Consider the following 144,179-nt stretch of genomic DNA (forward strand, 5'->3'; position numbering starts at 1 on the left):
GAATCTTGTAGGATGACTAAAAGTTTGCTAGGCACACTAGATGGTGGGAACATGGCATTCAAGGAAAAGGAAAAAGCATGTGAAAAGGCACAGAGGCAGGGGCAGGCATGGCACGTTGGGGGAACTGCAAATAATTATATATAAGATAATGTGTAGAATAGTGTGCAGTTTTTAAGGGCCACTCTGGGTTCAGTATGGAGATTCAATTAGGAACAAGGACAAGAGTGAAGGCAGGAACATGTTAGAAAGAATATTTTTAAACCTTTTAGAAATGTTTAGCTAAAATATATATAAATATATTTTAATCTGTAAACTTGTTTTGATGTTGACAAATTACCCACAAAAGTTACTCCCATAAGACAGACACACACCAGTGTATGAATGCTCACTTCTCCACATCTTAACAATGCATACTAAAAAACTAAGGGAATCTACCCCAAATATGCTTCTCACCTTCCCTCCTATAAGCCTGAATTCTTTCTATATCTTTATTTATTGTCTTTTTCACTCATGCCTGAAAGTGTGAAGCACAATTTCTTTTTAAGTCCAGCTCACAATAATTGCAAGAAGTGTGTGTTTATTTCTGCATGTTTTCTTTTTAAAAAATATTTCAGAAATACAAGAGTGTAGATGATAATATAACAAATAACAATCTACTTACCACCAAGTTTTAGCTCTAAAGCTTCACAACAATAGTTGAAGCCCCTGTGTATTCTTCCTTGATCTCATTGCCCTTTATTCCTCCAGTCCTTATTCCCCAGAGGTCATCATCACCTGAATTTGTAATTTATCATCCACACACAGATTTTTATTCTTTTGTTACATATTCATGGATTGCATAATAATATCAGAGTGCTGTTCTGCCTTTAAAAAAACTTCATATAGGGCTTCCCTGGTGGCGCAGTCGTTGAGAGTCCACCTGCTGATGCAGGGGACACGGGTCCGTGCCCCAGTCTGGGAATATCCCACATGCCGCGGGGTGGCTGGGCCCGTGAGCCATGGCCGCTGAGCCTGCGCGTCCGGAGCCTGTGCTCCGCAACGGGAGAGGCCACAACAGTGAGAGGCCCGCGTACCGCAAAAACAAACAAACAAACAAAAGAAACCTTCATATAATTGGTAATATGTTGTACATATCTTTGTGCAGGTTGCAGTTTTCACTTAATCTTATGTTTGGGGAATATGTCCACTTGGGTGATAATGATGATGCAAATTGTCATCAGTTGTGGCAGGATTTACTACCTGTGCAGTGATTAGAAAGATGGTGAAGTCACTAGGCTCATTATGTGTCTAGAGATGTGCTGTCAAATAGGGTAGCTATTTGGCCACATGTGGCTTTTTACATTTAAATGCAAATTGAATGAAATTGAAAATCAGTTTTTCAGTTCCACTAGCCACATTTCAAGTATTCAAAGCCACATGTGACTAAGGGCTACCATATAGGACAGCACAAATAAGAAACCTCTCCATCATCACAGAAAGTTTCTATTATATACCAAATGGTGGGATTTCTATTATATCCCAACGTAACTCATTTGTTTCACTCCTACAAAAGACAGATGGGTCATGGAAAATGACAGCAGATCATCACAGATTTAATTCGGTGGCAATATCAATTGCAGCTGAGATTTCAGATGTGTTGTGAATTCTGGAGCAAATCAACAACCCACAAAGTTTCTTTTCTCCAGTTCCCCACGATAAGTAAAATCAGAATAAGTTTGCATTTATAAGGAGTATTAATTTTACTGTCCATCGGTCAGGGCAATGCCAGATCCCTTGTTTTTTGTTGTGAGTTGTGATATATATATATATATATAAAATGTCTGCCATAAGGAGGGAGATTAAACTCTGTGGAAATTCTATGGAAAGTCAGGATATTACTTCTTAAGTGAGAGCAAGTTGTTGCACCTCACACTACTTATGATTAAGAAAGAGGCACAATAATTGGTGTGTCTCTTTGGATTTTGAAGACTGTGTACATTGATTTGTATCCTGCTACTTTACCAAATTCATTGATTAGCTCTAGTAGTTTTCTGGTGGCATCTTTAGGATTCTCTATGTATAGTATCATGTCATCTGCAAACAGTGACACTTTTAGTTCTTCTTTTCCAATTTGGATTAATTTCTTTTTCCAGAATCCTCTAATCTCTCCCTCTTTTCTGACCAGCTCCTTTCCTTTCAGTAAGAAACATGCTCAGGTCCACTGTCCCCTTCTGAAAATCAATATCCTCGACTGCACGGGTCTCCTCCTCATCTGCCTCACAGTGTCAAACTGTGTGCTTCACTGTAGACTAATCCAGCTGGGCCCTTTCTGGGGACACTTCAGTATCAATATCCTTAGATATTTTTCTCTTTCGTTGGTCAGATGGCCCACAGAATACTCCTCCAGCTGCCGGAATTTTAGGGTCACAGTTGGAGAGGGCTGGGGGTTTATAGCTTTCAGCGTGCATACCTCCACTTGAGCCCTCTGTTTTCAATATGAGACTCCAGCTGTTGTTCCAGCTGTTGGGAACTCCCAGTCCAGATTGTCTCTGCTTTACCCTCTGCAGAGAATATAACACTTCAGACTTCTGTCAGGGCAGGGAAGGGCCAGACACTCAGTGCAGGCAGGCATCAACTACAGAAAGGGATTTTGAAAGAATCTACTTCTTACTTTTCAAAAACCCTCATTAGTTTGGTACCCACTCCCCCTTCACCTCCCCTTTCAGAGTTACCTGTTGCAACCTTTGAAGATTCTTGTGAGGAGCAAAGGGGAGTTAGTAAATCAGGTTGTTTTCTGGCTTTTCCCACGAAGGGCTTACAATTCCTAGTTTGTGGACTTCTTAGTTGTCTCTTTTCCTGCTCTTCTAATCTTTTCAAATATCATTTTATAGTAGTTTCAGTGGGGTTTTGGAAGGTGGTGAAGTTAGATGTGGAAGTATCATTGCAGGCATGGATGTCTCCCTGCCTGCCTCATTCACCCTACACATCTTTGTTATCAAGCCACTCTCCCTAAAACACTCCAGACTCAGCTTTTCTCATCAGGCTCTCTGATCTCTTCTATGACCTTTCTGCTCTTTCAGCTCTCAGCCCCCGGACCACCTACCCAAAACCAACTTCCTATCCATAAAGGCCATGCTTGAGGTTCAGGTGCCTTGCCAGTAGTTCTGCAATTCACGACCTGTCTACTCTCTCTGACCCTTAGCATTCCACATACTTTTCCAGCTCTGACTCCCATAACTTTGCTCTTTCTCTCTAAGTAGAATGCTGATTTCTATCAAACACAGAGGCTAACCCTGGTCTCTGCTATTTGTTCAAATACTGATATTGGTGACAATGATAAACTACTAAGTACTGAGTGTTTATTATGTGCTGCTCACTATGGGAGACACTTTATACATATGGCCTCATTTCATTCTTTACCACAGGTTTATCAGATAGACGTCATTTTTTACCCCATTTTGCAGGTTAAGAAACAGAGGCTCAAGGAGAGAAAGTGGCTTCCCAAAATTTGCCAGGCTAGTAAGAGACAGAGGCTGAATTCAAGCCAAGGTTGGTTCAAGTCCATGCTCTTCCTACAACACTATGTTGCCTCAGTCAAGGTATCAGAGAGGGAGCTAGAAAGCAGAAGGTGAGAGGACACTGAGGACCTGAATTGGAGGGAGTTAACCACCATCAATGGGGCAAAGGGTAGACCATAGATAATGATGGGGCTAATACAGAAAAGCCTTCACTGACTTCAAAGATGTGCATAGCATTGACCCTTGTGATCTTCACTTGTGCACACGATAAATTACCATGCTTATCCACCCACATAGAAAAAGTTAGAACACCACTATTAATCAATATAACACACACACACGGCTTAAGACCATGTATCACAATTGTAAGAGATGTTTGATTAGTTTTTTCGAGAAAGGAAGCTTGGATTCTGTTAATCAAGCTAAGACCTCATACTGTTTCATAGTCTGGCACAAAAACAGACACGACAGCGATGAGCCTGATCCACCAAGAAAGTGTGCAGTCATATTCTGCAAACTCAGTTTAGGGAATCAGGGAAGAATAATAGCAATATGGAAAAGATCTCCATTCAAGATATTACAGTAAGTTCATGCTGTGGCTAGCCTTGTGCTCCAAACACACAGCAATGACGGCAAAATATCAAAAGGTAAAATAAAAAAGGAATGGTCAACATACACACAAAAAGGATAATTGCCTCTGTGCTGAAGCAGCAGGCTTTTGCTGCACTGGAAGCAAACAATGGTGTCTAAAAGAACTATGAGCAAGATGGAAGCTCACTGCTTAAAGCAAAGAAGCAGGATGAAATTACCCACCAACCCCTGAATGTAAATCAGGAAAAAAAGAGCTACTACCAAATCTCCCAGCATCTTTGGCTCTGGTGAGCTGCAACCTTGAAGAGGTGAGGACACAGACACAGGCTGACCTTACAACTAGGAGCTGAGCCGAGCCATCAGCTGGCTCTGTGAGTGGATCTTCAATATGCCCAAGAGCTTCCTGGGGCCGTGATGTGAATAGGTCCTGTAAGGTCCTTTTTTTTTTTTTTTTTTTTGCGCTACGCGGGCCTCTCACTGCCGTAGCCTCTCTCGTTGCGGAGCACAGGCTCCGGACGCGCAGGCTCAGCGGCCATGGCTCACGGGCCCAGCCGCTCCATGGCATGTGGGATGTTCCCGGACCGGGGCACGAACCCGTGTCCCCTGCATCCGCAGGCGGACTTTCAACCACTGCACCACCAGGGAAGCCCTGTAAGGTGCTTTTGATCTTAACAACTGACTGGTATTTTGCAAGATTGTGGTAAGAAGGAAATATGCTGAATAGGTTGATTGATTTCCTTCTAACATCAAGGTTCCACCTTTGAAAGAGGTAAAATTAGAGAAAGTGAAGAAAAGTTTTTAGAAAGTTGTGGGGGGGTGTTTGTGGATGTTTGCAGAGTACTTGCAAAACAAATGTAGATATTCTCATGGTTCTTTTAAGATTCTTTGGGAAACACTGTAACAGTGGAGATGATTATTATCTATGATTGGTCAGCTAGACTGTGTAAGTATGGGAAAGGGGGGTAGGAATTAACATTTATTGAGCAATATGGCAAATTACTTTAAAGCATTGTCTCTGTGGCCAGACTGTGAAGGTTCTAATCCAAACTCTGACACTTATTTAGCTATGTGATCTTGGGTAAGCCACTTAATCTCTCATTGCCTGTATTTGTTTATTTCTAAAATGGGGATAGGGTTGCTGTGGGTATTAAAAGCACTTAGAATGGTGTCTGGCACATAGCAAGCACTATGTAAGTTAGCTATTATTATTGGTCATTATTATGTGCCACAAACATCTTAGTTAATAATCAGAAATTTGTCACAAAACCCTGTAGGGTAGGTATTTTCCTTACTGCACCCATATAAGAAAACTTAAGCGATGAGAGGCCAAACAAAATTACAGAATGGCACAGCCCTTAGATGCTACTTAGTCCAAGGCCTTCATTTTAAACTGAAGAAGAGAAAACTGAAGAGCAAAATGCAGCTAGCAGCAAGAAGGAAGGACCAACAGTCATGATCTGTGTGGGACTTTCCCAGTTTTAAAACTGTAAGCTCTGCAGCCCAGGAAACCCCTCTCAGTTTGCACACACTTGAATGCGTGGTCTCTCTAGATGAGGGTGAACAAAATTCAGCGCCAGTTAACTGCCAAACACAAAAAGACATACAGAGAATGTGATATTTTCTGGTGAGTTTGTTTGAAAAGAATTCATTAATTTATTTTCATTACAACAAATCCATATTATGAAATGATTATGTTAGGTGCTATAACACCATATTAGGTGCTGTGCTCTTGACTCTCTACTGACCCCATTCCACTATAGCAAAAGGTAAAAGTGACTCTACAGTGAGCTTGGCTGGCACACACCCATGCTTACATTTTCAGGGACACCAGAAAGAGATGTGAAAAAGAAATCTCTCACATAGAAAGTTGTCAGTGACCATCACCAACACTCAAATAATTCCTTTTCCTCTTTCTTCCTCTGAGGAGAGTACACTGTAGAAAAGTATTGATTGAAAATTTAGGAACATGAGGATGAAACAATTAATGAATTAAGGTCCCAGAGAAGAGACAAGGTAAAGGGAGTCCTTCAGTAAGGGATAACATTGATCTGTGTCCTTATCTCTGCAGGGCCATGAATATGTTCTTTCTTTGTCATAAAGCAATGCTGACCTCAGTTATAGTGTAATTTTCAAGGCTAATTTAGGTAAAACTTCTAAAAAGGTAAATATCCTGATGAAGACTAATGAATGGTAACATATTTTAAGCGTACATAATAGTACAAAGACAGTATGTTAAAATGTTGTTACTTTTTGTTGTTACTTTTCTATTCTAATTGCTAAAGGGTGTACTCTTTAAGACGTGAACTTAATTATCAATCCTTTGACCTAAGAGGAAAACACACTTCATGGAAGACCCCTAAAGATTCCTATATAGTACAATTAAAATGCAGAAATATTTGAGAACATATTTTTGAGCACTGGATGGGTCAATAAAATAATGTATAAACTATTAAATGTGAACTAGGAACTTCCTGAAAACATCAGATTACGCTCTATTCTCTGTCAGAATACTGACTTTTCTTTGATTTGTGACTCCTAGCCTCACTAATAATGCTTTTTTCCTCTTGTGCACATCCTAGCCTGGACTGTCTTTCATCATTTTATAGCAGTCAACGTGGTTATTGTACAGCTTCGCTTTCAACGAAAGCCAAGGGAAAATAAACCTCACACCTATCTCTCTGTCTCTCTCTATCTCTGTCTCCCTTTCCCTTTCTCTCTCTCCACATATAAAGGAAAGCCATTAAAAAAATAAAAGAAACAAGGTATTATACTTAACCCAGTCAAATCTTGGCAATTAACATGTATAATATTTTAAGCTAGGGGAAAAAAAAGGAAAAAAACGATTAACAGAAATGGAGGAAAACAGATTGTATCCTAAATTCCATCAAAAGCCAAAATGCAAGTTTGGATAGTAATCTCCAGTTCTTTGGAGGCACATCATCGATTGTGATGAATTCCCTGAACAATCTTAGAGACTAACCCTCTGTACCCTCTGTTGTGTTTTGTGTGTATGCACACACGCACGTGCATGTGTGTGTGAATTACTATATGGAACCTCAGAAACGTCTAAAAACTTTCTGCAATTATCCCTCACGGAATTACAAAACTGATGGGTTTGTTTCACAGGAGCTATTGTGACTTCTTAGTTTTACTCCTCAAGAGATGACTTAGATAGAGATAACTCTTCTCACAAGATAAAACACTCTGTATTCAGTTCCCACCTTATCACTGAGCTTGTAATATGAAGCAATTCCTACAATATCTGTAGTTCTAGGAGACCACAGAGAAAAATTTAGGGTTCCAGTTAAACTCTTTAATCCATAGGCCTATGTAAAGGACTGTCCCAAGGTATCCTCTAGCACACTGGTTCTCAAAGTGTGGTCTAAAGACACCTTTAGAGCAGTCAATGAGATCCATTTAGTGGGTCTGTGTATTAAAAACAATTTTTAATAACAACATTAAGAAGAAATTGCCTTTTTCACTCGAATTATCTGATGAATGTACAGAAGACTTTTCCAGAAGCTACATGACATGTGATGATGTCATCTCTCTGACAGCTGATGGATGTGTGCTTTTTTGTCCTTAAATTTTAAACATTTCTAAGTTTTAATATCTAATACAATTAGTAGCAATAGATACGACCCACATCCAAGCACTCTTTGGGGCCCTCAATAACTTTTAAGAGTGATTAGGTGTCTTAAGACCAAAAATGTTGCAAATCTCTGCCCTATTAAGACTTTGTTATTTCTAGAATGCATTTCTTTTTAACAGATCCTGTTGAAACAAATTTTTACCTAGTGACTATTATTGTTTCTCTATCAATGTGGTGATTATATTTCTGAGGCAGATTGACCACAATTACATCAAAGGGTCCAAAAACCAAATGAGTCCATGTTATAACTTGGGGAAGAAAGCTACCATACTAGATGGCTGACATTGGCTATCTCAGAAGCCTCTCTCCAAGGTTTTCCCTGTTAGAGAAAGGGGAGGCTTTTGTTTTGTGTGATGAGGTAAGGAGACAATTTGAAGTCGGTACTGACACAATATTATTCTGCTGATATGAATTCTGGTAGCCAGGTTGTCAGGTGTGTTCATAATACCAATGCTGTCAATTTTAAGCCTGAAGACCCAAGAGACGAGCAGTGTTTAATACATCATCCCTTGTTAAATAGCAGCCACAGAGTTGGCGGTAGCCAGTGAAGGATTCCCTGCCATGTAGGACGCGCCAGTTGTCTATAAATAGGACCTGTGAGTGGGAAAAAAAGAGAGAAAAAACACTCAGAACAAGGGCAGACCAAAGGAACCCTAAATCAGAAGAGATCATTTAAAATAAAAGCTTTAGGTTGTTCTCTGGTTACATTCAATGAGGTGTTTTTCTTTTGAGATTAAACAAACATTTGGAAACTAGGATGTACATAGCTCTGTAGTAGGCTAAATGGAAGTAACAAAGGTAACAGCAGGTTACAGGCCCTGAACTTTGAGGAGCTTTTATTTCTTGATTAATTATTCTCTTATCAAAGCAAACCAGATCATTGGTTTCTTTTTTTTTCTTTCTCTTTAATTGTTATTATATATGTTCTCAAAGAGTTAAACTATTTCATTATGTCTTATGCTAAGCTAGAGATATTCTTTATCCAGAGGAAATATCAAGAGCCAAAAAAAAAAAAAAAAAAAAGGAATCATAAAGCCAGAAGGACCCTTAGCCCATAGGGACATGAGGATGAAATAATTAATGAATCAAGGTCCCAGGGAAGAGAGAAGGTAAAGGGAGTCCTTCAACCCCCTCATCATACAAATAGAGTCACTGAGTCAGTGGGGAGAGCCTGCTTCTGTGTCATTTAGTGAGTGAGTGGTAGGACCAGGGCCAACACCCAGGACTCTTTTCTCTTTTTCCTTTGCAACATTTTGACTCACATATTCAATAAGTACTCATTCTTCACTGCTTCAGTATAACGAGCTTACTTGACATCTTTCGAGTTTGGCACCCACCCTGCCAGGCTTTAGTTTGACCCAAAACTCATTCTCAGGTTTCCTCAACTCTATTGTTAGAGTCCGGTGTGCTGTATACCAACGATGGACAACATCATAAGGTACGGTATTGATGACAGCCCGGTCATAGTTGTTGTACCTAAGGTGAAATTGTGAGAAAGAAAGATCTCCTCAAACACATGTTAAAGAAATCTGTTGCTTATTAAGCAATTTTACATAAGCTTTCCCTATACTTATTACTTGTCCCATGATGAGGTAACAATAATAATGTTCTCTCATGACTACAGGATTTTAGAGAAGAGCTCCACTGCCTGTTGACCATATTTTGTTTTCTTTTGGAAAATCTGAGGATAGGGGATAGAAGAAAGTTTTAGCTAGTTTCTACCATCTTAGAATATTATGTTTTATCTAAAGAACATTCCCTTGGCCAAATTTCATAGAAACACTGGGGAAAGATCTGAGCTTTCTCCTCACCAAGCTGAGGTTGGCAAGAGTTTGTACTAACAAAGCTTTCTTTTTAATAGGATGACTTACAACTTTTCAGGTGTTTTCCTTCGTGGGAGAAATCCTAGCTACAGCCTAGTAGAGAGTTTACCCAGGAATCTTCACTGATTCATTCATTCAACCCTAACATTTACATGAGTACTTGCTATGTGCTAGGTGGTGTGTCAGGCATTAAAGATGTAATGGTGAACACAGCAGACATGATCCCAGACTTTGGGGATTTTACATTCTATTGAGAAAGATAGATGATGAACAAGTAACAAATACATAACTAGTTACAGATGTTATGTAGAAAAAAATAGTGTTAAATGATAAAAAAAAAATTGGGAAGTCTATTTCAGAAGGATTGTTGAGAGAAGGACTTTTTTTTAAAAAAGAAGGGACATTTGAGCTGGTACTTGTATGATAAGAAACCAGCAATGTGACAAGCTGAGAGAAGAGTGTTCCAGGCAGAGAAGAGCAAGTACAAAGTCTTAGGGTGGAAAGTAGTTTTATGTTTGCAGACAAGTGAGAAGGCCATGTGGCTGGAGCTGAGTAACCAAGGGGAATAATGGTAAGAAGTGAAGTGGAGGAGGGTAGCCATGGGCCAGATCATGTATAGCTCTGTAGGCTATGGTAAGGACTTTGGATTTTATTCTAAGTACTGTGGGAAGCCACTGAAAAAGCTTTCCTAAGATATTGGATTTCTTTTTTACCTAAGGCAAATTAATTTTTTTTTACTGAAGTACACTATATATACAGAAAAGTACACAGATCATAAGCTTGATGAATTTTCATGATGTGAACACATCCATTTCACTAGCACCCAGGTCAATACATAGATAATTACCTGAACCCCAGAACATTCCTTGTCCCCCTTTCCCATATTGTCTCTCCCCTCACCCAAGGATAACTACCATCATGACTTCTGTCAGCAAAGATTAGTTTTGCTTATTTATAGAACTTGATATAAATGGAATACTGCAGTATGTACTCTTTTGTGCCTGGCTTCTTTCATTTACATTATATTTAGGAGATTTATCATCATTGTGTTATATGGCAATAGTTCATTCACCCTTCATGTTGAATAGAATTCTATTGTGGGACTACACCACCACAATTTATTCATCCATTCTGTTGATGGACATTTGAGTCATTTCTGGTTTGTAACTATTACAAATAGTGCTGGAGGTTCTGGTCCATGATGGAAATATAGGAGGCTCCTGAACTCACCTCCTCCCATGGACACAGCAAATCTACAGTTACACAGGGAACAATTCTCTATGAAGAAATCTAGAAACTGAGCGACTCCTACACATTGGGTGAATGAGAATGTATAAGAAGGGCTGAGACAATCTTGCCATGGCCCTACCCCTGATTCAGTGACATATAATCATGTAGAAACTCACAACTCCCAGCTTCTCCCTGAGGATTGAAGGGTTTGAACCCAACATCTAGTGTCCCAACTTTTAAGACTTCCACCTGAGGGATGGGTCCCCAAAACACATAGCTTTGAAAGAAAATGGGGCTTGCAATCATGAGACCCAACAGACTATACCAAACAAAGAAACACTTAATAGGTCTGTGAGGACTTATTGTGGCTATCCCCCCCAGGCCTACCACAGAGACAGCAGACATAAACACTCATATCCCAAACTTTCCCTAAAAGAGGTCTATTTGCATACCTTAAAAGCTGCTGCCTGAGGGGCAGGCTTCTAATTTAGCACACAGCTATGGACAGACTGTGATCCTCCCTGGAGATGGGAAAGGCCAGTGGGCACCATCTTCACATTCTTCCTCTGGCCCACTCCAGGTCACCAGTGTCTCCCTGGAATGAGCTTGTATACATGTTTGGTGACCTGGTTTTTGTGACTGCTGCACAGGGGACACCCTCCTTGATCACATGGCTCTGGTAGCCAGTGGGGTTTGAGTTACAGAATCCACAGGACTGTAGCAAACAAAGAAACACTTCTTAACTGGCTATCTCTTCATGGCTTAGTGCAAAGAAGTCAAGCAGAAGCCCTCAGCTCCCAGTCTTTCCCTGAAAGAGGTCTACTTGTATACTTTAAAAACTGCTGTCTGAGGCTTCCAATCAGCCTGCATCTGTGCTGACTGAGATCCTTCCCTTTGGGACACTGACAGGTCTTGACATACCCTCGACTACTAGGAGCCACTAAAAACAAAGAAGGCACCTTAGACAATCACAAAGGTTTGAGAGACAATCAAGAGGTAGAGCTGGGCTGAACAATAAGGTTCATCTCCTACATGAGACCACTCTGTCAAAACTGAGAGAAGTGTGAAAAACCACAGAGAATCAAGGAAAATGAAGAAACAGAGGAATATGTTATAAACAAAAGAACAGCTAAAACTCCAGAAACAGACCTTAATGAAACTGAGATTAAATGATTTATCTGATAAAGAGTTCAAAATAATGGTCAAAAGATTCACACCAGGTTAAGAGAACAATGCATGACAAAGTGAGAATTTAAACAAAAAGACAGAAAATATTTAAAAAAACGTATCAAACAGAAAGCACAGAGTTTAACCCTGGGCCATTTGGGTTCACAGTTAATAGCTGAGTGTTAAGTGACCTTTAACAGATTCTGATTTTAATAACAAAATTTGATATACTTATATATTTCATTTAGTGTAGGATGTCAATGTTTACAAAACAGACATACTGTATGTAGTATTACAAACACGCTGCCTATTAAACTGTGACTTTCTCAACAACAACAACAAAAAAGAAAGCACAGAGTTGAAAAATATAGTAACTGAACTGAAAAGGTCAACAGATGGATTCAATAGCAGAATAGATAAAGTGGAAGAAAGGAACAGTGAACTCCAAGACAGGAAATTGGAATTATCCAATCAGAGGAGAAAAAAAAAAGAATTAAAAAGAGTGAAGATAGCTTTAGGGAATTATGGGACTCAATCAAGCAGACCAATATTTGCATTATAGGGGTCCCAGAATGAGAAAAGAGAAAGGGTCAGAAAGCTTATTAAAAAAAAATAATAATGGCTGAAATCTTCCCTAATCTAGAGAAAGAAACAGACATCCAAATCTAGGAATCCCAGGGATTCCCAAGAAGGTAAATCCAGAGACCCGCACTGAGACACAATATAATTAAAATGTCAAAAGTTAAAGACAGAGAGAATCTTAAAAGAAGTAAGAGAAAAACAACTTGTTACATACAAGAGAACCCTCATAAAACTATCAGTAGATTTTTCAGCAGAAACTTTTCAGGCCAGAAGGGAGTGACATGACATATTCAAAGTGCTGAAAAAAAATCCTCCAATCAAGAATACTCTACCCAGCAAAACTGTCATCCAGAATTGAAGAAGAGATACAGAGTTTTCCAGACATGCAAAAGTTAAAGGAGTTCATCACTACTAGACTGGCCTTACAAAAAATGTTAAAGGGACTTCTACAATACAAGCTGAAAAGAAAAGGTGCTAATTAGGAACAACAAAATGTATGAAAGTATAAATCTCACTGGTAAAGGTAAATACATAATTAAATTCAGAATACTCTAATGTTGTAATGGTGGTGGGTAATCACTTATAAATTCAGTATGAAGGTTAAAAGACAAAAGTAGTAAAAATGACTATAACTACAATAATTTGTTAATGGTTACACAAGGTAAAAAGATGTAAACTGTGATGTCAAAAACATAAAACACAGGGGAGAAAGTAAAAATACAGAGCTTTAGTGTGTTTGAACTTAAGTGTTAGTTTAAAATAGACTGTTATAAATATAAGATGTTTTAGATAAACCTCATGGTAACCACAAAGGAAAACCTATAATGGATACATGAGACAAGGGAAAAGAAATCTAAGCATAACACCTACAGAAAATCATCAAACCACAAAGGAAGAGACAAAGAGAAGAAGAAAGGAACAAAGGAATTACAAAATAGCCAGAAAACAAATGGCAATAATAAGATCGTATCTATGACTAATTATTTTATTTTTTAATATTTATATTTATTTATTTATTTAATTTTTGGCTGTGTTGGATCTTAGTTGCAGCATATGGGATCTTTGTTGTGGCACACGGGATCTTTTGCTGCAGTGTACAGGCTTCTCTCTAGCTGTGGCATGCAGGTTTTCTCTCTCTAGTTGTGGTGCATGGGCTCCAGAGCATGTGGACTCTGTAGGTGTGGTATGTGGGCGTTTACTTGCCCCGTGGCATGTGGGATCTTAGTTCCCTGACCAGGGATTGAACCGGTGTCCCCTGTATTGGAAGGTGGATTCTTTACCAGTGGACCACCAGGGAAGTCCCTATCACTAATTATTTTACATGAAACGGACTAAACTTTTCAATCAAAAGACATAGAGTGGCTGGAATGGATTGAAAAATAAGACCCATCTATATGCTGCCTACAAGAGACTCACTTCAGCTTCAAGGACATACACAGACTGAAAGTAAAGGGATGGAAAAAGATGTTGCATGCAAATGGAAACCAAAAGAAAGCAAAGGTAGCTAAACTTATATCAGACAAAATAGACTTTAAGCCAAAGACTAATTAGAGACAAAAAGATTATAATTTAATGAGGTCAATCCAAAAAGAGGATATAAGATTTGTAAATATTTATGCACTGAATTTAATAGCACCTAATACATAAAGCAAACATTAACAGACATAAAGGGAGAAATTGACAGTAACACAATAACAGTAGGGAAGTTTATCATCACCATACTTACTTCAATGGACAGATCATCCAGACAGAAAATCAATAAGGAAACAGTGGCCTTAAATGATACATTAGACCAAATGGACTTATATATATATATAAAACATTCCATCCAAAAGCAGCATAATACACATTTTTTCCAAGTGCATATGGAACATTCTCCAAGACAAATCACATGCTAGGCCACAAAACAGGTCTCAACAAATTTAAGAGGATAGAAATTATATCAAACTACTTTTCCCAATTACAATGGTATGAATCTAGAAATCAATTACAAGGAGAAAACTAGAAAGTCCACAAATATGTGAAGATTAAACAACATGTTACTGAACAACCAATGGGTCAAAGAAGAAATCAAAAGAGAAATAAAAAATATCTTAAGACAAATGAAAATGGAAATATAACACACCAAAACTTATGGGATGCAGCAAAAGCAGCTCTAAGAGGGAAGTTCATGGCAATAAACACCTACACTAAGAAATAAGAAAGATCTCAAATAAACAATGTAATGTTACATCTCATGGAATAAAGCCCAAAGTTAGTAGAAGGAAGAAAATAACAAAGATCAGAGCAGAAATAAATGAAACAGAGATGAATAAGACAACAGAAAAGATCAATGAAACTAAAAGCTGTTTTTTTTAAAGAAGATAAACAAAATAGACAAGACCTATAACTAGATTTACCCAGAAAAGAGAGGACTCAAATAAAATTATAAATGAAAGGGGAGATATTATAACTGATAGCACAGAAATACAAATGACAATAAGAGACTACTATGAATAATTATACATCAACAACTTGGGCAACCTAGAAGGAATGGATAAAAATTCCTAGTAGCATACAACCAACCAAGACTGAATCATGAAGAAATAGAAAATCTGAACAGACCAATTACTAGTAAGGAGATTAAATCAGTAATCAAAAACCTCCCAACAAAGAAAAGTCTATGACCTGATGGCTTCACTGGTGAATTCCACCAAATATTTAAAGACAAATTAATACCATCCTCCTCAAAATCTTCCAAAAATTTGAAGAGGAGGAACACTTCCAAACTCATTTAATGAGGCCATCATTACGCTGATACCAAAACCGATAAGGACACTATAAGAAAAGAAAACTATAGGCCAAGATCATGGATGAATATAGAAGCAAATATCTTCAAAATATATTAGCAAAGCAAATTCAACAGTCCATTAAAAGGATCATACACCATGATCAAGTGGGATTCATTCCAGGGATGCAAGAATGGTTCAACATCTATAAATTAATATGATATACCATATTAACAAAATGAAGGCTAAAAATCATGATCATCTCAATAAATGCAGAAAAAGCATTTGACAAAATCCAACATCCATTCATGATAATAACTCTTAACAAAGTGAGTATAGAGGGAATATACCTAGACATAATAAAGGCCATATATGACAAACCTACAGCCAACATCATACTCAACTCTGAAAAGCTGAAAGCATTTCCTCTAAGATCGGGAACAAGACAAGGATGCCCACTCTCACCACTTTCATTTAACATAGTACTAGAAGTCCTAGGCACAGAAATCAGACAATAAAAAGAAATAAAAGGAATGCAAATTGAAAAGGAAGAAGTAAAGCTGTCTATATTTGCAGACTATGTGATATTATATATAGAAACCCTAAAGACTACACCAAAAAACTGTTAGAATTAATAAACAAATTAAACTGCAAAATATAAAATCAACATGCAGAAATCAGTTTCATTTCTATGCCCTAATAACAAACTATCAGAAAGGGAAATTAAGATAACAATCCCATTTACAATTGTATCAAAAAGAATAAAATACCTAGGAATAAATCTAACCAAGGAGGTGAAAGATCTGTACACTGAAACCTATAAGACATTGATGAAAGAAATTGAAGATGACACAAATAAATGGAAAGATATTCCATGCTTATGGAATAATATTGTTAACATGTTCATAATACCCAAAGCAATCTACAGATCTAATGTAATCCCTATCAGGATTCCAATGGCATTTTCCAGAAAAATAGAAAAAGCAATTTTAAAATTTGTGTGGAACTACAAAAGATCCAGAATAGCGAAAACATCTTGAGAAAGAGGAACAAAGCTGGAGGCAGCAAACTTTCTGATTTCAAACTATATTACAAAGCAATCATATCAAAACAGTATGGTTTTGATACTCACATAAAACCACACACATAGACCAATGGAACAGAATTCAGAGCCCAGAAATAAGCCCATGCATATATATGGTCAACTAATATTTGACAAGGGAAGCAAGAATCCTCAATGGGGAAAGAAGTTTCTTCAATAAATGGTGTTGAGAAAACTGGACAGCCACATGCAAAACAACTGAACTGGTCTCCTATCTTACACCATAAATAAATATCAATTCAGAATGGATTAAAGACTTGAATGTAAGACCTGACACCATAAAACTCCTATAAGAAAATATAGGGTGTATGCTCCTTCACATTGGTTTTGGTGATGATTTTTTGTTTTGACAAATAAAGCAAAGGTGACAAAATAAAAAATAAAGAAATGAGACTACCTCAAACTGAAAAGCTTCCTCACAGCAAAGGAAATCATCAACAAAATGAAAATGCCACTTACAGAATAGGAGAAAATATTTGCAAATCATATATCTGATATGGGGTTAATATGCAAAATATATATAGAACTCATACAACTCAATGGCAAAAAACCCCCAAAAAACAAACCCTTAAAAAGTGGGAAGAGGACTTGAATTAAAAAGTGGGAAGAGGACTTGAATAGACATTTTTTCCAAAGACATATAAACGGACAACAGGTACATGAAAATGTGCTCAACATCAGTAATCATCAGAGAAATGCAAATCATAACCACAATGAGATATATCCTCACACCTATCAGAATGGCTATTATCAAAAAGACAAGAGATAACAATTGTTGGTGAGGATGTGGAAAAAAGGAAACCTTTGTACACTGTTGGTGGGAATGTAAATTGGTGTAGCTACTACCGAAAACAGTATGGAGGTCCCTCAAAAACTGAAGAATAGAACTACCATGTGATCCAGAAATTCCACTTTTGGTCATATATCTGAAGGAAGTGAAATCACTATCTCAAAGAGATACCTGCACCCCCATGTTAAATGTAGCATTATTTCTGATAGCCAAGACATGGAAATAACCTATGTAACCATGACAGATGAATGGATAAAGAAGATGTGGTAATACACACACACACACACACACACACTGGAATATTACTCAGCCATAAAAAGAATGAAATATTGCCATTTGTGACAACATGGATGGACCTTGAGGGTATTACGCTAAGTGAAATAAGTCAGACAGAGAAAGACAAATACTGTATGATTCCACTTATATGTGGAATGAAAAAACTGAACTCATAGAAACAGAACAGATTGGTGGTTGCCAGAGATGGGGTTGTGGGGTGGGTGAAATGGGTGAAGGTGCTCAAAAGGTACAAACTCCCTGTTAAAAGATAAGGCCTAATGTACACTATGGTGACTAATTAGTTAATAAGACTGCATTGTATATTTGAAAGTTGCTAATAGAGTAGATCTTAAAAGTTCTTATCACAAGAAATAAAAAATCTGTAACTAAGTGGTAATAGATGTTAACTGTCGTGGTAATCATTTCACAACATGTATATATATCAATCAACACATTATGTGTATACCTTAATCTAATACCAATGCTATATGTCAATTATAGTTCAATAAAACTGGAAAAAGAAAACAAATAGTGCTGATATGAACATTCTATTACTTGTCTTTTGGTGAATATATATATCATCTATGTTTGATATAAATTTAAGAATGGAATTGCTGGGTTATAGGGTATGTATATGCTCAGCTTTAATAGATACTGCCAAAGCTATTCTTTTTTTTTTTTTTTTTGCGGTACGCGGGCCTCTCACTGTTGTGGCCTCTCCCGTTGCGGAGCACAGGCTCCGGACGCGCAGGCTCAGCGGCCATGGCTCACGGGCCCAGCCGCTCTGCGGCATGTGGGATCTTCCCGGATCGGGGCACGAACCCGTGTCCCCTGCATCAGCAGGCGGACTCTCAACCACTGCGCCACCAGGGAAGCCCCAAAGCTATTCTTTTAAAAGAGAAAAAACATTTAATGGTACCTTTTTTGGACATCATACAGTATTCATTAGTGTTAAATAGTACATGGCACAATCAGAGCCAATACCCTTAGTTTTCTCACATATAAAAATGAGCATAACAACATCTGCTTAGCTGACCTCATAGAGCTATTGTGAAAATCAAATGAAAGAATGCATATAATAGTCCTTCATCCCAGGCTTCAAGGAGCCATGCGCACAGGGAAAAATGGGTGAGGAAGCATAGTTTTCACCAGGGTCTTGACACTCACTGTCACTTCCAGAAGCCCTCAGTGCTGTTAGGCACTTGGCCAAATATTATTTCATTTAATCCTTTCATCACCCCAGAAGGGAAGGTGGTATTAGCCTCCTTTCACATGTGCAGCAACTGAAACTTAGGTTAAACCTGCCACAGAGTTTATAAATAGCAGAGTGGTTTTGAAATCAGGTCTCCATAATACTTTAACTCATTGTTAGTACCAGAGAGCAGAACAATGATCTAATTCTTGTGTATGCTGGTTCATAAGGTCAACTTTTTACACATCATGATTGTGATCTCTCGACTTCAAATAGAGATTTGAAGTTTGTAAGTGTTTTCATATACACAATCTCATTGACCCTCTATCTGATAACCCTGTGAGGTAAGTAGCACAGCTATTAATTATTATCTTACTTTATAGATAAGGAACATAAAGATAAGATTTGTCCAAGGTCACATGAGATCTAGTATTCACTATTTATATTATATTAGATGATGTTTTTTTCTAAGGCTGATAGCAAGAAGCAGCAGGAAAAGTTTATTACAGATTAGTAAAATGGATTTGCAATTTTTTTAATATTTAGAATAAGATGACTTCTGGACTTTTGCTCAAAGTGATGTCATTATATTATTGCAAAATTTTTCTGTTTGCTTTTTTCCTGCTTTGATATGATGCAAGAAGGCCCTGGAAGCAGAGGAAAGAAAATAAAGCAGATAGTTATCTGACAAGAATATCTAGGGAGTCCTAATGAAACTATTCCTCTTATTAGTTGACAGAAAATTAAAGATTTTCCAAGTACAGAGAGTTCAGTGATTGAATGGAAGATGCATTTGATGGGCATTGCACTCTGACAGATCACTGTTACAATCCCAGTTCAGATGTGTGACCTTAGAGAAACTATTTGATCACTTTGAGCCTCAATTTCCCCATCAGAAAACTGAGAATAATAATAACTTCCTTATATGGTTATTAGGATTATATGAAGTATTATATATTATGAACTAACACCGTGCTTGACACATAGGTGGTCAATAATGTTAGCTAAAATAAACACTAGTTAGCTATCTCAAGCCACAAGAATGAGCCCTAGAAACCATGAAAGTCTTCACAGTAAGTTATACTCAGACTTGGAGGACAGGGTTAGACTAAGCTTTGAATAATAACGGCTGAAGAATAGGTAAGTAGTTGTACCAAAATATTTGCATTATAATACCTCTTGCTCTAAAATGTTTTAATAAGGTTTAAAATGTGAATAGGTATTGCACCTATTATAATGTCTCATTTATAGAAAAAGCTTACTTATATACAGAGCATGCCATATATATATAGCTGTGCCATGCAGCTTGCAGAATCTTAGTTCCCCAACAAGGGACTGAACCCAGGCTGTGGCAGTGAAAGCGTGGAGTTCTAACCACTGAACTGCCAGGGAATGCCTAAGCATGCTATGTTTTTATTTATTAAAAAATATTGAGCACTGTGTTCTGCTTCTGATAATGGCTAAGTAAACTCCTATTACATCAACCTGTTCCTCTCATAGGTGGCAATTTAAAACTCTGGACAAAATACAAAAAACAACTATCCAAAGGTACTGTAGAGGCAGATATTGGAGGGGAGGAAAGAAACCGTACTGGGTGAGTTTCCCATTTTCATGGCATCTAGCCTGAGGGTATGCTACAGCCTTTACCATACAGGGCAGTTAAAACCCCAAAAGAAATCTCTCAGTCTTTCTGTCCTGAAGAACCAAACGACAGAGTTTGGGGAATCAACTGCCACCAGAAGGTGAAGAGGAAATCCTGGAAAGGAGAGAATCAGAGAAGAGGAGCACAAAACTTTATCAGCTCTACCCAAATATGTGGATTACCTCTGAATTTCACATGTGCAAGAGAAACTCCCAGCATTACATCTAGAGCTAAAATAATTGAAGTTTGAACTATCAAAGAACGGAGTTTGAAATCTGAGCACAATTAAATTGATTGCCTACCAAAAAAAACCCAAATCAACATTCTTTAGAGAAATATAATCTAGAGTCCTAATAACATAATATTCACATTCTTCAGAATTCAATTCAATATTATTCAATGTAACAAGGACCAGGAATGTGACCTATTATCAAAGGCAAAAGACAATCAAATAAGGTCAGCCCTTATATATCTCAGATGTTGGAATTATCAGACATTTTTTTTTTTGCGGTACGCGGGCCTCTCACTGTTGTGGCCTCTCCTGTTGCGGAGCACAGGCTCCAGACGTGCAGGCTCAGTGGTCATGGCTCACGGGCCCAGCCACTCTGCGGCATGCGGGACCTTCCCGGACTGGGGCACGAACCCGTGTCCCTTGCATCGGCAGGCAGACTCCCAACCACTGCACCACCAGGGAAGCCCCAGACAACATTTTTAAAGCACCTATTTTCACTACATGCATTGAGGTAAAGAAAAATATGCTTGTAATGAAGGGATAGAAACTCTCAGCCAAAAATAAAAGAAACTATAAAAAAGAACCACATGTAAATTTTAGAACTGAATAATACAACATCTGAATTAAAACATTTACTACACGGACTTAACAACAGAATGATGCTGACAGATAAGAGTCTGTGAATTTGAAAACTGGCTAATTTCATTTGATCTATCTGAAGAAAAGATTTAAAAACTTTTGGAAAGAAAATGAATAAAACATCAGGGACCTGTGGGACAATATCAAAAGGTCTGACATGTGTGTAACTGGAGTTCCAGAAAAAAAGAGAAAAGGGGGCAGAAAAATTTTTTGAAGAAATAATGACCAAAATTTGGTGAAATACATAAATTTACAGATTCAAGATGCTCAGAGAATTCCCATTTGGAAGAAAATAAAGAGAACCACACCTAGGAATATCACAGACAAATTGCTGCAAACCAAACATAAAATCTTGAAAGCTCCCAGAAAAAATGTTTACATGGTGCATAAATTAAGGTATAATTCAAAACATGTATTAAAATAATCCATAAGAAGGTAGGTAAGGAGGAACAGAAAAAAAATGATCAGGCAAAAAGAAAACAAAAGACTAAAAATAATATATATATAATATATTTGGTTGATTATCAATAAGGGTGCAAAGACCATTCAATAGGGGAAAGGATATAATCTCTTCAACAACAGTGTTGGGACAACTGAACACCCACAAGGAAAAGAACAATGTTGGACCCTTAATTCACACCATAAACAAAAATTAACTAAAAAATGGATCAGAGAGCTAAATGTAAGAGCTAAAACTATAAAACTCTTTGAATAGATCACAGGAGTAAATCTTCATGACGTTAGTTTAGGCAAAGCCTTCTTAGATACAAGACAGAGAAACACAAGCAATGAAAAAATAGGTAATTTGGATATCATCAAAATTTAAAACTCTAGCACAACCAAAGAACACAGGGGAGTAAAAAGACAAGCCACATGCTGGGAGAAAAATAATTGTAAATGACATATCCAATAAGGAGCTTGTAGCCAGAATATTTAAAGAACTCATAAAACTTACCAACAAGAATTCAAATGATTTACATTTCCCTGATGATTAGTGATGTTGAACATTTCGTGTGCCTGCTGGCCATCTGTATGTCTTCTTTGGAAAAATGTCTACTCAGGTACTCTGCTCATTTTTAAATTGAGTTGTTTTTTGATGTTAAGTCGTATGAGCTATTTATATATTTTGGATATTAACTCTTAACAGATATATCATTTGCAAATGCCTTCTCCCATTCAGTAGGCTGCCTTTTCATTTTATTGACAGCTTCCTTTGCTATGCAAGAGCTTTTTAGTTTGATGTAGTCCAATTTGTTTATTTTTGCTTTTGTGTCCCTTCCCTGAGGAGATATATCCAAAAAAATTGCTAAGACCAATGTCAAAGAGCATATTCCCTATGTTTTCTCCTAGAAGTTTTGTGGTTTCAGGTCTTATATTTAAGTCTTTACTACATTTTGAATTTATTTTTATATATGGTGTGAAACAGTAGTCCAGTTTGATTGATTCTTTTGCATGTAGCTGTCCAGTTTTCCCAACACCATTTATTGACAAGGCTGTCTTTTCCCCATTGTATATTCTGCATCCTTTGTCATAGATTAATTGATCATAAGTGCATGGGTTTATTTCTGGGCTCTCTATTATGTTTTGATTATTGTAGCTTTGTAGTACAGTTTGAAATCAAGGAGCGTGACACCTCCAGCTTTGTTGTTCTTTCTCAAAATTGTTTTGGCTGTTCAGGGTCTTTTGTGTTTCCATACAAATTGTATAATTATAGTTCTAGTTCTGTGAAAAATGTCATTGGTATTTTGATAGGGATTGCATTGAATCTTTAGATTGCCTTGGGTAGTATGGACATTTTAACAATATTAATTCTTCTAAGCCAGGAGCATGGTATATCTTTCCATCAGTTTGTATTATCTTCAATTTCTTTCATCAGTGTCTTGTAGTTTTCTGGGTACATGTCTTTTACCTCCTTGATTAGATTTATTGTTAGGTATTTTATTCTTTTTGATGCAATTATAAATGGGATTGCTTTCTTAATTTCTCTTTTTGATTGTTCATTGTTAGTGTATAGAAACACAGAGATCACGTCACACTTATCAGAATGGCTATTATCAAAAAGATAACAAATAACAAGTGTTGGAGAGAATGTGGAAAAAAGGGAACCCTCGTGCACTGTTGGTGGGAATGTAAATTGGTACAGTCACTATGGAAAACAGTAGAAAATTTCCTCAAAAACTTAAAAATAGAACTACCATATGATCCAGCAATTCTACTCCTGGGTATGTATATGAAGAAAACAAAAACACTAAAGTGAAAAGATAGGTGCACCCCTATGTTCACTGCAGCATTGTTTATAGTAGCCATGATATGGAAGCAACTTAGGCCCCATCAATAGGTGAGTGGATAAAGAAGATGTCACACACACACACACACACACACTGGAATATTCCTCAGCCATAAAAAAGAATGAAGATCTTGCCATTTGTGACAACATGGATGGACCTAGAGGGCATTGTCCTAAGTGAAATAAATCAGACAGAGAAAGACAAGTACCATATGATAGCACTTATATGTGGAATTTTAAAATAAAACAAATGAACAAGCAAAACAAAAGAGAAACAGAGTCAAAGATACAGAGAACAAACAGGTGGTTGCCAGACGGGAGAGGGGAAGGGGGATGAGAGAAATAGCTGAGGGGCATTAAGAAGTACAAACTTCCAGTTACAAAACAAATGAGTCATGGGTACGAAATGTAAAGTGTGGGGAGTATAATGAATAATTATGTAATAACTTTGTATGGTGAGAGATGGTAAGTAGACTTACATGGTGATGGGTATGAAATGTATAGAAATATTGAATCACTATGTTGTGCACCAGGAACTAACATAGTGTTGTAGGTCAATTATACTTCAAAAACAAACAAACAAACAAACTCTCAGAAAAAGAGATCAGATTTGTGGTTACCAGAGGCAGAAGGTAGAGGGGGGAGGGGGAATTGGATGAAGATGATCAAAAGGTACAAACTTCCAACTGTAAGATAAAAAATTACTAGGGATGTAATGTACAACATGATAAATATAATTAACACTGTTGTATGTTATACATTAAAATTGTTAAGAGAGTAAATCCTGAGTTCTCCTCACAAGGAAAAAAATATTTATTTATTTATTTAATGTTGTATCTATATGAGATGATGGATGTTCACTAAACTTATTGTTGATAATTATTTCATGATGTATGTAAGTCAAATCATTATGCTGTACACCTTAAACTTATACAGCACTGTATGTCAATTACATTTCAATGAAACTGGAAGAAAAAAAAAGACAAATGATACAATTTAAAAATCGACAGCAGATTTGACTAAAGAAGATGTACAAATGGTCAAGAAGCAAAATGAAAGAACAAATGAAAAGATGTTCAACATCATTAATCATCAGGGAAATGCAAATCAAAACCAGAGTGAGATACTACTTCATACCCACTAGGATGGCTATAATCAAAGACAGATAATAACAAATGCTGGTGAGGATGTAGAGAAACTGAAGGCCTCATACATTACTGGCAGGGATGTTAACTGGTGCATCCAGTGTGGAAAACAGTTTAGCAGTTCCTCAAAGGGATAAATGCAGAGTTACCATATGAACCAGCAATTACATTCTTAGAAATCTACCCAAGAGAAATGAAAAAAACATGTCTACATAAAGACTTGTATGCAAATGTTCATAGCAACATTATCTGGAATAGCCCCAAACTAGAAATAATCCAAATGTTCATTACTGTTGAATGTATAAACAAAATACGATATATATAAAGGAATACTATTCAGTAATTAAACAGATACATATTACAGCATGGATGAACTTTGAAATCATTATGCTAAGTGAGTGAAAGAGAGCTGACACAAAAGACTATGTATTAGCATATCTACTAAGATCAGGAACAAGACAAGGTTGCCCACTCTCACCACTTTTTTTTTTTTTTTTGTGGTACACGGGCCTCTCACTGTTGTGGCCTCTCTCATTGTGGAGCACAGGCTCTGGAAGCGCAGGCTCAGTGGCCATGGCTCATGGGTCCAGCTGCTCCGCGGCATGTGGGATCTTCCCAGACCGGGGCACGAACCTGTGTCCCCTGCGTCGGCAGGCGGACTCTCAACCACTGCGCCACCAGGGAAGCCCTCACCACTCTTATTTAACATAGTTTTGGAAGTTTTAGCCACAGCAATCAGAGAACAAAAGGAAATAAAAGGAATCCAAATTGGAAAAGAAGAAGTAAAGCTGTCACTGTTTGCAGATGACATGATACTATACATAGAGAATCCTAAAGATGCTACCAGAAAACTACTAGAGCTAATCAATGAATCTGGTAAAGTAGCAGGATACAAAATTAATGCACAGACATCTCTGGCATTCCTATACACTAATGATGGAAAATCTGAAAGTGAAATCAGGAAAACACTCCCATTTACCATTGCAACAAAAAGAATAAAATATCTAGGAATAAATCTACTTAAGGAGACAAAAGACCTGTATGCAGAAAATTATAAGACACTGATGAAAGAAATTAAAGATGATACAAATGGGTGGAGAGATATACCATGTTCTTGGATTGGAAGAATCGACATTGTGAAAATGACTCTACTACCCAAAGCAATCTACAGATTCAATGCAATCCCTATCAAACTACCAATGGCATTTTTCATAGAACTAGAACTAGAACAAAAAATTTCACAATTTGTATGGAAACACAAAAGACCCCGAATAGCCAAAGCAATCTTGAGAATGAAAAACGAAGCTGGAGGAATCAGCCTCCCTGACTTCAGACTATACTACAAAGCTACAGTATCAAGACTGTATGGTACTGGCACAAAAACAGAAAGATAGATCAATGCAACAGGATAGAAAGCCCAGAGATAAACCCAGGCACATATGGTCACCTTATCTTTGATAAAGGAGTTGGGAATGTACAGTGGAGAAAGGACAGCCTCTTCAATATGTGTTGCTGGGAAAACTGGACAGGTACATGTTAAAGTACGAGATTAGATCACTCCCTAACACCATACACAAAAATAAGCTCAAAATGGATTAAAGACCTAAATGTAAGGCCAGAAACTATCAAACTCTCAGAGGAAAACATATGCAGAACACTCTATGATATAAATCACAGCAAGATCCTTTTTGACCCACCTCCTCGAGAAATGGAAATAAAAACAAAAATAAACAAAAATAAACAAATGAGACCTAATGAAACTACAAAGCTTTTGCACAGCAAAGGAAACCATAAACAAGACCAAAAGACAACCCTCAGAATGGGAGAAAATATTTGCAAATGAAGCAACTGACAAAGGATTAATCTCCAAAATTTACAAGCAGCTCATGCAGCTCAATATCAAAAAAACAAACAACCCAATCCAAAAATGGGCAGAAGACCTAAATAGACATTTCTCCAAAGAAGATATACAAACTGCCAACAAACACATGAAAGAATGCTCAACATCATTAATCATTAGAGAAATGCAAATCAAAACTACAATGAGATATCATCTCACACCAGTCAGAATGGCCATCATCAAAAAATCTAGAAACAATAAATGCTGGAGAGGGTGTGGAGAAAAGGGAACACTCTTGCACTGCTGGTGGGAATGTGAATTGGTACGGCCACTATGGAGAACAGTATGGAGGTTCCTTAAAAAACTACAAATAGAACTACTATATGACCCAGCAATACCACTACTGGGCATATACTGTGAGAAAACCATAATTCATAAAGAGTCATGTACCAAAACGTTCACTGCAGCTCTATTTACAATAGCCAGGAGATGGAAACAACCTAAGTGCCCATCATCGGATGAATGGATAAAGAAGATGTGGCACATATATACAATGGAATATTACTCAGCCATAAAAAGAAACGAAATTGAGCTATTTGTAATGAGGTGGATGGACCTAGAGTCTGTCATACAGAGTGAAGTAAGTCAGAAAGAGAAAGACAAATACCATATGCTAACACATATATATGGAATCTAAGAAAAAAATGCCATGAAGAACCTAGGGGTAAGACGGGAATAAAGACACAGACCTAGTAGAGAATGGACTTGAGGATATGGGGAGGGGGAAGGGTAAGCTGTGACAAAGTGAGAGAGTGGCATGGACATATATACACTACCAAACGGAAAATAGATAGCTAGTGGGAAGCAGCCGCATAGCACAGGGAGATCGGCTCGGTGCTTTGTGACCACCTAGAGGGGTGGGATAGGGAGGGTGGGAGGGAGGGAGACGCAAGGGGGAAGGGATATGGGAACATATGTATATGTATAACTGATTCACTTTGTTACAAAGCAGAAACTAACACACCATTGTAAAGCAATTATACTCCAATAAAGATGTAATAAACAAAAAAAAGACTATGTATTATATGATTCCATTTACAGAAAATGTCTAGAATAGGCAAATCCATACAGACAGAAAGTTGATAAGTGATTGCTAGGGGCTGTGATGGACTGGGGTTGGGGTGAGGGAATGGGGGAGTCACTGCTTAATGGGCAGGAGGGAACTTTTGGGGTTGACAGAAATGTCAAAAACTGGATTGTGATGATGGTTACATGACTTTGTAAATACAATAACAATCACTGAATTAGATACTTAAAACATATTAATTTTATGGTATACAAATAACTTTTAAAATGTTTTAAAGGTTTAAAAAATGTTAATGCACTTAATATCCCAATTAAAAGAGACTGTCAGACTGGATAAAAAAGTAAGACTGAAGTACGTATATGCCATTTATTTAAACACAAAAACACAGATAAGTCAGAAAAAGAAGATAGAAAATTAAATAGCATGCAAAGTGTAAGTATAAGATTGTTGGAGTGGTTATATTAATTTCAGATAAAATAGACTTCAAAACAAAGTGAAAGAGGGACATTTTATGACAAAAGGTTGTTTCATCAGAAAGACATAAAAATCATAAATTAGTATGTGCTTAGTAACAGATACTCAAAAAACATGAAGCAAGAACTGATGGAATTAAAGGGAGAAATAGACAAAATCACCATATTATTTGGATATTTTAGTGGTGTTTTCTCAGTGGCTGACGGGATAATTAGTCAAAAAATTCAGAGAGGACACAGAATACAAAATAACATGGTTAAAGAAAGAACACATAAGCGAAATCAGAAAATATTTCGTACTTAATTATCATGAAAATAAACATCAATATTTGTAGGATGCAGGTAAAAAGGCTTAGAGGTACAAACATAGTTTTTAATGATTGTATTAAAAAAGACTAAATGTATAATATCAATGATATAAGGTTCTACCTTGGGGGACTAGAAAAATGAGAATAAATTAAACCAAAAGTATGTAAAAGTAAAGAAATAATGAAGATAACATAAATCAATAAAATAGAAACAAACGATAGGCAGAATTAACAAAGCAATACGGTGGCTCTTGGAAAGGACGAACAACATTGGTAAACGTTTAGCTAGACTAAACAAGAAAAAAAGAGAGCTAAAATTACTAATACTAAGAATCATCATTACAGAGATGATAGACATTATATGAAACGAATAAGAGAATATTTTGAATGACTTTATGACTGAACAATTGACAACTTAGATAAAATGTACAGATTTATTGAAAGAACCAGTAGAGGAAACAAAAATCTTACTAGCTCTATATATACATAAAAAATTGAATTTAATATCCAAAACTTTCTCATAAAATAAATCTCCATTCCCAGACAGTTTGCCTAGTAAATTCTAGCAAACATTTAAGGTGGAAATAGCACTAATACCATACAAACTCTTTGGTAAACCAGAGTTTTACAAAGTCATTACAGAACAAGAAAACTGTCGACCAATATCCCTCTTGAACCTAGATGCAAAACTTCTCAACATGATATTATTAAGCTGAAACCAGATATGTATGTATCAGTTACTAATTTATTGCTTCTCAGTTCTGAATGCATCCTTACATACAATACATGTTCTTGATTTAAGAATTTCTTTTAGCATTTTTCCTTTATAGCGAGTACAACATTAAACTTTCTCAGTAGCTGGTGTTGGAGGGACACTGCAGGAGAAAGAGGTTCTCTTGCTATTTCTGGCCCTAGCCAGGTCTCTGCTGTGTGGGTGTGAGGGCATCAGGTGGCACCAACCCTCAGGGCCCAGGACACGGTCCCTATGCCACCTTGCAGCCTCATCTTGGTGACAACCTTTCCATAGCCCTCTCAGCATAGTAAACCAGAGCTCCTGAATGACCTGCAGGAGGCCTCCTGTGTTCCGTGGGATCACATACTGAAAGTAAGTCTGAATGCCAGTGAAAGCAGGAAGACTTAAGAGCACCTAGATTGCATGCTTTCACTGGCACCTAGGCTTCCGTTGCACACTCACACCACCAGTTGCTGATTGCCGGCCCCCTTGCCTGCCTGTACTCTGGAAGGGTGGCCTATTGTTTGCTCAGCAACTCTAGACCAGCTCCTGCCTGGCTAAATCAGCAAACTTCTCTGATATCAGGTGGCTGAACCACTCTTTCTTCCAGATCTGAACCTCTTCCATGTTTATTCTTCCTTGGATACTCTGCCTCAGCCCTAGGGTACTATAATGAATTTCTTCATATCTTTTTTTTAAATTTTGTGATGCATGAAAATTATATGAATTTCAACTTTCAGTGTCTAGAAACAGAGTTTTATTGGAACATGGCCACATATATTCACTTATATGTCTATGGTGGCTTCCATACTACAATGGCAGAGTTGAGTAGTAGCAACAGAGACGTATGTGGTGCTCTCATCATTTTGCACCACTGCTCAGCACATTACAAATTGTGGTGATACAGTTATTACTACCAGCATTTTGAATGTTATATACTGTCATTCCATAATATTTAAAACTTTTTTATTACCAGTGCATACCCATAATGTTGGAACAACAAAAGAGAAAAGTGGACTTAAGTGTCATGTGTTTAAGGCACAGAGGAGTATGGATTATTTTGTTATCAAATTAGATGGCAAAGCATTGTGTTTAAAATGCAATGACACTGTAACTGCTCTGAAAGAATATTATATACATTAATTTCCTCATATCTCATAGTCACTCTTTTATCCTAGTTCCTAATTCTTTATATTAACTTTTCCCTGTTTAACCTACCATGTAGTATCTATCTCTTGACTGGGTCCATACACATGCACACACACACATATACATATATGTGTGTGTGTGTGTGTGTGTATAGTAATAAATTATGATCAAGTACAGTTTATCCTAGGAGTGCAAGGTTGGTTTAACATTTGAAAATAACTTAATGTAATTTGCCATATCCATAGAATAAAGAAGAAAAATAATATGATCGTTTCAATTGATAAATGAAGATAAAACATTTATCAACATGTAATACCCATTTATGGTTAAAAAAACCTCTCAGCAAACTTGGAAGGGAAATTCCTTAATCTGATAGAAAACATCACTAAACCCTTACAGCTAATGTCATACATGGCAAAATAGTGAACACTTTCATCCTAAAGACGTCTGTTCTTGTCACTCTCATTTAACATAATAGTGGAGTGCTAAACAATGCAACAAGATAAGAAAAACAAATAAATAAGCATATAGATTGGAAAGGAAAGAATAAAACTGTCCCTACAACATGATTGTCTATATAGAAAATTCCAAGAAACCTAAAACATAAAAACTTCTCAGGACTAACGAATGACTTTAGCAGGGCTATAGAATAAAATGCTAATTTAAAGAGAAATAAATTGTTTTTATATAATGGCAGCAAACAATTGGAAAATAATATTAAAATTTTATTTTATAATACCACCAAAACATAAAAATACTTAGAAATAAAATAAACAAAAGATACACAAGATCTCTATCTTCAATAATATAAAACACTGATGAGAGAAATTAGATAAGACCAAATATATAGAAAGATCAGGTTCATGGATTGGAGGACTCAAAGCTGTTAGTTTGTCAGTTCTCACCAAAATGATCTATAGATTCAAAGCAATCTCAATCATAATCCTAACAGGCTTTTCCCTAAACATTGAAAAGCTGATTTTAAAATTTATATGAAAATATAAGGAACCTAGAACTAAGGCTGGCAAACTATGGTGTGTGGGCCAAACCCAGACTCCTGCCTGTTTTTGTAAATAATGTTTTATTGGAACTCAGCTACACCCATTCATTTACGTATTGTCTATGGCTGCTGTTGTGTTTCCACACAGTATTGAGTAGTTGCAATAGAGACCATACGGCCTACAAGGCCTAAAATACTTACTATTTGGCCCTTTACAGAAAAGTGTGTAAACCCCTGACCTAGAATATCCAAAATAATCTTGAAAAATAACAAAGTTGACAAACATATTACCTGACTTCAAGAATTACTATAAACCTGCAGTAGCCAAGACTGTGTGGAACTGTCATAAAGATCCACAAATAGATAATGGAACCAAACAGAGGGTCCAGAAACAAACTCACCTTTATATGGTCATTTGATTTTTGACAGAGTTTCAAAGGTAATCCAATGGGGGAAAGGAAGGTCTTTTCAACAAGTGGTGCTATAACACCTGAGTATCCATGTGTATAAAACAGGAACTTCTACCTTTACCTCACAACATGTAAAAAATTAGTTTGAGATAGATCACTGACTTAGATGCAAAAGATAAAACCATAACACCTTTAGAAAACGTAGGAGAATATCATTATGTCATGGGGGTAGTCAAAGATTTCTTATGCAGGTCACAGATTCAATGATCATTAGGGAAAAACTGATCAACTACATTTCATTAAAATTAAAATTTTCTGCTTATCAAACATCACAGTTAAAAAATAAATAGGTAAGCCACAGACTAGAAGAAAATATTCCTAAAACATATCAGGTAAGAACTGGTAACCAGGGTATATAAAGAACCCCTACAACTCAATAATGAAAAGACAATCCAGTGAAAAAATGGGCAAAAGATCTAACTAGATACTTAGCAAAAGAAAATATATGAATGGTCAACATGCACATGGAAAGAGGCTCAACATCATCAATCACCAAAAATGCAAATTAGAACCCCAAGGAGATGCCCACCATCATGGCTAAAATTAATAAGACTGACACCGCCAAGTATTAACAAGGATGTGGAGTGGGTACAACTCTCATACACTGTTGATGTCCATGTAAAATGGAACAAGTACTTTAGTAAAAGTTCTGGCAGTTGCTAATGAAACTAAAAAGTCATCTACTCTACGATCCAGCAGTTCCATTCTTCGGTATTTATCTGAGTGAAATGAAAACACATATCTACAAAGATACTTATACATGAACATTCATGGAAGCTTTATTCATAATAACACCAAACAGGAAACAGCTCAGGTGTTTATTCATAAAAGAATAGATCTGTTCCATGATCTGAATTTCTAGAACAGGCAAAACTAATCTATGGTGGTAAAAAATCAAAACAGGGTTTTCCTCTCAGTGTATGTGCAGGGTTGGACTGAGAAGGGGAATAAAGTTACTTTCTGTAGTGATGGTAATATTTGATATCTTGATAGGGGTTTGGGTTACATAGGTGTATGCATTTTTCAAAACTCAGCAAGTGTATATTCAATATTTATAACATCACTGTATGTATATTTTATATCAAAATTAAAGATCTGTAAACAAATATTGAACTTTAGACTTAAGGTTATAAATGTTGAAGTATATTAGGGGGACATATACTCATATCTGCAATGTACTTTCCAATGTATCAAAAATAAGATTAATTGATAGATAAACAGAGGGATAGAAAGATGGATAGATAGGTAATAAAGTAAGTATAGTAATATCTCAATGGTAGAATCTAGGTGGTAGGTATATGAGTTTTCTTGTAAATGCTTTTCAACTTTTCCGTATTATGAAAAATGTTCGTAATAAAATGTTTGGGAAAATATTGAGCACCTACTCGTTGTTTTAGGCAATTGAGATATAAGAATGACTGAGGGAGAGTTTTCCAGTGGAGCTTATCCCAGGGAAGTGATTTAGTATTTATGTAGTTCCGACTACAGTCCAGGGGCAAAGACAGGGGCAACAATTTATTTTTATCTTCACAATTCAGTGTGAAGGAGAAGGCTTGAAATGAGTGGAGATGATGAGTTCAGTTTTGAATAAACTGTGCTTTATGATCCTACAAGATACTAGGTGGCAATACCTAGTAGACTATTGGATATACACAGGTCAGGAGCTTTGCATAAATCTGGGCAACAGTCAAATGTTGTTGTTATCATGCCTTTGGGTACCCTAGCTATTTGGTGACTGAGCACAATTTAATAACTGTGTTTTGTTTTTAAAATGTTTTCATTTTAAATGCTATGTGAAATATCTGTCCCCTCCAATCTAGCATTCCTTCTCTGTTGGCCTATTTATTATTCCATGGGAATTAAAATAAGAATGGAAATTGTACTAATAGAAAGCTATACAATAGTAATATTAAAATGTGACAGACATAGGATATTAGGAATTTTCATTACATTAGAAGACTAATATCTGACAAATACATTACACTCAGAGATAGTTCTTTGGTACTCACCTGATCATATAGAGCTCTTTATTCCATGGGTAGATATTTAAGACTGGCCCTACCCCAATCATGTGGTTGTGACATTCTCCAACATTTTCAATATATTCATGCTTCAATGGCACTTTGCTGAGGAGTTCAAATTCCTCAGGTGCCTTCTGAAGTACCTGTTCTGCTGCATAGAATCCATCTACTAGCAGTGTCCTGCCACCTGTTCCTTCATGCTTAAGACAGTGAAACACTTGAATGCTAAAGAGGGGGAAAAATTAAATTATTCTGTTCAGTGGAGAAAAGAGAATATATCAAAATTTTAGAAAAAAAATATGAAATGATTATTGACTCCACTGTGTCATTTTCTTTTCACTAAGAAATAAATCTCATTTCCCAATTGTCTTCCCTTCATAGCCAGCTGTACTTTTTTGTGCTTTGAAATATTAATGCCACTACAGGTTCCTCCTAAGCATATTTAACATATAGCCATATTTAACATGGCTATATGTGACAGACCCAGGGAATACCATCATGAATAAGGTATAGTCTCTGTTTTAAAGAAGGCCAGTCTACTAAGAAGAGATGAAGCAAGTAAGTACCAACAGGCACTATAATAAAGTTGTATACAAGATACAGTGGAGCCATAAACAGAGGAAATTATTGTAGTGGTGTGTTGTATAGAGAAATGTTTTTGGAGGTGGATGAGAATGGTTTTGCTTAGTCTTGAAGAATGAGCAAGAGTTGGGCTGAAATGAGATTGAGGTGAGGAGAGGGCATTCCAGGCCCCCCCAAAAAAAAAAAAGTATGACCAAAGATATCAACGTAAAACAACGAGTTTAAACTGAGATGGGAGATGAACTGGTGGGAAGCAAGATGACAAAAAACATGGAAAACAACTTTGATAACTGAAATAGCAGAGAAAAATACTGAGGGGTTGAGCTTAGAGATGGGTTTTATAGAAAAGAGGACACAGCTAAGCAACATGACAGAGGACGAAAAACAGGCAAATATCTAGAATGCCTGCAGGTTTTTCACCTGGACAACCTGACAAATAATGCCATCTGCCAAGAGAACACAGGCAGATGCATAATTGGATGATAAAAAGGGGGTGAGAGGGGTTGAGGAAGAGGTTCAGTTTAAGGACATGTTGAAATAGTTGAGTTATATATGGCTGAAAATTTAACAGGAAAAGGAAATGCAACTATTAATGGACTGGAAAACTAAAGTAAAAATTTCAAATTAACAAGGGGAAAATAAAATTAATAGTAATTTAGGAAAAAAGAAGAAATAAGGAAAAGTAAACAACAAAGTAAAATAAGTAATAAACATAAATAAAGATAGAAGGAATAAAATCAAGGAGAACCTAGGGTAAATACAATTAAAATGAGAAAGGTCAGTTCTGGCTATGTTGACCTTTCTGTGAAATTTCTAGGTTAGGATTACTTAGTAGCCAGTTGAAGATGTTTACCTTAGAAGAGAGGTAGATTTTGTAGTCGTCTGTAGGTGATAGCTAAAGCCAAGAGCATGGAAGAAGTCATTTGGAGAGATCATTTCAAGTAAGAAAAGAGGGAGAAGGAGAAAACCTTGAGAAACAACAATATTTATGACATGGACAAAGGAAAATAAGCTGGCACAGGAGACTGAGGAAAAAATGGCTATACATATAGAAGGAAAACTAGAAAAGAAAGGATATTTAAGAAGAGGTAGTGGTAAATGGCCCCAGGGGTCAAATAAGATGAAGACTGAAAGGTACACACTGGGTATGGCAATAAGTTAGTTGCTGGTGACTTTGGAGAGATTAATTTTAATTGGGAGGGGGTGGATAAACTAGCTGACTACAGGTTTGAAGAATGAATGAGAAGTGAGAATGAAAAGACACTGAATGTAGACAATTATTTCAATAAGTTTAGCTGTGAAGGTGAGGAGTAAGGCGGGGCTGTAACTAGAAGGAGATAGAGTCAAAGGAAGTGTACAAAAGTAGAGATTTAAGAAATGAGAAGCTGATAGGAAGGAGTCAATATGTATGGAAGGCTGAAGATACAGGAGAGAGAAATCCCCAAGGAGGTTGGAAAGGATGAGATCCTGAGCAAAGGTAGCTTTAGAAAGCATAAGGCATATAACGATGATGATGATGACGACGACAATGGCTAAAATGATAATAATAATAGCTAGCATTTATTGAACATTTATTATGTTCTAGGAAGTATGCCAAGTGCTTTAAATACATCATGTAACTTAATCCCTAAGCAATACAAATGGACAGGTTTTATTACTAGTCCCATTCTACAGATGAAGAAACTGAGGCACAGAGAGGTTAAGTTATTTTCCAAGATCACAAAGCTAACCTATGTTCCAGTTGGGATACAAATCCAGGTCTGGTTGATTCCATAGCCTGAACTCTTAACCACTCTCATTATACTGCTCATGTACTTGGTCCTTGCCATTGATTAGAAAGGGTTAAATTAAAGGCACAGACAACTGTGTATCTCTGGTAGTGGTCAGAGAGAAAAGAGCTAGTCAATATTTGAACCTCAACCCCTGTCCAACTGTTTCTCATCCCATTTCCTCATATTCTTCCTTCTGCATCCTGTAGAATGAGGATGCAGGGTTTTTTGTATATCCATAACATTGAGCAGGATGTCAAAAAGATGCTTTATACTTCCTCCTCTGAACCAAATATTCTTAGGTTCCAAACCCTTAAAGGAAATCAATGTATCATGTCAAATAATTACTATTTCTTTTCTGTGGTGAGAAGATTTAAGATCTACTCTCTGTTAGCTACTGGTGGTAATAATATTACAGTATACGACCATATCAAATCAACACATTGTACACCTTATATTTACACAATGTCATATGTCAATTATATCTCAATAAAGCTGCAAAAAAGTATGGTATACGTTATCTTTGACTCAATAGCTTCGGAGTCCATGTAATAAGGTTATTTTTCATTCATTCCTCCTCTCCAACTTCTTGTAAATTGGATTTAAATTCCTCCTACTACCATACCCAAAGTAGCTGTGTTTGGAAGATTGACCCCTTTGCAATATAATAACTAAATATGAAAAACTGTACAAATTCCCAAACTAATGGTTAATCAATACATTTTTGGTAAGTTATTTGTAATTACTTTGAGAAAAATGTAAATTAAACAAAATTTACATCCATTTATGTAGTAAGGTAGATTTTCAATCATTTCAAAAATTTTATTCCTATAAGTCTAAAGAAGACTGAGCTAAGGTATTTAAAAATGATCATGTTTCTATGGAGAAAAGAAACAGTCATACAAATCAGCAGCAGCAGATATGATCTCGGTTCAAATAAAACAGAGAATGATTAAGAAACTATTCAAGACCATCACACGTAATGATCCCACTTTGGAAAATTCTAATCCACCTACCCACAGGGCTCCTGAAAATAGGTAGTGTCAGTGTGCCGATCCAGAGCTAGCTTGGTGTATGCAGTGTCACCCCTGGAGAAGTCTGAAGTGAAATACCACATCCTCCCATAGATGGTTTCTCTGTCAAATGAAGTATAGGAAACCTTTCATTCTTATCATTCAAAACTCTTTCCAATACTTTCTTTAATTATTCACAAATAACAATAGATTGTTTGGCTCCAGATTTCCATCTATAAGGTAAATATGACAGTTGAACACATCACCAGTCTAAACAATTCCTCCACTGAGTAATATTCTAGGAAGCTGGGGGGAAAAGGGTGAAAGGATAATATAGTTTGAAAGCTTAGGGAATCATCCCACTCTGTTTATGTTTCTACTTTTAATAGCTTCCACACTCAAACTTCTGTCCTGCACTCACCTTCCTCACATAGAAAAAGATGTTTTTGGGTAGCTGCTTTTAGAAGTGATTAATGTAGATCTTCACCCATCTTTTAGACATGTAGGAATAAGAAAAAGAGAAAGGATAGTTTATATTAGCAAGTATTTAGTGAGAGTTGCTGTATCACTGTTATTGTATCTCTCCTTGAGGAGAGATACAATAACATCATGGGTTTTGATTTCATAGTTATTTTCCTAGTAGGCTCAGATCTGACTAAAGGTCACTTTAATTCTTTAGCTTTCAGAGTTCATCTTATTCTCTGAACCCTCAAAATCCAAACAGGAAATGGTCTTCCTTTTGAACTATAACCTCTAAAGTCCTGTCAATTTATTGCTTACTAGCACAGCTTTTTTACTTGAAAGTTCTCAAACTGTGTTTGAAACTGAATGGTTCACAAATGTTAATTATGCTCTACTAGGATAGGGCAAATGACCCAGCATACTGTCTGCTACACAATGAGCTATATCTGGCTCTTATGAAATAAAAGGAAAGTACTAATTATAACAAAGTTGGTTTACATCACATTTAATACTACAGAAGATAAATCTATATACTACCTAGAAATGCAATGGAAAGAACATTGTATTTAGGATCAGGAAACCTGAGCTATCTGAATCCCAGTTCTACTGCTTACTAGCAGAGCAGTCCTGGGCAAGCCACTTAATACATTTGAGCCGTAAGAGCCTCATCAGTAGAACAGGAGATAAAATACACACTTATCAGGATTACTATAATGACCAATGAAAATAACGGATTTGAATATGCTGGTTAAATGCTATACAGTATAAGGCAGTAGTATTAACAACCAGGCTCTGAATTAAGCCTTAGGAATAACAGAAGGTCAAAAGTAGATGATCTTTAGACACCATCTTATTCAATCCTGTTACTGATCAGATAGGAAAATAGAGGCTACTGGGGCGGCGGGGGTGAGGATTGAGGGTAGGGGTGTGTGTGTTATGCAGTTGTCTATGTTTACCCAACTGCTTGATGGTAGAACTCAGACTACTATCTGGTTCTCTTTACTCAGTTAGTGCTCTTTCTAGTGTACAATGACTAACTCCTACTTTGAGCATCACTGGGCTCGAAAAAAATACCAATGACTTTGAAGTCTTCACCATATTAAACATGTAAGTGTCTTTAGAGATTAGAAATTTGGGCTTCAGATAAAGCACTATAAATGGGAATCCCGTTATTCAGGCCACAAAATATTCTGGAAAAATGAGGGTGACCATACTTGTCACTGGAAATTAATTTCTGCAGATTTCAGGAAACTAATGACTTACCTGATCAAGCTGATCCTTTCTGCCAACTTCTCTGTGTGTTCCTGAGTAGGAGGGACATTTTCTACAAAAGCAATTCCATACAGCAGAAAGTTTTGTAGAAAGTTCTTCAGTCCCTCCTTGGTTTCTAAGAAGCTCTGGAAATCTACAGATGGAACTTGGGCTTGCTGGTAGATTTCAGCATTCCATAAGATTCTAGGCTGGATGACCTTTTGTTTCTGCCCTTCATAGCTGTTTTTCACCAGCCAATCCAAATCATATCTAGTCACATGACCATCTGGCCCTTTTAAGGGAAAAATAAAAGGCATTAAAAATAATAATTATAAAGGGCTTCCCTGGTGACACAGTGGTTGACAGTCTGCCTGCCGATGCAGGGGACGTGGGTTCGTGCCCCGGTCTGGGAAGATCCCACATGCTGCGGAGCGGCTGGGCCCGTGAGCCATGGCCGCTGAGCCTGCGCGTCCGGAGCCTGTGCTCCGCGGCGGGAGAGGCCACAACGGTGAGAGGCCTGCGTACCGCAAAAAAAATAAAATAAAATAAATAATAATTATTATAAATACTGCCAACAATTTACTGGTTAAGAATGATGTCATCTGTAGATTAGAGCAATTTTATTTAAGAAGAAAAATAAAAGGTTCAAAAATAAATGCTTCCAAAGAAAGGAAAAACAAAGAGTAACTAAAAGAATACCCTGTTTTGGAAAGGGGCAAACCATTTTTTGTAAAACAATTGTCCTTTAAAAGAGTACCCCAAAGAAGACCAAGTCTCCTGTCCACTCACAAGTGAAAAAGAGTGTGGTCTCATCCAGACGAATGGTCTTTGGCTGGATACATAAATCCACACTGGCAGTGTCTAGGCTGCGCTGGTGAGTCTTAGAGTTGTAGCAAGATGCTGAGAGGCAGTGGTCTCGAAGCCAGACATAATCGAAGCGCATCACGGTGTTAGCATATTGCAGTTCTAAGGAAAAGATCACACTCTTTTATATTATTATATTATTTTACATTATATATTTAGGAAAACTAAAAAATCAGGATCCAGAAAACTTCCTTCAAAAAGTCTTCTACCAAGAAATAAGCTGCGAGCAATGAGGGGGACACTAGCCCCTACTAGATATTAAAACATAGTACAGAACTTCTATGATTAAAACAGTGTGATGTTGGTATAGGAAAAGGCAGATAAAACAACAGAAGAGTATAAAAAGTCCAAAAATATACATGAATGCATATAGAAATTTGGTATGTAAAAAGTGGCAGGTGTAATCACTGTGGAAAATATGAATTTTTAAATAAACGGTGTTGGGACAACTGATAATCATTTGCAAAGAGATAAAATTGAGTCCATACCTCATATTGTCACTGGGTGTCCATGATAAACTCAAAACAGATCAGAGTTCTAAATTTGGAGAATGAAGCCATTCAAGTATATAAAAAGAAGACATGGATAGAGGATATAAAGGAGGTCCTTGTACCATTCTTGCAACTTTTCTGTTAGTTTGAAGATGTATCAAAATAAAAAGTTAGCAAAAAATCAAACTTTCTTATACATCAGGTTATTCATTTAGACAAGGTAAATAAAAAGGAGTTCAAATTTATAAGAGGAACAAAAACTATAAAGTGTCTGGGAAAAAATGAAAATGTGGAAGATTACTATGGAGAAATCTATAAAACTATCCTGAAAGACTTGAAGGAAACTTGAATGGAGAAATATGCTCACAGATGGGCAGATTCAATAATGAAAAGATAGGAATTCTCCCACAAATTAATACACAAAACTCCATGTACTTCCAATCCAAATCCCAGTGAAAATTTTCATGTACTGGACAGGCTAATTCCAAGAATCATACTCAGAATTAATAAAGTAACAATTTTGAGAAAGAAAAAGAAAGGCATGGAGGGGAAGTCTTACTATATATAAAAATGTATTATAAAGCTATAGTCATTTAAAAAGTATGATATTCATGCAGAATGGACTAAGAGATCAAGGGGACAGAATAGAGTCTCAAAACAGACTCAACTGTACATGAAAATATGGTATATGTTAAAGGTGGCATTTTGTAATAGTGGTGAAAAGATAGATTACTCAATAACTAGTTTTGGAAAAATGAATTTTGAAAAATTGATTCTAGAGTCACGTCAGCCTCAACAGTAAACTACTGATAGAGTAAAATATAAAAAATAAAACTATTATATGTTGACAAATTTGAGGTAGGAAAAGCCTTTCTAATATGACACAAAAAGCATAAAATATAATTTGTGTGTATGAAAATAAAAACCTTCTGTTTTGCAAACAATGCAAAAAACAAAGTTAAAAGACAAGTAACAGGAAAAATCTTTTTAACGTAAAAGGGTTAATACCCAGGATATAGAATAAATCCTTGTGATCATTAAGATAAAAACTCAATAGAAAAATGACCAAAGGATATCAATAGGAAAGTCACCAGAATTGACCAGTAAACACATGAACTCTTCTAACCTTAGTAGTAATCAGAGAAATGGGTATTAAGATATCATTTTTTATCCATCAGAGTGACAAAAATTTTAAAGTTTGATTAAAACATGTGTTTTCAAAAGATGTGGAGAAATGCATACTCTCAAACATTGGTAATGTGAGTATAAATTGGTGAAGACACACTGAATGGCAATCTGGAAGTTTCTATGAAAATAATAAAAAATATGTATATTTATTGCTTGACCCAGAAATTCACCTCTCAGTACTTACCTTATAGAAACCGTCACATATGAAGAGGTATGCACAAGGATATTCATAATAGTTTTGTTTATAATAGCAAAATAATTAGAAAATAAGACTAAATGTCTGTCAGTGGGGGAAGTTGAGGAATAGCTGAATAAACTGTGGTGTATCTACAATGAGATCCTAATAAACAGTTTAAAAATGCAGTGTATCTGTACTCCTCAAATTGACTTTGTACAATGTTATCATTCTCACTTTAAGGACAGAAAACTAAAGCTCAGAGATGTTAAATAACTTTGTAAGATCATACAATCATTAGGTGGTGAACCTAGGATGTGAACTCAAGTTGTCCAACCCCAAAGTCCTATGCTAGTGTTTCTCAAAGTGTAGTCTTGGGAATCTCTGAAGGTGAGACTTCAGGAAAGGCAGAGTAAGGAGCTTGGAAAATCCTCTGCCCCAATAACAATGATAAAACTGGACAAAATTACCAATAACAACCATTTTAGGACCTGGAAATTGACCAAAGGCTTACAACAAATTAAGAAGCATTTAGTCAAGAAAAACTATTGAACCTTGGGTAAGAACAGTGGGAATCTGTGTGTTTTAGCTTGGGGTGCTTCCACTCCCTACCCCACCCCTACCAGCTCCATCAGCAATAGTTCTACCAGGGCAGGCAAGCCAAGAAAGCCAGCAGCTTTGCTGCTGAAGGGGACTAAATTTATTTGGAGCAGAGCACATAAAAACTCCACGCCCCTGGGTGTTGAATACAATCAAGGAAGGCACACTGGTTGGGACAAGCAATAGATCCGCAGAACAGCCAGAAATCTATCAAGGGGATCAAGGGAATGAGACAGCTATAGTGGGCCTTGGAAAGCCCCCTCACATCCCCGGTGTTCGGTAAGGCTGTGCACACAATAAGGAGAGATTGGAAAGGGCCCTAGTTATCTACATGTCCCTGGAGGAATGTGAGGCACAGTGGAGACGTGTGAAGAATGGCAGAAACTGAAAGCCCGGGCAGACTTATAAACAGCCTAAACTTTGTGTGCCCCAATCCACACACACATCCATTGGCAAACGGTGGAAGCCTTACTGGCTTAAGGTTTTTAGCTTAACCTCTAACCGATTGTTAGCTGGCCACTAAACTATACCAGGGTTTCTCAAACCTTGGTACTATGGACATCTAGGGCTAGATAATTTCTTGTGCATTGTAGGATGCTTAACAGCATCCCTAGTCTCCACCCACTAGATGCTAGAAGCATCCTCCTCGCCAGTTGTGACAACTAAAAATGTTCCCAGACATTGCCAAGTGTCTCCTGTGGTGGCAAAAGCCCCCAGTTGAGGACCACTGAGTTATGCCGACCCCTGTGATACACAGAAGCCACAGTTAAAAACGAATCACTCCAGAGAAGTCAATAAACAAAACGCACACACAGCAACAATCCCCCTGCGAGGTCAGAAATCAGTTTCTATAAGATATAACCTAAAATGTCCAGATTTTCAACAAAAAACCCTGAGATACATATAGAAACAGAAAAGAGTGACCCATGCAGTCCATACAAACTGCCTGAGAAGAGTATTACAAGAAATCCTATTGTCTAAGGCATGCTGCCAGTAGGTAGCTTATTACCTGGGAGGAAATGCCTTTCCCTTCTAACAGCCTTGGGAGAGAAGCAGAGTGGACCACTGGGACATCACCTCCATGTACCTATAACATCTTCTAGTTATGAGTCAAAAGTTGGTGTTGAATGCTTGAAAATCCAGACACTTAAGTTAACTGAGTCTCTGATATAGCAACTGCTGATACTGTGGAATGGGGCTATTATTTGGTGGTGATCTGAAGTTGGAGTTCTTGACCTAGGATCCATGGAACGATATGTAAAACTCTGTGTGTGTGTGTGTGTGTGTGTGTGTGTGTGTGTGTGTGTGTGTGTAGTTCTGTATTTTTCTATAGAGAGGATCCATAGCTTGCAACAGAACTTCTATGAGATTCATAAACTAAAACTACTGAGAACCACTCCCTTAGAGTGACAAAAGTGATTAAGTACCACCAACCCTCATTCAGATTGGTCATTACACTGAGGTAATCCAGGGTTTTGACAAACTATAACCTTCAAGCTCTTGCACATGCAGTTCCCTCTGACCAGAACATTCATCCTTACCTTCTCACTCTTTTTCCCTTGCCTAATTCATATTTAAATATTCATGACTCTGCTCAAATCCTGTAGGCAGTCATTTATAACTCTTTAGTTTGGGTTAGGTAACTCTCCTCTTTGTTCTTATAGCACTCCATATACTGTCTAAAAGCATTTAACACACTGTCTTATAACTGTGTGTTTGTTTTTGCCATAAGACGGTGCCTTGAGGATAGGGAATGTGTCTTCTCCATCACTGCATGCTTTGCATTTATCACAACGCCTGGCTCCTGGTACTTGCTCATTCAGAAATGAGAATGATCCTGTCATCAAAACTATGAATGATCTTCTCCTGCCCTATTAGATGGGTGAGAAGTTGCCAGGCACATACTGTACAGTAGTGGAATAATTTGTACTATGGGGATGGACTCATATCTTAAAAAGCTCCAAAAAATCCCCTTTATTTTAGTCAAGTTGGTATGCTTACTGTCCTTTCCATGGCTGGAATTCATTATTACCTCTGCTCTTGCCATTTTTCTCCTTAAAATTATAGGCTCCTCTAATTAAATGACCATCTTTTCTTTCAAAATCTAGCTAAAAATTAATTTAATTCAAGGAAGCTTCCTTGACTAACCCTACATTTCCTTTGAAGTTAAGTAGTTGGTATGTATCAATTTAATTTGCATTTGCATATGGCATAAGCTATTTATGCTTCTTATATTTATTTACTCATTTTATGTTTTATGTTTACATTAAGGTAGGGACTATGTCTTCCATCTTTGGTTCTGTATAAAGTTGACACTGAACAAATGTTTATTAATTAGGTCTTGCCAAAATGTCAATACAGAAGAGAAACTTAGGACTCAACTCATTTCTCTTGTAACCTACATTTAATCAATCACCAAGGTTTGTTACTTCCGCCTCCTATATCACTCTGAAATCCACCTGACCTCTCCATTTCCACTTTTTTCTCCTGCCACCTTCAGCCAATCATCATCTCTAACAGCGGGCCTCTATAAAGCAATTTTTAAAATCAGAGTACTAAAATCAGATTGAACTTTGGAAAAACTGCTCTAGTTTCTAGATCATCAAGGTATCAAGGCAAGGCTATAGTAATCCTGGTAGGATAGTTGCCTCATTGCTGCTTTGAAGCTCATGCTATCCTATGTAACTCTGAACTTCTTAATTACTCTAATCATGTATCTCCTGAGTCACTTTATTTTTAAATAAATGAAGATCAGTTTACTGTCTTTTACTGTCACCCCGTCATCATTCTTGGCAGCTTAATCATTATTAATTGTAATACCTTCATAATTTTCATTTCAAACACCCTATACTCTGACTACCTGTTGTTCCTTTTCCAGCTCAATTATTCAGGCACTCTTCACTGTAATAATCCTTCAACTACACAAAAAGCTCCAATCCATTGACCACAAGCTCCTTTTTGTTATCCATCATCTTGCCTCCTTTAATGTCTTCGATTCCCTCCTTACAGGGCCCACCTTCCATGATCCATCATTTTAATGAATTCCTTGCAAACACCCTTAACTCCCTTGCCCCCCTATCTCCCTCTGCCATGCTTCCCTGACAAAGCTCTGACCCGGATACACTCAGGTCCACACCTCCTCTGTGCCTGCAGCCAAGCAGCTAAACATTGTTAGAGAAAAAAAAATTAAACTGTATTGGTTACTTTCATTTTAAAATCATCACCGAAATATCAAATGAGTACTCAATGCTGCCAAACAGTCCTTGCATAATTTCTTAGTAAAATCACTTACTCAGTCTCCAAGAACAGTATTATACATAGTCTCTTCTCTCCTCAAACTGCCAACACCACCTCTCCCTTCCCACTTTCAACTGATTACCTTGCTTACTCCTTCAAAGGGAATACGGAAGCCATTAGAAGACAATCTCCACAAACCCATGCTCCACATCCACCCACTTACATGCATCTGTGCCCATATATTCGGCCTTCCTTCTTGTTACTATGGTTGAAATATCTGTGCACTTAATCAAGGCCAACACTCTCATTTATGAATCAGATCCTCTCTCTTTCCTACCCAGGTACTACACTTCTGAAATTTTTCTATCCCCCTCTTTTGCATCATCAAATTTTCCCTCCTACTGGATCATTCTCATCAGCGAACATGTTGCAATGTCTTCCATCTTAAAACAATATTCCCCCTCCACTACCACTCCACCTCATTTTCCCTTTGATAGTGAAACTTATGGCTTGAGGTTTCCACTACCTCTCTGTTAATAAATTTGTTTTAAATTTTAGAATGATTTTAAGTTTACAGAAAAGTTGCAAATACAAGAGTTCCCATATAGCCATTGCCCAGTTTCCCTTATTACTAATACCATATATTAGTATGGTAAATTTGTCACAACTGATGAATGAATATTGATACATTATTTATTAATTAAATCCCATAATTTATTTGAATCTTATTAGTTTTCCCCTAATGCCTTTTTTCTGTCCCAGGATCCCATCCAAGACCCACATTACATTTAGTCATGTCTCCTTAGGCTCCTCTGGGCTGTGACTTTCCTTGTTTTTGATGACCTTGACAGTTTCGAGAGGTACTGGTCAGGCATTTTGTTAGAATGTCCCACAATTTGGGTTTATCTGATGCTTTTATCATGGTTAAAGTGGGGTTATAAGTTTTCGCGAAGATAGCCACAGGAGTGAGGTGCCCTTCTCACCATATCATATCACTGGTACATGCTATCAAAGGTAGTGTTTGCTACATTTCTCTACTTAAGTTACCCCACCCTCCTTCCATATTCTATTCTTTGGCAGCAAATCACTAAGTGCAGCCTGCATTCTAGGACTGGGGACTTAAGATCCACCTCCATAGTTGGGGGAGGAGGAATATCTACATAAATTATTTGGAATTCTTTTGTATGGGACATTTATATGTACTCTCCCTATTTATTCATATATCAGCATGGATTCATTTATTTTATACTTTTGGTTATAATCTAATATTATATTATTTATTTTCTTGCTCAAATTCTTTCAGCTTTGGCCATTAGAAGCTCTTTTAGTTAGCTCCTGTGTCCCTTTAACATTGCCTCATCATTTTTTTGAGCACTTCCCTACTTTCTGGGACTTCAAGATTCTCCAGGCTCATCTTGTATTTTCTCTGACCCAGCTCTAGAATAGTCCATTTTTCTAAGGAGCCCTTGGTTCCTTTTCTTGGAGCATGGTATTAGAAACCAAGATCTGGGTGTTCTCATTTCCACTGTGGTGTCATTGTTTCCAGGACCTCTCAGTGGCTAGAGCTAGGAAATATACTAATCTATGTGTAAAAACATATCTATACAGTCGACCCTTTAACAACATGGGTTTGAACTGCACAGGTCCACTTACACACAGACTTTTTTTCAATAGTACATGCTATGGTACTACACAGTCTGTGGTTGGTTGAATCCGAGAATGTGGAAATGTGGATACAGAGCAACTGTAGCAGGGAAGAGCAAAATCAGACTCCATGCTGGATCTGTTTCTTTTATTTTAACCTTTGCTCTCTGTTGTTTTTTGTTACTCTAATCACTAAAAGGATGTTGTCTATAGCTACTGGCATACATAATGGTCTACCTTGGGGAACCCTGCCCCTCTGCCTGAATGTTAAACTAAAGTGCCTTTGTTCAGCTCACAGGGAAACATCCTGACCCTGCCCACCAGTGAATGGCTGGAAGAAAGAAGAAATTAACACATCCCCTCCCCGAGGCTGGTCAAACCAGGAGATGTTTTGCAAGACTTGTGGCCTTTTTAGTTTACTTCCTCATCTCCTCCCCCTCTCTGTTCTATAAAATAAACTGGCATCCAGACCCCAATAAGATGATACTCTAGGACATTAGTGCACCATCTTCTCAGATGCCTGGCTTTCCAAATAAGTCACTGTTCCTTGCCTCAACACCTCATCTCCTGATTTATTGGCCTGTTGTGCAGCGAGCAGAGTGAGCTTGGACTCAGAGCTGTGTATACAGAGGGCAATCTACAAGTTATATGCGGATTTTTGACTGCACAGAGGGTTGGCACCCATAACGCCTGCATCGTTCAAGGGTCAACTGTAATTATTTCTGCATCTATACATCTGTATCTATATTAGGCTAAACATGAGTTTATACTGATGTCTTCAACTATAATCCAGTACCACATGACTCATTCTAGCACTTCCCCTATACTTATGGGTAACCACACTCTCCAGACCCCTAGCAACCACTGATTTGTTTACTGTCCCTATAGTTTTGCCTTCAACAGAATGTCATGTCATGCCTTCTGATTGCTGAATAGTATTCCATTGTATGGATGTACTATAGTTTGTTAATTAACCTATTGAAGGATATTTTGATAGCTTCCCACTTTTGACAATTATGAATAAGGTGGTTTTTCATGTGTGGGTTTTTGCTGTGGACATAAGTTTACAAATCAGTTGGGTAAACACCTAGGAGGGCAACTGTTGACAAGTCCATGTTTAACTTTATAAGAAACTACCAAATTTTCTTCCAGAGTGGCTATACTATTCTTGTATTATTACCAGCAATGAATACAAGTTCCTATTGCTCTGCATTCTTGTCAGCATTAAGTACTGCCAGGTTTTTTTGGATTTTAGTCATTCTAATAGGTGTATAGTAGCATCTCATTGTGGCTTTAATTTGCATTTACCTAATGAAATCATGTTGAGCATGTTTTCATATGCTTATTTGCCATACTTTTGTCCTCTGGTGAAGTGCCTGTTCAGATCTTTCTACCCTTTTAAAAATTGGGTTATTTGTTTTCTTACTGTTCAGTTTTAAGAGGTTTTTCTAAAATCTGCATACAAACCTTTTCTCAAGCATGTGGTTTGCAAATATTTTCTCCACGTCTGTGTGGCTTTTCTTTTCATTCTTTTAACAGTGTCTTTCACAGAGAAAATGTTTTGAATTTTGATAGAGTCCAATTTACCATTTTTTCCTTTATGGATTAAGCTTTTGAAATTGCATCTAAGAACTCTTTGCTTAATCCAAGGTAACATTTTCTCATACAGTTTTATAGTTTTGCATTTTACAGTTAGGCTTATGATCAACTTTGAGCTATTTTTTACACAAAGTATGAGGCAGGTGTGAACATTTTGTTTTGTTTTGCTCTTTTGCATAGGGATGTCCAACTGTTCTAACACCACCTGTTGAAAAAAAGTCCTTTCTTTATTGAATTGACTTTGCACTTTTGTCAAAAATCTGTTTACCATATCTGTGTGGGTCTATTTCTGGGCTCTCAATTTTGTTCCACTGTTCTATGTATCTACCCTTTTGACAACACCACACTGCCTTGATTGTAGTTGATCCTTGAACAACACAGGTTTGAACTGTTTGGGTCTACTTATAAGCAGACTTTTTTCAATAGTAAATACTATAGTACTACCTGATTTGCAGTTAAATTGATCTGTGGATGTAAAACCACATATATGAAGGAACTACGTATATACAGAGGGCTGACTGTAAATTACACTCAGATTTTTGACTGCTCAAAAAGTTGGCACCCTAACCCCGTGTTGTTTGTGTTAACTGTACTAAGGTTAATTTAAGCCCCTTGACTTAATTTTTTTCCAGAAGTGTATTGGCTATTCTGATACCTTTGTCTTTCCACATACGTTATTTATTTATTTATTTATTTTAAATTTTTATTTATTTTTGGCTGCGTTGGGTCTTCGTTACTGCATGCTGGCTTTTCTCTAGTTGCGGCGAGGGGGGCTACTCTTCATTGCAGTGCATGGGCTTCTCATTGCGGTGGCTTCTTTTGTTGCGGAGCACAGGTTCTAGGTGCACGGGCTCAGTAGTTGTGAGCACGGGCTTAGTTGCTCCACAGTGTGTGGGATCTTCCCGGACAAGGGCTCGAACCTGTGTCCCCTGCATTGGCAGGCAGATTCTTAACCACTGCGCTACCAGGGAAGCCCCCTCCACATACATTTTTGAATCAGTTTGTCAATATCTATAAAAAAGTCTGCTGGGATTCTTTGAGTGGGATCGCACTGAATCTATAGATCATACTGAGAATTCACATCTTAAAAATATTGGGTCTTCTAACCTATGAGCATGGAATGTCTTTCCAATTATTTATGTTCTTTCATTTTTTTAATCAGTGTTTTGTAGTTGTCTGCACACAGATTGTGCGTGTGTGTGTGTGTATTTATTGCCATACATCCCCCTCCAACCACTGCTTTCGTTGTTTACCACAAATTTTGATAAGTTGTATATTCATTTTCATTTAGTTCAATATATTTTTAACTTTCCTTGAGACTTATTTTACTTATACATTTTTTGGTAGTGTATAGCTTAATTTCCAAACATTTGGGACTTTTCTGTTATAGACTTCTAGTTTTTTCTGTTACGGTCAATGTAAATACTCTATATGTTTTTAGAGTCTTTAAAATTTTTGAGCTTTGTTTTATGGCCCAGAATGTGGTCTACCTTGATGAATGTTTCATTTAAACTTCAGAACCATGTGTACTTTACTGTTGTTGGATGGATTGTTCTATAAATATCAATTGGGTCAAGCTGGTTGACGGTGCCTGCTCAATCTATGGATTACTGAGAGAGGTGTTGAAACCAACTGAAATTGTGGATTTGTTCACTTCTACTTTTATCTCTGCCAGTTTTTGCTTCATGCGTTTTGATGGTTTATTGTTAGGTGCTACATTTTTAGGATAGTTACAGGTTCTCTTGGAGAACTGAACCCTTTATTACTATGTTATGCGCCTCTTTATCCATGATAATCTTCCATGTTCTGAAGACTGCTTTGTCTGAAATTAACATAGTTACTGTTGTTTTGATTAGCATTTCATGGTGTTTCTATTTCCATCCCTTAACTTTAAATTAAAAAAATTAAATAGACTATTTTTTAGAGCAGTTTTAGGTTCACAGCAAAACTGAGACAAAGGTACAGACAGCTCCATATATCCCTTGTCCCCACATCACCCCTTAAGTTTTATCCTGAGTCTTTATATTTAAAGTTCATTTCTTGTAGACAACATATAGTAGAATTTTTTTTTGATCCATTTTGACAATCTTTGCATTTTGACTGGTGTGGTTAGGCAATTTATATTTGAAGAGATTACTGATGTAGCTGACTCTAAATCTACCTTCTTGCTGTTTTCTATTTGTTGTATTTACTCCTTGTTTCTTTTTTCCTCTTTTTCTACCTTCTCTGAATTTCCTTGGGTTTTTTTTTTTTTTTTTTTTTTTTTGCGGTATGCGGGCCTCTCACTGTTGTGGCCTCTCCCGTTGCGGAGCACAGGCTCCGGACGCGCAGGCCCAGCAGCCATGGCTCACGGGCCCAGCCGCTCCGTGGCACGTGGGATCTTCTCGGACCGGGGCACGAACCCGTGTCCCCTGCATCGGCAGACAGACTCTCAACCACTGTGCCACCAGGGAAGCCCTTCCTTGGGTATTTTTTATGATTCCATTTTATCTCATTTCTTGACTTATTATTTATACTATTTTTTAAAACTTTTTTAGTAGTTTTCCTAATGTTTACAATGTACATTTTAAATAGTCTAAGTCCACCTTTAGATAACTCTAAAAGTGTCATCCAAAGTGGCTGTACTATTTTGCATGCCAATAGCAATGAAAAAGAGCTCTGATTCCTATTCATCCTTGGTAGAACTTGGTATTGTCAGTTCTTTTGATTTACCTTATAATAGAATATTCCTAATTTCTCCCTCCTATCCTCTGTCACATTGTTGTCATTTGTTTCACTTTTATATGTGCTATGAACACCAAATACACTGCTATTACTATTTAAATAATTAAAATTTAGTGCAATTAAGGAGAAAAGTTTATATTTTATCTTCATTCATTTAAAACACTCTTCATTTTTTAATGTAGACCCAAGTTCGTGACCTATATCATTTTTGTTCTGCCAGAAGAAATTCCTTTACAATATTTTGAGAAGTTATATGAGAAAGTCTATTTCTCTCTCACTTTTGAAGCATTGCTGGATATAGAATCCCAGGTTGGCAGTTTTTTCTCCTTTTAATACTTTAAAATTATCATGCCATCGTGTTCTTGCTTGTACAGTTTCTCATGAGAACTCTGCTGTAATTCCTCTGTTTCTGTGTAAGTGAAGTGTTTTTCTCCCCTCTGACTGCCTTCAAGATTTGTTTTTGCTCTTTTGCCTAAGTGTGGGGTTTTGTGGGGGGGGCGGTTAAAAATGGATACTAAGCTTCTCTAAGCTTCTTGGATATGTGGTTTGGTGTCTGTCACTTATTGTGGAAAGCTTTCAAAAATTATTTCTTCAAATATTTCTTCTGCTTAGTTCTTTCTTTCTTTTCTTTCTGGTATTCCATTCATGTATATGTTACAACTTTTGATATTGTTCAACACTTCCTGAATACTCTTTTTTTGTTTGTTTGTTTCCACTCTCATTTTCTCTGTGCATTTCAGTCTGGGTAATTTTTATTGATCTATCTTTATATTCACTGATTCTATCCCTTGTTGTATCTTATGAGCCCATCAAAGTCATTCCTCATTTCTGTTACTGTGCTTTTGATTTCCTTTTGATTCTTTCTTATATTTTCCATCACCCTGCTGACATTATCTATCTGGTCTTTCATTTTGTCTACCTTTTCCATTAGAATCCTTAAGATATTAACCATAGTTATTTTAAATTTCCTGACTGGAAATTTCAACACCTGTGTCATATGTGAGTCTAGTTCTGATGGTGTTTTGTCTCTTCAACTTGTGTTATTTCTTGCCTTTTAGCATGTTTTGTAATTTTGTTCCTGTAGTTGACAGCCAGACATGTATAGAGCAGTAGATACTGAGGTAAATAGGAATTTATGGGTGACTATATCAATCTGGCCAAGAGTTGGGCTATGTTTGACATTTACTTCTCTATGGGTACCAGAGGCTTTAAATTTCTCTAGTAATCTTGTTTTTATCCCCCCTCTTGGTCTTGGCCCTTCTTTTTGTGCTTCACCTCAGAGATAGTCTGTCTTTTGCAGCTGTAATCCACTGCTATTTTAACTGGAGGCTTATTAGTTGGTTGTAGTGGGGGGGAGGGGAATTCTCTAATCTTTGAATTAAGTCTAAGTCTTTGGAGTGCATAGTGGGCCTATGTTTTGGGAGTGTGGCCTTCATGGTTGTTTTTGTCCCTTTCCAGGGTGTTGTGAATTGAACTGCATTCCTCAAAAAGATATGCTGAAGTCTTAACTTCTAGTACATGTGAATGAGACGTTATTTGGAAATAGGGTCTTGGAAGATAATCTAGATAAAATGAAGTCATACTGGATTAGCATGGGCCCTAAATCCAACAAATGGTCCCCTTATAAGGAGAGAGAAATTTGAAGTCACAGAAGAGACACAGGGAAGATGATGGAGGCAGAGAGTGTAGTGATGTTGCCAAATAACACCAAGGATTGTTGGCAACCACCAGAACCCAGAAGAGGGAAGGAAGAGTTCTCTCCTAGAGTCTTCAGAGAGGACATGGCCCTGCCAACATCTTGATTTCAGACTTCCTGCTTCTAGAACTGTGAAAGAATAAATTTCTGTTGTTTGTGCCAATTAGTTTATGGTAATTTGTCACAGCAGTGCTAGGGTAAAGCTTTTTTCCCCTATGCCACCCAATACTTTCCCTGGCTATAGAATTTCCAGTCTATGTCTCTGAAACTCTCTCCCTTGTACACTGAGGCTTTTTTTCTTCTTTCTTTATTTTTTCTTAGATGAGACAGGGAGATAGAGTGGGGCTGGGGCATAGCAGACCTCCCTTTCCCTAGCTGGGATGAGATTTTCCTATTACCCTATATTAGTTTTGTCTTTCTTGCAACCTGTAAAATAATCCTGGAAATAAATGGTTAGAAGTCTTCGCAACTCCACAGAAAGTACTTTCAGTCCACATGAAAAGTATCTGTCGTTGCACAACAATGTAAATATACTTTGCACTACTGAAGTGTACACTTAAAATGGTTACGATATTAAATTTTGGTTTTCTGTCACAATTAAAAATAAAGTATCTGCCTCTACACATCTTACCAAAATGATCTTCGTGTTGCTGCCAAACACAATTCAGAGACTTGGAGGCTGTATGGTGCCAATGGATGGCTAATGGAAATAAGCTTTTGAAGTTGGGCTGTTGAAGGGCCCAACATGTGACTCGTCCCCTCAGCAGGTCCTGGAGCCTGCTTTGTAGATGGGACAACCTGCGGCACCACATCCTAGAAAATTTGACAATGAGAGTGTTAGTAACAATATAAAACAATGTTTATAAGGCTGTAGGATACTACATATCTAGCTATGTAAAAGAACAGATTTTATTATCTCAACCATAGCATTAAAGGAGAAATTCTGAACAGCTAAGGATAAGTGGTTGATAACCATTACTTCTATCTTCTCACCAGCCACTCATATTATGCATTGCAATCTTGCTTCCACCCCACTATCTAACTGAAGTGGTTCTTTAGAAAATCACTAATTTTAACCTTTCAACCACATATGGAAGGATTGCTTTTTAGGGCTTATCATTCTGGGACTCTCCACTGTGACACTATTAATCACCCTCATCCTGACTCCTTGAAACTTTCTTTTCCACTGATTATGTGTGATTGTGGGCAAGTTTCATAAACTCTCAGTGTCTCTGTTTCCTGTTTTGTAAAACGAGGATGACAATAATACTTATCCCATGGGTTTAGTGTGAGGACTAAAGTACTTAGAACTTTGTTGTCACATAGTAAGTCCTATATATGTCCTATATATGATATGCTATCATTCTAATCATCATTATTATTGTGGTTATTATTAGGGATAAACTATATCTATTGGCAAAAGTACCTTGATAAACTTGCTTGGAGTTGGTGATACCCTAAGTGTCATGTTTTCAGAAATATTAATAAAATAACTTCATTTGCATAAGATCTTAAAAGGAATTAATTCATCCTGTGGGAAAAGATGGAGAAACCCATGCCACTGCAGAAAAGCTGTATGCTGCTTGACATGAACCTTCTCAATAACCCCTTAAGGTCACTAAACCCGCTAAAAATGCTTATTTTGAGTGGATGTATACATGTTAAGTGTGTGGTGTAAGCTAATAAATGGACTGATTGGTTTCATACACAAAGGCCATAGCTAGAGACATAATAGAATTTGCTGATGAATTAGGGAGGGTTCTGAAATAGGTTAGGAAATTGAGAGTTAAAGTCTAAGACAGAGGCTGGCAAACTATGGCCCATGCCTATTTTCATATGGCCACATACAGGTTTTACATTTTAAAGGACTGTAAATAAAAACAATAACATTGGACCAAGACCATATGTGGCCTGCAAAGTCTACAATATTTGCTATCTGGCCCTTCAGAGAAAAAAATTTCCAACCCTTAGTCTAATGCTTAATTGTTAATCAAATACTCTTCTCCATTTACAATGCCTTACTCCCCACAAAAAAAAACATTCTTAAGCAAGTGTATTCATTCATTTCTTCATTATTTCACTTGACAAATATTACCAAGCATGTGTAAATAGGGTACTTTCTTAAGTACTAGGAATACAAATATAAATAATCAATCCCAGCCACCATTCAAGAATCTCATAATCATCTAGTATGGAAGAAAGACAACTACTACTATCTATAGTAGTTTTAAACACAGAGTACAGTGAAAAAGTGCAAAGGAGAAAGTGGTTAACTATGCCTAGGAAAACTGGGAGGACTCCATATGATCAGTGTTCTTTGTAGAAGTGCTTCATTGTTTTCTATTTACTTACAAAATAAAATTTGCTCATTGTAGAAGATGCTGGAGTAGAAGGACCCTGAACTCATCTCCTCCCAGGGGCACACCAAAATTACGACTATTTACAGAGCAGCTATCTCTGTAATATGAGAATGACCTAAACACTAGCTGAAAAGACATTCCACAACTAAAGATATAAAGGAGAAACCACAATGAGATGGGTAGGAAAAGTTGAGATGCAGTATAGTCAAGACCCATACCCCTGAGTGGGTGACCCACAAGTGGGAGGATAATTACAATTGCACAGGTTCTACCCAAGGAGTGAGGGGTCTGAGCCCCCACATCAGGCTCCCTATCCTGGTGGTCCTGCACCAGGAAGACAAGTCCCCAGAACGCTTGGCTTTGAAGGCAAGTGGGGCTTACTTTTGGGAGAGTCAGAAGGCTGTAGGAAATAGAGACTCCATCATTAAAGGGCACACACAAAATCTCACACACTCCAGGACCCAGGGCAGAGGCAGTAATTTCAAAGGAGCCTGGGTCAGACCCACCTGCTGATCTTGGAGAGAGCTTCCTGAAGAGGCAGAAGGACACTGCAGCTCACCCTGGGAACACAGACACTGGTGGCAGCCATTTGGGGAGCTCATTCTACCATGAGGACACTGGTGCTGGCAAGGAACATTGTGGAATCCTCCCTCTAGATTATTAGCACCAGGACCTGGTCCCACCCCCAGCCTGTTAGCACTAGTATAGTACTAGAGTCCGGGTCCTGATTCTGCCCACCAGTGAGGCAACACTAAGCCCAAGATCACCAGGGCCACAACCCCACTAACCAACAGGCTAACACCAGCTCCAGGACCTCCCTGGGCCACAATCCTGCCTATCAGGAGGCTGACACCAGCTTTAAGACACCATGGGCCCCTCAGCTAGCTGCCCCAGGATCCAGACCCACTCAACAGTGGGCTGACACCAGCTTTGTAATATCAGATGCCACAGTCAGCCATGTCAGGAACTGGCCCCATGCACTGGCAGGCTGATGCTTGATCTGGGACAACTGGCCCTGCAACAAGCCACACTGACTGGGCTCTGCCCACCTGTGGGCCAGCACTAGCCCTGGGATTTCCTGGGGCTCTGCAGCCAGGCCTCTTGAGACCCAGCCCCAATCTCCAGTGGCCAGCAGCCTCTGTACAAGGCAGAGCCTGATAATCAGCCAGACAGGGCCTGCCATACCTACCAGACCACTCATAGTAGCCAGCCCCCCACAACAGAAGGGCCCACACAGCCCACACAGGGGGCACCCCCAGGGCATATAACTCTGGTGACCAGAGGGGAGTGCACTGCTCGGACACATAGGATGCCTCATAAAAAAAGCCACTTCTCCAAAGCTGGGAAATGTAACAACCTACCAGATACACAGAAATAAAAATAGCAAATTAGGCAAAATGAGGCAATAGAGGAATATGTTCCAAATGAAGGAACAAGATAAAATCCCAGAAGAAGAACTAAGTGGAAATAAGCAATCTACCCAATAAAGCGTTCAGGTCACGATCATAAAGATGCTCAAAGAACTTGGGAGAAGACTGGACAAGCACAGTGAGAACTTTAACAAAGAGTTAGACAATATAAAGAGGAACCAAGCAAAGCTGAAGAATGCAATAACTGATATTAAAAAGCATACTAGAAGGAATCGACAATAGATTACATGATACAGAGGATCAGATCAGCTAACTGGAAGACAGAGTAGTGGAAATTACTTAAGCTGAAAAAAGAAAAAAGAATTAAAAAAAATGAAGACAGTTTAAGAGACCTCTGGAATAACATCAAGTGTACTAATGGGTCCCAAAAGGAGAAGAGAGAAAGGGGCAGAAAACATATTGGAAGACATAATAGCTTAAAAATTCCCTAACCTGGGAAAGGAAACAGACATCCATGTCCAGGAAGCACAGAGAGTCACAAACAGGATCAACCCAAAGAGGAACACACCAAGACACACTGTAATTAAAATGGCAAAAATTAAAGATAAAGTGGGAATATTAAGAGCAGCAAGGGTAAAGCAAAAAGTTACATACAAGGGAATTCCCATAAAGTTATCAACTGACTTTTCAGCAGAAACTCTGCAGGCTAGAAGGAAGTGGCACAATATATTTACAGTGATGAGAGGGAAAAAACTTCAACCAGGAATACTCTACGCATCAAGGCTCTCATTCAGTTTTGATGGAGAGATCAAGTGTTACACACAAGCAAAAGCTAAGAGGGTTCAGCACCATCAAAACAGCTTTACAAGAAATGTTAAAGGTACTTCTCTAAGTGGAAAAGAAAAGGCCACCACCAGAAATATGAAAATTATGAAAGGAAAAATCTCATTGGTAAAGGCAAATATATACAGTCATGGTAGAAAAATTAACCACTTATTAAGCTAGTAGGAAGGTTAAAAGACTAGAGTAGTAAAATCATCTATAACCACAATGGATAGTTAAGGGATACATAAAACAGAAAGATGCAAAATAAGATGTCAAACAGTAAACATTGGGGGAGGAGGGTAAAAATGCAGGGTTGTTAAAATGCATTCAAACTAAAGAGATCAGTAACTTAAAATAATTACATATATATATATATAATTTGCTATATATAAATCCCATGGTAAATACACATCAAAAAACTATAATATATACACACACACACAGAGAAGAGAAAGGAATCCAAATATAATGCTAAAGATAGTCATCAAATCACAAGGGGAGAGAGCAAAAGAAGAAAGGAACAACAATTAAAAAAAGACAGGGGCTTCCCTGGTGGCGCAGTGGTTGAGAGTTCGCCTGCCGAAGCAGGGGACACGGGTTCGCGCCCCGGTCCGGGAGGATCCCACATGCCGCGGAGCGGCTGGGCCCGTGAGCCATGGCCACTGAGCCTGCGCTTCTGGAGCCTGTGCTCTGCAACGGGAGTGGCCACAACGATGAGAGGCCTGCGTACCGCAAAAAAAAAAAAAAAAAAAAAGACAATCCCAAAACAATTAACAAAATAGCAATAAGTACATACCTAACAATAATTAAGTATTTATTTATGTATTTATTTATTTTTATTTTTTGGCCACACAGCATGCGGGATCTTAGTTCCCTGACCAGGGATTGAACCCACACCCCCTGCATTGGAAGCACAGAGTCTTAAATCACTGGAGCACCAGGGAAGTCCCAACAATAATTACTTTAAAGGTAAATGAACTAAATGTTCCAATCAAAAGACAGAGTGGCTGGATAGATACAAAAACAAGACCCCTATTTATGCTGCTTACAAGATACTAACTTCAGATCTAAAGACACAGACAGACTGAAAGTAAAGGGATGGAAAAAAGGTATTTCGTGTAAACAGAAATGAAAAGAAAGCTGGGGTAGCGATTTTTATATTAGATAAAATAGACTTTAAAATAAAGACTGTAACAAGAGATAAAGATGGACATTACATAATGATAAAGGGATCAATCCAACAAAAAGATATAACAATTTTAAATATAAATGCACCCAACATAGGAGCACCTAAATACATAAAGCAATATTAACAAACATAAAGGGAGAAACTGACAGTAACACTATAATAGTAGGGGACTTTAACACCCTACTTACAGCAAGAGACAGATCATCCAGACAGATAATCAGTAAGAAACACTGGCCCTAAATGACACATTAGACTAGATGGCCTTAATAGTGTATATAGAACATTCCATCCAAAAGTCCCAGAATACACATTCTTTTCGAGTAACATGGAATATTCTCCAGGATAGATCACATGCTAAGCCACAGAATAAATCTCAGTAAATTTAAGAAGATTGAAATCACATTGAGCATCTTTTGCAAACACAATGCTATGAGACTAGCAATCAACTACAAGAAACAAAACTGTAAAAAACACAAAACACATGGAGAACAAACAACACTGTAGTAAACAACCAAGGGTCACTGAAGAAATCAAAGAGGACATCAAAAAATATGAATATGAAAATGAAAATACAGTGGTCCAAAATCTATGGGATACAGGAAAAAAATTTCTAAGAGGGACGTTTATAGTGATTCAAACCTACCTCAGGAAACAGGAAAAATTTCAAACAACCTAATCTTACATGTAATGGAACAAGAAAAAGGAGAGCAAACAAAACCCAAAGTTGGTAGAAAAGAAATCATAAAGATCAGAAAAGAAATGAATGAAATAGAGACTAAACTACAATAGAAAAGATCAACGAAACTAGGAACTGGTTCTTAAAAAGATAAACAAAATTGATAAACCTTTAGCCAGACTCATCAAGAAGAAAAGAAGGCCCAAATAAGTAAAATCAGTAATAAAACACAAGTTAGAACCAACACCAGAGAAACAGAAAGGATCATAAGAGATTACCACAAAAAGTTATACACCAATAAAATGGACAAAAGAGAAGAAATGGAAAAATTCCTAGAAATGTACAATATCTGAAGACTGAATCAGGAAGAAACAGAAAATATGAACAGACCAATGACCAGTAATGACATTAAATCAGGAATGAAAACAGCTCCCAACAAACAAAGGTCTAGGATCAGATACCTTCACAGGTAAATTCAACCAAACATTTAGAGAAGAGTTAACACCTATCCTTCTCAAATTATTCCCCAAAACTGCAGAGGAAGGAATAGCTTCCAAACTCATTCTACCAGGCCAGCATCACCCTGATACCAAACCAAAGTTATCCAAAAAAAAAGAGAAAATTACAGGCCAATATCACTGATGAACATATATGCAAATTCCTCAACAAAATATTAGCAAACCAAATTCAAAAATACATTAAAAGGATCATACACCATGACCAAATGGGATTCATTCCAGGGATACAAAGATGGTTCAGTAGCCACAAATTAATCAGTGTGATACACCACATTAACAAATTGAAGAGAAAAAAAAATCATATGATCATTTCAGTAGATGAAGAAAAAGCTTTTGACAAAATTCAACATCCATTTATGATAAAAACTCTCAACAAAGTGGGTACAGAGGGAACAAACCTCAACATAATAAAGGCCATATATGACAAGCCCACAGCTAACATCACACTCAATGGTGAAAAGCTGACACCATTTCCTCTAAAATCAGGAATAAGACAAGGATGCCCACTCTCATCACTTCTACTCAATATAGTATTGGAAGTTCTAGCCAGACCACTCAGACAAGAAAATAAAATAATGGAATACAAATTGGAAAGAATGAAGTAAAACTGTCACTGTTTTCAGATGTGGTGATATTACACATGAAGATCCTAAAGATGCCACCAAACAACTACTAGAACTCATCAATTAATTTGGTAAAGTTGCAGGATATGAAATTAATATAGAGAAATCTATTGCACCTCTATACACTAACAATGAACTATCAGAAAGAGAAATTAAGAAAGTAATCCCATTCACAATCACATCAAAAGGAATAAGATACCTAGGAATAAATGTAACCAAAATGTAAAAGACATGTACTCAGAAAACTATGAGAAACCAATGAAAGAAATTGAAGATGACACAAATAGATGGAAAGATATACTGTGTTCTTGGTTTGGAAGCATTAATATTGTTTAAATGACCATACTATCTAAGGCAATCTAGCGACTCAATGCAATCCCTATCGAAACATCAGTGGTATTTTTCATAGAACTAGAAAAAGTAATTATAAAATTTTATGGAAACACAAAAAAACCCAAATAGCCAAAACAATCTTGAGAAAGAAGAATAAAGCTGGAGGTATTATGCCCCCGATTTCAAACTATACTATAATACTATGGTAATCAAAACAGTATGGTACTGACACAAAAACAGACACATAGATCAATGCAACAGAATAGAGAACTCAGAAATAAACCCACACTTATATGGGCAAGTAATCTACAACAAAGTAGGCAAGAATATACAATGGGTAAAAGACAGCCTCTTCAATAAATGATGTTGGAAAACCTGGACAGCTACATGCAAAAGAATCAAAAGTGGACTACTTTCTCACACCATTCACAAAAATAAATTCAAAATGGATTAAAGACTTAAATGTAAGACCTGAAACCAGAAAACTTCTAGAAGAAAACATAGGCAGTATGCGCTTTTACATTTGTCTTAGTAATAGTTTTTTGGATATGTCTCCCTAGGCAAGGGAAACAAAAGCAAAAATAAACAAATGGGATTACATCAAACTAAAAAGCTATTGTACAGCAAAGGAAGCTATCAGCAAAATGAAAAATTTGCCTTTTGAATGGGAAAAGATCTTTGTAAATGATATATCTGGTTAATATCCAAAATATAGAAATAATTCATAAATTCAACATTAAAAAAAGCAAATAACCCAATTAAAAATGGGCAGAGGACTTCCCTGGTGGCGCAGTGGTTGAGACTCCGCCTGCGAATGCAGGGGACACGGGTTTGTGCCCCGGTCTGGGAAGATCACACATGCTGCGGAGCGGCTGGGCCTGTGAGCCATGGCCGCTGAGCCTGCACGTCCGGAGCCTGTGCTCTGCAACGGGAGAGGCCACAACAGTGAGAGGCCCGCATACCACAAAACAAAAACAAAAACAAAAACAAAACAAAAAAAATGGGCAGAGGACCTGAATAGACATTTTCCCAAAGAAGACATACAGATGACCAACAGGCACATGAAAAGATGCTCAATATCACTAATCATCAAGAAAATGCAAGTCAAAAACCACAATGAAATACTACTTCACACCTGTCAGTATGGCTATTATCAAAAAGCTAACAAATAACAAGTGTTGGTGAGGATGTGGAGAAAAAGGAACCCTCGTGCACTGTTGGTGGGAACGTAAATTGGTGCAGCCACTATAGAAAACAGTATAAAGTTTCCTCAAAAAATAAAAAACTGAACTACCATGTGATCCAGCAATTCCACTCCTGGGTATTTATATGAAGAAAATGAAAACACTAAACTGAAAAGATATATGCACCCCTATGTTCACTGCAGCATTATTTACAGTAGTCATGATATGGAAGCACCCTAGATCCCATCAATATATGAGTGGAAAAAGAAGATGTTACACCCCCCCACACACAGACAGACTGGAATATTAGTCAGCCATAAAAAAGAATGAAATCTTGCCATTTGTGAAAACATAGATAGACCTAGAGGGTATTATGCTAAGTAAAATACATAAGACAGAGAAAGACAAATTGTATATGATCTCACTTATATGTGGAATCTAAAAACCAAAACAAATTAACAAACATAATAAAACAGAAACAGAGTCATAGATACAGAAAACAAACAGGTGTTTGCCAGAAGGGAGAGCAGTGGAGGGAGGAAAGAAATAGATTAGGGAGATTAAGAGGTACAAATATCCAGTTGCAAAATAAATGAGTCACCGGTATGAAATGTACAGTGTGGGGAATATAGTTATAGCTATGTAATATCTTTGTATGGTGACAGATGGTAAGTAGAGTTATCCGGGTGATCATTTTAAAATGTATAGAAATATCAAATCACTATGCTGTGTAACAGGAACTAACACAGTGTTGTAGGTCAATTATACTTCAAAAGCAAACACAAACAAACAAATAAATTCATAGAAAAAGAGATCAGACCAGAGGCGGGGAGTGGAGGGAGAGGGAATTGGATGAACATGATCAAAAGGTACAAAATTCCAGTTATACGATAAATAAATACTAGGGATGTAATGTACAACATGATAAATATAATTAACACTATTGAATGTTATACACTAAAGGTGTTAAGAGAGTAAATCCTAAGAGTTCTCATCATAAGGAAAAAATTCTTTTTCCTTTTTTTTAATTTTGTATCTATTGAGATGGTGGATGTTCACTAAACTTATTGTGGTAATCATTTCATGATGTAAGACAAATCATCATGTTGTACACCTTAAACTTATATAGTGCTGTATGTCAATTATATCTCAATAAAACTAGAAGAAAAAACCACTTCCTCACTGTAAAAAGAAAAAAATAATCTAAACAACTGAGAAATATATAAAATAAAAAGTCAAAGCCTCCTTCCCTCATTATTTGCCATTCCCATTCCTTCAAGGAAACTCATCAACAATCAACAGTTCGGAGAACCAACCTCAAGATCACATACAGCTGAAATCTCCACAACTGTCACACATACATACAGAAATACATTTTTTTTTTTTTTGGTGAACATAGTTTTCGGATCACTTGGTAAATGCCAAAGAGTGCTACTGATGTTTTACTTAACATTACTAGAATCTGAAACTGTCATCCAAAGTAGCTGTACTATTTTGCATTCCACCAGCAATGAATGAGAGCTCCCATTCTTCTGCATCCTTGCTAGAACTTGGTATTGTCAGCTTTTTGGATTTAGCCATTAATAGATTTAGCAACTAATAGGTGTGCAGTAATATCTCATTGTTGTTTTAATTTGCATCTCCCTAATTATGAATGATGTGCATATTTTCATATTCTTAATTGCCACCTATATATCTTCCTTGGTCAAGTGTCTGTTCAAAGATCTTTTACCCACTGTACAGTTTTTTAAGCAAGTTTTTTTTAGAGCAGGTTTAGGTTCACAGCAAAATTGAGGGAAAGATATAGAGATTTCTCATACACCTCCTGCCCCTACACATGCATAATCCCCACCATTATCAATATCCTCCACCACAGAGTGATACATTTGTTACAAGTGATGAACCTACATCAACACATCATTATCACCCAAAGTCCATAATTTATATTAGCTTTCACGCTGGGTGTTCTACATTCTATGGGTTTGGGCAAATGTATAATGACATGTGTCCTTTATAATGACACACAGAGTATTTTCATTGTCTTAAAAATCCTCTGTGCTCTGACTATTCACCTCTCCCCCACCATGAGTTTTGCTATGCAATATTTTCATTTTTCAGCCAATTAACATATTTTCTAATTTCCATTGTGATTTTTAAAATTTGACCTACAGGTTATTTAAAAGTAAACATATTTTAGAGGGATTTTCTATTTTTATTATTGTTTTCTAACTCTATTTCATTGTGGCAAAATAACCCCTCAGTGCAACTGTAATTTGTTGCTGTATGGCCTAGCATATCATCTATTTTTCTGTGTGCAGAAAAGAATATATATTCTGTAGTTGTTACATAAGGTCATCTGTATGTGTCTGTCAATTAGGTTGTTTGTTAACATTATTGTTCAACTGTTCTATATACTTACTGGTTTTATTTGTCTCATGACCTGTTAGTTATTGAGGGATATGTATTAATATCTCTGATTATGACTGCATTTATTTACTGGACATCTGTCAAGTTTTGCTTTGTGTATTTGGGCTGCACACAAATTAGAACAATAATGTTATCTTCTTGGTGGATGGCCTCTCTTATCATCACAAAATATGTCTTATGTCTAGTAAAGAAACCTGCCATAAAGTCTTATTTTATATTATCATATCTAAATCAGGTTTCTTTGGGGGGGTAGTGTTTGTGGTGTATATTTATTCCACCCTTTTGTCTCTTATAAACAGCATATATGTAGTTAGATTTTGTTTTTTAACCTCATGATTTGTCATTTAATTAATGTGTGAAGTCAAATATTTGCTTTCTATTTGTCTTACCTGTTTTGTTTCCTTTCTCTCTTGCTTTGTTTTACCCTGATTAGGTAATTTGTATCATTCCATTTCCTCCTTTGTTTACTTGTTAGTTATACATTCTTTTACTGTTTTTTTAAAAACAGTTATTCTAGGGATTATAACACATATCTTTGATTTTTAAAATTATAATGCAAATTAAAGAATTTATATTAACTCTATCTTCCTTCTTCAACTGCTGTTGTGTATTTTAATTATACACACACACAAACACACACACATACATCCCACAGGGACATTCAGATCTACCCACATATTTAACCTCTCCATTGCATCCATTTTATATCTCCAAGCTTTCATTTGGGATCATTTTACTTCAGCTTAAAGATCCTAAATATTTCCTTTGGTGTTTGGTGGAAGGTTTCGTAAGTTGGGACCATCTGAAAGCATCTGTCTTACTTTCATTTTGAAGGCTATTTTCATTGGATATAGAATTTTTGATTGGCAGTTAGTTTCTCCAGCATTTTGAAGACATTGTTCCATTATGTTCACATTGTTTCTGTCGAGAAGTTAAAGCCAATCTAATTGCTACTCCTTGTAAGGTAATACATCTTTTTTCTCTAACTGCTTTTAAGATTGTTTCTTTTTCTTTATTTTTTATCAGTCTTTATTAAAATACATCTAGATGAGGTTTTCTTTATTCTGCTCTGAGTTATAGCACTTTTTAAATCTGTGACTTCATGCATGATTAGGTTATGTATATGGCACAACTGACATTAAGAAAGGGACATGATCTTTGGTTGGTCTGACCTAATCCAGCAATCCCTTAAAAGGGACAGGGATCTTTCTGGTGAAAGAGACTTGAAGCAGCAGAGGAATCTGCTGTCAAAGAGATTCTCTATTGGCTTTGAAGATGGAGAGGACTATGTGGCTGATATGCAGCAAGGAAACAGCAACCTCAGTCCTACAGCCACATGGAACTGAATTCAGCCAACAATCTGAATGAGGGTGGATGTGAATTCTTAGCCAAAGCCTCCAGAAAAGAATACAGCCTACCCAACACACCAATTTCAGCCTTTAATACACTGACCAGAGAACCCAGTAATGCCATGCCTGGTCTTCTGACATACAGAACTATGAGATAATAAATGGATGTTTGTTTAAGTACTAAGTTTGTGGTAACTTGGTATGCAGCAATAGCAAAATAACACAATACTTTGTTACTTTTGGAAAACTCTTAGTTATCATCTCTTCAAATATTGTTTCTGTACCATTCTCTCTCTCCTCTCCTAGGACTCCTATTACAAATATATCAGATATTTACTAGGTGCCAGGCATTGTTATAAGTGCCAACCCACTGCATTATATCTCTATTTGCTACCATCCCAGTCCAGGCCCACCATTATTTCTCACTCGAAGACTGCAAAAGCCTCCCAACTGATCTATCCATACATACATTTGCCCTCCCTTCAAATCATTTTGCACACTGTAGGAATAGTGAATTAAAAAAATATATTAGTATGTCATTCTTTTTGAATGGATCCCTAGGGCCTTCAGGGTAAAGTCCAATTTACTTATCATGTTATGTAATGCCTCCCATTACCTGATCGTGAGCTACCTCTCAGCCTCACTTCCTGTTATTTACCTCCTTGTACTTCATTGTTTATAGCTTCCCAGACCCACTATACTTTCCTAATTCGGAGAAACTCATGTTCATGCTTTTTGTTCCCTCAAACTGGAAGCCGTTCCTACTCTGTCTTTTATACATCTTTCAAGAATCAGTGGAGATATCATCTAAGAATTCTTCCTTAAAGTCACAGAATGAACTAGTAGCTTTCTTTTGTTCTCTCATTATAGTCTGTTTATGCCTCTGTTTTCCTTCTCAATATATTTTGTTGAAATTATATGTTTTTATGTCTTTCCCACCAGTAATACTTGGACACATCTCAATGTGAAGACCTCTGGGTCATTCATTTTTGTACGCTAACATCTAGCACGGTTCCTAGTACTTAGGAGAATTTCATAAATGTTTGTGGACATTGGATTGAATTACTTTTCTTCTAGGTTCATAACCTCTTTAAATCTGGTAAGATGTCTGCTCTAAATCTTCAGTCAAGTAAGTTATAAAAATATTGATGATGTCAAGCCAAAGGTAGGGTTTGCAACAGGCCATCTAAAACTCTTCCTTTGCTTATGGTCTGCTATCAGCACTCTTTTAGTATGGTAATTTAACTAATTAATACATAATTGTATTAATTATATAACCCATCAACATGGATTCATAATTCTTGTTCACAAGGGTATCATAAAAGACTTGTTAAAATCTTGCTGAAGTTTCACTCATTCATTCATTCAATGTACATGTTATATCTGTCTTATTTCCATAAATATCTCTAATAATCAGAAATAAAAATTAGATTTGTGTGGAACGTCTTTGTTTGTTGATAACACTGTGTAATTTTCTAAGTACTCACTTACTTGAAAATCTGTTCTAGAAGCTAACCCAGGACATATTTAGCTTATTGATTAGTAGACTGAAAACTCTTCCTCCCTTTCCTTTGTTAGAAGTGGTAATATACTTATATAAATCCAGTGTTAAAGTACCTGTCCTTATTCTCCTTAATTCTTTTGATCATTGAGGACAGTTTAACGATATCAAGTTATAACTTATCCATCCCAGGACACATGTACTTTTTCTTTCTGAGAACGCAGTTAAAATTGTTCTTGTTGTCTTTGCAAATATGTATTTATACAAGCCTGAGGTAATTTGGGGGCTTATCCTTCCAAATACTAATCCTTTAGGCAAGTGCCACCTGTTATATTCATCCTTCTTTTCCATCTTTTATATATTATTCTCAAAAAAATAGCAACTATTAGGTCATTGTAAAACTTCCCTTGCAACCCCATAGCTTCCCTCATTTCTCCTTTAATAGAATAATTTGCTGTTTCATAGTCAAAATGATGTTTTTGAGAGCTTCCCAACCTTTAAAGTCTAAAGCCATCTTAATGTAAATTAAAGTCCAACAAGTATCAATCATAATAACAGAAACTTTTGGAGAACAGCCATAGCTAGAAATTCTAGTCAGAATAAGCAATTACATAATAGGTCAATCTGAATCTTTTCATGGTTATTACTAAGGAAGAAGCATTACCCCCTAAAAGGCTTAAAGCCAAGAGTCCATTTAGCTCCTGTCAATTTTTCCTTCCAAATGTCTCTCAGATTTGTCCTTCTCTTTCCATTCCTATAGGTGCCTTCATCACCTCATACCTGGACTACTGCCATAGACTAGATGGTTTCCTTGCCTCCATTCCATCCATATTCCAATCCATTTTCCATACCATTGCCAGATTAATCTTCTTAAAACACTTTCATCATGTCACTCTCCTGCCTGAGACCTAGCTCAAATGTCACCTTTGTAAAATCTTCCTAACTCCCCTAGGAAGAGTTAGTAGCTGCCTACCCAGTGTTTTCACAGCTCTTTGTGCATACCCTTATTAGTGCACTTACAACATATATAATAATTGCCTGTTTAATTATTTTTCTCTTCCCATTTGCTGAAAGCTCCTTGAGGGCAGACAGAAGGATTGAGTCATCTCTTTACAATGGCTTCACATAATTGGCCCCATCTATCTTGCCCACTGCCTCAGGGCCTTCACATATGTTGTTTCCTTTGCCTACCATATTCTCCCTCTCATTCTTCCTGCACAATTCATTTAACAAATATTTATTCGGTGTCAACTATGTGCCAGGAACTATTTTAGGCACTTGGAATTTATCAGTGAACAAAACAGACAAAAATGTCTGCTTTCATGGAGCTTATCCTCTAGTGGAAGGAGGCAGACAAAGATAAACATAATAAATGAGTAAATTATATAGTATATTAGAAGGCAATAAAAGCTATATGGCAGGATAAAGGGATGTGCTGGAGGTAGTAGGACATTTAAACAGGGTGATCACGGTAGACTTTATTGAGCAAAATGACATTTGAACAAAAAGGGAATTATTCATGAAGATATCTGATGTAAAGTAGGCCAATACGAAAGCTCTAAGCTGAGATTATCTGTCATATCTGTGTCTGTGTTTAACTAGTGCAATAATATATTGGATTACATGAGTTAAAAGAATGCTCCTTTACATCAGGGCCTCAAAATTAAATGTCCACAGAGGCTAGGCAAGTAACATAAATAGGGGAAGTATAAGAGACAATAGGGGACTGTGGTGAGAGCAGTGAACTGAAGAATGCCTGATCTGTCCAAAAATCCTAGCCACCACTCAGCTCTAGCTAATTATTGCCAGACAGTCCGAATGCTGCCAGATTTGAGAGGAGCCAGAAATGCATATTATATAAGAAATCCCCCAATTTGTAACGTTGACAACTGAATTAGTTCGGGTCCTCTGAGAAGGAGATGCCATGACAGGAAGAGATGTACAAGTGGTTTATCAGGGGAAACATATGTGAAAGAAAATGGAGACAGAGTCTGAAAAGACTGGGACAGCTGTTGGGCCATGATGTAGGTCTAATCCCTGTGGAGGAGGGTAAATGCAAATCAAAACCACAAAGAGATACCACCTCACATCTGTCATAATGGCTACTATTAAAAACACAACAAATAACAAGTGTTGGTTAGGATGTGGAGAAAAGGGAACACTTGTGCACTGCTGGTGGGAATGTAAATTGGTGCAGTCACTCTGGAAAACAGTATGGAGGTTCCTTTAAAAATTAAAAATAGAACTACCATATGATCTAGCAATTTCACTTCTGGGTATATACCCTAAAAAGCGAAAGTACTAATTTGAAAAGATATGTGCGCCCCTGTGTTCAATGCAGCATTGCTTACAATAGCCAAGATATGTAAGCAACCTAAGTGTTCATTGATAGATGAATGCATAAAGAGATGTGGTATACACACATACATACACACACATACACACACACACACACACACACACACACACACACACACAGGAATAATGTTCAGGCATAAAAAAAGAATGAAATCTTGCCTTTTTCAACAACATGGATGGACCTAGAGGTTATTATGCTGAGTGAAATAAGTCAAACAGAGAAAGAGAAATACCATGTGATTTCAGTTCTATGTGGAATCTAAAAAACAAAACAAATGAATAAACCTAACAAAACAGAAACAGGCTCATAGACACAGAGAACAAACTGGTGGTTGCCAGAGAGGAGAGAGGTAAGGGCGGATGAGAGAAACAGGTAAGAGAGATTAAGAGGTACAAACTTCTAGTTACAAAATAAATGAATTGTGTGGATTTAATGTACACATAGGGAATATAGTAAGTAACATTAAAATATCTTTGTATGGTGATAGGTGGTAACTAGATTTATCATGGTGATCATTTTGTAATGTATAGAAATATCAAATCACCATACTGTACACCTGGAAGTAACATAGTGTTGTAGGTCAATTATACTTCAATTAAAAAAAAAGTCAAAATGGATTAGACATAAATGTAAGATAAAACTATAAAACTTGCAGAAGAAAATATAGGAGAAAATCTTCATGACCTTGGATTAAGCAAAGTGTTCTTAACCAAAAAGTAGAATTTACAAAAGAAAAATGATAAATTGAACTTAATAAAAATTCAAAACCTTTGTCTTTCAAAAGACACAATTAAAAAATGAAAAGATAAGTCACAGACTGGAAAAAATATTTTCAAATCATATACCTGATAAAGGATTTGTATCTTAAACATATAAAGAATTGTTACATCTCAATAATAGGAAGGGAAAAAACCTTATTGAAAAATGGGCAAAATATTTAATAGACTTTTCTCCAAAAAACATATACAAATGGACAAGAAACAGATGAAAAGATGTTCAATATCATTACGATTAGGGAAATGCAAATCAAATTCCAAATGAGGTATTACTTCACACCCACAAGGGCAGCTATAAATTTTTTAAAAGGAAAAATAACAAACATTGGTGAGGATGTGGAGAAATTAGAACTTTTATACACTGCTGGTGGTGCATGTAAATGTAATCAATATAAAATGGTGCAGCCCCTTTGGAAAATACTTTGGCAAAAGATGAGACATACAGTTACTACATAAGCCAGCACTTGCACTCCTAGGTACCTACCCAAGAGAATCGAAAACATATGTGCATCCAAAATCTTGTGCGTAAATGTCCACACCAGCCTTATTCACAATAGCCAGATACCAGCCTTATTCACAATAGCCAAAAGGTGGAAATAACCCACATGTCCCTAAACAAAAGGTGGTATATACATATAGTATATACCATTATTCGGCCATCAAAAGTAATGAAGTACTGATTCACACTACAACACGGATGAAACTTGAAAACGTCACACTAAGTAAAAGAAGCAAGTCACAAAAGACTGCATACTGCGTGATTCCACTTATACGAAATGTCCAGAATAGGCAAATCCATAGAGACAAGCAGCAGATTAGTGGTTCCCAGGGGCTGGGGTGGTAATGGGGACTAAGTGCGCATGGGCAAGAGAGAGGTGCCATTGAGGTGATGGAAATATCTAATATTGGATTATAGTGATGGTTGCACCACTCGATAAATTTACTAAAAATCCCTGAATGTACACGTAAAATGAGTCAAATTTATGGTGTGTAAATTATATCTCGATACAAAATTTTAAAAACACTTTGGGAAGTAGAGAAAATAAAGTTTGTGTCAGTTGACACAACTTATTAGGGGTCATACAGAGCTCATTGGGCTGTTGTATGTTGTTGATGTTGTCGTTGTTGCCGTGGTTATGGTGGTTTTCCCATGAGGGCTGAGGGTCAAGCAGGGATTTGGGTCTTCTACAATAAAAATTTTAAAAATTAACAGAAAAAGAATGTTGCTGGGTTGAAATTCTGAGTAGCAGTGGGGGCAAAGAGAAGTGGATGGGTTTAAAAAAATATTCAGGATGCAGAAGTGACAAGGTTTTGTACTGATTAGATATTGGGAATGGGGAAGAGTGAGGATGCCTCAGACTTAACATGCTTCAAGTTGAATCCCTGTTGTCCTCTCAAACTTACTGTCCTCCTGTGCTGCTAATCTCAGTGAGTGGATCAGCATCCTGGCACAGAGTAAGCATTCATTGATTGTCTTTGGAGTGAAAGAATGAATGAACAGAGTAAAAATATGGCCAACGCATCCACCAGGTCCTGCCAAACAGCCAGTCCTATACTCACCCACCAGGTCAGCTCAGCAGATGTCTATCAGAATTCCCCTCTCACTCTATTGACCACTTGGGAAATCAACAGGTCCCACACCTTGAAGAACACTCACATTCATACCGGTGGCCACTCCTTGCCTAAACCCTGCAGCGGCGGCAGAGACCAGGTTTTGCCCAGAGCCTCTCACCCTGTAAATTCTTTACATGTGGGCAATGGCAGGTACATGTACAGCCCATATAAGCATGAGGGACGTTTGGTGTTGTCGAAAGAGGGTCACAATGGTGCCCAACTGGTGAGTCTATGTTCACTTTGGCTCCAAGCAGAAAGAGACGTTTCCCATCCGAGGGGGTTTATTAATCCAGGGCCCACCGCTCCACTCACCCCCCATCCTGGCAGGCAGAAAACACAGCTGCCAGAAACACTGCAGACAGTGAGTGATCAATTTGGATGTTTTACTGCTGTTCCCAGGGTTGACAAGCAGAGATACAGAACCGCTTGTGATTCCTGATATAGATACCAAAACCAGGAAGTGATCCCTCCCAGTCCACCCTTCCCAGAAACAGAGGATGAGGTGGGACACGCAAAAGACGCCCCCAGACTCAACCGACAAATTGAAAATTCCCTTCATCATACTGGTTATGAGATGAAGTATAACCTCGTTAAGTATCGTTATACATAAGCACATTTACCTCTCACGGTTGTGAAGATTGCAGCGTTTTGCATAATATATGGTTGCCGTTATCATTATCACCAGTTCCTTAATGAGGAAGAATCAGAATGACAGCACAATGTCCTTCCATAGTGTTTCTAATTCTTTGCCTTTATAGTTAAGTTAATGTAAAATAAAGTGTAATTTTTACTACAGTGTTTCCTGAAAGTGCAATACCAAGCTAAGAGGCCACCCTAAAAGACTGCTGTATGGGAAGGGAATATGGAAGTACTCCCACACATGGGAGCTCAAGTTTGTCTCTCAGTGCTTGAGTATGCAGTTAAGTCCGCAAGTCATTTATGATTAGACTTCCGTCAGGCAGTGCACTATGCTCATTCAACCCATAAGGGTTGGACAATCATCTCTCCCAATGGTAAGGCATTCAGAAGAGCATTCTTGAGTCAACATTCAACCAAGGCATTGAATGAATGTTGTTTCCAGTTTTCAGGGCAGTCAGTAAAGTAAGTAAGCCTAAATAGGCTTTGCAGAGTTGTTTTCAGAACAGAGAAAGAGCTGCCTTGCCTAGCTTCCCCAATGCCCTGCCCCGCTACTCCTGACTCTTGCTAGGTTTCCTGCTCAGGAGGGGCAGAGAAAGGGTAAGATCTGGGCAGAAAACATTACCAAGAAAGAAAGTCAGTGCTGCAAGCTCTTGCAGACAGCCGAGTTCCACCTTCCACTGCACTGCCCAGCAAAGTGAAGCAGGGAGAGGGTAGGGACTCGCCGAAAGCTAGACACAGTCAATGACAGGCCCAGGACGGGGAAGTCCGATCGAGTTTGAGACAATGTACTCTGGGCGTCAGTCCCAGCGCAAGGTTGCTCCAGCTCTTCCAGCTCTTCCCAAGCACTAGGCCCAGCTGACCCCGCGCTGATCTCCGGGCGGGCTGTGTTTCGCGCAGCTGGCACAAACCGTGACGAGAGCCCTGCGGCAAGGCACAAGTGGCCTTCTCCTCTACCAGGGTAAATAAAGGTGAGTACCAACGCCCCGAGGCCGAGCAGCCGCCTCTCACTGCGCCAGGCCTGAAAGCCAGAGGCTGGGCAAACCTACCCATCGCACCCACCCAGAACACCCCTTCGCCGATCCACAGGGCGGAACCCACCTGTGCCGGAGGTCGCGACTCCCAAATCAGCAAAGCGGGAGGAACTGCAAGCAAAGAGAACCTCGGAAGGCAGCCCTGCGCCCGCCTTTTGCTTTTTGCCCTGAAACTGTCGGCTCCGCGCTCCCCTCCCCCAGCGCGCTCGGACCCAGCGCCTAGCCTGGAGGCCCCGCCCCGCTCCTTCCGGCCATGCAGGGTGGGGGCCTCGCGCGCCTGGGACCGAGCGGGCTGCGGAGCGTGCTAGAGCCGCTGATGCAACAGGGCTGAGCTGGGCCGCGCTGGTTGATTGCCTTCATTTAGCAGATTTGGAACCACAGGCGCAGACAGGAGGATAGATAGACCTATAAAAGTATGCGTGTAAAACCTAGGTCGCCTTGCTTGCCGTTTCAGGACTCCTCCCAGTACGCTCCTATTTATGGTGGTTTATCGAGGGTCGCTGGAGCTCAAATTCTTCCAATATCCCTCCACCACTTTCTTGAACTTAAATCGCATACCACTCCACTGCTGGACTCCCACCAATTTACTTGAGCGCCTTGAATCCAAGGTCCAGGTACAGTGTTAAGTACGTTGAGCGCTAGAATGGAACGAGCCGTTAAGAATTCATATCTTATGCACGTAAAAATTGAACAGTACATATTACAAAGAAGGACAAAAAAATTCACTGAAATAGTATGTGCAATGGAAATTCAGGGCAAAGGGAAAAAATTGAGAGCAACAACACATAACAAATGTAATGTATAGACATTGAAAATGGGAAAGTGAGCAGTATTGTAGTTATTGGAGATTCAAATTGTTACTCAAACGGGTAATAATAAAGGAAAGATTTGTAGAAGTCAGCATCAACAAAAGAAAAAAAAACCCTTCGTACTTTTATCCTGGAATTCTTGCTGCCAGACGCTTTACCCCTATTTGTCTATTTGGAAAATTGATCCTTTTTCGTGGGTCCAATATGACAAATGTATCCAGCACAGGCCTCAAGTATACCACTTATCGTTTTGGATTATAATTTCTCTCTTTGCATGCCTGTGTCCCCCAATGAGCACGTACCTTCTTGAGAGCAGAAAGTTCATATTTTTCAAATTTATATTCCAAGTCCCTAGCCCAGACCTAACAAATATTGTGTTTAGTGAATATTTGTTTAGAATTGTGTAAACCAGTGAGTAGAAAGAAAAAAGGCTATAGCTAGGATGTGAATTAATATACAGAGGAATAACTGAATAAAGTGAGATGATAGACTCAGACTGGTACTCATTCAGGCAGCAAACATTAATGAGTGTCTACCGAACCCCAGGTGCAGTATTAAGCACTGGGTGTAAAATGGTAAAAAAAAAAAAACAAAGCAAAACAAAACGAAACAGATAGAGTTCATGCCCTTATCGAGTTTAAGAACAAAGAGGAATTGGCCAAGCAACAGGAAAAGGAACATCCCAGATGGAGGGTATGGTATGACCATACCCTACCGGTATGGTCAAAGGTTCTGTAGTAGGAAAGAACATGACAGTAGCAATTAGAGTGATAAGATCAATAAAGGTAAGGTGAAATCAACAGACAGAAAGTACTCGGAAAGAGGCAAGAGGTTGATAGATAAAGCCTGTTTAAGAGTCGGAAAAAGAAGCCAGTTGCCTTAATAATAGTAACCAACATTTATTAAATTTGTGCTATATGCCAAATGCTGAGCTAAGTGTTTTATAACAAACACTTAAGATAAATATTACTGTTATCCCTGATGTAAGGATAAGGAAACTGGGGCACAGAGAAGTTAAGCAATTTCACCAGGATCACACAGTAGTTAAGTGTCAGGGCTGAGATTCAAACCTAGGTAATCTGGCTCCAGATTGGAGGGCAAGAACTGTAATAAAAAATACAAGTAAAAACTACAAAGAATTCTTTCACAAAATATGTTCATTGTTCTCAGGTATTTGGCATCTATCAGAAACAATACTAAGAGCTTCAAGAAACAATATCCTGGACCCAAATATTAATGCTCTAGACTTAAGACTTTGGCACAGACGTTGGTTGGTATTGGCAGTGGTGGTGGTGCCTTTGGTAGGTGATGCCATTAAGCAGCAATGATCTTAACATCAGGCAGCAGCAGCAAGCCAGAGCACAGGAAGTAGGAAATAGTTGACATGAGTGCTCTTTTCTGGAGCACGTATGAAATCTTGGGCAAAGGACTTCAATTCTTTAACCCTCAATTTCCTAATTCACAAATGAGCATAATAATAGTATCTATATTACAGGTTTGTGGTGATGAAATGAGACAACATGTGTAAAGTACCTGGCCATATCTGACACACAGTAAATGCTCTATGAGTATTAGGTGCTATGATGGTGATGCATTTTAGTGACTGGAGGGGAGGCATGACCAACCAGGGAAGGTGTGGTTCAGGTACAGTTTGGGGAAGGTGATATCAGAAAAATATTGAATAGGTAGTGAAACAAAAGTTTATTTCCTCCTCTTTGCATCAATTAAATCATTCCCTCTCTGTTATAATTGCTTACTTGTTGGTTTCCCTTATTATGATTTGTGTGTGTTTGTGTGAAGAAGCTAACATAGTGTCTAGGACAGAGTGGGAACTTAAAGAACATTTGTTGAATGAATGAGTTAATGTCTGAGTAAAAAGCAATAGGTATAAATGTGCTACAAAATAAGACAAGAAAAAAACCAATGATATTATCTGGGTCCTTTTATGTTTTAGCCACTCTGGCCTACCTTCCTTTATGTTACTGAAGTCACCAGGCTTGTTCCTGCTCTGATTCCAAAAATATAATCTGCTCATTTATTTGTCTCCACTTGTACTGCTAATACTTAAGGCCAAGTGTTGGCAATTGTTTTTAGAAAAAGGTCAGGCAGTAAATATTTTAGGCTTTGTGGGGCACATGCAGTCTGTCTGCCACTAGTCAAATCCATGTTCATTGAGCAAAAGTAGTCACAGACAATATTTAGATGATGAGTGTGGATATGTTCTAATTAAACTTTATTTACGGAAACAGACAGGAGGCAGAATTAGGCCTGTGGGCTCTAATTTGACAATCCCTGCTCTAGACTAAATTACCACCATCTCTTGCATGGGCCATTGTATAAGAAAGATATGTGGGAGCCACCGTCTCTGGCCAACATCTACATCTTGGTTTCATCAGCATCTTAGTGAAACTTTCATGCTTTCTAATCCTGTTCGTAACCTTAAGAGTTGTTGAAAAGTGATTCAAAGTGTGTATTGTAATTTTGAATTTTTATTCGTCAAAATGGTCTTTAAAAGAACCAACTACTAGTGATCTTTGAAAGGTTAAAAAATAAAGAAAAGAAAGAAAATGAACATTCATAATAAAAGTAACTTTTATTATGTAACTAAAAGTGACTTTAGCCAGAAAATAAATATTCTGTACACAGTGCAATGTTGAATTTGGCTGATGCTTTGGTCTATGACAACAGTTCTACTATGCACTCTATACGGAAACAAATAAGTGCTAAAACTGTTCAGAAGAAATCGTCTAGGCCATGCAAAATTTCCCTCATCTACTGATGGATAAAAATTTGGTAAAACCTGAAAAGTGTACTAATTTTGTATATGAGGATATAAACAGGATATGGACATTTCTGACTCTCAAGGGAAATATGATTCAGCACAAATTTAGTAGCCTGTACAATGTTTACACTGAAGAGGCATTTCATTAGTTTAAATGGACAAAAACCTTCCTGAAACTAACTTAAGTGAAAGAGAAATTTATGGAAAGGTAATGGGGTGTCTCACAAAATCCTAGGAGTGGAGCAATCAGAACTTGGAAAGAACAAGGTACAGTTAAGCCTCAAGAATGGTCAAAAACAAGGATTCAAATGCCATCAAGACTCTATCATTCTTTAATCTCTATTCTTCCTCATACATTTATTTGTGAGCTCTCTCCCTCTCTCTTCCTCTCTCTTTCTCTCCCTTTCTCTCCCTCTCTCCCCCTCCCTCCAAATCTTTTGTTTCTTAGGTCCATGCAACAGGAAATATGGTTACTGACACCTTCCTAAATTTTCATCTTACGGCTTCAACCACTGGAGAACACTATGCCAGGCTGGATCATCTGCAAAGCAAGTTGGCATCTAGAGATTTATTGTGGGTAATGATTAGGAGGATAAAGAGGAAGAGTAGGAGTGGGCAGGGGGAGACTTCAGGCCACAACACAGGTCTGGCGCTTGTTAAAGGACAGGAAATGAAGGAGGAATGGGTAGGAAGTGCCTGAGATTGCAGTGCAACTCTACGGAAGTAACAGCCAGTCCAGCTGGGGAATCCAGAGCAAAGGTTGCTAATTAGATGAATCCCGCATTGGACAGAAATGGCCCTAGTATCACTCCTGTGCTCAGAAAATGGCTGGAGATGCTGGGGTGGGAATGGCCTTGGATCAAATGATGCAAAAATATCCTAATAGTGTTACAGTTGGAGGCTGTTGGGTGACTACATTCCTCACAGTAGGTTTCTTCTTGAAAGAAAATCTGCAAGGCACCTCCAGGGCTGCCACAGACACTGTGGTCCCACATCCATAAATCTGAGGGAGGGATATTCATCAGCCAAGTTTAAGTCTGGTGCCTATGCAGAACCAATCATCAACTGTAGCTGAGTGAGTGATGTCACATTATATTAAAGGACAGTTTTCAAGAGTGAGCAATCATCCCAGTTTGGCTAGGACTGAGAGATTCCCTGGGATGTGAGACTTCGCTAAAACGAGGATGGCTGGTTATCCCAGAGGTGCCCATCTTAATAGGGATGGGAGGGGCACTGAAGACCATCCTATAGGTTGTATACTGTATAAACCATTGCATTTTACTGCATTTTATGGAGGAAATTCTACATTATAATGCTTTTATTGGATTAGGAGAATTTATGAAAGTCTAAGAATTAATCCTTTGAAAATGCCAAAGGTGTCATACTTTATTTCATATCATGCTCAGTCTCCTGTGCATTTATACATGCTTCCTCCATCTAGAAAGCTTCTCTCACTGAAACCTCTCTCCCTTTACCCCTCATACCACCGTTAGAAATGCCTCTTGCCCATTGCTTTGCTTTCTATAAGGAAGGATTCCTCTAAATGAAGATTAAATCACGTAATGAATGCTAAGCACCTATGTAGAGCGTAGCGTAAAGTGGTGGCTTGCATCAGTCACAGCTCTTAGTTGCATGCAAAAAAAGCTGAGTCTGGATGATTTAAGCAGGAAAAACGTTTAATAAACCTATACTGTGAATGGCACTAGCCTAGCACTCCTGCTGTTACAAAAAATTGTTAAACTGCATAAGATATGTAAGGAAGCTGTTTACAGTTATTGTACAATACTCAGCACAGTGACTGTGATCCACAGAAAAGAAACTCACAATGTAAGCCCTCAGAATCACGTGAGCTCTTTGCCTGTTGACAATTTCCTGACCCCAACACGGAGAGCTGGGATTCCCAGCTGAGTTTGGCAGTCTCACTGAGCTCAGGAGGCAAAGCTGTGCAGATGTTGGAATGAGCGAACATATGTCTTGGGGCTCTCAGCAAATCTTTTTTTTTTTTTTTTTTTTGCCGTACGTGGGCCTCTCACTGCTGTGGCCTCTCCCGTTGCGGAGCATAGGCTCCGGACGCGCAGGCTCAGCGGCCATGGCTCACGGGCCCAGCCGCTCCGCGGCACGTGGGATCCTCCCGGATCGGGGCACGAACCCGTGTCCCCTGCATTGACAGGCGGACTCTCAACCACTGCGCCACCAGGGAAGCCCAGCAAATCTTTAAAAAGAGTGAAAAGGTCATAGAACTTATTGTTCTTGGTTCCAAGACTTACTGTAAAGCTACACTTATCAAAACAGTGTGATACTGGAGTAAGAAATGACAAATAAATCAGTGGAAAAAATTAGAATCCAGTAATAGACCTACACATATATCATTACTTATTTATTTTATTTTTGGTTTGTTCAGTCATTCACCCATCAAAGAACATTTGGGCTGTTTCCAGTATTTTTGTGAATAAAGCTGCTATGAACATCCATGTACAGGTGTCTGTGTGCACATAAGTTTTAACTTTTCTGGACTAAATGCCTATGAATACAATTACTGGATTATATGCTAGTTACATGTTTAATATTTTAAGAAACTACCAAACAGTTTTCCAGAGTGGCTATGCCATTTTACATTCCCACCAGCAATGTATGAGAGATCCAGTTTCTGTGCACCCTTTCCAACATTTTGTGTTGTCAATATTTTTTATTTCAGCTGTTCTGATAGGTCTATAGTAATATTTCATTGTGGTTTTAATTTGCATTCCCTGCTGATTAATGATGGTGAACAAATTTTCCTATGCTTATCAGCTACCTGTATATCATCTTCAGTGAAATGTGTCTTCATGTATTATTTTGCCCAGTTTTTGCTTGGATTATTTCTTATGGTTGAGTTTTGAGAGCTCTTTATGTATTTAAGATACTAATCCTTTGTTGGATATGTGGTTTTTTCTCTTTCTCTGTTGCTTCTCTTTTCTTTCATCCTCCTAAGTATTCCATACAGTAAAAGTTCTGAATTTTGATCAGGTCCAATTTATCAATGTTTCTTTTATTGCCTATGCTTTAGGTGTTGAGTCTAAGGACTCTTTGCCCAAACCTATATCCCAAATAACTTTCTCAGTTTTTTCTAAAAGTTTTATAGTTTTGTGTTCTGTATTTAAGTCCACAATCCATTTTGAGTGATCCTTTGTAAAGTGTGAGACTTAGGTTGAGGTTTATACTTTTGCCTCTGGGTGTCCAGTTGCTCCAGGACAATTGCTTGAAAGGTTATCCTTACTCCATTGAATTGATTTTGCACCTTTGTCAAAAATTATTTGGATATATTTATTTGCGTGGGTCTATTTTTGACTTTTTTAAAAATAAATAAATAAATTTATTTATTTTTGGCTGCATTGGGTCTTTGTTGCTGTGCACAGGCTTTGTCTAGTTGCAGCGAGCAGGGGCTACTCTTTTGTTGTGGTACATGAGCTTCTCATTGTGGTGGCTTCTCTTGTTGTGGTGTGTGGGCTCTAGGCATGTGGGCTCAGTAGTTGTGGCTCATGGGCTCTAGAGTGCAGGCTCAGTAGTTGTGGTGCATGGGCTTAGTTGCTCCGTGGCATATGGGATCTTCCAAGACCAGGGCTTGAACCCATGTCCCCTGCATTGGCAGGCAGATTCTCAACCATTGCACCACCAGGGAAGCCCTATTTTTGACTTTTTAATTCAGTTCCATTTATCTAGGTGTCTGTCCTTCTGCCAATACCACACTGCCTTGATTACTTCAGTTACTTTTATCTAAAGTCACCAATGCCATTAAATAGGAAAGGAAGTCTCATAAACCATTGAATGTTGAAGAAAATGAAGCTCAAACTTTACCTCATACCACACACAAAATTTAATTTAGGATGAATCATAGACATAAACATAAATGCTAAAACTATGAAGCTGAAAGAAGAAAACATGGGACAATATCTTCATGATCTTGGTTTAGGATGATAGAAAACAGAAAAAATCATTAACTATAAAAGAAAATTGATAAGTTGAACTTCACCAACATTAAAAACTTCTGTAATCAATGACATTGTTATAAAAATGAAAATGTAAACCATGGACTGGAAGAGAAAATAGAAAAATCATTAACCATAAAAGAAAATTGATAACTTGAACTTCATCAACATTAAAAACTTCTGCAGTCAAAGACATTGTTATAAACATGAAAATGTAAACCATGGACTGGAAGAGAAAATAGAAAAATCATTAACCGTAAAAGAAAATTGATAACTTGAACTTCATCAACATTAAAAACTTCTGCAATCAAAGACATTGTTGTAAAAATGAAAATGTAAACCATGGACTGGAAGAGAAAATAGTCACAATACATACACCTTACAAAGGTTAGGTATCTAGAATACATAAAGAACTCTTTGAAAGATAAAGCACAAACAAGCCCAATTAGAAATAAACAAAAGACTTCAATGTGTACTTAACAAAAGAAGATACATGAATGACCAATAAACACAAGAAAATATGCTCAATATCATTTACTCTTTAGATGAAGAGGAAAAATCACAAAGACAAAACACTTCACACCAATACAAATATATAAAATTTAAAAGAATGATACCATCAAATGTTGGTGAGAATGTGGAGAAATTTGAATTCTCTTACCTTGTTGATGGCAAAATAAACTGGCACAATTGCTTTGGAAAATTATTTAGTAGATTCTTCTAAAGTTAAAAATACACTTTCCCTATGACTCAGTAATCCCACTTCTAGTTATTTACCTGAGAGAAATGAGAATACAAATTCATAGAGCATTTTGTACACAAATGTTTATAGCAGCTTTATTTGTAATAACTCCAAACTGTAAATAATCCAAATGTCCATCAATAGGCAAATGTATAAACAAACTGTACATCCATAAAATGGAATACTACTCACCATAAAAAAGAAATAAATTGCAGGTGACAAACATGGATCAGTCTCCAAGACATTACGCCTTGCTTCTATTTTTAAATAAACTACTTATTTTGGAACGATTTTACATTTACAGAAAAATTGCAGAGTGCAGAAATTTCCCATATAACCACCACCCGACTTCCCCTCATGTTAACATCTTACAAAGCCATGGTGCATTTGTCAAAACTGAGAAAAAACTATCAATTAAATGCCAACTATTTGTATTTCAAAAAGAAACATTATGCTGAGCTAATGAAGCTAGACACAAAAGAATACGTACTATGACTCAATTTATAGGGAATTCTAGAAAATACAGAACTAAGGTATGGTGATTGAAAGCAGAATAATGATTGCCTGGGGCGGAGAGAATGTGGGTTTACTGAAAAGAGGAATGAGGGAATCCTTTGGAGTGATGGTAACGTTCTATATCTTGATCGGGATGTTGGTTAGCACAGTGTATACATTTGTCAAAACTCACTGACCTGTACAGTTAAGATTTGTATATTTAACTGTGTATAAATTATAATTGATAAAAATTAAGTTGGAAGAAAGGATATTTAGTGGCTGACAGAATCGCTGTAAGGCATGGAGAATCAGGTAGACAGCTAACAGCCAAGAGTTCACTGCACAGCTGGTGTGGTGAGGAAACCACCATTCACACCACTGCTACTTCTGCATTACTGTACTCACTTCTATGCTGGAAACTCAATCTGGCAACTCTTATGGCTGCTCACAGAGAGAGCATGGAAGAACAACTAAATTTTCTGATCAAACTCTGTCACAATCATTATGGTCAGTTTACTTATTCTCTTTACGTGATTCTAAATAGTTTTAAACCATTGTTTTAGAAGACGTAGTCCATGCATGTCCTGTATTATAAATGACTTTAAATCCAGTTTGGATTTACACCAAGAAATGCATAAAACAATGAAAAAGTATATTTTAGTCACCTCATCATATCAATTTTTCTCTTATTAGCTATTTCTTTCTAGTCTTACTGCTGGTGAGGCAAATCCTCTGGGCTCTGGAGTCTGACACATCTAAGTTTTTATCCTGGTCCCCTTGCATTGTCCACCCTAACCCTTATTTGCACCCACTCTACCACTCCCCCACTTCCATGAGTCTCCTTTTCCTTAAATTAAACATTCCCTGTGGTTCAACTATTTCTCATAAATTGTATCTTTGGGAGTCTGGAGGCCGAGTTCCCAAATGATGTCCTCTCCACTAAGGGAGTCAGGATGATATCAGCCAACGTCCCTTCCTTCCAGTATGGTCAAAGATCTATTTGGGCTTCACAGGGTACTACCAGTAGTGCTGTGCCTAAATTCTTCAGTATTACTGACCTCCTGGGCAAGAGACTCAGGGTCTCTGGGACTCCAGAGCCTCCCAAGGTATTCAGGGTGCTCCTCATCTATACCCCATCGTACCCCACAACAGCTATACATCTAATAGAGGGACTTCTGCAGCAGAGCTGTACAAGAGACCCCTGCACTGCCCCTACTCTGCCTATACTTTTACTACAAACTCTCAGCAGCCAAAGGCCACCCCCAAAGTACAGGCTGGGTGATAGCTAGCCTCTCCAGAGTATAGGGGCACCCCCTCCAGCTTTGAGGCAGTTTTTATTTTTAAAAAGTTTTATTGATGGAAAATTTCAAATCTATATCAAAGTAGAGAGAATGGCATAATGATCCCCATATACATATCACCCAGCCTCAACTAGTCAATTCATGGCAAGTTGTGTTTCATCTAGATTGTTTTGAAGCAAGTCCCTTATATTTTATCATTTCATTAGTAAATCTTTCACTTTGTAGTTATAAAAGGACTTTTTAAAATTTGACAGAACCATAATACCTTTATCACACCAAACAGTATTTCCTTAATATCATCAAATATTCAGTTGGTATCCTAATTTCCAACTGTCTCATACATGTGGTAAATGTCTTCTCTTTTTCAGTTTGTTTGACTCACACCCCAGTAAGGTCCAGAAATTGAAACTGGTAAGTTTATTTTTTAAATCTCTTTGAATATAGATTTCTACTTTATCCCTCTGTTTTACTTTTTCTTGCCATTTGTTTGTTGAAGGAGTGTTTATCTGTAGTTTCCCAGAGTCTTAATTTTGCGGATTATTTATGGGCATGTTTTTAAATAGATTTATTGAGATATAATTCACATACCATACAATTCACACATTTAAAGTGTACAATTCAGTCACTTTTACTATATTCACAGAATTGTGTATTCGTCATCACAATCAAGTTTAGAACATTTTCATCACATTCCAAAGAAACCCTGCACGCCTTAGCCATGATCTTCCACTGCCCCTGCCACTGGCAACCACTAATTTACTTTCTATCTATATAGATTTGCCTGTTCTGAACATTTCATGTAAATTGAATCATACAATGTGTGTTCCTTTGTGACTGGATTCTTTCACTCAGCCTAATATTTTCAAGTTCGATTCATGTTGTAGCATGTGTCAACACTTCATTTCTTTATATGACTGAATAATAGTCTATTGCTTGAATACACTACATTTTGTTTATCCATTTATCAGTTGATGGACAATTTTATTGTTTCCGCTTTTTGGCTTTTGTGAATAATGCTGCTATGGACATGTGTGTACAGGTTTTTGTGTGGAATTATGTTCTCATTTATCTAATAGTAGAGTGGCAGGGTCATATGGTAACACCGTTTAACCATTTGAGTAACTGCCAGACTGTTTTCCACAACAGCTGCAACATTTTATATTCTCACTAGCAGTGTATGAGGGTTCCAATTTGTCTGCATCTGTGCCAACGCCTGGGTTTTTTTTTAAATTGTTGTTTGTTTGTTTGTCTTTAATTATAACCATCCTAGTGTTAAGTGGTATCATATTGTGGTTTGGGTTTACAGGTCCCTACGGACTAATGATTTTGAAATATTTTATGTGCTTATTGGCCATTTGTATATCTTCTTTTGAGAAATTTCTATTCACATCCTTTGTCCATTTTGAAATTGGGTTATTTGTCATTTTATTATTGAGTTGTAAGAATACTTTACACATTCTGGATACAAGACCTTAGAAGGTATATGATTTGCAAAAATATTCTCCCATTCTGTGAGTAGTCTTTTCACTGTCTTTTTTAAATTTAAATTTTCTTTTATATTGGAATATAGTTGATTTACAATGTTGTATTAGCTTTAAGTGTACATAAAAGTGATTCAGTTATGTATATATCCATTCTTTTTCAGATTATTTTCCCATATAGGTATTACAGAATACTGAGTAGAGTTCCCTGTGCTATACAGTAGGCCCTTGTTGATTATCTATTTTACATATAGAAGTGTGTACATGTCAATCCCAAACTCCTAATTTATCCCTCACTGCCACATTTCTCCTTTGGTAATCATAAGTTTGTTTTCTATGTCTGTGAGTCTGTTTCTGTTTTGTAAATAAGTTCATTTGTATCATGTTTTTTTAAGATTCCACATATAAGTGATATCATATGATATTTCTCTTTCTCTGTCAGACTTCACTTAGTATGATAAGTTCTAAGTCCATCCATGTTGCTGCAAATGGCATTATTTCATTATTTTTAATGGCTGAGTAATATTCCACTATATATATATGTACCACATCTTCTTTATTCCTGCCTCTGGTGTTGGACATTTAGGTTGCTTCCAAGTCTTGGCTATTGTAAATAGTGCTGCAATGAACATTGAGGTGCATGTATCTTTTTTAAAAAATATAAATTTATTTATTTATTTATTTAATTTTGGCTGCGTTGGGTCTTTTTTTTTTACATCTTTATTGGCGTATAATTGCTTTACAATGGTGTGTTAGTTTCTGCTTTGTAACAAAGTGAATCAGTTATACATATACATATGTTCCCATATCTCTTCCCTCTTGCATCTCCCTCCCGCCCACCCTTCCTATCCCACCCCTCTAGGTGGTCACAAAGCACCGAGCTGATCTCCCTGTGCTATGCGGCTGCTTCCCACTAGCTATCTATTTTCCGTTAGGTAGTGTATATATGTCCATGCCACTCTCTCACTTTGTCACAGCTTACCCTTCCCCCTCCCCATATCCTCAAGTCCATTCTCTAGTAGGTCTGCGTCTTTATTCCCGTCTTACCCCTAGGTTCTTCATAACATATTTTTTTCGTAGATTCCATATATATGTGTTAGCATACAGTATTTGTCTTTCTCTTTCTGACTTACTTCACTCTGTATGACAGACTCTATGTCCATCCACCTCACTACAAATAACTCGATTTCATTTAGTTTTATGGCTGAGTAATATTCATTGTATATATGTGCCACATCTTCTTTATCCATTCATCCGATGATGGACACTTAGGTTGTTTCCATCTTCGGGCTATTGTAAATAGAGCTGCAATGGACATTTTGGTACATGACTCTTTTTGAATTATGGTTTTCTCAGGGTATATGCCCAGTAGTTGCATTGCTGGGTCATATGGTAGTTCTATTTGTAGTTTTTTAAGGAACCTCCATACTCTTCTCCATAGTGGCTGTACCAATTCACATTCCCACCAGCACTGCAAGAGGGTTCCCTTTTCTACACACCCTCTCCAGCATTTATTGTTTCTAGATTTTTTGATGATGGCCATTCTGACTGGTGTGAGATGATACCTCATTGTAGTTTTGATTTGCATTTCTCTAATGATTAGTGATGTTTAGCATTCTTTCATGTGTTTGTTGGCAGTTTGTATATCTTCTTTGGAGAAATGTCTATTTAGGTCTTCTGTCCATTTTTGGTTGGTTTGTTTGTTTTTTTTGTTATTGAGCTGCATGAGCTGCTTATAAATTTTGGAGATTAATCCTTTGTCACTTGCTTCATTTGCAAATATTTTGTCCAATTCTGAGGGTTGTCTTTTTGTCCTGTTTATGGTATCCTTTGCTGTGCAAAAGCTTTCTAGTTTCATTAGGTCCCATTTGCTTTTTTTTGTTTTTATTTCCATTTCTCTAGGAGGTGGGTCAAAAAGGATCTTGCTGTGATTTATGTCATAGAGTGTTGTGCCTGTTTTCCTCTAAGAATTTGATAGTTTCTGGCCTTACATTTAGGTCTTTAATCCGTTTTGAGCTTATTTTTGTGTATGGTGTTAGGGAGTGTTGTAATCTCATACTTTTACATGTACCTGTCCAGTTTTCCCAGCATCACTTATTGAAGAGGCTGTCCTCTCTCCACTGTACATTCCTGCCTCCTTTATGAAAGATAAGGTGACCATATGTGCATCGGTTTATCTCTGGGCTTTTTATCCTGTTCCATTGATCTATCTTTCTGTTTTTGTGCCAGTACCATACTCTCTTGATTACTGTAGCTTTGTAGTATAGTCTGAAGTCAGGGAGGCTGATTCCTCCAGCTTCGTTTTTCATTCTCAAGATTGCTTTGGCTATTCGGGGTCTTTTGTGTTTCCATACAAATTGTGCAATTTTTTGTTCTAGTTCTGTGAAAAATGCCATTGGTAGTTTGATAGGGATTGTATTGAATCGGTAGATTGCTCTGGGTAATATAGTCATTTTCACAATGTTGATTCTTCCAATCCAAGAACATGGTATATCTCTCCACCTATTTGTATCATATTTAATTTCTTTCATCAGTGTCTTATAATTTTCTGCATACAGGTCTTTTGTCTCCTTAGGTAGGTTTATTCCTAGATATTTTATTCTTTTTGTTGCAGTGGTAAATGGGTGTGTTTTCTCAATTTCACTTTCAGATTTTTCATCACTAGTGTATAGGAATGCCAGAGATTTCTGTGCCTTAATTTTGTATCCTGCTACTTTACCAAATTCATTGATTAGCTCTAGTAGTTTTCTGGTAGCAGCTTTAGGATTCTCTAAGTATAATACCATGTCATCTGCAAACAGTGACAGCTTTACTTCTTTTCTGATTTGGATTCCTTTTATTTCCTTTTCTTCTCTGATTGCTGTGGCTAAAACTTCCAAAGCTATGTTGAATAAGAATGGTGAGAGTGGGCAACCTTGTCTTGTTTCTGATCTTAGTGAAAATGCTTTCAGTTTTTCACCATTGAGGATGATGTGGCTGTGGGTTTGTCATATATGACCTTTATTATGTTGAGGAAAGTTCCCTTTATGCCTACTTTCTGCAGGGATTTTATCATAAATGGGGGTTGAATTTTGTCAAAAGCTTTCTCTGCATCTGTTGAGATGATCGTATGGTTTTTCTCCTTCAATTTGTTAATATGGTGTATCACGTTGATTGATTTGCATATATTGAAGAATCCTTGCATTCCTGGAATAAACCCCACTTGATCATGGTGTATAATCCTTTTAATGTGCTGTTGGATTCTGTTTACTAGTATTTTGTTGAGGATTTTTGCATCTATGTCCATCAGTGATATTGGCCTATAGTTTTCTTTCTTTGTGACATCTTTGTCTGGTTTTGGTGTCAGGGTGATGGTGGCCTTGTAGAATGAGTTTGGGAGTGTTCCTCCTTCTGTATATTTTGGAAGAGTTTGAGAAGGATGGGTGTTAGCTCTTCTCTAATTGTTTGATAGAATTTGCCTGTGAAGCCATCTAGTCCTGGGCTTTTGTTTGTTTGAAGATTTTTAATCACAGTTTCAATTTCAGTGCGTGTGATTGGTCTGTTCATATTTTCTATTTCTTCGTGATTCAGTCTTGGCAGGCTGTGCATTTCTAAGAATTTGTCCATTTCTTCCAGGTTGTCCATTTTATTGGCATAGAGTTGCTTGTAGTAATCTCTCATGATCTTTTGTATTTCTGCAGTGTCAGTTGTTTCTTCTCCTTTTTCATTTCTAATTCTATTGTTTTGATTCTTCTCCCTTTTTTTCATGATGAATCTGGCTAATGGTTTATCAATTTTGTTTATCTTATCAAAGAACCAGCTTTTAGTTTCACTGATCTTTGCTATCGTTTCCTTCATTTCTTTTTCATTTATTTCTGATCTGATTTTTATGATTTCTTTCCTTCTACTAACTTTGGGGGTTTTTGTTCTTCTTTCTCTAATTGCTTTAGGTGCAAGGTTAGGTTGTTTATTCGAGATGTTTCCTGTTTCTTAAGGTAGGATTGTATTGCTATAAACTTCCCTCTTAGAACTGCCTTTGCTGCATCCCATAGGTTTTGGGTCGTCGTGTCTCCATTGTCTTTTGTTTCTAGGTATTTTTTTAATTTCCTCTTTGATTTCTTCAGTAATCACTTCGTTATTAAGTAGTGTATTGTTTAGTCTCCATGTGTTTGTATTTTTTACAGATCTTTTCCTGTAATTGATATCTAGTCTCATAGCGTTGTGGTCAGAAAAGATACTTGATACAATTTCAATTTTCTTAAAGTTACCAAGGCTTGATTTGTGACCCAAGATATGATCTATCCTGGAGAATACTCCATGGGCACTTGAGAAAAATGTGTATTCTGTTGTTTTTGGATGGAATGTCCTATATATATCAATTAAGTCCATCTTGTTTAATGTATCATTTGAAGCTTATGTTTCCTTATTTATTTTCATTTTGGATGATCTGTCCATTGGTGAAAGTGGGGTGTTAAAGTCGCCTACTATGAATGTGTTACTGCCGATTTCTCCTGTTATGGCTGTTAGTACTTGCCTTATGTATTGAGGTGCTCCTATGTTGGGTGCATAAATATTTACAATTGTTATATCTTCTTCTTGGATCAATCCCTTGATCATTATGTAGTGTCCTTCTTTGTCTCTTCTAATAGTCTTTATTTTAAATTCTATTTTGTCTAATATGAGAATTGTTACTCCAGCTTTCTTTTGGTTTCCAGTTGCATGGAATATCTTTCTCCATCCCCTTACTTTCAGTCTGTATGTGTCTCTAGGTCTGAAGTGGGTCTCTTGTAGACAGCATATATGTGGGTCGTGTTTTTGTATCCATTCCGCCAGCCTGTGTCTTTTGGTGGGAGTATTTAGTCCATTTACATTTAAGGTAATTATCAATATGTATGTTCCTATTCCCATTTTCTTAATTGTTATGGGTTTGTTATTGTAGGTGTTTTCCTTCTCTTGTGTTTCTTGCCTAGAGAAGTTCCTTTAGCATTTGTTGTAAAGCTGGTTTGGTGGTGCTGAACTCTCTCAGCATTTGCTTGTCTGTAAAGGTTTTAATTTCTCCGTCAAATCTGAATGAGATCCTTGTTGTGTAGAGTAATCTTGGTTGCAGGTTTTTCTCCTTCATCACTTTAAATGTGTCCTGCCACTCCCTTCTGGCTTGCAGAGTTTCTGCTGAATGATCAGCTGTTAACCTTATGGGGATTCCCTTGTGTGTTTTTTGTTGTTTTTCCCTTGCTGCTTTAAATATGTTTTCTTTATATTTAATTTTTGACAGTTTGATTAATATGTGTTTGGTGTATTTCTCCTTGGATTTATACTGTATGGGACTCTCTGTGCTTCCTGGACTTGAATAACTATTTCCTTTCCCATATTAGGGAAGTTTTCAACTATAATCTCTTCAAATATTTTCTCAGCCCCTTTCTTTTTCTCTTCTTCTTCTGGAACCCCTATAATTCGACTGTTGGTGCGTTTAATATTGTCCCAGGGGTCTCTGAGACTGTCCTCAGTTCTTTTCGTTCTTTTTTCTTTATTCTGCTCTGCAGTAGTTATTTCCACTATTTTATCTTCCAGGTCACTTATCCGTTCTTCTGCCTCAGTTATTCTGCTATTGATCCTATCTAGAGTATTTTTAATTTCATTTATTGTGATGTTCATCATTGTTTGTTTCATCTTTAGTTCTTCTAGGTCCTTGTTAAATGTTTCTTGCATTTTGTCTATTCTACTTCCAAGATTTTGGATCATCTTTACTATCATTATTCTGAATTCTTTTCCAGGTAGACTGCCTCCTCTTCATTTGTTAGGTCTGGTAGGTTTTTATCTTGCTCCTTCATCTGCTGTGTGTTTTTCTGTCTTCTCATTTTGCTTCTCTTACTGTGTTTGGGGTCTCCTTTTTGCAGGCTGCAGGTTCGTAGTTCCCGTTGTTTTTGGTGTCTGTCCCTAGTGGCTAAGGTTGTTTCAGTGCGTTGTGTAGGCTTCCTGGTGGAGGGGACTAGTGCCTGTGTTCTGGTGGATGAGGCTGGATCTTGTCTTTCTGGTGGGCAGGTTCACGTCTGGTGGTGTTTTGGGGTGTCTGTGGACTTATGATTTTAGGCGGCCTCTGTGCTAATGGGTGAGGTTGTGTTCCTGTCTTGCTAGTTGTTTGGCATAGTGTGTCCAGCACTGTAGCTTGCTGGTCGTTGAGTGAAGCTGTTTGCTGGTGTTGAGATGGAGATCTCTGGGAGATTTTCACCATTTGATATTATGTGGAGCTGGGAGGTCTCTTGTGGACCAGTGTCCTGAAGTTGGCTCTCCCAGTTCAGAGGCACAGCACTGACTCCTGGCTGTAGCACAAGAAGCCTTTCATCCACACGGCTCAGAATGAAAGGGAGAAAAATTAGAAAGAAAGAAAGACAGACAGAAAGCGGATAAAATAAAATAAAATAATGTTATTAAAATAAAAAATAATTAAGAAGAAAAAAATTTAAAAAGAAAAAAACAAAACAAAACAAAAAGGATGGATAGAACCCTAGGAGAAATTGCGAAAGCAAAGGTATACAGACAAAATCTCACACAGAAGCATACACATACACCCTCACAAAAAGAGGAAAAAATAATAAATCTTGCTCTCAAAGTCCACCTCCTCAGTTTGGGATGATTCGTTGTCTATTCATGTATTCCATAGATGCAGGGTCCATCAAGTTGATTGTGTAGCTTTAATCCACTGCTTCTGAGGCTGCTGGGAGAGATTTCCCTTTCTCTTCTTTGTTCGCACAGCTCCCAGGGGCTCAGCTTTGGATTTGGCCCCGCCTCTGTGTGTAGGTCAGCGGAGGGCGTCTGTTCTTCGCTCAGAGAGGACAGAGTTAAAGGAGCAGCTGACTCGGGTACTCTGGCTCACTCAGGCCAGGGGAGGGAGGGGTGCGGATGCGGGGTGAGCCTGCGGTGGCAGAGGCCAGCGTGACATTGCACCAGCCTGAGGTGTGCCGTGCATTCTCCCGGGGAAGTTGTTCCTGGATCCCGGGACCCTGGCGATGGCGGGTTTTACAGGCTCCCTGGAAGGGAGGTGTGGATAGTGACCTGTGCTCACACACAGGCTTCTTGGTGGCGGCAGCAGCAGCCTTAGCATCTCATGCCTGTCTCTGGGGTCTGCGCTGTTAGCCACGGCTCGCGCCCGTCTCTGGAGCTCCTTTAAGCAGCGCTCTTAATCCCCTATCCTCGTGCACCAGGAAACAAAGAGGGAAGAAAATGTCTCTTGCCTCTTCGGCAGGTCCATACTTTTTCCGGACTCCCTCCCAACCAGCCGTGGCGCACTAACCCCTTCAGGCTGTGTTCACACTGCCAACCCCAGTCCTCTCCCTGCATTCCGACCGAAGCCCGAGCCTCAGCTCCCAGCCCCGCCTGCCCTGGCGGGTGAGAAGACAAGCCTCTCAGGCTGGTGAGTGCCAGTTGGCACTGATCCTCTGTGCGGGAATCTCTCTGCTTTGCTCTCCACACCCCTGTTGCTGCGCTCTCCTCCATGGCTCCGAAGCTCCCCCCTCTGCCACCCGCCGTCTCCACCCGCGAAGGGGCTTCCTAGTGTTTGGAAACCTTTCCTCCTCATGGCTCCCTCTCACTGGTGCAGGTCCTGTCCCTGTTCTTTTGTCTCTGTTTATTCTTTTTTCTTTTGCCCTACCCAGGTATGTGGGGAGTTTCTTGCCTTGTCGAAGGTCTGAGGTCTTCTGCCAGCGTTCAGTGGGTGTTCTATACGAGCAGTTCCACGTGTAGATGTATTTCCGATGTATCTGTGAGGAGGAAGGTGATCTCCACATCTTACTCTTCCGCCATCTTCCCTCTCTCTTCCTCATTGTAGTCTACTTTTTGTTTTGATCTTTATGATTTCTTTCCTTCTACTAACTTTGGGTTTTGTTTGTTCCTCTTTCTGTAGTTGCTTTACGTGTAAGGTTAGGTTGTTTATTTGAGATTTTTCTTGTTTCCTGAGGTAAGATTGTATTTCTATAAACTTCCCTCTTAGAACTGCTTTTGCTGCATCCCATAGGTTTTGGATTGTTATGATTTTGTTGTCATTTGTCTCTAGGTAATTTTTGATTTTCTCTTTGAGTTCTTCAGTGATCCATTGGTTGTTTGGTAACGTATTATTTAGCCTCCACGTGTTTGTGATTTTTAGTTTTGTTTTCTGGCAACTGAGTTCTAATCTCATAACGTTGTGATTGGAAAAGGTGCTTGGTATGATTTCAATTTTCTTAAATTTACTGAGGCTTGCTTTGTGGCCCAGCATGTGATCTATCCTGGAGAATGTTCCATGTGCACTTGAGAAGAATGTGTATTCTGCTGCTTTCAGATGGAATGTTCTATAAACATCAGTTAAGTCAATCTGCTTTAATGTGTCATTTAAGGCCTGTGTTTCCTTATTTATCTTCTGCCTGAATGATCTGTCCATTGATGTAAGTGGAATGTTAAAGTTTCCCACTATTATTGTGTTACTGTCGATTTCTCTTTATATGGCTGTTAGCATTTGCCTTATATTTTGAGGTGCTCCTATGTTAGGTGCATATATTTTTACAATTTTTATATCGACTTCTTGGTTTGATCCTTTGATCATTATGTAATGTCCTTCTTTGTCTCTTGTAACAGTCTTTATTTTAACGTCTATTTTGTCTGATATGAGTATTGCTATTCCTGCTTTCTTTTGATTTCCATTTTCATGGAATACCTTTTTCCATCTCCTAACTTTCAGTCTGTATGTTTCCCTAGATTTGAAGTGGATCTCTTGTAGAGAGCATATATACAGGTCTTATTTTGTATCCATTCAGCCCATCTATGTCATTTGGTTGGAGCGTTTAAACCATTTACATTTAAGGTAATTATCGATATGTACGTTCTTACTGTCATTTTGTTAATTGCTTTGGATTTGTTTTTGTAGATCTTTTTTCTTCCCATCCTCTTTTATTTTCTTCCCTTGTGTTTTGATCTATATTTAGTGTTGTGTTTGGATTGCTTTTCTTTTTTGTGTGTATCTATTGTAGGCTTTGGTTTGTGCTTCCCCTGAGGTTTTGATCTAGCCATCTGTATATATACAAGATGGTTTTCAGTTGCTGGTCTCTTAATTTCTAATGCATTTCCAATATCCTGCATTTGTACTCTCCTCTTCTCCTGATTGCCAGTTTTGATATCATATTTGTGTGTGGATGATTTCCTACTTTTACCGTATGTTTGCCTTTACTGGTGAGCTTTCCCATTGGTAATTTTCTTGTTTCTAGTTCTATCCTTTTCTTTTCCCCCTAGAGAAGTTTCTTTACCATGTGTTGTAAAGCTGATTTGATGGTGCTGTATTCTGCATTAGCTTTTGCTTGTCTGTAAAGCTTTTGCTTTCTCCATCAAATCTCAATGAGAGTCCTGCTGGGTAGAGAATTCTTGCTTGTAGGTTTTCCCCTTTCATCACTTGAAATATATCATGCCACTCTCTTCTGGCCTGCAGAGTTTCTGTTGAAAAAACAGATGACATCCTTATGGGGATTCCCTTGTATATTATATGTTGCTTTTCCCTTGTTCCTTTTAATAGTTTCTCTTTGTCTTTAACTTTTGTCAATTTGATTAATATGTGTCTTGGCATGTTCCTCCTTGGGTTTAACCTCTATGGGACTCTCAGCACTTCTGGAACTTGAGTGAGTGTTTTCTTTCCCATGTTAGGGATGTTTTCAGCTACAATCTCTTCTCAGCCTTTCTCTCTCTCTCTTATCCTTCTGGGACCCTTATAATATGAATGTTGGTACATTTAATGTTGTCCCAGAGGTCTCTGAGACTGTCCTTATTTCTTTTCATTCTTTTTTCTTTATTCTATTCCCTGGCAGTGATTTCCACCACTGTCTTCCAGCTCACTTATTCATTCTTCTGGCTCATTTATTCTGCTGTTGATTCCTTCCAGTGTATTCTTCATTTCAGTTATTGTATTGTTCATCTCTGTTTGTTCTTTACATCTTCTAGCTCTTTGTTAATCATTTCTTGTATCTTCTTGGTCTGTGCCTCCACTCTTTTTTTGAGATCTTGGATCATCTTTACTATCATTACACTGAATTCTTTTTCAGGTAGATTGCCTATCTCCACCTCCACTTCACTTAATTGCTCTTCTGGGTTTTTTATCTTGTTCCTTTGTCTGGACCATATTTCTCTGCCTTCTCATTTTGTCTAACTTTTTGTGTTTGTGGTCTCCTTTTCCACTGGCTGTAGGGTCATAGTGCCTCTTGCTTTTGGTGTCTGCCCCTGGTGGGTGAGTTTGGTCCAGGGGCTTGTGCAGGTTTCCTGATGGGAGGGACTGGTGCCTGCTCACTGGTGGGTGGAGCTGGGTCTTGTTCCTCTGGTGGGCAGGGCTGTGTCAGGTGGTATGCTTAGAGGTAGCTGTGAGCTCAGTATGACTTTAGGCAGCCAGTCTGCTGATAGGTGGGTCTGTGTTCCCACCCTGCTGATTGGCCTGAGGCATCCCAGCACTGGAGCCTGCAGGCTGTTGGGTGAGGCCAGGTCTCAGTGCCAAAATGGTGACCTCCAGGAGTGCTCATGCCAATGAATATTCCACGAGGCCTCTGCCACCAGTGTTTTTGCCCTCACAGTGAGCCACAGCCGACCACTGTCTCCCCAGGAAACCCTCCAAGACCTGCTGGTAGGTCTAGCCCAGGCTCCTGTGGAGTCACTGCTTTGTGCTGGGTGCCAGTTCATGTGAAAACTTTTGTGTGCCCTCTAAGAGTGAAGTCTCTGTTTCTCCCAGTCCTGTGGATCTCCTGCACTCAGACCCCACTGGCCTTCAAAGCCAAATGCTCTGGGGGCCCCTCTTCTTAATGCCAGATCCTCAGGCTTGGGAGCCTGATGTGGGGCTCAGAACTCTCACTCCTGTGGAAGAACCTCTGTGATATAATTATTTTCCAGTTTGTGGGTTGCCCACCCAGTGGGTATGGGATTTGATTACATTGCAGAAATGCCCCTCTTACCATCTCATTGGGACTTCTTCTTTGTCTTTGGATGTAAAAATATCTTTTTTGGTAGGTTCCAGTCTTTTTTGTCAATGGTTGTTCAGCAGTTACTTGTGATTTTGGTGTTTTCATGAGAGAGGGTGAGCTCAAGTCCTTCTACTCTGCCATCTTGTCATGAATTGAGGGTCTGGTTTTAGTTTGGATGCTTGATGCCTCTTTTCTCAGCTTGTACTGGCCATTATCCCCTTGATATGGGGTGTGCAGGTGTGGCGGCCTGTGCATGCTCCTGGGATGGTGGGAGCAGTGATTGGCACCTGGCCCCAGGTCTCTTAGCAGATGTGGCAGCCCATACACTCCCGTGACAGCAAGGGCAGTGATTGGTGCCTGCTCCCATGTCTCTTAGAAGCAGAGGCAGCCTGCATACTCCTGGGACAACAGGGGCAGCACTTGGCACCTGCTTGCAGGACTCTTATTGGTGTCGGCAGCCCAGGCCTGCCTCTGGAGCCTAGGATGGCAGTGGCAACTTGCACCTGCCCCTGGAGCTCATGTAGGCAGTTTCCTGTTGCCTGAGAGCACACACAGTGAAAGTTTCACTGTCTTGATGGTATCCTTTGAAGCACAAACATGTTTAAATTTGATGATGTCCAGCTTATCTACTTTTTTATTTTGCTACTTGTGCTTTTGGTGTTATATCTAAGAAACCATTGCCTCAACCAAAGTCAAGAAGCTTTATACCTGTCTTCTTCTAAGATTTTTTTATAGTTTCAGCTCTTACATTTAGTTCTTTTATGCATTTTGAGTTAATTTTTGTATATGGTGTAATGTAGGGATTCAAATTAATTTTTTGTGTCTGTTTTTAAGCCAAAAATTATCACATAAGCAAGTGCTCCCTCAGTTCAGTTTTCTCATCCCAATGTGACATGAGATATCATTAACATTTGTTAAGGAGCTTAAGCTTCATGATCATTCTACTCCAAAGATCTTTCATCAGAAGCCAGAAATGGCATCTCTGACTTTTTAAAAATATTGTTTAGCTCTTTTTTTGGGTTTACTCTTTTTTTAAAAAATTGATTTATTTTTTATTGAAGTATAATTTGCTTATAACATTATATTAGTTTTAGGTGTATACAGTAATGATTCTATATATATGTTGCAAAATGATCATCATAACGTTTAGTTAACATCCATCACCACACATAGTTAAAACATTTTTCTTGTGATGAGAACTTTTAAGATTTACTCTCTTATCAACTTTCAAATATTTGATACGGTATTATTAACTACAGTCACCATGTTATACATTACATCCCCAAGATTTATTTATTTTATAACTAGAAATTTGTACCTTTTGACCCCCTTCACCCATTTAACCCACCCTGCACCTCTGGCAACCACCAATCTGTTCTCTGTATATTTGAGCTCAGTTTTAGTTTTTGTTTTAGATTCCACATATAAGTGAGATCATATGGTATTTGTCTTTCTCTAAGTTATTTCACTTAGCATACTGCCCTCAAGGTCCATCCATGTTGTCACAAATGGCAAGATTTCATTTTTTATGGCTGAATAATATTCCATTGTATACCATTATCCATTCATCTATCAGTGGACACTTAGGTTGTTTCCATGTCTTGGCTATTGTAAATAATGATGTATTGAACATGGAGGTGTATATATCTTTTCAAATTAGTGTTCTTGTTTTCTTTGTATACATACCTAGAAGTGGAATTGCTGGATCATATGGTAGTTCTATTCCTAATTTTTTGAAGAAACTCCATACTGTTTTCCACAGTGGTTGCACCAATTTACATTCCCAGCAATAGTGTACAAGGGTTCCCTTTTCTCCACACCTTCTCCAGCATTTATTTGTAGACTTTTTGATGATAGCCATTCTGACTGGTGTGAGGTGGTACCTCATTGTGGTTTTTATTTGCTTAAAAACATTTTAAATTTGAATGTGACACAAATACAGAAAAGTAAAGATATTATAAGTATACAAGTCAGTGATATGCACAAAATGAACACACCTGTGTAGCCACAAATTAGGTCAATAAATAGAACATTGCCAGGACCCCAGGAGCCTTCTTCAGGATAACCAATATTCTGACTTATCAGTATAAATTAGTTTTGACGGTTTTTGAAATTTATATAAATGAAATCTTATTTAGTTAGTTAGTTACTTATAGTTCTATCTTCATCCCTAAATATTAACTTTATGAGATTCATCCTTAATATTGTGTATAGCACCAGCTCATTCATCCTCATTACTGTATAGAATTTCATTGTGTAACTATACCACAATTTATCCATCAATTCTACTGTTGATGAGCATTAAGGTTATTTCCAGTTTGGGGATGTAATGTGTAGTACTGCTATGAACATGTCTGGTACATGTCTTTTGTAGCACATGTGCATGCATTTCTGTTAGGTACATATCTAGGAATACAATTGCTGGGTCATAGAATATGCATATGGTCAGCTTTAGTAGATACTGTCAAATTGTTTTCCAAAGTTGCTTTTCAAGAGGATCTCTATTTTCCTCAAGACCTACTCCCCTACTGTTTTTTTGCCACTAGACTCATCACTAGAATCAAGATCTCACCACGTTTCTGGTGGGCAAGTATAAAGTCAGACTCAAGAGGAAATAGTTTCTATGTGATCAAAATTTAAAGATTTTTTTATATTTGTTATATTGCCATAAACCTGAGGGAATATGTACTGGAATGGATTCTAAGGGCGTTTTACCAAGAAAGATGGAATCTAACACCATATCAGGCCAAATTCGTTGATATAGGTATACTTACCAAAGATTCTGGATTTAATGCATTTGCTTCTGCAGAAGGAAGTAGCTCTAACAGCTTAACTGGCTAGTTGACTAAAATTTGGACTGAATGGTAGCCTACATTTAATGAGATTGTGAGGCTAGAACTTCCATGACATAATGTAGAGGAAAGGCTCTAAAGGCTTAAGGGGATAAGAATGATGGAGTGAATTTATGAAATGCAATTTCTACACTCACCATTGCCACTACCACTACCACCACCCATAGATACACTCTGTACCTCATGATGGCACAGAGAACATTCCCTTCTCTAAGGCTTTGAGAAATATATTAGTAAGAGGAGCACTGGTGTATTAGGCAACTAGGGCTATCTAACAAACCACCCTAAAACTTAGAAGCTTAAAAAAACACACTTATTTAAATCACAAGTTCATGGATTGACTGAGTAGTTAGATCTAACTAACAAGAAAACTCCAGATCTGATAGAAACTTGACTTGAATCACTAAAATGGAAATTCATGACTTCTAAGAACCCAGTTCAAAGACCTAAGAAGTTCACAGAGACAGAGCTCTGTGACTGAAGGAGAGGCTAGGTCCCTTGAGGAAAGACCCTTCAGCATTGCCATAAATACATACTGTAAATATTTTTCCCAAACCTTCTACAAAGGGACCTGTAGCCATTCACCATGGTGACAACACTGAGGAAAAAAATATTCAGGCCTTTTGGGGGAAAACTAGACACGCTCTCTGAGTCAATGTTAATTTCTGAGGACCCAAATCATCAGTCTGATCCATAAGTCTAAAAGTGGGCTTATGGTGGTAAAATGGTAAGTGGCATTTTGACCTATGTTTGAATAACAGTGGCTAAATACGTAAGATAACCCTCTCTCTCAACTTATTCCACCCCTCCCCCAGTTCTTGAATATATAGAGAGTAGACATATTCAGACAGTGGCAGAATATCTACATTTGCTCTCTGATCTATGAAATAAGAGCTATTATTGCAGGAGGAACCAAGTATAAGCCTCAGAAACTTCCTGTTTGTACACAGATAGTAAACCAAAAGCAAAAGTTAATGCTTGTGGAAACTGTAGGAATTAGTGACACCATCACAGACTTAAAAGAAGGAGGGTGTTGATACCTATCATATCCTCGTTTAATTCCCCTGTTTGGGCTGTGCAGATACAGGATGCATCTTGGAGAATGACTGTGGACTCTTGTAAACTTCACCAGATGGTGACAGCTGCTTTCCAGAAGTCCTGTATTTACTAGAGCTAATCAATACATCTCCTGACCCCTGGTATGAAGCTATTGACCTGGAGAATGCTTTTTCTTTCTGTAAGTTTGCAAGGATCACAAGAATCAGTTTAGTTTTACCTGAAAGGGCCAACAGTACACCTTCATAATCTGGCCTCATGGCTACATCAACTCTACTACTCTGTGCCATAATATACAAATATGATGACTATCTTGAGTTCCATAAAATATTATGCTAGTCTTCTACATTGATGGCATTACAATGATTGTACCAGATGAGGGGAAAGTAGTACACTAACTAGAGAATTGGAAACAAACCTCATAAAAATTGAGAACCCATTGAATGGTCTTGACACCTTCATAGAAAATCTATTACACATGAAAGTTTGAGTTCATTCTTCAACTTCCAATTCCATTTCATTGATTTATAGATTCCATTGTGTATGCTTATGCCAGTACCACAAAGTTTTGGTTGCTATGGAGCTATGGTCTGAATGTTTGTATTGCTCTAAAAGTCCTCTGTTGAAATCCTAACCCCCAAGATGATGGTATTAGGAGGTGGGGCATCTGTGAGGCTACAGTGGAAAGATGGCCATCTATGAACCAGGAAGTGTCATGATCTTGGACTTCCCAGCCTCAAGAACTGTGAGAAATAAATGTTTATCGTTCATAAGGCACCCAGTCTATATTTTGTTATAGCAGCCCAAAAGAACTAAGACATGTAGATTTGAAGTAAGTTTTGAAATAAGGAAGTATAAGTACTCTTATTTTGTTCTTCATTTTCAAAATCGTTTTGAATATTCAGATTCCATTACAATTCTGTATGAATTTTGGGGTTCGTATTTCCATTTCTTCAGAAAAGGCCGCTGGGACATTGATGGAGGTTGCACTGAATCTGTAGATTGATTTGTGGAGTGTTGCTATTTGAACAATACTAAGTATTCCAATCCATGAACACAGGTGTTTTCCCATTTATTTAGGTCTTCTTTAATGCTAACTTTAGGTGTAGTTTGCTCTTCTTTTTCTAGCTCATTAAGGTGAAAATAATTAATTTGAGATTTTTATTCTTTTTTAATGTAGGCATTTAAAGCTTTAAGTTTCCCTGAGCACTGCTTTTGCTGCATCCTATAGGTTTTGGTATATTGTATTTTTGTTTTCATTCATCACAAAGTATCTTCTAATTTCTTTTTTGATTTCATCTTTGACCCATTTGTTGTTTAAGAATGTGTTGTATAATGTTGACATATTTGTGAGTTTTCCAATTTTCCTCCTGTTATTAATTTCTAGTTTCATTTCATTGTGGTCAGAGGAGATACTTTGTATGATTTCAACCTTTTAAAATTTATTGAGACTTGTTTTGTGGCTTTACCTATGGTCTATTGTGGATAATGTTCACGTGTACATCAAAAGAGTGTATATTCTACTCTTGCTGTGTGAAGTGTCCTATACTGTCTGTTAAGTCTTGTTGGTTTATAGTGTTGTTCAAGTCCTCTATTTCCTTAGTGATCTCCTGTCTATTTGTTCTATCCGTTACTGAAAGTAGGATTTGTATTTCCCTAATTATTAGTGATGTTGAGCATCATTTCATATACCTGTTGGCCATTTGTATATGTTCATTGGAGAAATGCCTGGCCAGAGATTCTGGGGACCTCTCAAACTTTTATGCTATTTCAAAATGCTGTTCTTGTTCTCAGTGGCCCCCAAGCATCTTGACTATGACACGTTCCATTAGCACTCTTAGACAGGCAAGACAGAAACCAGTGCCTTATGCAGCCCCCAGAAAAAAATCAAAATGTTGGATATATGGTCCAGTCCTTTACTTTTCTCTACAGGGAGAAGCTGGGAGCTGGAGATTTTTCACTTTCACTGAGCTAGGGAGTAGGGCTATGGTTTATGCTATCTTGCTAGTTCAAACCACAGTTTTTGTTCTTAATGGGTCCCAGGTGACTAGAGTATTCTGGGTCCCATCAGCACTCTAAGGCAGGTGAGACAGAAGCCAATGCCTCAATCAACCCCCAGAAAAATCAGAATATTGGTTATATGGCCTAGTCCTTTCATCCCCAGGCATAAGCTGGGAGTTGGGGGTGTTCCTTCAATCATATGGCACTGTGGTGTTAGTAGTGCTTATGTTGAGAGGGTGTTGCAAATATTCCTACTGGGTTTATTGTGGCTGGTTTCACATCACCAGGGACACAGGGGCCTCTCAACTAGTTTCTGGATTTCTCACAAAGGGAATTGTTCTGTGTATTGTGTTGAATTGGTGTTTCTGTGGGAAGAATGGAGGATCCAGGGCTTCCTATTGTGCCATCTTGCTGATATCATTCCCCCTCTTTGTCTTGAAACAATTTTTAACTTGAAGTCTACACTTCAAATATTCTGATGCTTTATTGGTTAATTGCATACATGTTTAGGACTGTTATATCTCCATGGAGAATTGACCTCTTATCATTATATAATGTCCTTCTTTATCCCTGATATTTTTCCTTATTCTTAGGTCCACTTTGTCTGAAATTAATATAGCCACTCCAATTTTTAAAATTTAGAATTGGCATGGAATTTCTTAACTTTTAACCTATTTGAGTGTATATATTTTAAATCAGTTTCTTGTCAACAACATATTGTTGGGATCTTTTTAAAAAATTCATACAATCTATTTCTTTTACTTGGTGTATTTAGGCCATTTATATTGAAAGTGACTATTGATACTTTCAGACTACTATCTACCATTTTTGGTAACTTTACTATTTGTTACACTTATTATTTGTTTTTATTCCCCTGTTTTTCTGCCTTCTCTGGTTTTAATTATTTTATATGATTTCATTTTATCTTCTTTCTTAGCATTTCAATTATTCTTCTTTTTAAGTTTTCTTTAGTGATTGCCCTAGAGTTTGTGATATACATTTTTTTAACTAATCTGAGTTCACCTCTAAATAACACTAAACTGCTTCACATGTAGTGCATAAATCTTCTAACAGAGTATTCCCAATTCCTTCCTCTAATCCCCTATAATTTTTCTTTCAATCATTAAGCCTTTTTATATGCTATAATCACTCAACACATTGCTACTTTTATTACTTTAAAATAATTATCTTTTAGAACAATTAAGAATAATAAAACTTTAAAAATTAATTCTACCTTTACTCTTTTTCTGGTGATCTTCTCTTCTCAATGGAGATTCAAGTTCCTGACAGATATTATTTTCCTTCTTCCTGAAGAACTTCTTTTAATATTAATTGCAGGGCATATCTGTTGGTGATGAATTTCCTCAGTTTTTGTTTTTCTGAGAAAGTCTTGTTTTTCTAAAGGTAGGGTGTTTTCTCCCTTCTCTGGCTTCTTGAATATGATATATTCTCGATGTTCTCTGAGCTTCCTGGATCTGTGGTTTGATGTTTGTCAATAAGTTTTTAAAATTCTAAGGCATCATTACCTCAAATATTTTATCAGCTTCTTTGTTTCTTTCTGTTAACCAATTAAGTGCGTGTTACACCTCTTGAAATTGCCCCATAGTTCGTATATGTTTTATTCTAAGTTTTCATTAATTCTTTTTTCTCCTTGCATTTCAGTTTGGGAGGTTTTCTTGACCTATCTTTACATTCACTGATTCTCTCCTTGGCCATGTCCAGTCTACTGATGAGCCCATTAAAGATATTCTTCATTTCTGTTATAGTGCCTGTGATGCTAGCATTTCCTTTTGATTCTTTCGTAGAGTTTCTGTCCTCTGCTTCCATTACCCATCTATCTGTTCTTGAATAGTGTCTACTTTTCCCATTAGAGTCCTTACCATATTAATCATGTTTTTTAATTCTAAAATCTTTGTTGTATCTGAGTCTGGCTCTGATGCTTATTTTGTATCATCAGGCTCTGTTTATCCTTGCCTTTTAGCATGCCTTATATTTTTATGTTGAAAGCCAGGCATGATATATTGGGTAATAGTACTGAGATAAATAGGCCTTTGGTGTGAGATTTTGTTTTAATCTTGCTAGAAGTTGGACTGTGTTTAATATTTGCAGTAGCTGTAGATGTCAAAGTCTTCAAATTCCTCTAGTGTTCTTGATTTTTTTCTCATTTTGTCTTTGGTATGCCCTAAGAACTACTCATCAGGTAGAGTCTGCATCTTGCAGATTTTTCATCTGTAATCCCTCTTATTATAATATATAGAGAGTTATTTCAGAAAAAGGGCTCCAGAAGAAACCTGCTCAGAGAAAGCTGCAAAAGTTGTGTTGTTGGAAAACTACTCTCTATAAATGAGATGGCTGAACAATGGGAAGGTGTGAGCCAAAGATTTTATAAGTTAACTTTCAGATATAAATACAAGCTATAATGAGCATGCAATAACTCAGGAAATATTATTCCCATGATACTTTCTAAGAGATTTAATAGAAAAAAAGCTTTAGATACCAAGAAATCATAGGAGTAGTTTGGCATATATTCGATGGTGAGCAGTAATTATATTTACCTGTAAAGCTAAGAATAAGTGATGAAGATGGAATGACAAAATAGAGGCAAATATTATATAGTCTGAAATATGTGTATAATACAAATAACAAAAATGGGTATAGAAGGAGGACAACTTCATAGATATTAACTAGGAGTAAAAAGGTATAGGCTTAAATTAGAAGCTGGGTCAGAAGGAGGGGAGAGGCAAAAAGAGAGTACTAGCAAATTTTATTATGATTCATGAAGGGAATCAATAGACAGTATCTTTAAAAGGAAGATAAAAGTATTATATGAAGATATTAGTATAAAATAATGGTTCTTCAAGTGTGGTACTAGATCCATATCACTTAGAAAGTTGATAGAAATGCAAATTATCACGTCCTACCCCAGACCTGTTGAATCAGAACTCTGGAGTTGGGACCCAGCAATTTGTGTTGTAACAGCTCTCTAGGGGATTCTGATATATGCTACAGTTTGAAAACCACTGGAATAAAGATATCATTAGAACAAAAATGAAACCTTTTTAAATAGCAAAAGATACACCAAAAAGTAAAGTGAAATATTTTATGTGCATAAAACACTCACATACACACATGTATTCATATGCCAAAATTGAGAACCTCCCTTCCCGAAGGTACTTTTATAATAGCAACAAAAATTACAAGGTATATTAAAATAAATCCTATAAAAGGTGTAATACTTTTAGGAAGAAAATTATAAAACTTTGATTAAAAATCTTTTAAAAGACCTAAGTGAATATAGAGTTATACTATGTTCATGAGGGGAAGATTCGTTGTCATAAACATAGTTATTTTTTTCAAATTATTCTACATATTAAGTGAAAATATAATCAAGATATCAATAGGATTTTATTCTTACAGAACTTGACATGCTGATACTAAAATTTATATTATAATTCATGTAGAAGAAAAATAGATAAGAATGATCATGAAAATTTTGAAGAATAAGCATAAAGAAATTGTACTACTGGATAGCAAAATTTACTACAAATCCATAATAATCAAAATAGTGTAGTATTAAGGCACACATGAATAGACAAATAATAGATGGAGAAAAATAATGAACTCATAAACAGAACCAAGTATAAATGTAATCTTATTATCTGATACATAGAGAACAGCAAGTCAGCAGGTGAAACGATTGACTTTCCAATAAATGGCATTAGGATAATGGGCTCTCCTTATGGAAACAGATAAATTTAGATCAATACCTCACACCATTCACAGACATTTAAGAATTTAATTTCTGGGACTTCCCGGGTGGTGGTCCAGTGGGTAAGAATCCATGCTCCCAATGCAGGGGGCCCAGGTTCGATCCCTCATTGGGGAACTACATCCTAAATGCATGCCACAGCTATGAGTTCGCATGCTGCAACTGAGTCCACATGCTGCAACTGAGTCTGCATGCCTCAGCTGTGTCCACATGCTGCAACTAAAGATCCTGCATGCCACAACTAAACATGCCACAGTAAAGATCCCATGTGTCACAACTAAGAACCAGCACAGCCTTAATTAATTAATTTTAAAAAAGAATTTAATTTCTGATGAGTTAAACCCTAAGAAAACCCTAAGTAAGAGCACATATATATATAGTTAAAGTGAATGAACTAGATCTATTTTTTAAAATATAGATAAATCTTAAAAACATAAAGTTGAGTGAAAAAAGTAAGTTTCAAAAGATTGTATAATATGAAACCATTTATATATACAGTAGTATGTATACATTATATATTAATCATATCACAATATTGTATATGTATATACCTATACACACAGTAAGGAAAAAGAGAAAAATAGAATATCTTTTTGATATCTAGGTAGGGAAGGAATTATTTAATAAGACATAAAAATAAACCAGAAGACATAAGACATAAAAATATAAATCATAAAGGGAAAGACTGATAAATTTAGTTATATTAAAATATCTCAGTATAAACAAAGATAAAGGCAAGTTACAGACTGCCATAAAATATTTACAACCTCATATCTGACAAAGTTTTAAAGTTATGAATATATATAGAATTTCTAAAAACCAAAAAGAAGGACAAACAACCAAACCAAAAATATGCACACAATATGAGGCAGCAACTACCAGAGGAAGAATCCTGAATGACTGGTAAACATATTAAAAGAAAATCAATCTCACTAGTATACAGGGAAATGCAACACAATGATCTATTATTTCATATTCACTGGATTGGCAAAATTTAGTCTGATAACACTAAGTATTGATGAGAATAAGGAGAACTTTTAATTGCTGGTAATTATAAATTGGTATTCCTGCTTTGGAAATAATTAGGCAATATATAGTAAAGTTGAAGATGTATATACCCTATAGAAAATTGTACATATGCATAAAGATATATGGTAAAGAATGTTCATTGCAAACTATTTGTATAGGAAAAGATTGGAATGTACTTAACTACCCCTCATTAGAGAAGTGGATAAATAAACCATGGTTCATTTATTCACAGAATGCTTTGAAGCAAAGTGAATGAACTAGATCTATGTATACCAATATAGATAAGAAATAGACGAGTGTTTATTTGTTTGTTGTTTTCTTCAAAAGGGAGAGAAATGAAAATGCTTACTGATGAGAAGGAGCCAATTCAAGGTAGAGTTGAAGATACAGGACAAATAGTTGATAATGTTGGGTTCCTAAAATGGTAAGTTTGGATGGGATTTAAAGCATAGAGGAAGAGACTGCCTTAATTAGGAGGAGAAAAACTCCTGTATTATAATAAGTTAAAAGGAAGTGTAGGGTTGGTGGCAAGAAAATGAGGGAACTCCTATCTGCTGGTTTTTGTTATCCCAGTAAGGTAGGAAGTAACTTTGTCTGCTGGGAGGATGGTGGTGATGATGGTGGTGGGTGTGTGTATTAGTTCTGTTCATCAAGAGATACCATTAGTAGAAGGGAAAGGAGATCCACAGAGTAGGAGAAGATAATTGCAGTACATATATATGATAAAGGGCTTGTATTCAGAATACCTTAAGGACTCTTACAAATCAATTAAAAACAATACCCCAATTAAAATGTGCAAAAGCCCTGATCAGACATGTCTCAAAAGAAGATATCCAAATAACAAATAAGCATATAAAAAGATGCTTAACATAATCACATATCAAGAAATGCACACGAAACCTACAATGTGTCTGCTGCTCATCCACCAGAATGGCTTAAACAGCAGATAATACCAAGTGTTAACAGGTTGTTGAACAATTGGAATCTTATACATTGCTGGTGAGAATGTAAACTGGAATAACTTCTTTAAAAAATATTTGACAGTATCTACTAAAGCTGAAAGTATGAATAAATACTTAGAGATTTCACTCCAAAATACATATCCAACAGAAAGAAATTGTGCATGTTCACCCAAAGATATGTATATGATTGATCAGAAAATCATCATTTGTAATAGCCCCAAACTGGAAACAACCCAGAAGTTCATCAATAGTACAACGAATAAAACATTTATTTGAATACCATTACAAACTATTGACACATATGAATGAATCTTAAAAATAGTTTGCTGAGCAAAAGATCCAGACAAAAAAGAGTACATTATTCCATTTATATAAATTTTTTAGAAAAGGCAAATCTAATCTATAATAATAAAAAGTCAGAATAGGGGTTTCCTCCTGGGAAGGGAGAAATGGAAGACAGAATCAGAAAGGACTAGAGGGGCATTGAAGAAACAAAGATGGCGGAGTAGAAGGACGTGCTCTCACTCCCTCTTGCAAGAACACCAGAATCACAACTAGCTGCTGGACAATCATCGACAGGAAGACACTGGAACTCACCAAAAAAGATACCCCACATCCAAAGACAAAGGAGAAGCCACAATGAGATGGTAGGAGGGGTGCAATCACAGTAAAATCAAATCCCATAACTGGTGGGTGGGTGACTCACAGACTGGTGAACACATACGACAGAAGTCCACCCACTGGAGTGAAGGTTCTGAGCCCCACGTGAGGCTTCCCAATCTGGGGATCCGGCAACGGGAGGAGGAATCCTGAGAGAATCAGACTTTGAAGCCTAGTGGGAATTGATTACAGGACTTTGACAAGACTGGGGGAAACAGAGACTCCATTCTTGGAGGGCACACACAAAGTAGTGTGTGCATCAGGACCCAGGGGAAGGAGAAGTGACCCCGGGGGAGACTGAACCAGACCTACCTGCTAGTGTTGGACGGTCCCCTGCAGAGGTGGGGGGGGGGTGGCTCTGTTTCACCGTGGGGACAAAGACACTGGAAACAGAAGTTCTGGGAAGTGCTCCTTGGTGTGAGCCCTACCAGAGTCTGTCAATAGCCCCACCAAAGAGCCCAGGTAGACTCCAGTGTCAGGTTGCCTCAGGCCAAACAACCAACAGGGAGGAAACCCAGTCCCACCCATCAACAGTCAGGTGGATTAAAGTTTTACTGAGCTCTGCCCACCAGAGCAAGAGTCAGCTCTACCCACCACCAGTCCCTCCCATCAAGCCTCTTAGATAGCCTCATCCACCAGAGGGCAGAAGCAAGAAGAATTACAATCCTGCAGCCCGTGGAACAAAAACCACATTCACAGAAGGATAGACAAGATGAAAAGACAGAGGGCTATATGCCAGATGAAGGAACAAGATAAAACCCCAGAAAAACAACTAAATGAAGTGGAGATAGGCAACCTTCCAGAAAAAGAATTCCAAATAATGATAGTGAAGATGATCCAGGACTTCGGAAAAAGAATGGAGGAAAACATCGAGAAGATGCAAGAAATGTTTAAAAAAGACCTAGAAGAATTAAAGAACAAACAGACAGAGATGAACAATACAGTAACTGAAATGAAAAATACACTAGAAGGAATCAATAGCAGAATAACTGAGGCAGAAGAACGGATAAGTGACCTGGAAGACAGAATGGTGGAATTCACTGCTGCAGAACAGACAAAAGAAAAAAGAATGAAAAGAAATGAAAACAACCTAAGAGACATCTGGGACAACATTAAACGCAACAACAATTGCATTATAGGGGTCCCAGAAGGAGAAGAGAGAAAGGACCAGAGAAAATATTTGAAGAGATTATAGTCGAAAACTTCCCTAACTTGGGAAAGGAAATAGCCACCCAAGTCCAGGAAGCGCAGCGAGTCCCATGCAGGATAAACCCAAGGAGAAACACACTGAGTCACGTAGTAATCAAATTGGCAAAAATTAAAGACAAAGAAAAATTATTGAAAGCAACAAGGGAAAAATGACAAATAACATACAAGGGAACTCCCATAAGGTTAACAGCTGATTTCTCAGCAGAAACTCTACAGGCCAGAAGGGAGTGGCATGATATATTTAAAGTGATGAAAGGGAAGAACCTACAACCAAGATTACTCTACCCGGCAAGGATCTCATTCAGATTCAATGGAGAAATCAAAAGCTTTACAGACAAGCAAAAGCTAAGCGAATTCAGCACCACCAAACCAGCTCTACAACAAATGCTAAAGGAAGTTCTCTAAGTGGGAAACACAAGAGAAGAAAAGGACCTACAAAAACAAACTGAAAACAATTAAGAAAATGGTCCATACATATCGATAATTACCTTAAATGTGAATGGATTAAATGCTCCAACCAAAACACACAGGCTTGCTGAATGGATACAAAAACAAGACCCATATATATGCTGTCTACAAGAGACCCACTTCAAACCTAGGGACACATACAGACTGAAAGTGAGGGGATGGAAAAAGATATTCCATGCAAATGGAAATCAAAAGAAAGCTGGAGTAGCTATATGCATATCAGATAAAATAGGCTTTAAAATAAACAATGTTACAAGAGACAAGGGAGGACACTACATAATGATCAAGGGATCAATCCAAGAAGAAGATATAACAATTATAAATATATATGCACACAAAATAGGAGCACCTCAATACATAAGGCAACTGCTAACAGCTATAGAAGAGGAAATCGACAGTAACACAATAATAGTGGGGGACTTTAACACCTCACTTACACCAATGGACAGATCATCCAAAATGAAAATAAATAAGGAAACACAAGCTTTAAATGACACAATAGACCAGATAGATTTAATTGATATTTATAGGACGTTCCATCCAAAAACAGCAGATTACACTTTCTTCTCAAGTGTGCATGGAACATTCTCCAGGGTAGATCACATCTTGGGTCACAAATCAAGCCTCAGTAAATTTAAGAAAACTGAAATCATATCAAGCATCTATTCTGACCACAACACTATGAGATTAGAAATCAATTACAGGGAAAAACCGTAAAAAACATGAACACATGGAGGCTAAACAATTTGTTACTAAATAACCAAGAGATCACTGAAGAAATCAAAGAGGAAATCAAAAAATACCTAGAGACAAATGACAATGAAAACACGACGATCCAAAACCTATGGGATGCAGCAAAAGCAATTCTAAGAGGGAAGTTTATAGCCATACAAGCCTACCTCAAGAAACAAGAAAAATCTCAAGTAAACAATCCAACCTTACACCTAAAGGAACTAGAGAAAGGAGAACAAAAAAACCCCAAAGTTAGCAGAAGGAAAGAAATCATAAAGATCAGAGCAGAGATAAATGAAATAGAAACAAAGAAAACAATAGCAAAGATCAATAAAACTAAAAGCTGGTTCTTTGAGAAGATAAACAGTATTGATAAACCATTAGCCAGACTCATCAAGAAAAAGAGGGAGAGGACTCAAATCAATAAAATTAGAAATGAAAAAGGAGAAGTTACAAGAGACACTGCAGAAATACAAAGCATCCTAAGAGACTACTACAAGCAACTCTATGCCAATAAAATGGACAACCTGGAAGAAATGGACAAATTCTTAGAAAGGTATAACCTTCCAAGACTGAGCCAGGAAGAAACAGAAAATATGAACAGACCAATCACAAATAATGAAATTGAAACTGTGATTAAAAATCTTCCAACAAACACAAGTCCAGGACCAGACGGCTCCACAGGTGAATTCTATCAAACATTTAGAGAAGAGCTAACACCCATCCTTCTCAAACTCTTCCAAAAAATTGCAGAGGAAGGAACACTCCCAAACTCATTCTATGAGGCCACCATCACCCTGATACAAAAACCAGACAAAGATACTACAAAAAAAAAAATTACAGACCAATATCACTGATGAATATAGATGCAAAAATCCCCAACAAAATACTAGCAAACAGAATCCAACAGCACATTAAAAGATCATACACCATGCTCAAGTGGGATTTATCCTAGGGATGCAAGGATTCTTCAATATATGCAAATCAATCAATATGATATACCATATCAACAAATTGAAGAATAAAAACCATATGATCATCTCAATAGATGCAGAAAAAGCTTTTGACAAAATTCAACACCCATTTATGATAAAAACTGTCCAGAAAGTGGGCATAGAGGGATCCTACCTCAACATAATAAAGGCCATATACGACAAACCCACAGCAAACATCATTCTCAGTGGTGAAAAACTGAAAGCATTTCCTCTAAGATCAGGAACGAGACAAGGATGTCCACTCTCACCACTATTATTCAACATAATTTTGGAAGTCCTAGCCATGGCAATCAGAGGAGAAAAAGAAATAAAAGGAATACAAATTGGAAAACAAGAAATAAAACTGTCACTGTTTGCAGATGACATGATCCTATACATAGAGAATCCTAAAGATGCCACCAGAAAACTACTAGAGCTAATCAATGAATTTGGTAAAGTTGCAGGATACAAATTAATGCACAGAAATCTCTTGCATTCCTATTCACTAATGATGAAAAATCTGAAAGAGAAATTAAGGAAACACTCCCATTTACCACTGCAACAAAAAGAATAAAATACCTAGGAATAAGCCTACCTAGGGAGACAAATGACCTGTATGCAGAAAACTATAAGACACTGATGAAAGAAATTAAAGATGATACCAACAGATGGAGAGATATACCATGTTCTTGGATTGGAAGAATCAATATTGTGAAAATGACTCTACTACCCAAAGCAATCTACAGATTAAATGCAATCCCTATCAAATTCCCAGTGGCATTTTTTACAGAACTAGAACAAAAAATCTGAAAATTTGTATGGAGACACAAAAGACCCCGAATAGCCAAAGCAGTCTTGAGGGAAAAAAAAAGGAGCTGGAGGAATCAGACTCCCTGACTTCAGACTATACTACAAAGCTACAGTAATCAAGACAATATGGTACTGGCATAAAAACAGAAACATAGATCAATGGAACAAGGTAGAAAGCCCAGAGATAAACCCACGCACCTATGGTCAACTAGTCTATGACAAAGGAGGCAAGGATAAACAATGGAGAAAAGACAGTCTCTTCAATAAGTGGTGGTGGGAAACTGGACAGCTACATGTAAAAGAATGAAATTAGAACACTCCCTAACACCATACACAAAAATAAACTCAAAAGGGATTTGAGACCTAAATGTAAGACTGGACACTATAAAACTCTTAGAGGAAAATATAGGAAGAACACTCTTTGACATAAATCACAGCAAGATCTTTTTTGATCCACCTCCTAGAGTAATGGAAATAAAAACAAAAATAAACAAATGGGACCTAAGGAAACTTCAAAGCTTTTGCACAGCAAAGGAAACCATAAACAAGACGAAAGACAACCCTCAGAATGGGAGAAAATATTTGCAAATGAATTAACGGACAAAGGATTAATCTCTAAAATGTATAAACATCACATGCAGCTCAATATTAAAGAAACAAACAACCGAATCCAAAAATGGGCAGAAGATCTAAATAGACATTTCTCCAAAGAAGACATACAGATGGCCAAGAAGCACATGAAAAGTTGCTCAACATCACTAATTATTAGAGAAATGCAAATCGAAACTACAATGAGGTATCACCTCACACCTGTTAGAATGGCCATCATCAAAAAATCTACAAACAATAAATGCTGGAGAGGGTGTGGAGAAAAGGGAACCCTCTTGCACAGTTGGTGGGAATGTAAATTGATACAGCCACTATGGAGAACAGTATGGAGCTTCCTTAAAAAACTAAAAATAGAATTACCATATGATCCAGCAATCCCGCTACTGGGCATATACTCAGAGAAAACCATAATTCAAAAAGACACATGCACCCCAATGTTCATTGCAGCACTATTTACAATAGCCAGGTCATGGAAGCAACCTAAATGCCCATCGACAGATGGATGTATAAAGAAGTTGTGGTGCATATATACAATGGAATATTACTCAGCCATAAAAAGGAATGAAATTGAGTCATTTGTTGAGACGTGGATGGATCTAGAGACTGTCATACAGAGTGAAGTAAGTCAGAAAGAGAAAAACAAATATCGTATATTAATGCATGTATGTGGAACCTAGAAAATTGGTACAGATGAACTGGTTTGCAGGGCAGAAGTTGAGACACAGATGTAGAGAACAAACGTATGGACACCAAGGGGGTGAAACCGTGGTGGGTGGGGATGGTGGTGTACTGAATTGGGGTATTTGGATTGACACGTGTCCACTGATGTGCATAAAATTGATGACTAATAAGAACCTGCAGTATAAACAAACAAAAAAACAAACAAAAAGAAAGGACTAGAGGGAACTTTCTTGAGTGCTAGATACGTTCTATACCTTTATCTTTATAGGGGTTACACAGGCATATATACATATGTGTAATTTTATTTAGTAGTACACTTAAAATTATTGCTTTTTATGTATTTCGTGTATGTTATATCTTAATAAAAAAATTTAAGTTCCTGTGGCAATTCTTATATTACATTCCTCCTCTGTCCTTTGTTTTCAGTCTCTTCTTTAAACCATGAAAGTCAACACTATCCTGGGACTTTCAGAGTAACTACCTCTCTTTGGGGCCCATATTATCCCTGTGTCTTCTTTGTTTTATTGCTGATCCTCTTCTTTCTCTTTTGCTTAGGCCCATCTTATGTACCAGCTCTAGGATATTCTATTTTTGCCCTCTTCCGTGTTCCATGATTTAGGATTGTCCATGTTGTAAAGGTCCAAGGGCACAGGGGTACTTATGGAGGATTTGTTCTTTAAGTGTCTTTCAAATATAAAAAGTAGGCCATCATAGACAGTGAGCTATTAGTAACCCTAATGCAACACTGGCCCCATTCCAATGATTTGCTTTTGGAGATAAACAACCTAGGTCAGACAAATAATAAAGGGATTCTTTCTGGGCTTGAAGTACCCATTGAATAATTTCTAACATGTCTCTAAATAATCATCAATGGCTTTTATAGAGTTACCTTTAAGTTAATTTGCTTTGCCCTCTTTTCTCATCCTTCCTCTATCCTTATACTTCTAGTCCTTCACATCATTTTACCCATTTTAAACACTTATACTGTTATATTCCTCAGTCATCTTCCACAAAGCCTTTTAAAATTTATCCCTGGACCTCTCACCCTCCACATTCTAAACATTGAACTATTTAAGATGTGGAATATGTATAAGTCAAAGTATTCTCCCTGTATTATTACCTGTATCTTAAGAAACTGACCTTAAGCTCACACCCTCCAGAAAGATGAATGGGAAGCATATTTATAATATGCTTTATATAATATATAATATATAAATATATAATTTATATATAATATATAAAGCATATTTATAATCCCTATGCTGATACATTATTTGCTAATCACAACACAGACCACAGTACTGTTTCAATTAATGGCTAAATATGTTTAGCATTACAAAAATTTTCCTAAATTAAAATCCACAGAAAATACCTTAAATCTACAATGACTACCTAGACATTCCTCAGTAAATTCCATCACAGTGTGAATGCAAATGTATAGAAGGAGATACCCCATGCTTGCATGCTCAGTCAATTGAGTTATCATACATACCAAGTTAGTGAAAAAGGTAAAATAGTGTAGTGTAGAAAGCACTTGACCTGTGAGTTAGGCAGAGTAGGTATTCTTTTTTCTATTTCACGAATTAGGCCCAGATTGGCAAAAGGACTTGTTCAAGGTCACAAAAGGCAGAATCAGAGCTGGAACCTTTCTTTTGCTATGTTCCTTTCATATTACCATACTGGCCTTTTAAAGCCGTTTAGGAGTCAGATCCACTGATCATCCTCAAACAAGAGTTCCCTGAGGAAAGCTGTACCAATTACTAGTCCGTGATCTTTCCTTATCCTCAGAAGTGAACTCATAGCAAACTTTTCCTTTCATATAACACAGTTGGCACACTCTATGCCATTTACCTCCATCTACCTCCTGAACCTCTGTATTCCTACCTTCTGAGGCTTTGGAAGGTGCTGAGATAATCTGCTGGGGTGTGATACTTTATTTTAGAGATAATGAGGAAGTTGGGGGCTTGGGAATGTCGAACTAGGAGACATAGAGGAATGATGGGCTGGGAAGAGGAAGACAGTTACTTATTTTAAATGGTTTTTATTCTAGGCTGCTCATGATTTAAACAGTAATATTTTAGCCTGATAACGTTTTTGTTAATCATGCTCTCCCCTGAGTCATTCTGATCCCTGAGGCAAGGAGCCAGTTTTCTTCTGCAGAAAGGTTATTGCTTCTCTTAATGTTCTGAGAGAACATTAAGAGAAGGGGGATGGGGATATCTTGAGGGTTGGTATTTGAGCTTGGTGAGGAAGCAGGAAGAGCATGCCAAGGGCTAGGACAAATCATTCTCCGTTTTCTTATGGGTGTCATTCCAAGTCTTAGCAATTATCCAACAATTTCATTCAAACATTTGTTTTGAGCATATATCCATAGTGTTCCTATCCATCTGCCTATCTCTATCTATCTATCTATCTATCTGTCTATCTAACAGTCATCTATCTATCTATCTATCTATCTATCTATCTATCTATCTATCTATCCGTACTGTGCTCTGTTAGATACCAGAATGCAAATATGAAAGTTCAAGACAGTTTCTGCCCTTAAGGACCTCATGTCATGAGCAAAAAACATGGCTATGAGCATAATGTGCTTTCAAACTACTACATGTATATAACTCTGTTTTCTTCTTTGCTCATTAAATATGAAGTAGATTTGAAAAGATGTTGGTATTGCTCCTGTGAAAAGAATTTGTTGGTTTTAGTAAATTCTGCCTGGTATTCTCAAAAGGGGACATTGCAGTGGGAGAGGTTTCTGGCTGAAGTTTGTCAGAAGTGCTGCCAAAGTGTGAAATCAGCCAAGGTTTCTTTGGTGCCCTTCCAACCTCCCTGACTACTGGCTCTCAAATCTCCAGTGCCTTAAAACTGTCCCCCACCTTTCCAAGCCCTCTTCCTATTGCATCTCACCCAGATCTGCCTTACTTGGGAAGTTCCTGCTTGGAGTTTTTCTATTTAGTCTTTTGCTGGTGAAAATGTATCTATACTCTTTTTCAGAAGACTGTGGACTTGGAGACACTAACCCTCTGGAGATAGGCACTGATTCAAGATACACTTAAATAGAGGTCAGCTCTATTTGCCTCTGGTTAATTCTACTATCTGTGCATGAAGGATGGGATTTCTCCTCCTTGTACCAGACCATTAGAAAAGTAGCCTATCCCATTTGTCTTCTTTACCATCTTTCTCTAAGTCAAATTCCACAGTAGTTATGTTTATTTTGCTTCAAGATTCTATAGCTGTTTTACTCTCTATTATGGGTACTATAATTTAGAAAGAATGCTGTACTAATTTCAACTCTAATAATAACCTAGACGATTCAGTCATCATAGTTGAAAGGAGTTCATTTTGTACAGTGGTTCCTAATCTTTTTCACATCATGATACAAATAGAAGATAGTATTTGTATATCTCACTGGGACAAACAGGCAAGGCTGCTTGCAGCTAGAAGCAACTGGCCTGGAGGTTCCAGCTACCCAAAGCCATTTCTGATCACCTTGAGAGTTAAAGGAATTAGTATCTTATTACATGCCTATAGTGTATTTGTGGAGAACCCATGTGCCAAGAACAACACACCACTTGGGAGGTTCCAAGATTTCCAAGCACTATCAACTAAATCCCCTAAGCCTTTTTTCACATATGAAGCTCTTAAGTCAAATCTGATCCATCCTGTGTATTTGAAGGATTTTTCCATTGATCATTATCACATTTCATTTTTTTTTTTGGTTTTTGATTGTGGTACGCGGGCCTCTCACTGTTGTGGCCTCTCCCGCTGCGGAGCACAGGCTCTGGACGCACAGGCTCAGCGGCCACGGCTCACGGGCCCAGCCACTCCGCAGCATGTGGGATCTTCCCAGACCGGGGCACGAACCCGTGTCCCCTGCATCGGCAGGCAGACTCTCAACCACTGCGCCACCAGGGAAGCCCCACATTTCATTTTTTAAAAAAAATATTGGGCCCATTTCAGCTCTCTTCATCCCTATACAGGTCATCAGCAAAAATTTTGAACAAGCCAAGGACTACATTTCTCCCTGTATTTAATACCTTTCATCTCTTTACTTAACATTTCTTGAGCACCTTTTACGTGATGAACAAAACATCTACAGTTTCCGTCCTCATGGATCTTATGATGAATCCAGTAAGCAGAGCTGTTTTGGTGTAATTGTTCAATTAGTTGTGAGCTCATCTAATTGTGTTGTTACCTTTCTATTTTTTTCATAAGTATATCATGTGAAACTTTGTCAAATGCCTGCATTGTTCAATCCAGATATACCACATATACAGCATTCATCTTGTATACTAACCTAGTAAACGTAAGAAAGAAGTGCACCATGTCTGTAAATAGGCATGAAATTGTAAGTTGCAAGCTTTGCTGTCACTTGCCAGTAAGTACACAGGAAGATTTTGTGGGGATGTGTCTCTGGCTTGCTTGAGGAGAAAGGCTCCAAGGGAAACAAGAAATATGTTTCTGCATGGCAAGAGAAGAGGAAAATGAGGCGGGGTGTGTGTGTCATGGAATGAGAGGGGAGACGTATCAGAGTAATTGAGAGTGACTAGCACATAGCTTAAAGATATGCCAGTAACTCCAAAAGTAACAAGTAAAGTAGTCAGTTGAGGCACACCAGGGTGGGAGGGACAAGATTTTAAAAGGTATTAGGAGACACACAGCAAAGACGGTGGTTCCCAAACAGCAATATTTTCTACAACTTTGGTCATTATGAGTGAAACAAAAGACATACAAAAGACTATGAATTAGGCAACGTGGGGAAAGTGTAGCTGTCCAGCTGTATATGCCAGTTACTGACAATATGGTTATATATTGTTTTCTGTTAATTGAGCTTCTTAATGTAACATTAGGCCAAGGGCGTACACTATGCAAATTATGATGCTTTGGTAAAAGAAGGCTGCTTGCCTTGACACGACAGATATTGCTAGCTGTACCATATACCAAAATAGAGTATTCATAGTAACTTAACTTGGGCCTTTTGTTCTATCAAAAATCAGCATGGGATTTTCAGTAGGAAATTTGAGTATTCTATCAAAACTGTTGGTTCCTAGTGATCACCACTTTTTTCTTCTTCTCATCAGTAATTTATTTTGGTAATTAGTTCTAAGGCCCTGACTAAACTTTACATTGAGATCACATTTTATAAGTTCTGGAATTTCCTCTTATTAATAAGGAGTATATTTTCCAGCCTCTATTTTTAATAGACTTTTTATTTATTTATTTATTTATTTATTTTTTGCGGTACACGGGCCTCTCACTGCTGTGGCCTCTCCCGTCGCGGAGCACAGGCTCCGGACGCCCAGGCTCAGCGGCCATGGCTCACGGGCCCAGCCGCTCCGCGGCATGTGGGATCTTCCCGGACCGGGGCACGAACCCGCGTCCCCCGCATCGGCAGGCGGACTCTCAACCACTGCGCCACCAGGGAAGCCCTAGACTTTATATATTAAGAGCTCTTTTAGTTTCATAGCAAACTTGAGCAGAAGATGCAGAGATTTCCTGTATAGCCCCCGCCCCCACACACACATAGCCTCCCCATTATCAACAAACACCCTTCACCGGAGTGGAACATTTGTTACAATTGATGAGCCAAGGTTGATATGTTATTATTAGCTAAAGTCCGTAGTTTACATTAGTGTTCACCCTCGTGTTGTACATTCTATGGGTTTGGACACATGCACGATGTGATGTATCCACCATTATAGCATCATACAGAGTAGTTTCACTGCCCTAAGAATGCTCTGTGCTCAGCATGTTCATCCCTCCCTCCCCCTCCTAAACCCCTGGCAACCACTGATCCTTTTGCTGTCTCCATAGTTTTGTCTTTTTTCCAGAGTGTCTTATAGCTGGAATCATACAGTCTGCAGCCTTTTCAGGTTGGTGTCCTTCACTTAGTCATATGCATTCAAGGTTCCCCCATGGCTTTTCGTGGCTGATAGATCATTTCTTGTTAGCAGTGAATACTATTCCATTGTCTGGATGGACCACAGTTTATGTCTCCATTTGCCTACCAAGGTCATCTTGGTTGCTTCCAAGTTTGGGCAATTACGAATAAAGCTTCCATAAGCATTTGTGTGCAGTTTTTGTGTGGACCTAAGTTTTCAGCTCCTTTGGGTAAATACCAAGGAGCATGATTGCTGTATCATATGGTAAGAGTATTTTTATTTTGTAAGAACCTGACACACTGTCTTCCAAAGTAGCTGCATCATTTTTTTGCATTCCCACCAGCAGTGGATGAGATTTCCTGTTGTGCCTCTTCTTCACTGGATTTTCATCATTCTAATAGGTGTGTAGTGGTATCTTACTGTAGTTTTTTTTTTTTTTCCTGCGGTACGTGGGCCTCTCACTGTTGTGGCCTCTCCTGTTGCGGAGCACAGGCTCCGGACGCGCAGGCTCAGCGGCCATGGCTCACGGGCCCAGCCGCTCCGCGGTATGTGGGATCCTCCCGGACCAGGGCACGATCCCGTGTCCCCTGCATCGGCAGGCGGACTCTCAACCACTGCGCCACCAGGGAAGCCCCTTACTGTAGTTTTAATTTGCATTTCCCTGATGATGTGTGATGAGGAGCATCTTTTCATATGCTCATTTGCCATCTGTGTATCTTCTTTGGTGAGGTGTCTGTTCATATCTTTTGCCCATTTTTAAAAATTGGGGTAAGAACGCTTAACATGAGATCTAGACTCTTAACAAAATTTTGAAGTGTACAATACAGTACTGTTAACTCTAGGCACTATGTTGTACAGTAGATCTCTAGAACTTATTCATCTTGTATAACTGAAACTTTATACCCATTGAACAACATCTCCCCATTTTCCCCTCTTTTCAGCCCCTGACAACCACCATTCCACTCTCTGCTTCTATGAGCTTGACTATTTTAAATACCTCATGTAAGTGGAATCATGCAGCATTTTTCCTTCTGTGACTGGCTTATTTCACTTAGCATAATATCCTTCAGGTACATCCACATTGTCACATATGGCAGGATTTCCTTTTATTTAAAGCTGAATAATATTCCAATGTATGTATATACTATATTTTCTCTGTTCATCTGCTAATGGACATTTAGGTTGTTTCCATGTCTTGGATACTGTGAATAATACTGCAATGAAGATGTGAGTGCAGATACATCTTCAAGATCCCGATTTCAATTCTTTTGGATATATACCCACAGCTGTATTGCTGGATCATATGGTGGTTTTATTTTTAAGTTCTGAGGACCCTCCATATGTTTTCCATAGTGGCTACACCATTTTACATTCCCATCAACAGTGTACAAGGGTTCCAATTTTTCCACATCCTCCAAGCACTTTTTATCTTTTGATAATATCTATCCTAACAAGTGTGAGGTGAGGTCTAATTGTAGTTTAGATTTGCATTTCTCTGATGATTAGTGATGTTGAGTACCTTTTAGAGTTCTTCTTCCATTCTCCATAAGTCTTTAAAGATCACCAAGAAGGATCTAATCCATAACTTTTCACAGTATAAATATGAATCATCTGGTCAGAAGATTTGACCTATTGCATGAACTACATACTTTCCTTTGTTTCATCACCTATATTGGGCTTAAAATTTCCCTTTCCAAAGGGAACTAATTCTGATCGTTTTTTAAAATCACATATTAACATAGCATATGGTCCAAGCATTTTCCCTACATTAATCAGCATATGTGAGAGGTGCTCAAAGGATAATCTGTAGTCGTGGATGCTCACTGCTTCTATGTTATCCATTGTCCCTACAGACATCTTGGACCCCTGTGTTTTCCTTTCATTTTGTTCATTTGTGCTTTAGCTAATTCAGATCAGTGATTACAGATGTCAGTTGAATCATAGAATTGTATAGTTGTATCTTTCACAACATGTTCACAGTGAGAAACACCAACAAATTAGAAAGAGTCATTTGCAAAGGTATCATAAGGTTACTAGTAGCATCAAGTTAAAAATGAATACTCATCAATAAAAATACAATGCAAAGTTTGGAAATATATAATTATTCTACCTGTAGGCATAGACTTTTAGAACGTTACATTTTGCAGGTGAAAAACTGATGTTCTGGGAGGTGGAGACCAACTTTTCCTATGGTTTCCATGAGGAAAGATTTTTTTCTCTACACTCTCCTGGAATCTGTCTATTCCTTCATCTACTAATTCTGATGATTCACCTGACTGATGAATTTGAGAGTATGAATTGAACATGTGTAACTGAGCTTCTTCCTCCTTCTCTTCCCTTGGTTGCCAGCTGACCACAGGGAAGCATGCTTTTTGATCCGCTTCTTCATTCCTTACATTTTACATGGACAGGCTTTCACATAACGTTACCTATGGTTGTATAGTATTGCCTGTGAATGGATGGGTAAAGCTAATTCTTTGGTACAATACTAAGGAAGCCACATTCTCCAGTATTCGCTTTATCAGCAATAAAGCTAATGTTCTGATTTTCATGTGCATGACTTCTCTATCTTTCAATTGGTTTCAAATGCAGGAAAGAAAGGGGGAGCTGTATGGCAATCCCCTCAAGCCCTTATAATCAGAAAGTAGAACTCCTACAAACTTAGAAGGCATGTGCAACTTCTGTGGACTTCATCATGCTCCATTGTGTATCTGGAGAGTCATTCCAATAAATGTCTTATCGGAGCAAAAATGTTTGGTTTCCTGGCCAATAACTTGTGGATCTCCTGATGGAATACTTTTTTTATTACTTCCATTAACAGACTGAAATGCCAAATGAATGACTATTTTCTACTAGTCAACCCAGTAACTTTGGAAAACTCCCACCAGAAAGACAACACACAAGATCTTGTTCTTTTGAAAAACCTTATACTTGTGCTTGGCTATACTGGCACCTTTCATACAAGCTTGTAAGCTTTTTGAACAAGGCAGGGATATTTTCAGGGGTATCTCAACACTGTCACCTTGAGTGAGATGGGCTGGAGTGAAATGTGAGGATTCCTACAGACTCTAATGGACTACTACTTCTAGACTGAATGAGCTTGTTATCAAAGGGGACTTCCCCTAGTGTAACAAAATTTCATCTCTATTTACCTTTACTGTATGTGCTCTGAATTTAGGAGAAAACCATTCTACCTCCAGCCTTCTAAAATGTAGTTAGGAGAAAGTTTCTATAAATCTTATTTCAGGAGAGAAAAAAAAAACTTTGACAACTGCAACAGAATGATTCCAGTATCCTTCAGAAGGGACAGGAAAAACCTTGCTGAGTAAGATGCTGGCCTGTCTACTTGTGATTCTGTTATGTTAATCTATAAAGTATCCAATTCTAATGTCCCCTATTTTTCTGGCTGGAGAAACCCCTTAGCAAATACTTAGCAAATTAACAGCCTGTGTTTCTTTGCCAGAGCTTCCAAATCAGCCCTTTCCCTTAGAGCAAAAATAAGGGACCAAAAGTGGGAGAGGAGGAATAATTATACTGTTTAGTAATTGAAAAGAGTGCCTTTTGGATGGTGTTTTTTTTTAATACTTTGTTGAAGCAAGGGAAAGAAATAGAAAAGTGTGATGCCTTTCAAACTGGACAAACCAAGCCAGTCTACGCTGGATTTTATTTAAAGGATTTGAAATTTATAATCTATAATGTCACTTATTATTATGTGTTTTATTTTCCTTTATTTTCTTAGCAAAGTTTAATTTTGATAAATTGTGTTTTCAACTGAAATCATAGTGTACTGAGTTCTTTCACACTGTAAACAATATTGAGAGAGGATGGATTCATTACACAAATGAATGAAATAAGCTCCTACTCTGTGTCAGGCACATATAAGGCAATAAAGTTTTCATTATGAGCAAACAATAGATATAGTCCCTATCTTAGTAGAGCTTTCAAATATGAAGGGAGATAGTCATTAAATAATGAAATAATAGTAGCCTGTATAGCATTTATAAAAAAAAATTACAGAGAACTGTAAGAGCATATATAGCTGACTTTATTTGAGTTGAATAATCAGCAAAGATTTTCCTATGAATGGGACGTTTACACTGAAAGCTAAAAGATAGTTAAAAGTAAGGTAAGCAAATGGTACGTGAAGAAAGGGAGCAGGAAGACATTCAAGGCAATGGGAACAGCATATGAAGAGGCTCAGAGTCATTAGTCTCTAGAACTATAGTCTCTAGAACTATAATGTTCTCTAGAACATTAGTCTCTAGAACCACACTAGAAAGGCAGTGTGGCTAGAAAGTGGAAACCAAGGAAGAGTACCAAACAGTGAGAACAAAATGGTAGATATGGGACAGAAATTGCAGGGTTCATAAATTATGTTAAAGATTGGACTTTATTTTAAGGGTATTGGGGAGCCACTGAAAGGTTTTAAGCTTTACTGGTGTGTGTATGTGTGTGGTAGGGGAGGGAGGGAAAGTCAAATTTGTATTTTATAGAGTGACTATTCTGGCTTTAGTAGGGAAACTAGTATATAAGGGGTTAAGAAAGAGAACAAGGGGACCAGTCTAGAGACTACTAAAATCACCATGTGAGAAACTTGAGTTAGTGACTTGAGTTAGAGTAGAAACGGTAAATTGTGGAGATGGGGAAAAGTACTCAAATGTGAGGTCCTTTCAGGAACTAAAATACCACAAAAGTTAGTACTAGATTGGATATAGGATATAGGGGATTCCCCAATGTCATTTTGACTTGCTTGACTGCATGGATGGAAGGATTATTTGCTGAAATACAAAATACTGGAATAATGGAGTTTGCTTATTTTTGGCAGAAGAGACATGATGAGTTCTATTTTAATACTTAGTTTGAGACATCTGTGAAATATCCAAATAGAAAGAGTAAAGTAGCAGTTGGGTATATAGATATGGCTCAGGAGAGAGGACTGAGCTAGAGATACACATTAAGGAGTCATTGGCATATAGATAGTAATTTTGGCAATGGGAATGGATGAGATGATCCAGGAAGAATACATAGAGGGAAATGAGAAGGCAGCCTGGGACAGGAGCTGGGGAAAGTCCAGCTTTTCAGGGGAGGGTCAAGCAGGACAATCTAAGCCAGAAGGACGAGGAGCATCCAGGTGGGGCTCAAGGGCGCCGTCCCAGAAGCCAGCCGAGCAGGGTTTCCGTGGGAGGGCCACAGCCTGCGCGGCCACCTGAGGGGTCAAGGGACATTACGGCCAACGGGTAACCCGGGGCGCTGGCATCAAGAAGGTCCCAGGCGGCCTTGGCCGCAAGCCGTCCTGCGGGGGTAATGGAGGCAAGGGCAGAGTGGAGCAGGTTGCGAGATGGGGAGGGAAGTCTGTGGAAGAAGCCAGCACACAGGACTTTGGAGAAGCCGGCAGGGAGAGGAAGGGAGGGTGCAGAGCCCCACCGCTGGCTGCGGATGTGATTCCGAAGGAGGCCTTTCCTCCCGCGTTTTCTGAGGATGGGAGGTGTTGAAAATAGAGGGGAAAGGGCCTCCCTGGTGGCGCAGTGGTTGAGAGTACACCTGCCGATGCAGGGGACGTGGGTTCGTGCCCCGGTCCGGGAGGATCCCACATGCCGCGGAGCAGCTGGGCCCGTGAGCCATGGCCGCTGAGCCTGCGCGTCCAGAGCCTGTGCTCTGCAACGGGAGAGGCCACAACAGTGAGAGGCCCGTGTACCGCAAAAAAAAAAAAAAAAAAAAAAAAAAAAAATAGAGGGGAAAGAGGGAGACAAAGTGACCGCTATGCTAAGAAAGCCGAGCAGGGTGGAGAGCTCGGTGCCCAGCTCACAGCAGGAGGACTGCCTGGCCTTCCAAAGGAGTAGGAACCTCCACCGTCACCGTCACAGGAGAAAGGAGGGCAGGATGGCAGGGACTCAAAGACATTGGTAGCCTCAGAAGCAGGAGGTTAGGAGGCCCCTCCACACCGCCAGGGAGAGCCAAGCTGAGCCTTGGGGTTGGAGCTCAGCTTCCTCCTTCACCCGCCAGGAGCTCCCACCTTCCTGGTCTCCACTCGCTTCTTCCCAAGTGCCTGGGGAGATCCGATCATGAGAGGCCCTGGGGTCGTTCAGGAGCTCGCTGGCATCTGAGGAGGCCTTGCCCGTGTCTGTCATGCCTCTAGGTCCCCTCCGCATCGTGGCCCTGGTCATCACCGTGGGCCTCACCTGGCTCGTAGCCAGCATCCTCGGTGGGCCTGGTGGTGGCTTTCCTTGCATCCAGCAACTCTTCGCCAGTGAGTGTGGGACTCTCCCTCGCCCCACTACAAGGTCCCCGGCGCGGCCACCTGGGCCTGCAGCCTGAGGCTTCGGGTGGAGGTGGTGGTGGCCTGGGTTTGCTGTCTCTTCCTGGCAGGGCACCTGTAGCTGCCCTCGGTCCGCCTCCTGGCATCGGGCACAGCCTGCCCCCTACCACCCAGTTGCTTCAGCTGGAAACGCCAATCTCCGCTAATTAGAATCCTTTGTTCGCTGAGGCCCATGTGAGGGGGCAGGGGGGCTTCTGCTGAACATTGGGGATGACTCCCAAGTTGTTCCCTGCAGGCTTTCTGCTGGGTTCTGAGATGGGGAGGGGACTCGACACCTTGTTACTGGTGACACATCACCTAAGTACTTTTTTTTCAACTTTATCAATAAAAATTTCAGAATTTACTTATATGTATAAAAGATATATATGTATTTACAAAAGACTTAAAAACCATAACCACATTTAAAAATAATCGGTTTACTTAATTTCATCAAATATACAGTGAGTGTTCAAACTTCCAAATATCTCATAAATGTAAAAAACATTTTATGTAGATTTTAAAAAAATCAGGATCCAAATAAGCTCCACATATTGTGATTGGTTGTCTTTTAAAGTTTTATTTCTTAAATTATCATACACTAAAATTGACTTTTTGTTCTTTTGGTGTAAAGTTTTATACATGCATAGATTCATGTAACTATAATTAGAATATAGTATAGTTCCATTACCCTAAAAATCTTGTTTGTACTATATCGTTATAGTCATAGCCTCCTCCCTACCCCTAACCCCTGGAAACCATTTATCTGTTATCCATCCCTATAGTTTTGTCTTTTATAGAATGACATATAATGGGAATTGGTATGTAATCTTTGACTTCTTTCACTTAGTATAATGCCTTTGAGAATCAGTCAAGTTTTTGTGTGTATCAATGGTTGTTATTTTATACTAAGTAATATTTCACTGTATGGAATGTATCACAATTTATCCATTCACCCATTGAAGAACATTTAGGTTGTTTAATACTTATGTACAGAATATATTTCGGTCATGTTTTCCTTTATCCAACCTGATCATCTCTGTCTCTTAAATGGTGTGTTTAGCTCATTTACATTTAGTGTAATTATTGATATGTTTGGATTCAAGTCTACTGTTTTGTGTTTCTTTTGTTTATTTTTGAACATTTTCTAGTATTCCATTATAAATCATTTATAGTACTTTTGAGTATTTCTCTTTATACAATATTTTTAGTGGTTGCTCTAGGGATTACCAAATGTATACTTTTCACAGTCTATTTAGAATCAATAAATCTATTTCAGATCAGTGTCTTACTAATTCAACTGAAATGTAGACACCTTACTGCCATATAGATACCTTTACCTTCTACATAGTTATGCTATAGTTGTCTTATATATTATATCTACCTACATTTAAAATCCTATCAGAGATCATTATGTTTTTTGCTTTCAACCATCAAACATGTTATAAAGAACTCAAGAGGAGAAAAGTCTACTATATTTACCCATATATTTACCATTTCTCTTGACTTTTTTTTATTCCTGATGATGTAACTTTTCTTCTGGTATCATTTCCTTTCTGTCTGAAGAACTTTTCAGCAATTCTTTTAGAGCAGGTTTCTGATTTCAAATTTTCTTAGGTTTTATTCATCTGAGAATGTATTTATTTCACCTTCATTAGTAAAGATATTTTCACTGGATTTACAATTCCAGGTTGACAGTTCTTTTCTTTCAGCACTTGGAAAATATTGTGTACTTCCTTTTGGATCCCGTGGCTTTTGATGTGAAATCTGTTTTTCCCCTATTGCTAATATATTTTTGTCTATGGCTGCTTTCAAGACCTTTTCTTTCTCTTTAGTTTTCAGCATTTGATTACGATGTATCTGGGCATGGATTCCTTTGTGTATATCCTGTATGGGGTTGGCTCATCTGCATGAATCTGTAGATTTATGTTTTTCCCCAAACTTGGGATATTTTCAGTCATTATTTCTTCAAATATTTTTTTCAATTCAGCACTCTTTCTCCTTTCCTTCTTGGATTCCAATGATGTGAATTTTAGAATTTTTGTTATTTTCCCACAGGTTCCCAAGACTCTGTTCACTTTTTTTCCCAATCTTTTCTCTCTGTTCATATTGGATGATATCTAGTGGTCTATCGTTAAGTTCACTGGTTCTTTCCTCTGTCATCTCTATTCTACCATTGAGTCCATCAGGTGAATTTTTTTTCACTGAGTGTTTCAGTTCTAAAATGTCTATTTGATTCTTCTTTATACGTTTTATTTCTTTACTGATGCTTTCTATTTTAATATTTGTTTAAATAATGTTCACAATTGTCCATCAGAGATTTTTTATAATAGCTGCTTTAAAGCCCTCATCAAATGACTCCAACATCTCTGTCATCTCATTGTTGCTATCTGTTGACTGTCTTTTCCCATGCAAGTTGAGATTTTCCTGCTTATTTGTATGCCAAGTATTTTTTGTTTTGTATCCTGGGCATATTGAATATTACATTATAAGATTCTCAGTTTTGTTTACATCCTAGGAAAATGCTGATATTTTTGTTTTAGTCTTCAGTGGGCTGTGGGTTCCAAAATCAGTTCAAAATTTTTTTTTGCAGTACTAATTGCATCTGTCTAGCATATGCGCCACCCAGTGGTCATCCTGAGACCTGAGTGAAGATCTACCTGTTAGCTCACTTCTCAAAGTCTTTGGTATATTAATTAGTATCAAATACATTCATGAGCAGGTCAGGTTGCTCCGGAGTTCATAAACAATTTTATGGGGGTCACTCTTCCAAGTTCCTCTCTCTCAATTATCTCCAAAGTATTTTTTAGCTCCCAAGTCTCTTCTTTTTATTCTTCCACCCCAAACTGCCCACTTCTATGATTGTACCATGTCCAAAGTCAAGCAGAAATAAGACAAAAAAAGGAAGAAAAGCAATGGGATATGTTCCTACTCTCTTGGAGCGACAACTCCATCCAATGGAGGGAAATGTTCCGCTCTCTGAGTTTTGGCTCCCGCATGCCTCCAATTGCCAGCCAATATCACTGCCACAGGATTGCCTGGAGGTTAGGGCACAAGAGAATGGAATAAAAGGAGGAAAAAATGAAAGATTCCCCACCCCTGACCTTTAGGTTTTATGTTTCCTGTTCCTTAAGCCAGGCTTCTTCTGAGTCCTCTTTTGTACTACAGTGTCCACTTCTGAGTTTTGTGTTGCATTGAGTTGAGGCCAGGATATACCAAAATGAAAATCATGGTACTGTTTGGGGTTCTTCAAGTTATGGTATTTTTCCATTATATATTTACAATTGAACAACATTTATAAGTTGATCAGGGAATGTTCCAAGTTCAGCCTGGCTTAGGCTCTGAGTTTCTGACCCACTTGCCTTTCACTTCTCAGTGTAGGCCAGGCTGACCTGCTGCAGGCCTCAGGATACTTCTATACTAACAGAAATAATCCTTTGTACCCATAAGACTGACTGGTATTTCAGTTAGGACTTACATTTGCAGTTGGTGAGAAACTCAATCTAAATTGACTTTATCAAAAGGGTAGTTGATTGGCTCATGTAACAGAATAGTCCAGGGATAGGTCTAGCTTTAGATAATATGACCTAATCCAGGACCTCATAATATCATCAAGGCATGAACTCTCTCCATTTCTCAGTTGTGCTTTCCTCAGTATTACATGCATTTTCATATAGTTTCTTCCCTCATTATGGCGAGGTGGTTACCAATAATTCCTGGTTTACAACTTCATGACTTAAGTCCAACAGAATAGAGAACACCTCTTTATTGCTTGAACAAGATTCCTGGTATTATCTCTGATTGGATCAAAATGTTTTACTTGAATCATCTGCCCATATCCAAATCATATATTGTGGCCTAGGAGAGTGATTGGCCAGGCCTGTGTTACATGTATGCTCTTGGAACCAGAGATAGAGTCAGCTTTACCCAAAGCACACCACACATAAACAAAGCACATTGCTGATCATCAGTGATGATCTTCCTAAAGTAAAATCACGGTGGTTCTACCAGATGAAGAGGTGATGGACGATGGGAGAAAGAATTAACAAATGTATACTATACCCAGAGAACTCAATAACTTCCATTAGGGTGCTTATAAAGCCTTGCCTTCCCTCTGTACTTTTTGTTGGTCCAGTTTGTCTCTCTTCCCTTGCTGAATCCTTACCCATAAGTTTTAATTATTGTTTGTTCTTCAGAACAGAGGCTTATAGGTTGTAATTGAAACCATTTATGAGATGAAATATCCTGAAGTATATATTAAGCAGTGGCTCTAAAAGTCTTGTCTCTGGAGCAGCAGCAGCATAGCCTAGGAACATGTTAGAAGTGCCAGTTCTTGGGTCTCATCCCAGACCTAATGAGTCAGAAACTATTGTGATGGAGCTCAGAAACCAGTGTTTTAACAAGCCCTCCAGGTGATTGTGATGTTCACTAAGATTTGAGAACCACTGAACTAGAGAATAGGAAGAAAAAAGTAAAGATTGCAGAAGAGACTGCAGAGAATAACCAGGGATGTAGAAAGAAAACCAGAAGCATGTGGTAACAAGAGAAGTCAAAGAGAATGCTTTAGAATGTGTTTACTAATTTGTTGGATAGTTCCCATATTATAAGGTAAGGTCTAAGAGACCAGAGAATTTTTTTGTCTTGCTCTCTGCTGTATCCATAGCATATAGTCGGAGACTTCAAAACTTCTCTCTCTGCAGCTGGTTGAACAAGTAAACAGAAAATTAGTAATGATATAGAATACCTGAACAATACTATCAAATAAGACTCAGTTTGTATTTACAAATACTCCACCTAACAAAAGCAGAATACAATTTCTTTTCAAGTGTGCATGGAAGATTCACCATTATAGAACATACTTTGGATCATAAAACAAGCCTCAACGAATTTGAGTATCAATCATATAAAATATGTTCTCAGATCACAATGGAATTAAACTAGAAATAAATAACAGAAATATATCTGAAAAATTGCCAAATATTTGGAAATTTAACAATATACATCAAAGTTACCCAGAGATCAAAGAAATCTGAACCAATAACTTAAAATATTTTGAACTGGGGAATTCCCTGGTGGTCCAGTGGTTAGGACTTGGTGCTTTTGCTGCCATGGGCCCAGGTTTGATCCCTGCTCGGGGAACTAAGATCCCAAGGTAGCTGTGTGGTACAGCCAAAAATAAATTTTTAAAAATATTTTGAACTGAATAAAGATAAAATACAACAGATGAAAATATGTGGGATGCAGCTAAATCAGTGTTTAGAGGGAACTTTATATTGTTAAATTCTTAAATTAGAAAAGAAGAAAAGTCTCATATAAATAATCTAAACTTCCAGCTAAGAGGTTCAAAATAAACCCAAAGCAAGCATAGGGAAGGAAATTATAAAGATAAGAGCAGAGGTCAATTAAACTGAAAAAAGAAAATTAATAGAGAATATCAATGAAACAAAAGTTGCTTTTTTAAAAGATCAACAAAATTGATAAGCCTCCTGCCAGACTGACCAAGAAGAAAAAAGCAATAAAACTACAAATATCATTAAAGGCCACACAGACATTAAGAGGATAAAGGAATACTATGAAAAACCTTATGCTCAGAAATGAAACAACTTAGATAAAATGAACAAATTTCTTGAAAGACACAAACTACAGAAACATCCAAGAAGAAATAGATAACCTTAACAATCCTATATCTATTTTAAAATTTTAATTCATAGTTAAAATGTGCCAAAAAAGAACACTTCAGGCCCAGATGGTTTCACTGATGCGTTTTCCCAAACACTTAAGGAAGAAATAATATTCTCTTCAAGAATATAGAAGAAGAAACACTTCCAAACTCATTTTATGAGGCAAGCATTACTCTAATACCAAATCAAAGAAATTACAAGAAAGAGAAACTAGTATTTCTCATGAACATAGATGCAAAAATATGCAACAAAATATTAGCAAATTAAATCTAGCAGTATATTAAATGCAAAATACGTCATGATCAAAGTGGGAATGGTTTATTCTAGTAATAAAAGGCTGTTTCAACATTTGAAAATCAATCAACATAATTCACCATATTAAGAGATTAAATAAGAAAAAAACTATGGTCATTTAAATAGACACAGAGAAAGCATTTACAAAAAAGTGTCTATACGTGATTTTTTTAAAACTCCCAGAAAACTAGGGATAGAAAGAAACTTTCTTAACATGGTAAAGGGGAATCTACAAAAAATTGACAGCTAACATCATACTTAACAGTGAGAAGCTGAATAGTTTCTTTGAAGGATGCAGAACAAAGAAAGGAAATCTTCTCTCATAAAACCTCTTCAACAAAGTACTGGAAGTCCAAGTCAATGCAATAAAGGATAACAAGAAATAAAAGGCATAGAGATTGAAAGAGAAAAAAAACTACCTATACTTGCAGGTGACATAATTGTTTTATGAAGAAAACCTATAAAGAATCTACAAAAAATATCCTAGATCTAATATATGAGTTTAGCAAGTTTGTAACATACAAAATTCAATTATATTTCTATAGACAAGCAATGCAATGTGTTTCAAAATTTTAAAAATACCACTTACAATGGCACAAAAATGAAACACTGAAGTATAGATCTAATAAATTATATTCAGTGTCTGTATGCTGACAACTACAAAATACTGCTAAAAGAAATCAAAGAAGACATAAATAACTGGACTTCATTATTGTTTAACAACCATTTGCACTGCAAAGGACACTGTTAAGAGAATGAAAGGCCAAGCTACAGACTAGGAGAAAATATTTGCAAGTTACACTTCTGACAAAGGACTTCTATTCAGAATATACAAAGAATTCTCAAAATTCAGCAGTGAGAAAACAAACAACCCAATTAAAAATGATTAAAATAACTGAACAGACACTTCACCAAAGACAATATACAGATGTCAAATTAGCATATGAAAAGAAACATGTCATTAATCATTTGGAAAATACAAATTAAAACCGCAATGAGCTACCACAGCACATCTAGTACAACTAAAAATTTTAAAACCTGGCAATACCAAATTCTGATGAAGATGCAGAGGAGGTGGAATGCTCACACATTGCTACTAAAGATGCAAGTTGGTACAGCCACCTTGAAAAATAATCTGGCAGTTTCTTATAATGTTAAACATATGCCTACAAGGTGACCCAGTAATCCCAGCCCTAGATATTTACCGAAGAGAAATGAAAATTTATATTCACCCAAAAGCCTGTATGTGAAGATTTATACTAGTTTTATGTACAATTACCCAAAATGGAAATAACTTAGCTGTCCTTCAACAAGTGAATTGACTAACTATGGTACATCCACAAAATGGAAAACTACTCAGCGATAAAAAGGAACAAACCACTGATTCATGCAACAACATGGATAACATCCAGTAGTAATGATCACACCTAGCATTCAGGTCTTGGTTTCTAAATACCATTCTCCAATAAAAGGAACAAGGGCTTCTTGAAGAACTGGGTGATTGCTGAGCTGGGAAAGGGGAAATGTGAGATGAGACTGGAGCATCTTGTAAGGCCAAAACGTAAGAAAGTGCTCAGAAAAGGAGAAGGGATGAAGGAATATTGAAAAGACAAAGAAGCCAACCTGAATTAGCTACCAATGGTCAAAGGTGACTATAAATGGTCAGAAGAAGGAAATTTTGGTGGTGATAGAGCTGTTCCATATCTTAAGGGTAGCGCTGACTGTGCTTTTGTCAGAATCCATAGAGCTGTACACCACAAAGCATGAACTTTATAGTACATGAATTTTAAAATAAATTAGAGAGAAATAAAAAGAAATTTCCAAAAATTATAATGCACATGTTGCTAAATAATTCCTACCCAAAACATATCTTTTTGTATTATACTCACTGTATCTTTAAAATAACTCGACAGTTTTTGTTTGTTTGTTTGTTTTGCGGTACGCGGGCCTCTCACTGCTGTGGCCTCTCCCGTTGCGGAGCACAGGCTCCGGACGCGCAGGCTCAGCGGGCACGGCTCACGGGCCCAGCTGCTCCGCGGCATGTGGGATCTTCCCGGACCGGGGCACGAACCCGTGTCCCCTGCATCGACAGGCGGACTCTTAACCACTGCGCCACCAGGGAAGCCCTCGACAGTTTTATAGTTATACACATTTAGGTTCTCTGCACATTTATTTTTTAGAATAATGTAATGAATTCCCATGGAGCCATTGCCCAAGCTAAAAACGAAAGCATTTTCAATAATTTATGTACTCCCTCCATCTTGCCTCCCTTTACCTGAAGTAACCATTATTCTAAATTTTATGCTTATCATTCCCTTCCTTTTAAAATTTTCTGATATCATAAACATTTAGCTAAGTCAATGTTTCAAAACTGTTCATTTATGTAAGCAGCACTCAGACCAAGAAACAGAACATGACTACTTCCCCAGCAACTTCCCTTAGGTCCCTTCCAGTTACTGCCCCCACCCCCAGAGCGATTACTACTCTGATTCTATAACAGCATAGATTAGTTTTTCCTGTTTCTGAATTTTATATAAATGAAATTATATACTATACAATATCTAATGTCTGACTTATTTTGATTAATATTATCTCTTTTGTATTCATCCATATTGTTTCAGGCAGTTGTATAGCTGTTATATAGTATTCCGTTGTGTAAATATACCACAGTGTATTTATCCATTTTGGTGGGCATTAGGTTTTTTCAAATTGGGAATATTATAGACAGTGCTGCTATGAATATGCATGTCTTCTAGTGAACATGTTATGCATTTCTGTTGGCTATACACTTATGATTGGAATAGCTAGGTCATAGGATATGTATATGCTCAACTGTAACATATACTTGAGTTTTCCAAAGTAGTTTACCATTTGACAGTCCCTCCAGCAATGATGAGAGTTTGTTCTATATCCTTACTCAACTATGGTATTGTCTGTCATTTTCATTTTATCCATTCTTGTGGATGTGTAATGGTATCACATAGTGGTTTCAATTTGCATTTCCTATTGATTAATGAAGTTGAGCACTATTTTATGTTCCTTGGTCATTTGGAGATCCTCTTGTGAAGATTTTTATTGGTTGTCAATTGCTTTTGTTTTTTAAAAAGTAACAAACTGTTGGATTTATTTAATTAATCTTAATTCATTAATTTGCTCTTTTATCCCTATAACTCCTTTCTTATGCTTTCCACAGAATTTTTTTTCATATGAGTGATCTCATATGTAAGGTTTTGAATTAACTGTTAGTTAATTTAAGTTTTCCATGTTAAGTAATGAAAATATGTTGTGGCCATAGTGAGAAGCAAGATACATCTCTGTCCAAAATTGGTTTGGATGTCAAGACTGATGATGCCACACACACACACCAAGAGGGTATGAAAAGTTTTATTCCTTACATACAAGGCTTTCTAGGAAAAACAGGGCAAGCCTCTGAAGCTTGTCCAAAGATGGCTCGAGAGAACAAGGAAAAGAGACTGGGTTGGATGTTTATGGTGTTTAGGGAGTGGAGCCAGTGTGAGGATTCCTGTGCATGGGTAGGGCATTGCGTGGTTTGAATCTCTGACCTGCACCAAAGGAGAAAGCATCCAGGCTTTCTCATAAGCTTGTCTAGATGTGGGGCAGAAGAACAAGTGGGAAGGGTGAGGCTTAAATCTGACATCAGCCAAACATTAAAAAATGGAGTCAGACCTTTATTACAAAGTAATTTTTTCTCTGAGCTCAGTTTTATCTGTAGCACATATATTTTGATACTGGAGACTCTGCATTTTAGATTCTCTACATTTTCTTCTTTGGTTTAGGTTTTATTGTTGTTTCCACTTTTGTTGTTATGTACTAATTTTATTGCCTTTATCCAAAAATATAGTCTGTACTTTGGAATATGCTGAAATTTCCCCTGTGAATAATACCTAGCTAACTTTAAAAGCTGGTTTATTGATATATAATTCATATAACATAAATTCACCCATGTAGAGCATACAATTCAATGGATTTTAATGTATATACAAGAGTTGTGCAACCATCACCACAATCTAATTTTAAAACATTTTCAACAAAATACATAGGAATAAAGCTGACCAAGGAGGTGAAAGACCTATATGCTGAAAACTATAAAACATTGCTAAAGGAAATTAAAGATGATGCAAAGAAATGGAAAGATATTCCATACCCTTGGATTGGAAGAATTAATATTGTTAAAATGGGCATACTACCCAAAGCAATCTACAGATTTAATGTGATCCCTATCAAATTACCCATGACATTTTTCACAGAACTAGAACAAACAATTCTAAAATTTATATGGAACCACAAAAGACCCAGAATTGCCAAAGCAAACCTGAGGGAAAAGAACAAAGCAGGAGGCATAACCCTCCCAGATTTCAGACAATACTACAAACCTACAGTAATCAAAACAGTGTGCTATTGGCACAAAAACAGACATATGAATCAATGGAACAGAATAAAGAGCCCAGAAATAAACCCACACATGTACGGTCAATTAATCTATGACAAAGGAGGTAAGAATATACAGTGGAGAATAGATAATCTCTTTAGCAAATGGTGGTGGGAAAGCTGGACAGCCTCATATAAATCAATGAAGTTAGAACACTCCCTCACACCACACACAAAAATAAACTCAAAATGCTTTAAAGACCTAAATATATAAGACAGGAAACAATAAAACTCCTGGAAGAGAACATAGGCAAAACATTTTCAGACATAAATTGTAGCAATATTTTCTCAGATCAGTATCCAAAGGAAAAAGAAATAAAAGCAAAAATAAAACATGAGACCTAATCAAACTTAAAAGCTTTGCACAACGAAGGAAACCATAAGCAAAATGAAAAGACACTGTACTGAATGGGAGAAAATATTTACCAATGATACAACTGACAAGGGGTTAATTTCCAAAATGTACAAACAGCTCATACAACTCAATATCAAAAAAACACACAACCCAATCCAAAGAAATGGACGGAAAACAAATAGACATTTCTCCAAAGAAGACATACAGATGGCCAAAAGGAACATGAAAAGATGCTCATCATTGCTACTTATTAGAGAAATGCAAATCAAAACTACAATGAGGTATCACCTCACACCAGTCAGCATGGTCATCATCAAAAAGTCTACAAATAATAAATGCTGGAGAGAGTGTGGAGAAAAGGGAATCCTCCTACACTGTTGGTGGGAATGTCAATTGGTGCAGCCACTATGGAGAACAGTATGGAATTTCCTTAACAAACTAAAAATAGAGCTACCATATGATCCAGCAATCCCACTCCTAGGCATATATCCAGAAAAGACAAACACTCTAATTCAAAAAGATACATGCACCTATTACCCAGTCATTAATAAAATGAAATAATGCCATTTGCAGCAACATGGATGGAACTAGAGATTGTCATACTGAGTGAAATAAGTCAGATGGGAAATACAAATAGCATATGATATTGCTTATATGTGGAACCAAAAAAAAAGGGTACAAGTAAACTTATCTACAAAACAGAAATAGAGTTACAGAAGTAGAAAATAAACTTATGATTATGAGGGGTAAGGGGGGGAGGGATAAATTGGAAGATTGGAACTGACATATACACACTACTGTATATAAAATAGATAACTAATAAGGACCTACTGTATAGCACAGGGAAGTCTACTCAATACTCTCTTATGGCCTATATGGGAAAAGAATCTAAAAAAGAGTATATATATATATATATATATATATATATATATATATATATATATGACAGATTCACTTTGCTGTACGCCTGAAACTAACACAACATTGTAAATGAACTGTACTCAAATAAAAATTAAATTTAAAAAAAGAAAAAAAAACATACATGCACCCCAATGTTCATAGCAGCCCTATTTAGAATAGCCAACATATGGAAGCAACCTAAGTGTCCATCAAGAGATGAATGGATAAAGAAGATGTGGTATATATATATGTGTGTGTATATATATATAAGATTGAATATTATTACTCAGCCACAAAAAATAAAAAATAATGAAATATTGTCATTTGTAGCAAGATGGATGGATTTAGAGATTACCATACTAAGTGAAGTAAGACAGAGTAAGACAAATATTATATGATATCACATATCTGGAATCTAAAAAATAATACAAATGAATCTATGTAAAAAACAGAAACAGACTCAGAGACACAGGAAACTAACTTACAGTTACCAAAGGGGAAAGGGAGTGGGGAAGGATAAATTAGGGGTATGGGATTAACAGATACAAACTATTGGGTTGGCCAAAAACTTAGTTCGGGTTTTTCCGTAACATCTTACTATGCATAAAATAGATAAGCAACAAGGAATTACTGTATAGCACAGGGAACAATATTCAATATCTTATAATAACCTATAATGGAAAATAATCTGAAATATATATATATATAATAAGATCACTTTGCTGTATACCTAACACAATATTTTAAATCAACTATACTTCAATAAAAAGGAAAAATAAATAAAACATTTTCATCACCCTAAAAGGAAACCCAGTACCCATTAGAAGTCACACCCCTTCCTTTCCATCATTGTGTCCTAGTCCTAGACAACTACTAATCTAATCTCTGTCTATAGATTTGATTATTTAGGATGTTTCATATAAATGGAATTATACAATATGTGTTCTTTTGAGGATGGATTATTTAACTCAGCCAAATATTTTCAGGGTTCATCAATGATGTTGCATGTATCAGTACTTCACCTTTTATTATTAATATTCTATTGTATGCATACACAATGTTTTATTTATTTATATATTGGTTAATATACTTTTGTGTTGATTCCACTTTTTGGCTTTTGTTTTGTATTTCCCTAAGGAATAATGATGTCGAACATCTTTTAGTGTGTTTATTATACACTTGTATTCTTTTGGAGAAATATCTGTTCAGATCCCTTTCCCATTTTTCAATTAGGATGTTTGTCTTTATATTATTCAGTAGTAAAAGTTCTTTTTATATTCTAGATAAAAGTCCATTGTCAGATACACGTTTTTCAAAATTTTTCTCTCATTCTTAGGGTTGTCTTTTCACTTACTTGGTATCATTGACAGCACAAAAATGTTTAATTTTCATTAATTCCAAATTATCTATTTTTTCGTTTGTCATGTGTTTTTGGTCATGCATCTAAGAAACCATTGCCAGATCCAAGATCGTAAAGGTTACTCCTATATTTTCTTCTAAGATTTTTATAGCCTAAGCTCTTACACCAAGGTCTATTATCTATTTTGAATTGATTTTCTTGTATGGTGTGAAGTAGGGGTACAAATTCATTAATTTGCTTGTGGATATCTTATCTCAGCACCATTTGTTGAAAAGACTATTCTTTCCCCCCTCCCCACAATTAAATTGTCTTGACACTTTTGTAGAAAGTCAATTGACCATAAAGGTAAGAGTTTATTTCTAGGCACTCAATTCTATTCCATTGATTGATATGTCTGTCCTTATGCCAACACTACACTGTCTTGATTACTGTAGTTTTGTAGTAAGTTTTGAAATCAGAAAGACTGGATACTTCTATTTTGTTTTTCCTTTTCAAGATTGTTTTGGCTATTCTGTGCTATTGCATTTCCATATGAATTTTAGGAATTGCTCATCAATTTCTGCAAAAAAGTCCAGCTGGGGTTTTGATGGGGATTTTGTTAAATCTGTAAATCAATTTGGGGAGTATTGCCATCTTAGGAATATTTAGTCCTCTGACCCATGAACATGAAATATATTTCTATTTATTTCTTTGTAAAGAAAACTGCTACACTGTTGAAAGTTACATTCCCTTAGCTTAAAGTGCTTGCCATTAAGTGACTGTTCAGGGTCACTTTTTATCCACGAATGCAGTAGCTAACTCTTTGCAGAGCAACAAACTGTGCATCTCCCCTAGTCCCTGACTTAGTTGTCCTAAATGTTTTCTCATAGATGGAGACACAGGGATGGAACTCATGCATTATATTTGGAATTTGGTTCCTTCAATGAGTCAGTATCATTCTGAAAAATTATGCAAAATGAACTCTGTGGGATGTGTTATTAATATTTGGTAACCTTAATGTGATCACATATAATCATTAAGCACAGGAATGTATCTTCCTCTTAGATTTTCTCTTGTTTTTACACTCTTTCAGCCAGGCTTCCTTTTTACATTTGAAAAGAAACTGAAATTATTTTGATTATCTGAAGTCTCCACTATCTTCTTTTTTTTTGCGGTACGTGGGCCTCTCACTGTTGTGGCCTCTCCCGTTGCGGAGCACAGGCTCTGGACGCGCAGGCTCAGGGGCCATGGCTCATGGGCCCAGCCGCTCCATGGCATGTGGGATCCTTCCGGACTGGGACATGAACCCGCGTCCCCTGCATCGGCAGGCGGACTCTCAACCACTGCGCCACCAGGGAAGCCCTCCACTATGTTCTTTTAATCTAGTTTAGTGAGGCTTTCGAACTTCCTGTTTCTGCCTTTGTCTCTATCTTTTTTTTTTAATATTTGAACTTTATTTTATTAAATTTTATACAGCAGGTTCTTATTAGTTATCCATTTTATGCATATTAGTGTACATATGTCAGTCCCAATCTCCCAATTCATCACACCACCACCCCCCTGCCACTTTCCCCCCTTGGTGTCCATACGTTTGTTCTCTACACCTGTGTCTCAATTTCTGCCCTGAAAACCAGTTCATCTGTACCATTTTTCTAGGTTCCACATATATGCGTTAATATACGATATTTGTTTTTCTCTTCGAACTTACTTTACTCTGTATGACAGTCTCTAGATCCATTCACGTCTCTACAAATGACCCAATTTTGTTCCTTTTTATGGCTGAGTAATATTCCATTGTATATATGTACCAATCTCCTTTATCCATTCGTCTGTCGATGGGCATTTAGGTTGCTTCCATGACCTGGCTATTGTAAATAGTGCTGCAATGAACATTGGGGTGCATGTGACTTTTGGAATTATGGTTATCTCTGGGTATATGCCCAGTAATGGGATTGCTGGGTCATAGAGTAATTCTATTTTTAGTTTTTTGAGGAACCTCTGTACTGTTCTCCATAGTGGCTGTACCAATTTACATTCCCACCAACAGTGCCAGAGGGTTCCCTTTTCTCCACACCCTCTCCAGAATTGTTTGTAGATTTTCTGATGATGCCCATTCTAAGTGGTGTGAGGTGATACTTCATTGTAGTTTTGATTTGCATTTCTCTAATAATTAGTGACGTTGAGCAGCTTTTCATGTGCTCCTTGGCCATCTGTATGTCTTCTTTGGAGAAATGTCTATTTAGGTCTTTTGCCCATTTTTGGATTGAGTTGTTTGTTTTTTAATATTGAGCTGCATGAGCTGTTTATATATTTTGGAGATTAATCCTTTGTCCGTTGATTAGTTTGCAAATATTTTCTCCTATTCTGAGGATTGTCTTTTCGTCTTGTTTGTAGTTTCCTTTGCTTTGGAAAAGCTTTTAAGTTTCATTAGTTCCCATTTGTTTATTTTTGCTTTTATTTCCATTACTCTAGGTGGTGGATCAAAAAAGATCTTGCTGTGATTTATGTCAACGAGTATTCTTCCTATGTTTTCCTCTAAGTGTTTTATAGTGTCTGGCCTTATATTTAAGTCTCTAATCCATTTTGAGTTTATTTTTGTGTATGGTGTTAGGGACTGTTCTACTTTCATTCCTTTACATGTAGCTGTCCAGTTTTCCCAGCACCACTTATTGAAGAGATTGTCTTTTCTCCACTGTTAATCCTTGCATCCTTTGTCATAGATTAGTTGACCATAGGTGCATGGGTTTATCTCTAGGCTTTCTATTCGGTTCCCTTGATCTATATTTCTGTTTTTGTGCCACTACCATAATATCATGATTACTGTAGCTTTGTAGTATAGTCTGAAGTCAGGGAGTCTGATTCCTCCAGCTCTGTTTTTTTCCCTCAAGACTGCTTTGGCTATTCGGGGTCTTTTGTGTCTCCATACAAATTTTAAGATTTTTTGTTCTAGTTCTGTAAAAAATGCCATTGGGAATTTGATAGGGATTGCATTTAATCTGTAGATTGCTTTGGGTAGTAGAGTCATTTTCACAATATTGACTCTTCCAATCCAAGAACATGGTATATCTCTCCATCTGTTGGTATCATCTTTAATTTCTTTCATCAGTGTCTTATAGTTTTCTGCATACAGGTCGTTTGTCTCCCTAGGTAGGCTTATTCCTAGGTATTTTATTCTTTTTGTTGCAGTGGTAAATGGGAGTGTTTCCTTAATTTCTCTTTCAGATTTTTCATCATTAGTGTATAGGAATGCAAGAGATTTCTGTGCATTAATTTGTATCCTGCAACTTTACCAAATTCATTGATTAGCTCTAGTAGTTTTCTGGTGGCATCTTTAGGATTCTCTATGTATAGGATCATGTCATCTGCAAACAGTGACAGTTTTACTTCTTGTTTCCCAATTTGTATTCCTTTTATTTCTTTTTCTCCTCTGATTTCCATGGCTAGGACTTCCAAAACTATGTTGAATAATAGTGGCTTGAGTGGACATCCTTGTCTTGTTCCTGATCTTAGAGGAAACGCTTTCAGTTTTTCACCATTGAGAATGATGTTTGCTGTGGGTTTGTCGTATAAGGCCTTTATTATGTTGAGGTAAGTTCCCTCTATGCCCACTTTCTGGAGAGTTTTTATCGTAAATGGGTGTTGAATTTTGTCAAAAGATTTTTCCGCATCTATTGAGATGATCATATGATTTTTATTCTTCAATTTGTTAATATGGTGTATCACATTGATTGATTTGCGTATATTGAAGAATTGGATAAATCCCACTTGATCATGGTGTATGATCCTTTTGATGTGTTGTTGGAGTCTGTTGGCTAGTATTTTGTTGAGTATTTTTGCATCTATATTCATCAGTGAAATTGGTCTGTAATTTTCATTTTTTGTAGTATCTTTGTCTAGTTTTGGTATCAGGGTGACAGTGGCCTCATAGAACGAGTTTGGGAGTGTTCCTTCCTCTGCAAATTTTTGGAAGAGTTTGAGAAGGATGGGTGTTAGCTCTTCTCTAAATATTTGATAGAATTCACCTGTGAAGCCACCTGGTCCTGGACTTCTGTTTGTTGGAAGATTTTTTTTTTTTGCGGTACATGGGGCTCTCACTGTGGTGGCCTCTCCCATTGCAGAGCACAGGCTCTGGACACACAGCCTCAGTGGCCATGGCTTATGGGCCCAGCTGCTCCACGACCTGTGGCATCTTCCTGGACCAGGGCACGAACCCGTGTCCCCTGCATTGGCAGGTGGACTCTCAACCACTGCACCACCAGGGAAGCCCTGTTGGAAGATTTTTAATCACAGTTTCAATTTCATGACTTGTGATTGGTCTGTTCGTATTTTCTTCCTGGCTCAGTTTTAGAATATTATACCTTTCTAAGAATTTGTCCATTTCTTCCAGGTTGTCCATTTCTTCCAGGTTGTCCATTTTTTTGGCATAGAGTTGCTTGTAGTGGTCTCTTAGGATGCCTTGTATTTCTGCAGTGTCTGTTGTAACTTCTCCTTTTTCATTTCTAATTTTATTGATTTGAGTCGTCTCCCTCTTTTTCTTGATGAGCCTGGCTAATGGTTTATCAATTTTGTTTGTGTTTGTTACGTTTTTTCCCTGTAATTGATTTCTCATCTCATAGCATTGTGGTCAGAAAAGATGCTTGATATGATTTCAATTTTCTAAATTTACTGAGGGTTGATTTGTGACCCAAGATGTGATCTATCCTGGAGAATGTTCCATGAGCACTTGAGAAGAAAGTGTAGTCTGCTATTTTTGGATGGAATGTCCTAAAAATATCAATTAAATCTATCTGGTCTATTGTGTCATTTAAAGCTTGTGTTTCCTTATTAATTTTCTGTTTGGAAGACCTGTCCATTGGTGTAAGTGAGGTGTTAAAGTCCCCCACTATTATTGTGTTACTGTC

The 144,179-nt window shown here is 37.6% G+C and overlaps 1 protein-coding gene across 4 annotated transcripts; it reads right to left on the reverse strand.

Annotated features, from left to right (window-relative positions):
• Positions 1 to 5,726: 5,726 nt before the first annotated feature.
• TMLHE (trimethyllysine hydroxylase, epsilon) lies at positions 5,727 to 74,000 on the reverse strand. 4 transcript variants are annotated; one of them, XM_027099661.1, is made up of 8 exons: positions 73,833 to 74,000; positions 53,623 to 53,804; positions 39,563 to 39,739; positions 38,786 to 39,065; positions 37,064 to 37,183; positions 33,685 to 33,921; positions 9,051 to 9,216; positions 5,727 to 8,334 (listed from the first exon to the last, which is right to left on the reverse strand). In XM_027099661.1, exons 2-8 carry the CDS (start codon positions 53,801 to 53,803, stop codon positions 8,203 to 8,205), a joined length of 1,293 nt encoding a protein of 430 aa, XP_026955462.1. In that variant the 5' UTR covers position 53,804; positions 73,833 to 74,000; the 3' UTR covers positions 5,727 to 8,202. The 4 variants fall into 4 exon arrangements, with proteins under 4 accessions (XP_026955462.1, XP_026955465.1, XP_026955463.1 ...); XM_027099662.1 differs by having other exon boundaries at positions 6,398 to 8,334; positions 9,078 to 9,216; XM_027099663.1 differs by having other exon boundaries at positions 8,221 to 8,334; positions 9,003 to 9,216.
• Between the last annotated feature and the right edge of the window lie 70,179 nt (positions 74,001 to 144,179).

This window comes from Aethalodelphis obliquidens, unplaced genomic scaffold (genome assembly GCF_003676395.1).
Source record: "Aethalodelphis obliquidens isolate GAN/ISIS:26980383/991018 unplaced genomic scaffold, ASM367639v1 scaffold136, whole genome shotgun sequence".
Classification (NCBI taxonomy): Eukaryota; Metazoa; Chordata; class Mammalia; order Artiodactyla; family Delphinidae; genus Aethalodelphis; species Aethalodelphis obliquidens.

Excerpts from the sequence above, each read along its gene's own strand:
- TMLHE (XM_027099661.1), bottom strand. The coding sequence starts at position 53,803 with ATGTGGTGCCGCAGGTTGTCCCATCTACAAAGCAGGCTCCAGGACCTG. Across the intron at positions 9,217-33,684 it reads AAAGAGCTCTATATGATCAG|GTACAACAACTATGACCGGG; the intron begins GTGAGTACCAAA and ends ATTTCACCTTAG. Across the intron at positions 8,335-9,050 it reads CCAAACTCGAAAGATGTCAA|GTCCTATTTATAGACAACTG; the intron begins GTAAGCTCGTTA and ends TCCCACTCACAG.